This window comes from Lagenorhynchus albirostris, chromosome 15, assembly GCF_949774975.1.
Source record: "Lagenorhynchus albirostris chromosome 15, mLagAlb1.1, whole genome shotgun sequence".
Lineage (NCBI taxonomy): Eukaryota > Metazoa > Chordata > Mammalia > Artiodactyla > Delphinidae > Lagenorhynchus > Lagenorhynchus albirostris.
This window is the reverse complement of record NC_083109.1, coordinates 26779853-26924031: the sequence shown is the minus strand read 5'-3', so window position 1 is coordinate 26924031 and position 144179 is coordinate 26779853. Positions and strand designations below refer to the sequence as shown.

The 144179-nt window shown below is 43.5% G+C and overlaps 2 protein-coding genes across 10 annotated transcripts; one reads left to right on the top strand and one right to left on the bottom strand.

Moving 5' to 3' along the window:
• Positions 1-9440: 9440 nt before the first annotated feature.
• BCL2L1 (BCL2 like 1) lies at positions 9441-61365 on the bottom strand. 6 transcript variants are annotated; one of them, XM_060124564.1, is made up of 3 exons: positions 61267-61365; positions 59047-59722; positions 9441-11088 (listed from the first exon to the last, which is right to left on the bottom strand). In XM_060124564.1, exons 2-3 carry the CDS (start codon positions 59608-59610, stop codon positions 10951-10953), a joined length of 702 nt encoding a protein of 233 aa, XP_059980547.1. In that variant the 5' UTR covers positions 59611-59722; positions 61267-61365; the 3' UTR covers positions 9441-10950. The 6 variants fall into 6 exon arrangements, with proteins under 6 accessions (XP_059980547.1, XP_059980545.1, XP_059980546.1 ...); XM_060124562.1 differs by having other exon boundaries at positions 61153-61292; XM_060124563.1 differs by lacking the exon at positions 61267-61365 and adding an exon at positions 61153-61266 and having other exon boundaries at positions 59047-59740.
• A 12520-nt stretch (positions 61366-73885) lies between these two features.
• TPX2 (TPX2 microtubule nucleation factor) lies at positions 73886-134188 on the top strand. Of its 4 annotated transcripts, none has more exons than XM_060124559.1 (18): positions 73886-73972; positions 77746-77862; positions 88632-88800; positions 91134-91253; positions 98610-98736; positions 104286-104414; positions 105306-105434; positions 107427-107548; positions 108578-108666; positions 110096-110267; positions 112257-112395; positions 113203-113419; positions 122389-122484; positions 123509-123685; positions 124118-124264; positions 128738-128849; positions 129499-129686; positions 131088-134188. In XM_060124559.1, exons 3-18 carry the CDS (start codon positions 88695-88697, stop codon positions 131196-131198), a joined length of 2181 nt encoding a protein of 726 aa, XP_059980542.1. In that variant the 5' UTR covers positions 73886-73972; positions 77746-77862; positions 88632-88694; the 3' UTR covers positions 131199-134188. The 4 variants fall into 4 exon arrangements, with proteins under 4 accessions (XP_059980542.1, XP_059980541.1, XP_059980539.1 ...); XM_060124558.1 differs by having other exon boundaries at positions 108515-108666; positions 129520-129686; XM_060124556.1 differs by having other exon boundaries at positions 108515-108666.
• Positions 134189-144179: the final 9991 nt, after the last annotated feature.

The following is a 144179-nucleotide window of genomic DNA, read 5'->3' as shown; positions in this document are numbered from 1 at the left end:
ATTTGTATATTTTCCAATTTTCCTTCTGTTATGATTTCTAGTTTTATTTCACTGTGGTCAGAGAAGATGCATTTATATTATTTCAATCTTTTAAATTTATAGAGACTTGATTTGCGAACTAACATATAGTCTATCCTGGAGAAAATTTCATATGCACTAAAGAATGTGTATTCTGCTGTTGCTGGTAAAGCGTCCTATAGATGTTTGTTAAGTCTAATTGGTTTGTAGTTTGCTTAAGTCCTCTATTTCTTTTCTTTTTCTTTTTTAATATTTATTTATTTGGCTGCGCCGGGTCTTAGTTGCAGCACGTGGGATCTTTGTTGCGACATGTGGGATCTTTTCAGTTGTGGCATGCAGGCTCTTAGTTGTGGCATGGTTCCCCGACCAGGGATTGAACCCGGGCCCCCTGCATTGGGAGTGCAGAGTGTTAACCACTGGACCACCAGGGAGGTCCCAAAGTCTTCTATTTCTTCTCATTTCCTTTTGTGTATATATTTAAGATATTTTCTTAATGGTTACAGTTAATTACCATTAACATCTTAAATTTATAACTACGTAGTTTGAATTGTTACTAGCTTAGCTTCAATAACATAAAAATTTCTCCTATACCACTCTGTACCTCTCCCTTTATATTTGTCAAAAATTGTATCTTTATACATTGTGTGCCCTGATAACATAGGTTTCTAATTTTTTATGCATTTGTGTTTTAAATCATGTAGGAAATAGAGTTACAAACCAAAAATACATTAATACTCCTTTTTTTTTTTTTTTTTTTTTTTTTTTTTTTTGCGGTACGCAGGCCTCTCTCCGTTGTGGCCTCTCCCGTTGCAGAGCACAGGCTCCGGACGTGCAGGCCCAGCGGCCATGGCTCACGGGCCCAGCCGCTCCACGGCATGCGGGATCCTCCCGGACCGGGGCACGAACCCGTGTCCCCTGCATCGGGAGGCGGACTCTCAACCACTGCACCACCAGGGAAGCCCAATACTCCTTTTATACTACCTATGTAGTTGTCTTTATCAGAGTTCTTTATTTCTTCATATGTCTTCAAATTTCACTGATTTCTGCTTTTATCTTTATTTCCTTCTTTCTGTTTGCTTTGAATTTACTTTGCTCTTCTTTCTCTACATCTTGAGGTGAGAACTTAGATTAATGAGTTGAGAATTTTTCTCTTTTGTGATGTATACACTTATTGCCTAAATTTGCCGCTTGGCACTGTTTTAACTCTGTCCCACAAATTTTAATATCTTGAATTTCATTTCATTTAGTTCAATGTATTTTTTTTTTATTTCCCTTGAGACTTCCTCTTTGACAAATGAGTTATTTAGAATTATGTTGTTTAGTTTCCAAGTGTGGACATTTTCATGTTATCTTTCTGTTTCTGATTTCTAGTTTGATTCCACTGTGGTCAGAGAACACACGTTGTATGATTTCAATTCTTTTAAATGTATTGAGGTTTTTGTATGGCCCACACTATCGTCTATCTTGGTATATATTTAATGGGCACTTGGAAAGAATGTGTTAAGTGGTCTATAAATGTGAATCGAATCCTGATGGTTGATCGTGTTGTTGAACTCTTTATATTTTTGGTCATTTTCTGTCTAGTTATTCTATCACTTGTTGCAAGAAGGGTATTAATTGTGATTTGTCTCTTTCTCTTTTTAGTTCCATCAGTTTTGCTGCTGTCCTTTGATTGTTGATTGCATGATATATTTTTTTATCCTTTTTCTTTCAGCCTGCCTATATCTATCTATCTATCTATATTTTTTTTAAAGATTAATTTTCTTTATTTTTGGCTGTGGTCTTCATCGCTGCGCGCGGGCTTTCTCTAGTTGTGGTGAGTGGCTACTCTTCATTGTGGTGCACGGGCTTCTCATTGTAGTGGCTTCTCTTGTTGCGGAGCGTGGGTTCTGGGCGGGCTTCAGTAGTAGTGGCATGCGGACTCTAGAGCGCAGGCTCAGTAGTTGTGGCACATGGGTTTAGTTGCTCCGTGGCATGTGGGATCTTCCCAGACTTAGGGCTCAAACCCGTGTCCCCTGCATTGGCAGGCGGATTCTTAACCACTGCGCCACCAGGGAAGTCCCTGCCTATATATTTTAAAAGGATTTCTTATAGACAACATATAGTTGGTTTTGTAAATTTACTCTGCCAATATCTGTCTTTTAATTGGTATATTTAGACCGTTACACTTAATATAACTATTGATACGTTAAGACATATCTCCTAATTTTCTTTCTGTGTGTTCTCTTTGTTACTCATTTCCCTGTTTTCTTTTTTCTGCCTTCCTGTGGGTTATTTGAAGATTGTTTTCTAGAATTCCATTTTAATTTATCTATAGTGTTTTCAAGTATGTCTGTACAGCTTTTTTAGTGGTTACTGTGGGTATTACATTACATATACATAATTTGTCACAGTCTACTGATGTTATCATTTTCCCCATTTGAGTGAAGTGTAGAAAGCTTACCTTTCTCTATGTCTCTTTACCCACTTTCATTATTGCCAGGTAGGGGTGGAATTCCAGGCTCCCAATGTGGTCTCCACCGACATTGTGGGGAGAAGGTGTAGCAGGAGAGGGCTCATTAACTGGCCAGCAGAGATGAAAGTCCTGGCTCCCTTGGCCTTATCTCACAACACCCCACATTGGTGGGAGTGGGGTCAGGGCACCTTGAATCAGGGTGGAAGCCTAGGCTCCCCACTCAGCCTTTGCTGATGTGGCTGGCCATAGTCTTCATAGTTTTTTTAGTGGTATTTGGCTGGAGTAGAGCTGTTATTGTCTAAAACTTTTCTGTCCTGCTAGGATGATCCTTTCCTAATCCTTTGAATAGAGAGAGCCGGCTTTGGTTGGGGCTGTTTTTTCTGTTCTGTGCCCATTGGCTTTTTTGGGTAGCCCACTCCAGCTTCTTTGGCCCCAAGTCTGGGGTCTCTGAGGCAGAGAGGAAAAACTAGGGAACTCACGACCATGTTGTTCCTCAGGTCCTGAGGTCCCCGTGCAGCCTGCCTTCTCTTTACCTTTCAGTTTTCTTATGCTTGTTGCATATACAATGTCCAGGGATTTTAGTTTTACTTAGCCATCTTCCCAGACGTGGAAGTACAGAGGGGGGTCATCTGTCCTGAGGAGTCTCCCCCAGTTTGCATTTTACTGATTGCATTCCCATGTATCATTTATTGTGTCCCTCTGTCCCCTGCATTTTTCATCAATGGTGGTCACATTTAGAGGCTTTGGTCAGATGCAGATTCGACTTTTTGGCAAGAGTATTTCTTTTTTTTTTTTTTTTTTAAATTAAACTTTTTATTTTGGGATAATTGTAGGTTCACATGCAGCTGTAAGAAATAATACAGAGGGATCCCATATACCCTTCACCTAGCTCCTCCCAACAGTAATGTCTTATAAAATAAAAAATCACAACCAGGATATGGACATGGACGCAGTCAAGGTACAGAACATTTCCATCGCCACAAAGATTCCTTTCTAGCCACGCCCACTTCTCTCCCTCCCAAGCCCCTGCTAACTCTGGCAACTACTCATTTGGTCTTCTTTTCTAATTTTGTCCTTTCAAGATTGTTCCATAAATGGAATCATACTGTATGTACCCTTTTGGGACCGACTTTCTTTCTTTTTCTTTTTTTAAAAAATTTTTATTGGAGTATAATTGATTTACAGTGTTGTTAATTTCAGGCGGACAGCAAAGTGAATCAGTTAAAGATATACATAGGTCCACCCTTTTTTAGATTCTTTTCCCTTATAGACCATTACAGAGTATTGAGTAGAGTTCCCTGTGCTATACAGTAGGTTATTATTAGTTATTTGTTTTATATTTAGTAGTGTGTATATGTCAATCCCAATCTCCCAGTTTATCCCTCCCTGGCAAGAGTATTTCATGGGTGTTCTTTTGCCAGGAGGCACATGCTGCCTCACTGTCCTTGTGTGCCATTGGCAGCCTTCGTTGGTCATTGTGTAGATTCATTAACTTATTAGGGGTACAGGTGGCTTTCAACTTATTGAAAGATGCCAGTCTCAGTTAGAGGGTTGAAAATGAAATTTTAAAGTATGGGATACTATTTTTTCATCAGCCAGATTGTCAGAGGTCAAAGAGTGTTAACATGGATGTTGGCAAGTGTGCAGGAGACAGGCAGTTTCACAGGATTCCGGTTTTGGGCATCCCCTTCCAAATGACAAATGGCCCAGCAATTCTACTTCTACGAATATCCTGTGGATACACACACGCGTGTGCAAAATGATGGATCAGTGAGGTTCTTTATTGCATATTGTTTGGATTAGCGAAAGTGGCTAACCACCAACTGTTCCTCCCTCAAGCAGAATTTCCCAACTGATATGCTACTAAGTTTCATAAGTTGTGGTAGATGTGATGGTACCCCCGCCATGTGCCTTCAGAACACCCTCGAAGGTCAGGTGCAGCTTTGGTGGACAGTTCTCACTCAAGAAACAGGTGCCTGGGCTTCCCTGGTGGCGCAGTGGTTGAGAGTCCGCCTGCCGATGCAGGGGACACGGGTTCGTGCCCCGGTCAGGGAAGATCCCACATGCCGCAGAGCGGCTGGGCCCGTGAGCCATGGCCGCTGAGCCTGCGCGTCCGGAGCCTGTGCTCCACAACGGGAAAGGCCACAACAGTGAGAGGCCCGCGTACTGCAAAAAAAAAAAAAAAAAAAAAAAAAAGAAACAGGTGCCTGTGCCTCCTTGACCATAGGTTTATGGTTGGCAGGAAGGAAGTGCCAAATACTGAGGAGAAATGACCTAGGAGCAGCCCTCAGCTGATGAGGGATGGGAGTTAGTGTATAAATACCTCGTGTTCTTTCCCCTAGAATGTTCCACGGGTCTTTCAAGGATCCCCTGGGAAGGAGCCCCATTGTCTGAGTTGGCAGGTTACTCATCATTGCATCCTCTGTTGACTTCCTGTCCTTCCCTGACTCACTGTCCCCACTACCCTGGGATCACCTTTTAAACTACTTATACCTGAATCCTTATTTTAGGCTTTGCGTTTGGGGGGTATCCATAATAAGGTTAGAAATAGCCCCCAGACTAGCCACCTCAGGCGTCCCCAGAGTACTGGTGGTGAGGGGTGGGAGGTCTGACAGCATAGACTGATGAAGTTTGTATAATATTTATGGTGCCAGAAACCCTTCTTAAGCACTTTACAAGCATAAAATTAGCATTAAATCTGCATAACCACCCATCAGGTAGGTATAGTTATCATTCCCATTCTACAGGTGAAGAAACTCAGGCACAGAGAGGTTAAGTCACTTGTCCCAGGGCACCCAGCTAGCCCTGGAAGTCTGGTTTCAGAGTCCAGCTACTAACCACTACACAGCCTGTCTCTCCTGCGGCCCCCACTGTTCCACCAGGATGAGCTAAGCATGGCCAAGTTTGGGCTCTTCCTTCCTGGATACCTAACTGCAGTGATCACCTGCACAGCATGTGGCCACCCATCTAGGAGGGCCACCCACTCTCCACAAGGACCCTCCACAAAGTCCATGGAGCCACTGGAGAAGTTTGCTTTCCAGGTGCCCAGGGAGCTTGGCACGAAGCCTAGGAGAGACTGATGTTCCTAAAAAGGATGGCCAACTAGCTGCTGGGGGATGCCCCACCACATAAATAGTTTGCAAATAAGGGCCTTACCATTGTTTTTATTGTTATTGTTTTTACAGTGCAATTGGACAGAACACAGTTGTTTTGCTTGGTGGGGTGTAGGGGGTTGGGGTTTGGGGGCAGTATTTTTCACACCAGTGCAACTTAAGCCAAGCTGATGCGGGCACTCGTCATTTCCCACTCAGTAACAAATTTACAAACCATGTAAAACGTGTAAGACAAATGTAGCAGGCCGCTACATTATGTTATATATTTTAAAATTTTATTCGTAGAAGACCGTTTTCTTTATGTCCCTATTCTCGGTACCTTAGTGTTTGACTTCCTCAAACTTTAAGACTGACTTCTTAAAATTCTGTAGTAAGACCATTTAAAGTCATAAGAATTCGCAAGGTTATCATGAAATTATTCAAGCTAATTATCCACGTGTGAACCTACTGAAATGGGATAATAATTTAGGAGGGAATTATACTCCATATAATTTAGGAGGGAATTAATACTCCATATGCCCTGAATTCTAACATTAGTGCACGGATATTTATTAAACATCAAAGAGGACAAACTTGTAGGGATCATATATGTTTGTTTCTATTATTGTCTATATATTAAGAAAAAGTTCTTGGTTTTTTTTTTTTTTACCTCATGACAAAGGCTGTGATGGTGGAGATAGAAAAATGGAGAGCTGGATATTATGTAATGAATTTGATCATGATATAAGTTGCTGATTTTCGTGAAAAACTTGTTAATTTTTAAAAATTGCACAAGCAATGCACACAATCATTACCTTAAACTTTTATGGAATTCAGAAGGGTGAAAGCTAACTTTAAACCCTTGGCTTGCTAAAAGGTTTTTTAAAAATCATGAATAGGTGTGAATTTTACAAAATACTATTTTAACATCTACTGAAATACCGTAAGGATTTTCTTTGTGAATGTTACGGTACAATGAATTACATCGAAAGATTTCCTATATTGAGTCAATCTTGTTTACCTGGAATAAACCCTACTAGGTCATGAACTATTATTCTTTTTATATGTTGTTAGATTCCATTTGTTAATATTATACTTAGAACTTTGGCTTGCATGTTCATAAGTAAATTGGCCTAGAATGTGCTTTCCTTTCCTTGCCTTCCTGCCTCCCCTCTCTTCCTTTGCGCTATACAGCCTTGTTCCGTTTTAATAACAGTTATATAATTTTCTCAAAAAAAAAAGAAAAAGAGTTTGAAAGCTCTAGGTCATTTCCTGTGCTCTGGAACTCACAATTACTTTAAAATACCCAAAATGAAAAAGTTCATTTGGATTCGAAATCCACTTGATTACAACACTGTACTTGTCAATTAAAGAAAGGGAAAAACTATTAAAACATTAAAATATAATTTCAACTGTAAGTTCTGGAATGGCTTAACATTTTCTTTTGTCACCTACTTGAGGTTACAAAGTCTTGTCAATGCTGACTACCAAGAATTTGAAGAGATCATTGTTAATAAACTTTGATCAGGAACTGTGTAAACCATTTTGATCATAAAACCTCATATAAAAAAGTTGCATTCATAGGAACAAGATCAAGTGTCTCAAGGAAAAAAATTTAAAGTGTATTTAGATATATTAATCAAAGTTAATTCTTCATATCTGATGAAATATGTTGTATTTCATCTCTCATCATAAAAATATATAGAAATGGAATGAATTTTTCCCTAGGACCCATACAGACAGTCCAAAACCACTTCCAGCTTTTCCTCAGTGTGCATTTCCAGTATTTTGTGTGTGTGCCATGGCATGTTTAAGGTTGGAATCTTAAACTGAGTTCAAGGTCTGGTTAAAAAAATGTGGAATATTACATGGCTAGAAAAAAGAATGAATCTGCCATGAGTTAACTGTTGAAGCTGCACAACAGTGGGAGATTCGTGTATGAACATGGAAACTTCTATAAGATACACTATAGGTGGGAAAAGCAAGGCACAGTGTATCTGTTACCATTTTTGAAAAAAAAAAGGATCAGAATATATTTATATTTATGTATTATGTGAAAAGACGTTTCTGGAAGGATCTCAAGAAACTGGGGAGAGGACTTGAGTGGCTAGGGTAAGGGATGGGGGCCAGCGTCATGGGCCTAGAGGTGGCGGGAGCCTGCAGGCTTTGGAGAATGGTGACCTTGAGCCCTGAGAGAGCCGTGGCAAGCTGTGAATCCGGTACCTAAGGGGTGCTAGTGTAGACGTCCTTCTGGTGAGCAGGACAGAGGATGGAGGACGCCACGGAAAGCTGGTCAGGCGGGAGACACAGGTCGTGGGCACGCGCAAGGGCATCTGGGGTTGGAGCGGCTTTCAGCTGGCAGCCCCCGGCCACCAGGGGGCAGTCAAGGTCGCTCCTGGAATCGGGCAGGGAGGAGCACCCGAGGCAGGTCCCCCGCCTCCAGGCCCGCCCCCCGGCCGGAGCTCCTGCCTCTGGAGTCCTGCTCCCTTTCCCAGGCCCTTCCCCGACCTCCGGGTACAGCCACGTGGAGCTCCGTGTGGAGCACCTCCTTCTTCCTCTTGGGGGTCTGCTTGATGGCGAGGTCATTGATGCCTCCCCCCTCAACTTCCAGTCTTCGTTAGGTTATCTTACTCAATTTTAACCACAATCGCTTGAGATGGGTACTGCTATCTTACCCATTTCATAGATGGGAAAGCTAGGGCATAGAGAGGCTAGGTAACTTGCCCAAAGACCAGGAATGGCGACCCAGGATACACCCCTGGCCTGTCCACTCTCAGAACTGGAGTGTTAACCAAACCATGGCTTCTCCACTCTGCTCCCCCTCCAGAACCTTCTCCACATAGCAGCCAGAGGGTGCTTTGGGGGCTCTAAGTGGTGTAGCACTCCCTGACAACCTCTCTCTGGCTCTCACTGCCCTCAGGACCAAGTACAGTCCCCTCATTCCACCTGTCTGGCATCATATTGACCCAGGAGCCTCCAGACACAGCAACTGTTCTTCAACCCGGAGAAAACTCTTGCTCATCCTGTGCATTTGCTTCTTCTTCACCAGGACCACTCTTCTTGCCTCCCTGCTTCTTTTGGATAGCTCTTATAGATTCTTCAGGCCCTGGCTGTGATAGCACTTCCTCCAGGAAGGCCTCCCTGACTCCCAGACAGGCTCAGGTTCCGTATTAAATGCTGTTAGAGCACTCACTATGAGCCTCTTGTGTTGCACTGGCCTCAGATGTGTGCTTCATTTTGTGATTATAATAATATCATTATTTCAAAACCTCAAAATCACCCTTGGTTCCTCTTTCTTCCTAGAGCTCTCTCCAATACATCAGCTGATCTTGTGGGATTATCTTTAAAATGGTATCTCAAGTCTGACCCCTTCTTAACCTCCTTCCCCACTACGTCCTTCATGTCTTGCCATACTTCCTCAGGGTCATCCTGTTTCCACTTTTGCCCTGCAACAGCCAGCCATCCTTGTATTCGTCTGGCTGTCTCCCCGACCAGAATGGAAGCTCCATAAAGGCAAGGGCTTTGTTCCCTGCAGGATCCCCAGTGCCTAGGACTGTGCCTGCACAGAGCAGGGCTCAGTAAACACTTGCCAAGTGGCCATTTGACTGTTTCTCCCACTAGAATGTCAGCTCCTGAGGGCTGGGACTGTGTCTGTCCTGTTAATACACAGCCCCAATGCCCAGCACACAGCAGGTGCTCAATAAAAACCCAGTGTACAGGTGGAGAAATTCAGGCCCAGAGGGAGGAAGAGACTTGTCCAACGTCCTCCCCAGAGAGCAGCAGAGCCAGCACCGGTACCCAGCTCTCCTGCAGCCCCCCTGCCAGCCAAGCATCCCCTCCTTTCCCTGTCCCAGAGCACACAAGAGCCCAGGCCCTTTGCTCACCAAGTCAACACAGTTTATTACTGAATTTCACTTTCACACAATTTCAAAGAGCTGGAACAAGTGTGGGGTGGGGGTTGGGGGAGGGACAGGTGCCCCTCAGGAGCCAGGACCCCCGGCTGGCTTCCCCGGACCACGGCAGGGGAGGGAGCATCAGGCCGTTCAATCTCTGGGCACCAGCTCTCCACGTGCACACGCACAGCAAGCCAGCAGCTCCTCACACATAAATACAGACACGCTTAACAAAAATAGTATATCATCTTCACAAGGAATAAAAATTAGTCTCAAATATGTACAGCAGAGAGCCCGGGGTGGCCAGGGCTAGGCCAGGATCCCCAGGGATGAGACAGGCCATGGGTGGAGCAGAGGAGAGAGGGAGGCCTGAAGAGCTCCTGGCCAGGCCACCCTGACCTTGGCAGCCCGGCTGCCCAGGCTGAACGGGGGTGGGGCACAAATCGATCAGGCCAGACAGGACTGGCCCCTCCAGCCAGCCCTACCTCCACCCCACGCACAAGGCTCTCTTTCCTGCCCTTCCTGCCTGAGGTAGGGAAGACCCCAGGGCTCCCACAGCTATTCCCCGTGGCTCCCCCTCACCTCTGGGCAGAGGCCCCTGAACCCCATGGGCAGCAGCCCAAGGCAAAGGTGCCACAGGACGATCTCCTTGCAGGAAGCGAGGCAGCTGAGGCCATAAACAGCTCTGGGGCACCTATCTTGGGCCCAGTCGGTCCCTCAGTCGTGGTCATGGGAGCCGGGGAAGGGGAAGGGAACTGGGGTGGTGCTCAACTGCAAGGGCCACCCAAGCTTTGGCATGGGGTGCCTCCTGCAGCTACAGCTCCCCCATCCCAGGTGGGGCTGGCCTCTAGCCAGAGGCCTCTAGGACACTGGGATTGAGGGTAGGGACTTTGGCCAGGCCAGAGGTGGGGAGGGGGTCCTGGTCCTTGTTTCTATATCCCAAGCAGCCTGAATCCCTAATTAGTCAGAAGTGGCCCCTAAGCGGCTCTTGGAGGGTGGGGATAAATGGAAGGGGAGCCCAGGTCAGGGAGGAGGGAGAGACAGGAAATGATCAATTCCGAGGCCACAAACATCAAAATGAAGGCAATCTAGTCTCTCTTTCTGGGGAAAAGGGTCAGAAAATTTTCCAGCTCCCTGGCAGGAAAGCATCCTCAGTGAGGCTAAGGGGGCAAGGGGTTCCACCAATCAGGCAGGGCACTGCAGCCCCCAGTCACAATCCCCCCAAACCTGTCAGCTTCCACGGGACAGAATCTGGGGAAATTTTGTGGGTTTTGAGGCCGGGAGAACTGAGGTGTCGGGGAAGGCGGCTTTCACAGAAGCATGGTAAATTCTAGAAAACTAAATGAGGGGACCAGGTCTAGGCCCAACCCTGTGATGTGTGGGTGGCCGTGGGCTGCATGTAGTGGTTCTCCAGGTGGCGACGGTGGCTGGACGGAGGGCTGTGGTGAGGGCAGGATGGCGGTGGGCGGGTGAGTGGGTGGTCAGTGTCTGGTCATTTCCGACTGAAAAGCGAGCCCAGCAGAAGCACGCCAGCCACAGTCATGCCCGTCAGGAACCAGCGGTTGAAGCGCTCCTGGCCCTTCCGGCTCTCGGCTGCTGCATTGTTCCCATAGAGTTCCACGAAAGTGTCCTGCAGGGAGACAGAAGAGAAGGGAACATGCTGTTCGAGTCCTCAACAGTAATGTGGCTGGGACAAAGGGGGACCATCTGCATGCGTTGGCCTTGGTGAAATGAAAAACTGTAGCCGTCCATGCCCACTCTGGGCCAGATAAAGGGTTAAGGGCTGTCCTTCTTCCTGACCCTCAGTTTGGGATAGCCAACCCATTTTATTGCTGAGAAAACAGGTGCAGAGTGGGGAAAGAGTTTTGTCCAAGGTCAGACAGCTAGGAAGTAATACTTCAGAACCTGAGTTGGGAAAGAGATGGGCAGGGAACTGACAGGAGGTCAGGGGTCTGGAGCAGGGTGGAGAGAAGAAGGGAGATGAGCGTGCAGGGGTGAGCGAGAGCTAGACCACGTGTGGTCTGGAAGCCTCGGAGAAGCCTGGAGTTGAGCCCAAGGGTGGTGCAGAACCACCAGGCCTCAGCCTTTCCACTGCTGCAACAGAGGGAGGGAGGGAGAGAAAGGAGCCAGGGCTAAATTCCCAGAGTGATTCAGGAGCAGAGCAGATCTGGAGGGAGCCTCTGACCAGGGCAGGCTGATGGGTGGGCAGAGCAGGGCAGAGTAGAGAGGGTAACAACAATGCAGGACTGGGATGGGGTCTATGAGGCCCTGTCCCCCACCCCAGGGGGTGTGACCCTGGGCCCAGGAGGAGGTGAGCAATAGCTCTCTCCCTGAAGCTAGTCAGGAGGGAAGCACGTGATACAGGGAAGGAGGGGCAGTGGGTTAAATGACCAGGCCTGGGGTGGAGTCAGCCTGTGGCGCAGGGAGAGGGGAGCTTGGAGCACCCTTTAATGAGTGTGCTTCGCACCCTATCTGTCCTTTAATCCTCTCAGCAATGCTGTCTCTCCCCACTGACAGACCAGGAAGCCTGGCCTCTGAGCACTGAGGGACTTGATCAGGTCACCCAACTCTCTGGTGGAGCCAGAATCCGAACCTGGTGCCTGGTGCCTAGAAATCAGTGCGCTTTGTGTGCCTAGAGAGGGAACAGGCCACTGGCTGGTTCTAGAGACTGTGTTCTTGCCTCTCCACCAAGAACTCACATCGTGGGCCCACACCTCTACCTGGGCCCGACTGGCTGAGCCACCAGGCGGCTCCCTCAGACAGCGCCTGCCATTTCTGGTTGGCCCCAGGTCCCACCCGGCCAGTTTGCTCACTGTGATATCTGCTGGGCCCTACTTCCAGTCTTGATGACGTCCCCTTAACTCCATGCCAAGAAGATTTTTTAAAACATAGGTCAGATCGTGGCACACCAACAGCTTTCCCTTGCACTTAGAAAGCCAGCGTCATGTCTGTTCATGTCCCTGGTACCTAGCAGAGGGCCATGCGCACTGAGCTGCCACCTTGACTCAAAGAATCCGTAACATTTATTAAACCATTAGGGAGGCAGCAGTGATGCATGAGCCAGAGCCCTTCCAGAAAGCTCACCATCTACTGGGGAAAAGGCATTGGGAGGGGAAGGCAGGCAGGTGGGGAAAACCCCACCATTCAGACCATGTCACTCCACCATCTCAAGCTCTCCAAGGCTCCCCATCACACACAGAATCAAGTCCTCACCACGGCCAGAGAGGTCTGGTAGGACTCGGCCCCTCCCCACCGCACACTGCATTCTAGTCGCACTGGCCTCCTTGCTGTTCCTCGAACATCCGCTGAGCTCGGGACCTGCTGCCCTTGCTGCCTGGAGCACTTGACCCCAGGCTCCCTCATTTCACTCCTAACTCTGCTCAAATGTGATCTCCTCAGAGATGCCTTCCCTGGCCACCCTGTCTAAAATGGTACCCACCACCCTGATCTCTCTCTACCTACCCCCTTACCTTGCTTTATTTTCCTTCTCAGCACTTTTCAGAAGCAGAGCCTACCCTTGGTCTTTGTTTTGATTTGTCTCCTGCAGTAGTCATGGCTTGATGAGGCAGAGAGCCTGTCTTGTTTCTAAATACCCAGAACAGTGTCTGGCACATAGTTGGTGCTCAATAAATACATGAGTAGAACAAAGGTCTTACATGTCTTCTAAGTGCCAGACATTGTCATCCCACTTCTCCTTCATCAGAATCCCCAGATGTAGCGACCTGAGCCCCATTTCACAGGTGAAACAACTGAGGTATAGAGTCGGAAAGACCTTGCCTGGGGTCACCCAGCTAACAGGTGGCAGAGCTAGGATCAAAACTCAGGACTGCCTGGCCCCAACCCAAGTGCTGCTACAGCAGGACACTTCCCTATGTGGGGGGCTGCAGTGGAGGTGGAGCCCTGGCTCTGGGGAGAGAAGGGCAGGGGCAGTGGCAGTGGCAGCAGCCAGCGTCCTTACTCTTTGGCCTTCATCCTGGTTAGCCTCCATGAGTGTTGGCAGACCAGAAAATTCTTACAGGAATTAAAATTTTTCTGGTCCCAAGTGAAGTAGGGCCAGGTGAAGTCACAAAAAAGATTGATCTGTGATGAGGGAGAGTCCCGGGCTGTGGGGAGCATGGGAGAGGGAGGCCATGGCCAGAAGGCTTTGGGTTATCCCAAGGGACCAAATGTCCCACAAGAAACCAGGGACATTGGGTTGCAGCCAAAGTGGGAGAGGCCTGGCTCCCTCGATGGGAACTTTCCTGAAGTAGAGGGCTGGCAGCCACAGGAAATTTTCAACTCTGAGGCTGAGCTGGAATAAACAGGCCCTGCTGCAAGGCACAAAGCACTCACTGTCCAGGAACAGTTATTCTAGGGTGGCGGGAACATTCTCCTGTCGGTGCCACAGAGACAAGGCTCTGAGCTGCCCAGCCCCACCCCCACCCCATGCATTCGCGGTTGGACAACCTTCATCTCCATTTCAGAAGCTCCTTCTCCTAGGGAGGGGGGAGAGAGGATTCTGGGGATTGCTTTTGCAGAGAGAGCAAGAGCAAAACGGGGCGTGCTGTTCCAGGGCGGGTGCCGGGGAGGCAGTGGTGTGGGTATATTTAGCCCACGGTTCACACGACACACTTGGAAACAAACACAGCCATTTTCTCAGCGGGCGCCTGCTCTGGATAAATAAAACAGGATTGCGGAGCTGCCCTGGTCTGGAAAAGCAGAGATAAGCCCCCACTGCTGCGAGCCAGAGCTGACGTGGTGGACAGGCGGTCAGACGTAAGAGTGGGCTGTAGGGAGGTCTCTGATGTCACAGAGGCTTTCAGGAGACCTATCCTCAGTGTGGGTTAGGGCAAAAGTGGGGCAAGTTTCTCTTTGTAGCTATGACCACTACCATGGGATCCATGTGGGGTTTTCAGGACCACTGGGGACAGGCAGTGGCTAATGACCTCCATGGGAGAACCGTGGACTCCTAGGCTGGCAGACCCCAAAGTCAACAAGGCCAACCCATTTGTGCACTCTACAGTTTCAAATAGCCTGTTTGTGGTAGAGCTTGGACTCAACCCTCTAGCATCGGGGCCCTTCAGAGTGGCGAGACAAGAACCAGGGTCCCCAGGAGAAGCTAAGGCGGGGGCCATTTTCAAGGTCCTCCCTCCAACAGTCCTGGCCACATGCGTGGACTGGCCCAGCCCCACACTCCGGAGCGTTTCATGCCCCTGTGCCTTTGCCAGCATTGTGTCTTTAACTGGTCACCCTCCCCACACCTCCCTTCCTCAGTCAGCCAACCCTACTCAGCTTACACGACTCCACTTTGGAGTCTTGTCTTCTGAGAAGACCTCCCTATTTATCTCTCTTCAACTTCACGAGGAATATCTCCTTTGTGCTCCCGGAGTTTTTGGACCTTCATTCACACCGTTAACTACTGAGTGTCTACCATGCTCCAGGCCCAGTACTGGAGACACAGCAGTGAACAAGACAAATAAGGTCCCCACTTTTCCGGAGCTTACATTCTAGTCCATGCATTCTCCATTGGTTGGGGGGGCGGGGGGCATAGCACAGAAAGAGATCACAGTACAGCTGTGGTATTCAAAGTCACGGCAGGGCAATTAGGACAAACATGTCTAAAAGGACTCCTTCGTGGGAAGTGGTGAAGAGAGAAAAAGGTTGAGAAACACTGTCCTAGTAGGAAGCAGAGAGAATAAAGAAGCAAGACAATTTCAGATATGATGAGGTTTTGAAGACAGTAAGTCCCGGGCAGGTGATAAAGAATACCAGGGGACTGATGTAGGTAGAGTGGCCAGAAAAGGCCTCTCTGGGGAAGCGAGGTTTAAACTGAGACCTGAATGACTAGGTGGCAGTGGCCAAGAGAGGACTAAAAATCTCGGGTGAAAAAGAGCATGTTCCACCAGAAGCAACAAGTGCAAAGGCCCTGAGGCGGGAAGGAGAGGCAGGGGGGTCCCCAGGTTGAGGCCTTCTGTATGTCGGTCTCACCCATCAGTCTGGGGGCTCAGTGCAGGCAGGGACCAAGGACCCATGTCTGAAGCCAGGGGTCCATCCAGACAGGCACAGACTGGCTTCAGCTAGATCTCTGCCCAGAGACAGCCAACTGCACAATGCAGGTTATCCTGCGGCCCCCTGCAACCCTGGAGAAGTCAGGAGAAAGGCTGGCACAGCAGTGCCCCTGGGGCAGTGGCCCAAGTGCCAGCGGACCACCCGCCCTGCCAGGGGCTGGAGCGCAGTTCCTGCTTGAATCCGGTCAGTCCTCCACTCCCCACCCTTCTCCTCTCTCACCTCCCACGTCTCCATGCTTCTTCCTAGCAGTGTGACTCTGAGCAGGTTACTTCGATTCTCCAGCCCACAGTGTCCTCACTTTTTAAATGACAATAAAGTATCTGTTATTATGGCAGCTGACCTTTATCACACAGCTGAATGTTTTACCTGTGCCAGGGACTGAGCTAAAGCACTTTACTCCAAGGAGGCCATACTCCCTGCACAATCACAATCACATTCACTTGAGGGACTGCACAATCACATTCACTTGAGTGATTGTTTTTTGTCCTGTCTCCCCCACTAGACTGCGTGTAGTTTTTGTCACTTATACCTAAAGAACCTGGTGCTGTACCTGGAACAGAGCAGGTGCCGTTCTAAATGAACCTATTTGAGATGAACAAATGAATGACTACTTTCAGTTAATCCTCATAACATTTGTCAGAGCCTCATTCTGCAGACGTGAAGATGGAGGCTTCAGCGTTTCCCCGCAAGCTCTATCTAGGAAGTGGTAGGACTGGGACTTGTCTGAGTTCTGGCCTCCTGCTCATTCTGATGTCCAATCCTGCCATCTTGGGTCCCTGCTGTCTCCACCCACAGAGAACTAGCCTCTTCAGTGGCGGCAGCAGTGGGTGACTTTTCCCAAGCACTTATCTTGCAAGACACTCTTCTTGGCCCTTTCTGTGGATTAGTTTATTTAACTGTCTCTATGCTCTGCCGGCCAGCGGGTACTACTATTAACCCAGCATACAGCTGACGGACCTGAGGCCCACAGACGATCTGTGACTTGCCCAAGGTCACACAGTGACCTGGTGACATGGCTGGGTTGCCTGCACCAACAATCTGGCTCCAGTGCCTTTGCTCCTATCCTCTACACAGCACTCTGCTCACTTTCAAAAGGATAATTCGCCTCAATGCCCCATCATGAGCCAGGTGCGTGCACTTCTGTTACTGAAGGAGGTCCTCACTTTAAGCCCAGGTAAGCCGAGGCTCAGAGATACTGAGAGACCTGTCCCAAGTGGATAAGTAGAGAAGCCAGTTCATATTCTGGGCCAGGCCTATAGCCCTGAGTCCCTCTAGGAGGAAGAAGGTGGCCTGAGGCCACCAGCTGAATGAATGAGTTCTGGCCCCTAGCCAGCTGAGGGGAACTGGGTGCCACAGGAAAAGGATGTGACGAAGGCCAGGAGAGAAAGTGAAACCCTTCCGTCCTGGCTTCAGTGGAGAACAAGCACCTCTGCCAGACGGGCCCTTCCTTCCTTTAGGGTGACTCTGGAGGGCCCAGGCCCACTGCTTCCTTCCTGCTTGGTTATTTCAGGAAAGAGGTAGGTGGAGAAGAGGAAGGGGCTCCTAGCAGCCCAGGGAAAGTGCCAGGGACATCAAGACTGTACCTTACCCAGCCTCACCACAGCCCAGCATGGGCAGGCCGTGAGTCACTTTCTGTTCCTGGCCTCAGTTTCCCTGGAGGAGAGGCTGATAAATGCCGGCTGAATAGACAAATGAGGCCTTGCTAGGAGATCCCAAGGAGATGGCAGGAAGGTGGGTGGTGGGGCAAACGAAGAGGTCTTATCACTCTCTTGGCAGGGAGCAGCAGGCGGAGACTCGGAAGAAGTGAGGTTTGTGGTTGGAATCCACTTCCCCTGGCTTTCTTGGGGGAGCTGTTGGCTTCAGCAATGTGAGAGGAACACAGCCTCTCTCCTCTACCCTGGGGAACACGGGCCTGGATGTGGGCAACTCAGAGGCGGCTCAGTGGGGCAGGGCAAAGAGATGGGTTGTCAGATTGCTGAGCCGACACCTCAGTCTAGCCAGCCCAGCTGTGGGTGGCACAGCAGGCAGCTCTACTTCTGAGCCTTAGTTTCTCCTGCTTTGACCTCAGTGATGAGGTGAGGCAGTGATGGTGAGACCAGGGGATGAAAGCATTTGGTAAAGCAAGGTGACCCTGGTGTTACTGGCTGAGGAGGGTGGCATGGGGGGCCCAAGCCATCCGGGCTGTAGGTAATATCTGGAGCATCCTCACAGCAAACTTCATGTTAATCTTTCTCTAAGTCTGCCCCTGTCAGCTGCCAGCCTCTCCTCCCCCGCCTCCTCCCCCACCATTAGTTCTAAGAAGCTAAGCCTGACAGATGTGCTTACTTCTCAGAAAAGGAAGTGGTTGTGCCAGGAGGAGATAACACCTCCGCTGGGGAATTGAGAAAGCTATCGCGCCCAGCAGTGCGAGCGTGGGCTCTCCACCTCCTCAGCTCAGAAGTGGAGTGCTAGTCTTGGAGGCAGAGAGAGATAATTCAGAAAAGCATTTACTGGGGGCACAGATGCTCATTTTGGGGCTTTCGACCACCTTCCCAGGGAGTGATGGCTGCTCTTTACCGAGCACTTACCATGCACCAGGCAAGGTGCTAAGAGCTTCGTCATGTATGCAAATTCACTTAATCCTCATAATAACCCCATGAAGTAAGTGCTATCATTACTCTCCAAGTTACAGATGAGGAAACAGGCACGGAGAGGTCAAGTGACCTCCCAAGGCCATACAGTTATAAATTGCAGAGTAGGGATTTGAATTCAGGCAGTCTGGCTCCAGAGCCCAAATGTTTAATGGCTCCTGGGCAGCTGCTACCTGCTCATAAGCATTCATTCCCTGGCAGTCTGGGCACTCCCCTCATCTCAATCCTCTCTCATCTCTTCCTTGGTAACTAACTCCCTATTCTTTCATGAGTAGATGGCCACAGCCTTTCATTCCTCTCCCAGTGTCCAGGGTGAGAAGGACCAAGGCTCACCCTTGAAACAGAGTCAGAGACTCAAAAGTGACCTTACAAGATACCCATCCAACCTTCCATGTGATGCTCAAGCTCACCCCTAACTCATCCCCACTTCCCAGATGAGGTTCAGAAGGGTGGAGTGCAAATCTACAGATTCAGTGCAATCTCTATCAAAATACTAATGGCATTTTTTTCACTTGGTTATTTCAGGAAAGAGGTAGGTGGAGAAGAGAACAAATAATTATAAAATTTGTATGGAAACACAAAAGACCCCCAATAGCCAAAACAATCTTGAGAAAGAAGAACAAAGCTGGAGGTATAATGGTCCCTGATTTCAAACTATACTACAAAGCTACAGTAATCAAAACAGTATGGTACCAACACAGAAACAGACACGTAGACCAATGGAACAGAACAGAGAGACCAGAAATGAACCCACACTTATATGGGCAATTAATCTACAACAAAGGAGGCGAGAAGATACAACAGGGAAAGGCAGCCTCTGCAACAAATGCCGCTGGGAAAACTGGACAACTACATACAAAAGAATCAAACTGGATGATTTTCTCACACCATGCACAAAAATAAATTCAAAATGGATTAAAGACTTAAATGTAAGACCTGAAAACATAAAACTCCTAGAAGAAAACATAGGTGGTATGTTCTTTGATTTGTAATGTTTTTTTGATATGTCCCCTGAGGCAAGGGAAACAAAGGCAGAAATAAACAAATGGGAGTACATTAAACTAAAAAGCTTTCTCATGGTGAAGGAAACTATCAACAAAACTAAAAGGCCACCTATTGAATGGGAGATGATATCTGCAAATGATATAGCCGATAATCAGTTAATATCCAAAATATACAAAGAATTCATCCAACTCAAAAAAACATATAACCAGATTACAAAATGGACAGAGGATCTGAACAGACATTTTTCCAAGGAAGACATACAGATGGCCAACAGGCACATGAAGAGATGCTCAACATCACAAAACACTGGGAAATGCAAACCAAAACCACAATGAGATATCACTTCACACCTGTCAGAATGGCTATTATTGAAAAGGCAACAAATAACAAGTGTTGGTGGAGACGTGGAGAAAAGGGAACCCTCACGCACTGCTGGTGGGAATGTAAACTGGTGCAGCCACTATGGAAAACAGTATGGAGATTCCTTAGAAAATTAAAACTAGAACTACCATATGATCCAGCAATACCACTCCCTGCATATTTATCTGAAGAAAACAAAAACACTAATTAGAAAAGATATATGCACCCCTATGTTCACTGAAGCATTATTTGCAATAGCCAAGATATGGAAGCAACCGAAGTGCCCATCAACAGATGAATGGATAAAGAAGATGATACACACACACACACACACACACACACACACACACGCAACGGAATATCAGCCATAAAAATGAATGAAATCTTGCCATTTGTGACAACATGGAGGGACCTAGAGGGCATTATGCTTAGTGAAATAAGTCACACAGAAAGGCAAATTCTATATGATTTCACTTATATGTGGAATCTCAATCAAAACAAAACAAATGAACAAACATAACAAAACATAAATAGAGTTACAGATACACAGAACAAACAGGTGTCTGACAGAGGGGAGGGGGCTGGGGGAGGAAAGAAATAGGTGAGGGAGATTAAGAGATATAAATTTCCAGTTGCAAAATAAATGAGTCTCGGGTATGAAATGTACAGCATGGGGAATATAGTCAATAACTATGTAGTATCTTTGTATGGTGACTTATCTTAACTAGACTTACTGTGGTGATCAGCTTGAATTGTATAGAAACACCAAATCACTTCGTTGTATAGCAGGAACTAATATAGTGTTGTAGGTCAATTGTACTTAAAAAATAAACAAACTCATAGAAAAAGAGATCAGATTTGTGGTTACCAGAGGCAGGGGCCGGGGGAAGGTGAGGGGAGGGGAAAGGAAGAAGGTGGTCAAAAGGTACAAACTTCCAATTATAAGATAAATTAGTACTAGGGATGTAATGTACAACATGATAAATGTAATTAATACTGCTGTATGTTATATATTAAAGTTTTTAAGAGAATAAATCCTAAGAGTACTCATCATAAGAAAAAAAATTTTTTTTCTATTTGATTTTGTACCTATACAAGATGACATGTTCACTAAACTTACTGTGGTAATCACTTTATGATGTATGTAAATCAAATCTTTATGCTATAAACCTTTTAAACTTATACAGTACTGTATGCCAAATATATTTCAATAAAACTGAAAGGAAATAAACAAAAAGAAAGGTGGAACATCCAGATCACATAGTAGGTCTGTTTCATTCCAGATGGTCCATACTCATGGAGTATCTCCAGGGCATTCTCTGCTTACACACTGTGAGCAGGGGTTCCCTCCCTCCTATGTGGAGCATTTCATCTTTGGACAGCTCTTTTGGAAAACTTTTCCCATTGATCAGCTCTCCTGGAAAACTTTTGCCTCTTTCCCTCTACCTCCCGCCATTGCTGGGCCTTAGTTCTGGTTCTCTCTCCTCTGCTGCTCTCCTCCAACTCTGTCCCAAGGGCTACCCAAGAAGGCAACATGAGCTGGCAGAGGAAGCTATGCCAGCCTTGCCGAAGGCCCTGGACCAGGTCCCGCTGCTCTCTGAGTATCAGCTTCCTCATTTGTAAAATGGCAGTGCTATCCAGATGAGGCCAAGGCTGGTGACAAATTAACTTCTTTTTCTCCACCAAACTGGGCTGCCAGAGCAAAGAATAGGCAGGTACCCAAAAAGTCTTGCAATTAGACTAAGATGTTTAGCTTTGGACCTCATCTATAACATGGGAATTAAAAATGTACTTATTTCACAAGAACATTGTGAAAATTCAATAGTAATACATATAAAGGGCTTAGAACTATATGTGACACATAGTAGACTTTAAGTAAATGCCAGCTATTATACTGCTCTTATTATTAGACCAAGGCTCAGCCCGAGTCTTAGACCTTTCTCCATGGTCTGCAGGGTTTCCTTAGCTTTGTCGAGGGCCAAGCTGCTTATTCCTCACATGCCATGTTCTGTTCGGCCTCAGGACCTTTGCTCATGTTGGTCCCTATGCTGAACTCTCTCCTGCTTATCTCTTAGGTCTTAACCTACAGGCCACTTCCTCAAGGAGGCCTCCTGCTCTCCCCTTCCAAGTCTCCTTCGGCTCTCTCACCAGTTTGCTGAGCTGCTCATTTCTGACCATGAGCTCTGTCCCCCAGGCCTAGCCCAGTGCTGGGCCCAGAGAAGGTCCTGATGAGTATGGCTGACTGGTGGGAAGGGAAGAAGGCCAGTTCCCTCTCTCTTCATCCCTACCCTCATTGCCTGGCAAAACTAGGAGGAGGCCCCAAGACACCAGGTGATTGGGCAGGGTACCTGGGGCTCCCCAGACACCAAGTTCTCCCAGGCTCATGAGAAAGTTCTGGAAAAGGCATCTTCTGCATTGTGTTGAGGCAACAGGCAGGAGGGACTAGGGTAGCAATCTACAAAAGGAACAGGGGCTTGGTCTCTGGGGTCAACCCCCTCCCTAAAATTCTGCTTCTTTCTGGGGTCTATGCCTCTAAATACTCCATGGTCCAAAGCAGCCACTCCCTCCTCCTTTCTGCCCAGAGCTGCCCCCATTCCCTCATCTGGTGCTGATCAATGCTGCATGCTGTGGGGAAAAGAGCAATGGGCTGAGCATCAGCAGGTGTGGGTTTTGTGTCCCAGCTCTGTCACTGGCTTGCTTGGGGTGAGTCCATTCCTCTGTCTGGGATGCTGGGAAAGCCTGGGACTTTCCTCATCTGCAAAATGAAGGGGATCATCTCAAATCACTCTTACCAGTGCTGCAGCATGAGGAGGATGAAAATAATTCACACATGGGCAAATAAGTGACTACCTGTGTTCTCTCTCAGGGGTATCCAAAAGATCCAATAACTTAGTGCGGAAGGTGGGAGGCAACATTCTGGAGTAGAAGAACTTGTTGCCTCCACTTTAAAGCCTGCTGAGCCTTGCCCTCAAACCTGCAGGTTCCTGGGGAAAAGGGCAATGGGCATGTCTGTGACCAAGGCCAGCTCCTCAGAGGGCCAGACCTCGCCGGGCTGTACCCCAGTGGCTTCAACCTCCTCACCCCAGCACCGCCTCCAACTAGTCCAGACAAGTCCCGGGTATTTTCAGCCACCTTTATCTGATGGGAAATGTTTGGAATTCCACAGCAGAAGGCAACGGCTCTGGAGGATTTGGCAACAGGAGTAAATCCCTACAGCCCCCACCACATACAAATGGTCACACACACACCCCTGTAACCAAAACCTCAGAGCTGAAGGCGCCCTCAGGGTGCATTTCCTTCATTCTGGTTCCTTCTAGTCTCCCTGTTTCATCTTCAGCCCGGTCCACCAGCCCCCACAAGGTAGAGAACAGCAAGATGCCTGAGATGGTGCCAGGAGAGCTGAAGTACTCTTGTAGCCATGACGCTGAGGAGGGGCCACCTGGAGGTTTGCTGTTCACGGTCAGTGCCCACAGCACCAACAAACTGCAGAAGGCCACCACCACCATCACCAGGCAAGCCCAGAAGCAACTCACTGTCCCACCTGATGTGGCATGACCTGTGGTTCACAGAGATGTCTAGTTCAACCCCTACCCTAAACAGATGGAAAACTGAGACCTGACGAGGTGAAGGGACTCCCCCGCAAGGCTTCTTGAGCCCTGGAGCACAAAAGTACAGGTTCCAACCCTAGCTCTGTGACTGCCTACTTGTGGGACCTGGGGCAAGACTTTACCTTTCCAAGCCCAGGGGCCTGTCTACAAAGTGAGAACACTGTCCTTACATCACAGGCTTAGCAGCAAGAATTAAATGGTCCATGGAAGGTGCTCAATAAATGTTAGCGTTATTTTTTTATAGCTAAAAATGAATGGCCCCATTTGTGCTTCTCATGTGGTATTCTCATTATTTATAGCTACAAACAAACAAACCCCCCAAAAACCCCCAAAACAGCTCATACTGACTCAGCCTCTGCTTGAATTCTCAAAATCTTCCAAGTAGGTCTTGTCCCCATTTTACCAACGAGGAAACTAAGGCTCAGAGAGGTGAGGAGACTTTGCCTGAGATCTCTGGTTACCAAGTGAGGGTGTCTGACTCCACAGCTCGTTAAATCTGCCAGCGCAATAGGACAGATGCAGAAGGATGTGACTAAGCTCTTCCTTCCTTCCCCTTTCACCCACCCACTGCCCACTACTTACTGAGAATCTTGGGCCTTGCATCAGAGATGACTCTGAGGTCAGGGCAGAGGCATATCTCTTGGTTCCCCCCGGGTGCCTTGAGGGTGGGAAGGACAGAGGTATGCGGATGGCTGCTCTGTGCTTCCCCACTGCCCCCCAACTCAGCCCCTGCAAGGCCAGTCCTTGCAGAGTCCCTCCCTCCACCTAGTCATTATCTTGGAAACAAAAGCCATGCCAAAAAGCTTTGGCGAAGTTGTTAGCTGCGTTTTTAAAGACAGACCATGACTCCTTTCTGGGCTGACCTGTGGGTTGTAGGAGGATTCCCTGCTTAGCTCCGGACACTCATTCATTCCATAAATCTTTATTAAGAGCCCACTAAATGCCAGGCACCACGTTAAGTGCTGGGGATAAAGCAGTGACTAAATTAGAAGAAAATTCCTACCTGCATAAGTTTATCATTTAATGGGAAGAGACAGGCAACAAACAAATGTCAGATGGTGATAAGTGCTAGAGAAAACTAAATGAGAGAAAGGGGTTAGCGAGAAACACGGAAGATGGCAGAATTAAAACCCTGGTCAGGGGCTTCCCTGGTGGCGCAGCGGTTGGGAGTCCGCCTGCCGATGCAGGGGACGCGGGTTCATGCCCCGGTCCGGGAAGATCCCACATGCCGCGGAGCGGCTGGGCCCGTGAGCCATGGCCGCTGAGCCTGCGCGTCTGGAGCCTGTGCTCCGCAACAGGAGAGGCCACAACAGTGAGAGGCCCGCGTACCGCAAAAAAAAAAAAAAGAAAAAAAAAGAAAAAACAACCCTGGGCAAGGAAAGCTTCTTTTAAGAGGTGACATCTGATCAGAGCCCTGAATGAAGTGAGGAACCGCACTGCAAGGATCTGAGGAAAGGCAGAGGGAAGAGCAAGTGCCAGGCCCTGAGGCAGGAACACACCTGGGGTGCTCCAGGAACAGGAAAGACGTCAGTGTGGCTGAAGTTGAGTAGTGAATGAGGGGAGAATGATAGCGTAGGGTCTGGCAGTAGCCAAGGGCCAGATTGTGCAGGGCCTGTAAGGCCATTTAAAAACTTGAGCCTGTCCTTCGAGTGACATGGGAACACTGCAGGGTTCTGAGCAGGGGAGGGACATGATCTGACTTTGATTTTAACAGAATCCCTCTGGTTGCTGGGTGGAGATCTCCATGATTTTAACAGACTCCCTCTGGTTGCTGGGTGGAGATCTCCAGGGGTAAGGGTGGAAGCAAGAGGTCTGGTGAGGAGCTGATGCAGTCATCTGGGAAAAATATGAGGGTGGCCTAACCAGGATGGTGCCAGGGAAGCTGGAGAGAAGCAGTCAGATTCAGAATTTATTTTTAAAAGTAGAGCTGAGGACTTCCCTGGTGGCACAGTGGTTAAGAATCCACCTGCCAGTGCAGGGGACACAGGTTGGAGCCCTGGTCCGGCAAGATCCCACATGCTGCGGAGCAACTAAGTCCGTGCGCCACAACTACTGAGCCTGTGCTCTAGAGCCCGTGAGCCACAACTACTGAAGCCCACACGCCTAGAGCCCATGCTCCGCAACAAGAGAAGCCACCTCAATGAGAAGCCTGCGCAACACAACGAAGAGTAGCCCCCGCTCACCACAACTAGAGGATGCCTGCGTGCAGCAACAAAGACCCAACACAGCCAAAATTAAATAAATAAATAAAATTTTTTAAAAAGTAGAGCTGAAAGGATTTGCTAATGGAATGGATGTGGACTATGGGAGTTGCTTTCTTCTCTGGCCTTGTTTCTCATCTACAAAAGGCAGGGGATTTTTTTCCAGCTTGATAACTATGGGAACCCTGTGACATGAAGAAAGAGACAAAACCATTTCTGCTATCAAAGCCATTTGCTCACCTGACCTCCAGCCATGTGCAGGATCATGGAGTAGCCAGGCCCAGGGTAGGGGTGGGGATAGCTTGATTTCTATGGGGAGGGAAGGGGCATTAGAGCTGTCCTATGTGTGTCCAGGGCCTGCTAGGCAGAAAGTGCTCAGTGAGTGAGTGAATAAGGCAATGCTAGGAGGCCAGGATGTGTGCAAGAACTTTCCAAGTCCTTCCAAATTAACAACAGGTAAGCCTAGCCTAAGGGATTCCTCTCCTGGCATTCCTTCTGCATCCATTACATTTTAGGCTGAGTGTCAAGTTCCCATTCTTCATGAATGGGAGACTTAGAGGTCTGAAATCACCAAAGCAGAATTTTAGAACTGGAAGGAAGCACAGACACATCTGGCCCACTCTATCCACAATTTTAGCTGTCACTGTTTTGGCCTTATCCATGTGTCATGATTATTATTAACATTTTTCTATCAACTGACTCACTTTTTAAACACTTAAATGTATTGAAATTTTTTAACCCATCCCCCAACTTGTTCTTTCTGCATCTTTCCCCCTTTTACTGAATGGTAGCAGCTTCATCCGTCCAGGTACTGAAGCCTGGAACACCTTAGAGTCAAGATCCTTAAGTCCTCTCTAGCTCTGATCTGTCAGCAAATTCCGCTGGATACATACTCAGAATTTATCCAAAATCCCACCACTTCTCACCACCTCCACTGTCCAAGCCAACATTATCTTCTGCCTGTATTGTTATAACAACCTCCTTACTGATCTCCCAGCTTCTTACTTCCCTCTCTGGTCCCTCACACAGCAGCCAGAAGGGTCCTTCTAAAAGCAGTCGGGGGACTTCCCCCGGTGGTCCGGTGGTTAAGATTCCATGCTCCCAGTGGAGGGGGCACAGGTTCAATCCCTGGTTGGGGAACTAGGATCCCGCGTGCCACACAGCGTGACCAAAATATAAAAATTAAAAAAAAATTAGGGCTTCCCTGGTGGCACAGTGGTTAAGAATACATAAGCCAATGCAGGGGACACGGGTTCGAGCCCTGGTCCAGGAAGATCCCACAGGCCGCAGAGCAACTAAGCCCGTGCACCACAACTACTGAGCCTGTGCTCTAGAGCCTGCAAGCCACAACTACTGAGCCCACGTACCACAACTACTGAAGCCCACGTGCCTAGAGCCTGCGCTCCACAACAAGAGAAGCCACCACAATGAGAAGCCTATGCACCGCAAGGAAGAGTAGCCCCTGCTCACTGCAACTAGAGAAAATCCGCGCGCAGCAACGAAGACCCAACGCAGCCAAAAATAAATAAATAATTTAAAAATAAATAAATAAATAAATAAAAATAAATAAAAGCAGTTGGACCCGAGCCTGTCTGGTCAAACCACTCCCCCCGCCTTCCCATCTCACCCAGAGGAAGAGCCACAGTGTCTCACCACGGCTCACACAAACCTCTGTCTTCTACCACTCTCTCCTCTGCCACTCTGTTCTAGCCACCCTGGTCTCCTCTCCTCTTCCTCAAACATGCCAAAAACACCCTTCTCACCTTGGGGTCTCTGTACCTGTACCCTCTGTCTACAATGTCCTTACCACAGACTGTTACATGGTTTACTCCTTCAGGTCATGCAGATCTCTCATCCCATGGCTCCTCCTCAGAGAAGCCTTTCCCAATCACTCTTTATTAAAACAAACAAATACCAACAGATACCTAGCCACCCTCCACCCCCACCATCATTCCCAGTCTTTTTTTTGTGTGGTACGTGGGCCTCTCACTGTCGTGGCCTCTCCCATTGTGGAGCACAGGCTCCGGACGCGCAGAACCAGCGGCCACGGCCCATGGGCCCAGCCACTCCGCGGCATGTGGGATCCCCCCCGACTGGGGCACGAACCCGCGTCCCCTGCATCGGCAGGCGGACTCCCAACCACTGTGCCACCAGGGAAGCCCTCCCTGTCTTTTTAGAATGTAAACTCCATGAAGGCAGATATCCCCAGTAGCTAGAACGGTGATTGGCACAGAGCAGACACTCAGTAAGTATGTGCTAAATGAATAAATGAAATGAAAAGGCAACTTATATTATTATGAATACTACTATAAACAGAAAACCAGTATCATTTGCCACAGACGGAAATCAACATAAAATAAAAACACTACTAAAAAATCTTAAATGTTTATCTGCATATCAACTATAAGTTACCTTAAAGATCAATGGTACAAGGTACTGATCTTGGTCCCACATCTTTACAAAGGAGATACATGAAGTCTAGGGCAGGAGAAAGCTCAGGACAAAATAAGCCAGCCCATTAGAGGCCAGTCCAGAGCAGCCACACAGGTGCCCCTTCCCTGCCTTGGAACCACAGCCCCGCCCCCCAGAGTGCAGGCAGAGAGATTGAATCTTGGGACGGGTACAGCTAGGATGGACCAACAGAGCCTATCTGAGGGGACAAGAAAGCTCTCCCCTTGGCCAGGCACAGAACTGGCAGCTCTGCTGAAGAGAACAAAGGCCAAAGTGGAGTATGCCAGGCAGAAGGACCCTTGTGGGGCTGCATCGTGGGGGACGGGCATGCATAAACCTGTAGGTGAGGTCTGCGGACACCAGACAGCTGAGAGCAGAAATGAAAACAGGCTAGGTCCCAAAGGGTGGCAGCTTCAATCCTGTAAACACCAGACAGGCATGGGGGTTCAGGTGCAGGCCTAGGGGCCCAGCTGAGCCCAGCGTGAAGCTGAGACCTTCCCAGTCTCCTCCATCAGTGATGATGATGCTAAGTTGTGCTGAGCAGAGGACCACTAACCCTGCTACTACTAACCACAGCAGGCATTAGACATTAAGGGGGAAAGAGACAGAGACACCCTCCTAGTCCCCACATTCCAGATGGTCTCTTCCAGCACCCTCCTAATTCCAGTCAGCTCCGCCTACATAGGCCCTTGAGGATTTGATCCCTGTTTGGAGGGGAACATTCTTTTCCCATCCCCACAGGGCTTAGCAAACATGGCTGCAGGTGCAGGGGTAGAGATAGAGCTGTTTGTAACTGCCAGGCCAGCAATGCCTGACCTACATCTCCACGGTTGGTCGCATGCAAAGAAAAATACCAGGGATTTCCGTTGGTGTTCACCAGATGCAGCTGCCAAGGGAAGGCTGGGTCTTCTGAAGACCTATTGTGAGTTGGGCGGGACCAGCGGTGAGCTGGCTGGGATAGTCTGGGGGCTGGCCTCTAAATTATTTCCTGGCTTTGAGGACCTCCCTAGACTTCAGAGAATCTATCAAATTTTTACCTTTTTTCTATCAAGGTCTTCCACTGAACTTCCCCCTGCTCCCCCTTTTAGTATATCATCCTTAATAAGAATTGAGAGAGAGAGAGAAAATGAGAATGAGATTCTATTTGGGAAAAAACTCCCCAAACTAAACAGCTGTTCTAATTGTAAACTGCTGGCATTTGGAGTGAGGTTTAGATTTGCATAGAAAAAAGCAATTTGGAATCCAGTTTTGCAAGATAGTATGAAAAGGACCTGGGACCTTAGTCACCACCGCTCTGTGGTGACAGAGACATGTCTGGCTCTGGACATGTCAGTTAATCACCCTGGCCTCACTCTTCTCATCTGTCAAGTGTGGAGGATGGACCAGAGGATCTCTAAGGCTCTCTCTCCAGCTCCAGAGTGCTATGATCCCAACCCTAGGCCTTCCTCCAGCACCCCCGTACCCCTGCGGGGGAGCAGTATTGTATAGGGAAGAAGTAAACTCTCTTAGGTGACAAGAGACCCGAGTTCTAATCCCAGTGTTGCTGTTTATTAACTCACTGTGTGGTCTTGGGTAAATCACTTTACCTCTGGGGGCACATCACTTTCTGCATATGTAAACCAAAGACTTGAAAGTTCATTGAAAAAAGCACTATAGGAACTTTGGCATTATTATGCCTCCCTTATGTCATTCACCCCTTAGAGTATGCCTGCCTCCCAAAGGGCATGTTCTTCACCTGCAATTGCCTCAAACTGCAAATCTTAAGATCCTAGAGACACAAAATGGAGGAAGGGGGTTAGAACCCCCTTCTAACCCCCTTCTGTCTGATCGCAGAGCCTGTGTTCTCCCACTACAGAAATGTGGAGGTGGCACGGATGGTGGACAGGACTTGGGATTTGGAGTCAGAAGACCTCAGTAGCTTCCATGGTAAGAGGAAGACCTCCTCTACACCTCCTGGCATAAACAGAGGCTCAATGAGATAATATATGAACACAAAGCAGCACTGGACAAACCTTAGTCAATGTCTCCAGGCCACCCAGCATAGAGCCCACAGTGCTCTCCCTGAGAGGCCATGGAGGGACTCAGAGTCCTAAATCTGACACTTATTTGCGGTGCACTCTGGGCTGATCACTTAAACTCTGAGTCTCAGGGTCCTTGTTTATAAAATGGGCATAAGACCTACCCCATCGGGCTCAATAAATGTTTGCTATGATTCTAATTATGTTACGCTTCCTCCCTCTTCTGAACTCTTCTAATCCTGTAGTCGTTTCCATTGACTTTGGTACTTGCAGTCTCATGACCTAAGTTGTTGAGAGCTAGGCCCGTACTTTATACATCTCTTCTCTCCCATGGGAGCAGTGAGCACATGACAGGTGTGCAAAGAGCACCTGTTATACCATTGGGAGATGGGTTCTTTCTGAAGTAATATCAGTGGGGGCCATCGCCAATGATCACCAACCAATCCTCGGGCATCACACTGCAGCACACTCTTTGCTACCCTGTGCTGAATAGTGGGCACAGGGGTGGGGAGTATAAGGTAAATGGAAGCTGTAGGCCCTCTCCTCTAAAGCAGTCAGTGTGAGGTGGAGAAGCCAGATTCACCATCTGGAGAGGGCACCAAGCAATACAGAAAAATGGAAGAGGCAGAGAGAGCCAAGGGAAATCAATGGACACCACAGGGAGCGAGTGAGTGTGTCTGAGTCTAACAGATTGTATTTGGATTCTGTCCTTATTAGCATTTGACCTGTCTTACTCTCAGTTCACTAATCTGGACAACGGGGACAATAATATGTTTCCCAAGCAGGATTATTGTGAGGGTTAAAAATACGACATGAGTGCACCTTATAGCACCTTGCACATAACAGGTACTCAATAAATGGGGTTATGTCTATGGGCCCCTCTGACGGTCAATAGATTGCACACCAAGAACCAGTACGACTTATGGCTCTCTATAGCAACTGGAGCTCTGGATGGAGAAAGTCCTCTTGACAGAATCCTGATTAGATTTGGAAACTCTTTCTATAGAAGGAAGGGAGGCAGCTCAGTACAGACCAGAGGCCTCAGATCAGACATATGTGGTTCCCCCCTGGGGACTCCATAGCTTCCTGGCTATGTGTTCTTTTGGCCAGTTACTGTGAGTCTGATTCCTCATCTGTGTTAGACTCTAAGACCATGTGTTACTCCTTTCAAGAGGCAGCCAGGGTGTTCTTTAAAAGCACAGAGCACAGGGGTTAGAGGATTCAAACCTGGGTTTAAATCCCAGCTCCGCAACTTACTAGCTTGGGTGAGTGACCACAGCACACTATTTAAACTTCCTGAGCTTCAATTTTCTCATCTAAAAACCTTCCTCCTTCGGTGGCTTTATTACCAGATAACATGCTTGTGTCTGGCACACAGTAACAACTTCACTTGATACATGAAAGTGTTATCTTTGTATCCAGAGCCTGGCACTGGAAAGCACTCAATAAATGTGCTGAATCAAACCCTGCCCAGTGGAAGGGGTGAGGGGAGGAAAGATGCTCCTGTAAACTGGCACTTGCTGCCACCAGCCCAGGTTGGTGACATCTATCAAAATCACAAGTGTACATGCCCTTTGACCCTGCAATTCCACATCTAGGGATTTATCCTCCACAGATACCCTGTAGTCATACATGGGCCAAATGACAAATATATCGGGCTCTTCATTGAGTATCCTAATGGCAAAAGACTGCAAAAAAGTGTTTACCACTGGAAACTGGTTAAATAGAGGACGGTACCATGTATGGAATACTCCGTAGCTATTAAGAATGAGAAAGCTCTTGATGGACTGATACAGAGTGATCTCTAAGAGACACTGTTAAGTGAGAAAATCAAGGTACCAAATAGTATTTATAGCACACAACCATCTGTATAAAAACCAGGGGAAACATATGTGTTTGCTTATGTCTACAGAGTCCATTCTCCCAGGAAGGGAACTGGGTGGCTAGGAGAAAAAAGTGGGAGGGAGACATTTATTCCTTTCAAAATTTGAACCCCATGAATATACTATCTATTCCAAGAAAACTAATAAAAAGTTAAAGGGGGAGTGGTTTGAGAGAGGGGAGAAGAGAGAGAGAGAATAATTCTCCCACGAGAAGCAGCTGGGACTCCCCAAAGACAGACCCTTTGGCCAGTTATCATACTATCAGAAAAAAAAAAGACGACTCTGGTATTTGCATCCTGTGACAGCAAAATAACATCACTGCTGTGTGACCAACTGCACTAGGGTTGCCAACATCTCTGATCCTTTGGCCCTAGGAGAGGACCAGGATCCATGATGAGGTCCCTCTATCCTCTGGGTTAAGTCTGTCCAGGTAGAGTAACAGGGAAAGAAGGTTCAGGTTAAAGTAAAAATTATCCCTGATAGTCTCAGAAGAAAAAAGGGAAAGGAGGGAACCTAGTCCTGGAGGGAGCCCTCTTCCCACCTTTCTTTCTTTCTTTCTTTTTTTTTTTTTAAAGAAGGCATCGGATCTTTTTTTTTTAAATTTTATTTATTTATTTTTGGCTGCGTTGGGTCTTAGTTGCTGCGCTCGGGCTTTCTCTAATTGTAGTGAGTGAGCAGGGGCTACTATTCGTTGCAGCGCACGGGCTTCTCATTGTGGTGGCTTCTCTTGTTGTGGAGCACGGGCTCTAGGCGCACGGGCTTCAGTAGTTGTGGCAATGCGGGCTCAGTAGTTGTGGCACATGGGCTCAGTAGTTGTGGCACGCGGGTGGCTTAGTTGCCCCGCGGCATGTGGGACCAGGGCTTGAACCCGTGTTCCCTGCATTGGCAGGCGGATTCTAAACCACTGTGCCACCAGGGAAGCCCCACCTTTCTTCCCCTAAGGCCCCTACTACTCCTTCTCCTCCGTTTTCCTTAACAATCTGCCTGCATGCTAAAAACACTCTATCAGGGACTCCTGGAAGTAAATGGAGACCCAGCTGGCTCTGTAAGATATATACCTGGCTAATAAAATATAATAAAAGATGCTTTACCTCATAAGTAACCCTGGAAATAGTCCTTAGATATTTTTAACTTTTTATTATGAGAATATTTCAACATGTACAAAGGTAGACAGAATGATAAAATGAACCACCGTCACTCAGCTTCAACAATTATCAACTCAGTATCAATCTGATTTCATGTGTTTCAACTCTCCCTCACCTCTCTGTATTATTCTGAAGCAAATTCTAGACATAGTTTAGCATGTATTTCTAAAAGAGAAAAAAAAATCCATAATCACAATACCATTATCATATCTAAATTTGAAAAATCCAACAAAAGTCTTGGAAGGGGTTTAAATGTGATCAAAACTCTTTCCCAAAGAGGGCACCTTTGTTCAATATGAAATATTAATGCAGTGTATATAATAAGCTCCAGGTACAACTCAAGTTATAAATAATTCAGATCTGTAGATGTTTAAAACCTATCGAAATAAGGGTATTCCACCAACAAAAATACTAAGATGACACGAGAGTCAATTCCAGATCTATTAAGAACTCAAACGTGAGAGGCAAAACTTTAAAACTTTTAGAAGAAAATATAGACAAATGTCTTTAGGACTACAGATTAAGGAAGTATTTCTTCAACATAACATAAAGGGTGTAAATCATGGAAGAAAAGATTCAACTACATTAAAATTAAGAAATTCTAGTTATCAGAAGACATCATATATAAAGTGAAAAGGCAAACTGCGAGCCTATATTCATAACACGTGCAGACAAAAGATTAGTATTCAGAATACGGACTTCCCTGGTGGCGCAGTGGTTAAGAATCCGCCTGCCAATGCAGGGGATACGGGTTCGATCCCTGGTCCGGGAAGATCCCACATGCCGCTGAGCAACTAAGCCCGTGTGCCACAACCACTGAGCCTGCACTCTAGAGCCCATGAGCCACAACTACTGAGCCCATGCACCACAACTACTGAAGCCTGTGCGCCTAGAGCCCGTGCTCCGAAACGAGAAGCCACAACGAGATGCCCGCAAACCGCAACAAAGTGTAGCCCCTGTTCGCCGCAACTAGAGAAAGCCCACGTGCAGCAACGAAGACCCAACACAGCCCAAAATAAATAAATTTATATATAAAAAAGATTAGTATTCAGAATACATAAAGAATTTCTAAAAATCCATAAGAAAAAGGCATATGAAAAGAAAACAGAGCAAAGACTTTTACAGGTATTTTACAAAAGAAGAAACACGGTCAACAGATGTAAGGAAAGATTCTCAACTCCACTGAGAAATGCAAATTAAAACCCCAAGATACCATCTCACACCCACCAGCTATATAAAAATTTTAAAGTCTGACCATATCAAGTATTAAGATGTAAAGCAATGGAAATTCAAATGCTGCTGTTTCCAGCATAAATTCTTACAAACACATAGGGAAACATTTGGGCATTACCTTCCATCAAGCAATTCCACTCCTGAGTATATACCCTACAGCAATGTTTCCCACAGTGTGGTTCCTGGACCCGCAGTAGCGGTATCACCTGGGAAGTTGTTAGAAATGCAAATTCTCAGGGCCCCAACCCCAGACATACAGAATCAAGCACTGTGGTGGTGGAGCCCAGCAATCTGTGGTTTAACAAGCCCTCCAGGTGATTCTGATAAGCAGCTGAAGTCTCGGAACCACTGCCCAGGAGAGACTCTTGAACGTGTGCATGCGAGGGAGACACACACAGAATGTTCAAAACCACATTGTTTGAAATAGCAAAAACAAGGGAACAAACCCAAATAATCACTGACAGTAGAATGGATGCATAATCTGAGACATAATCATACAAAGGGATATGAAAATGAATGAACTACAACTATACACATAACATCGAGGGATCTCACAATGTTCAATGAAAAAAGAAAACTGCAGATGAATACACACAGTATGATATTTAAATGAAATTTAAAAGCATGCAGAAGCATACACACACACACACACTAAAACATTTTTTTAAAGGCAAGGGAACGACAGACACAAATCTCAGGAGAATGGGTAGGGTGTGGCTGTAATTGGAGAGGACACACAGGGGGCTCTAAGGTATTCATAAACTGAGTTATGAGTTTACAGGTGATTATTTTCCTAGTCTTGAAACTTCACATACACATAAGATATTCTCTGTTGTATTTATGATAAATTTCTTAAAAAAAAAAAAAGTTATACTGGAACAGTGCGTACTGGGAGCCAGAACTGCAACCACTAACTCTGGCTACATGTGTGGTGTCCAAAGAGTTAAGCCTGTTTCTCAGCCTGTGGGTGGGAGGGCAGGCAGCAGCTGGGGCACAGTGGGAGTCTCTGGCTCCAGCTGGCTCCAGCCTAGATCTGCCTGGATCAAGCACCACGCCCAGGAACTGGCACCTGTGGGGGCAGGGCCCTCTGGACAGGTGGCACCTGAAGCCCCTGATGACCTGCACATGTAAGGGACTGGGCCCAGTCAGATGGATGGCAGTCTCCTCCTTTAGGAGCCCCTCCATCTGGTAAGAAAGTGTGCTGGTGGCAGCTTAGAGATGGTGAGAAGTGGGAAGAGGGTCTGGGACTCAGCGTGGAGGCGGGGAAGGAACTGGGTGGGCTGGGCTCAGATACCAAGGGAGGCTGCTGGGATTAGCACCTGCTGAGAATGAGATTAGGTTTCTTGGGAAGGGCTCATCTATCTAATGCCCCCCAAAAGCTGTCTCCCTACAGCTTTTCTCTGCTGGACAGATGGTGTCTGAGCTGCCTCCTTGAGAGGGTGGTGGAGGTGGGGTGGGAGCTGATGCCTGCTTGGTCTTGGGCTTCCCTGTCTTCCACAATAGTAATGATCAGAGACCTACTACATGCCAGGCACTGTCCTAAAAGCCCTTCACACAAATTACCTCCATTTAATTTTCACAGCACCAGACTGCCTATGGCCTAGAGAGCAGGTTTACATTCAAGGAGACCTTGGCTTGGTATACTTAAACACTTGCCCAAAAAAAAAGTCAAAGAGTGAACAAACTAGGACTTGCATGCAGGAGCCCTCGCAGGAAACTACTGGCCGTGACATCTTCCCCTTCTCATTAAACGGCAGCAAGTTCCTTCCTGTTGCGCAGGCCAAAAACCTGGACTCCTTTTTCTCTCACATACCCCTTATCCAATCATTAGCAGATCCAGTGGCCCTGACCTTCAAATTGTATCTATGCTCTGACCACTGCTCACCACTTTGGCCACATCTCTACCCTCGTACAAACCACCATCATCACCTGCCCAGCTTCTTACTGGTCTCTTGCTCCCACCTTTGCTCATATAGTGAATACAGGGACTCTGGTTAGTTTACACTGTACACCCAACCTATAGCTCAGTGTCTAACACATGGCAGGTACTCAATAACTATTTGTTAATGAACAAATAAATGAATGACCAACATCTCTCAGGAAATGACTCAGATTCAGAAGGGAGGAAGACCTGCCTGAGTGCCCTTAGCTTTCTCAGCCCAGATGACCTTTGGTACCCCAAAGCAGTGGTCAACATCCTTCCCTATTATGAAATGTCCTGGATGTATAGCATTACCACTGTGTCATCCACTTGTGCCTGTACACATGCACACACACACAGGGACAAAGGTACTGGAACAGGGCTGCTTCTGATTAGGAATGAGCCTAGGACACTTATTTCTAGGGGACCGTCCCTGCACTGTATACACATTGGTTTTTATTCTCATGAATGAAGAGTCACTGGAGGGTTCTGAACTGAAGAATGACAGGATCTGACCTCTACTTTAGAAGAATCACTGGTTGCTATATGGCTAACAGATTGGGAGGGGGGGCGGTGTGCAAGGGAAGAAGCATGGAGGTGGCTGTAGAGTTGTCCAGGTGAGAGAGGGAATGAGCAATAGTTCTGCCCTCAGCCAAAGCAATCTTGAGAAAGAAAAACAGAGCTGGAGGAATCAGGCACCCTGACTTCAGACTATACTACAAAGCTACCGTAATCAAGACAGGATGGTACTGGCACAAAAACAGAAATATAGATCAATGGAACAGGATAGAAAGCCCAGAGATAAACCCACGCACATATGGTCACCATACCTTTGATAAAGGAGGTAAGAATATACAGTGGAAAAAAGACAGCCTCTTCAATAAGTGGTGCTGGGAAAACTGGACAGCTACATGTAAAAGAATGAAATTAGAACACTCCCTAACACCGTACACAAAAATAAACTCAAAATGGATTAAAGACCTAAATGTAAGGCCAGACACTATCAAACTCTTAGAGGAAAACATAGGCAGAACACTCTATGACATAAATCACAGCAAGATCCTTTTGACCCACCTCCTAGAGAAATGGAAATAAAAACAAAAATAAACAAATGGGACTTAGTGAAACTTAAAAGCTTTTGCACAGCAAAGGAAGCCATACACAAGACTAAAAGACAACCCTTGGAATGGGAGAAAATATTTGCTAACGAAGTAACTGACAAAGGATTAATCTCCAATATTTACAAGCAGCTCATGCAGCTCAATATCAAAAAAACAAACAACCTAATCCAAAATTGGGCAGAAGACCTAAATAGACATTTCTCCAAAGAAGATATACAGATTGCCAACAAACACATGAAAGGATGCTCAACATCACTAATCATCAGAGAAATGCAAATCAAAACTACAATGAGATATCTATCACCTCACACTGGTCAGAATGGCCATCATCAAAAAATCTACAAACAATAAATGCTGGAGAGGGTGTGGAGACAAAGGAAACCCTCTTGCACTGTTGGTGGGAATGTAAATTGATACAGCCACTATGGAGAACAGTATGGAGGTTCCTTAAAAAACTAAAAATAGAACTACCATACGACCCAGCAATCCCACTACTGGGCATATACCCTGAGAAAACCATAATTCAAAAAGAGTCATGTACCACAATGTTCACTGCAGCAGTATTTACAACAGCCAGGACATGGAAGCAACCTAAGTGTCCATCGACAGATGAATGGATAAAGAAGATGTGGCACATATATACGATGGAATATTACTCAGACATAAAAAGAAACGAAATTGAGTTATTTGTAGTGAGGTGGATGGACCTAGAGTCTGTCATACAGAGTGAAGTAAGTCAGAAAGAGAAAAACAAATACCGTATGCTAATACATATATATGGAATCTAAAAAAGAAAAATGGTTCTGAAGAACCTAGGGGCAGGACAGGAATAAGAACGCAGATGCAGAGAATGCACTTGAGGACATAGGGAGGGGAAAGGGTAAGCTGGGACGAAGTGAGAGAGTGGCAATGACATATATACACCACCAAATATAAAACAGATAGCTAGTGGGAAACAGCCGCATAGCACGGGGGCGATCAGCTCGGTGCTTTGGGTGCTAGGTGCTCTAGGACGACCTAGACGGGTGGGATAGGGAGGGTGGGAGGGAGATGCAAGAGGGAGGGGATATGTGGATATATGCATACGTATAGCTGATTTACTTTGTTATACAGCAGAAACTAACACAACATTGTAAAGCAATTACACTCCAATAAAGATGTTTAAAAAAAAAATAGCTCTGCCCTCTCACATCCCACTTCTAGCTTTTTTTTTTTTTTTTTTTTTAAACTTTTAAAATTTTGGCTGCGCTGGGTCTTAGTTGTGGCATGGCATGCGGGATCTTTTGTTGTGGTGTGAGGGCTCAGTAGTTGTGGTGCGCAGGCTTAGCTGTCCTGCAGCATGTGGGATCTTAATTCCCCGACCAGGGATCAAACCCGCATGCCCTTCATTGGAAGGCAGATTCTTAACCACTGGACCACCAGAGAAGTCCCCCCACTTCTAGCCGTTAACCAGGCTAGTTCTCCTGCCAAATGAGAAACAACAACAGCACATGCTGGGGACTCCCTCAGCAGCTTCCATTATCAAGATAGCACCTCACTAACCCCCTCAACAGTCCTGTGAAGCAGGTTCTAGCAGTACCCAAGTTTTACAGAGAAGAAAACAGAGGCTCTAAGAGGTAAAGTCACCTGTCAAGACTCCACAGCAGACTGTCAGCATCCAAAGTCTGTCCTCTTCTCATCTGAATAGTCTGCTTCCAGCCAGCATCCATCCACAGCCTATCCAGACTCCAAAGCCCAGTTCCCCTTACTCAATGGCCTTCTTTTGAGAACCTATCTACAGGGCTACCATTCACTGAGTACTCCCTGGGTGCTGCATGCACTGCTGAATGCTGTACATGTGCTGTGTAATATTCCAATGATCAAAGGAGCCACATACCTTGGTGACTTCCATTTTACACATGAAAACAGTGAAGCTGAGAGAGGCAAAGTCACAGAGCAAGTAAGCTGTCTATTGTCCTAGTCACCTGGCCCTGAGCCATCTTATTACTTTTCTTTTTCTTTCTTTTTTTCCTTTTCAGTCATTGGGTCAAGGGAGGATATCCAATAGATCATAGTGTGGTGGATGCTCTGCTCTAAAATATAAGCTGTCTTTTTGTCCCCTTGACCCGACTCTACATGCCTTAAGGTCAAAGTCCACAAATAACATTTGTTTGCCCATCCTACAGTGCTGGAGCTGAGCCTTGGACTTGGGCAAAGGAGATCAGAAGGGTCAGGAATTCTCGTCAAAGTCACAGGGATAAATGAAGGTGGAGGAGAGGGATGGAGGCCCTCCTGTGAATCCTACCCCTCAAGGGTACTGTTCCTTTTAGCTTGAGAAGCCTTGAGGACACCTTTGTCCAGGAGAATGCACCTTCTAGTTCCTTAAAAGTGGGGAGCACTGTTCCAGCTAAGACCCTGCAGACAGGTGGAATGTCTGTACCCCAGCCTCGTTCTGAAGAGACTTGCAGAGCAGGAAGGAAGGGGCAATGACTTTCAGTTCCCGTTAATGTGTCTAGAAGCAGCAGCTGATTCAGCTAGATGATGTCACCTTCCTAAACCTCCTGACCAGCAGCTGAGATGGTAAAAGCAGGAAACTGGGGGATACTCAGCTGGCTAAGCCCGAACATGCCTCTGGAAAAGGCCAATAGTAACCCCGGGCTCTGGGAGCATCCTCCTGAAGTTTAGCAAAAAGAGTCCTATCAGATGAGAGGACAGTAGGTGTCCTTCAAGACCCTCATTCCAAGATGCTGCCCTAACTCTCCTTTTGCTCAGCAGCTTTCTGCACATCCTGAACTAACAATGTTTCGCTTATTTGAGGGTGGAGCACTGGAAAAAAGCCTGGCTTTTGGAGCCAGACCAATGTGGGTCTGAATTCAGGATCCAGTGTGTCCAAGCTGCAGGACCCTAGGCATGGAACTTCATTTCTCTCAATCTCAATTTCCTCATGGAAAAGAAACTGGAGCCGACAGCCTACTCATCACACAGGCTGGGTGGGAGAATAAACGAGAAAATGGATGTAGAGTGCCTGATTTGGGAAAGGTGCTCAGTAAGTGGTAGTCGCCGTAACTCCCTTTGGATCCCTGGGAGGGAGGAGTGAAAGACCCATAACACAAAGGGGAAGCAAGGTCCACAGTGGGCCCACCAGTGTCAGAGCCGAGTATCTGCGTGGGCCCAAAGTCTGGACGAGCCAAGTTCAATCTGCCTTGCTTTTCTGTTTGCAAAATCTTTGCTTCAAATCTTCCCAGGCCGGCTTGCTCCTTAATCTACTCTCAGGTCAAAAGTCACCTCCTCAGAGAGGCCTTCTTGATCTCCTCGTATAAAGTTGGTTCCCTAGATACTGCATTACTCAGTTTCATTTTCTTTAAATTATTTAACCCTCTATCTGAAATCATCTTGTTTCTCAGGCTAGCTGCCTCCCCAGCTCACATATGTGAAAGCAGTGTCCTTGACTGTCTAGTTCATCACAGCACCCCCAGCACTCAGCACAGGGCCTGGCATGTGGTGGTGCTCAATAAACATCTGCTGAAACAACAAATGAATGAATGCACCTGGGACAGCCACCGGCGAAACTGACAAGGACCCCACACTTACTCCTCTGCTCACTGTCAGTTCTAGGCCCTGGCTCTCATGCCAGGTGCTGGGATTGCTACCTGGGAATCAGTGGACCAGAAGGTGGCCAGGATGGGCATCTGTACCTGGCAATGGGATATATATATTGGGATACCAGGACTGCCAAAGAGGGCCTCGGACTCTCTCCCTGGCACTTGAGGCTCCCACAAATCTGGCTCCAGCTGACCTTTCTGGCTTTATCACCTAATAAGTGACCCTTTCACACACACTCCAAAATGGACTACCACTCCTATCTGTCTCTTCTTGAGAGTCCATGCCAGCCTGCACAACTTAGCTCACATGGAGCACCAGCTCCTCTTTTCCCTGACTCTGCGGTAAGTCCCAGCACAAAAGTCACCTCTCCTGTGAAGTGCTGCTCTTATTTGGCATTTAGCATTTATTGTTGGCTTTCACAAGATCTCTTTTCATGTGCATTACGTCTTTTCTAATTCAACTGGAAGTATTTCAAGGATAGAACTGGGTCTTCAAATGGAGATATCTCAATTAATAAATCTGGAAAAAAGGCTCTCTTTTTTATTTAAATTAGTTTATTTATTTATTTATTTTTGGCTGCATTGGGTCTTTGTTGGTGCACGTGGGCTTTCTCTAGAGCGTGGGCTACTCTTCGTTGCGGTGCGCAGGCTTCTCATTGCGGTGGCTTCTCTTGTTGTGGGACACAGGCTCTAGGCGTGCGGGCTCAGTAGTTGTGGTGCACCAGCTTAGTTGCTCTGCAGCATGTGGGATCTTCCTGGACCAGGGTTCGAACCTGTGTCCCCTGCATTGGCAGGTGGATTCTTAACCACTGTGCCACCAGGGAAGCTCCCAAAAGGCTCTCTTTGAAACAAAGTTGGCTGGGTCCCAAAAGGGTTGGGGGGACTCCTCCCTGCTGCACTGGCCCCTCTGGTGAAGGAGGAGAAAGATCATCATGCTGTCTCAGCCCAGGAGCCCAGGTATGAGGCAGTGAGGGAGCCAACAAATCCTGGACTATCACATGCAGTCTGGGACAATCCCAAGGTCATGTGTGTGACTGGCTTTTTAAAACTCCATCATTTTCATGAATCTGGGCATAATTTACTTATCAATCATAAAGAATGATAGAAAAACTCTGTTCAGTTCAACGGGACTTCCATGCTATCTGCTTCTGTGAATTAAGCTTATCCATCTTATCTTTTTTTTTTTTTTTTTTTTGTGGTACGCGGGCCTCTCACTGCTGTGGCCTCTCCCATTGCAGAGCACAGGCTCTGGACGCACAGACTCAGCAGCCATGGCTCACGGGCCCCATATGGGATCTTCCCGGACCTGGGCACAAACCCGTGTCCCCTAGCATCGGCAGGTGGACTCTCAACCACTGCGCCACCAGGGAAGCCCCATCTTATCATCTTCTTATCCATACTTTCCTTTCCCTTGATTTCCCCTGCTATTTTATCCTTTTGATCATATGAATTTTCCTAAGTTGCCTCCAACTCTTTGTAAAACAAAGTGAGGCTCCAATAAAATGAGTTGGTCCAGTTCTCTTTTAAATGCTACAATGGTGTACAAAAATGATGTCCGAAACAATTCATTATAGCAAAGATAAGTGACAAAAATAATGCATGTGAATCACTAAGTATAGTACATGGCACTTAGCATTCAAAAGGTAAGTTGAAAGAACACTCACAATTCTTACTAGCTTCTCTGGGCTGACTCAGTTTTCTCATGTGTAAAATAAAAACAACGTCTTAGGTTTATTCATTTGTTCAATCATTCATTCCAAAATCATTCACTGAATGTTTACTACCTATAAGGAACAGTTTTAGGTATTAGAGATAAAATGATGAGCCACCTAAAGTCCTTATAATCATGGGGCTTACATTCTAGTAGAAGAGTGACAAAAACCAAATAAACAAACAAAAAGAAAATTTCAGATAGAGGTTGGTGCTGTGACAAAAATACAAGAAAGTAAACGACTAGAGAGTGATTTAGAAGTACCTTGGCTACTTTAGACCAAAGGTCAAAGAGAACCTCTCAGAGGAGGTGACCTGTGAGCTGAGTCAACTGAAAGAACCAGCAAGGCAAACACCAGGGGCAGAGCACTCCAGGCAGAGGGAACAGCAACTACACAGACCCTCAGGCAGGGGCAAGTGAGCCAGGAACCAGGAACAGCAGGAGCCCCTGAGCCATGAGTGCAGAGAGGGAAGGGGGAGTGCTGAAGGATGGAGAGGCAGCCAGTATCAGATCATGCAGGCCATAGAGGCCTAGGTAAGGACTGGGTTTTATTCCAATTGGGTGGAGGGTTGTAAGCAAGAATGTGCCAAGATCTGAACTGGTTTTCAAAAGACCACTCTGTCTGCAATGTTGGGGCAGAAGTGATTTTTTAAGGTCCCTTCTTAGCTCCAAATAGCTGACTTTTCCTCCTGTCATTATTCTAGGCTCCCACAAACTGGCTGCCAGAACAAGAAAGATGCATCCTCCTCAATAAAGAGAGAGCAAAGAGAAGGAGCAGTTTCTACCCCAGGCAGAAGCAAGGAATCTGTGTCACCTTGTTCTGCAGGAGATGGAGGGAGTGGCCCCATCAGGGAGGGGTGGGAATCCCAGCTTGGAAAACATCCCCAAGCCACCTGTATTGTTTCTGCCTCCTGTGTGGAAGTTTCTGCCATGACACAGTGCTCCGGAATGCTCTCCCCACCCACCCCCCCACACCCAATCTTCCGTTTACAGAGGCAGAGTTGTACTTTGCATTCCTCCCAGGATTTAGCTCAAATCTAGCCTACAGGAAATGGTCGATAAAGAGCTACTGACTGATTAATGAAGAGAGGGAATATTCTCAGCCATTAGGCAAATATTAATGAGTACTATGAGTACTATGTTGGTCTCTGGGGATACAAGGTGATTAAGATGGGTTTCTTGCCTTCACTGAGCTCAGAAGTCAGCAGATAGACCAAAAACCACAGACAGCTACAATGCTGGGTATAAGAGTAACAGCAGCAACATTTACTAGGCCCTCTTTATTCACAAGTAGAGCACTGTGGGCTTTAGAGCCAGACTAAGGTTCAAATCACGACTTTACACCACTTACCAACCTAGCATCTTTGTACAAATTCCTTAACTTCCCTATGCTTCACTTTTCTCCTCTGTAAAATGAGAATTATAGTAAGAATGCCTACCTCAATGGTACTGTTTTGAGAATTCAATGAATTAACACATATGAAATACTTAAGGGTAAGTGCTCTATAAATGTTAGCTATTATTAAAATTACTATAACATCTGTGCCAAGCTCGACATGTATGATCTCATTTCATCCTTACAAAAACCCTACCAGGCAGGTATTACCATCTCCATTTTTGAGATAGGGGAACTGAGGCTCAGAAAGGGGGAGGAATGAGCCCAAGATCAAACGGCTGGTATGTGATGGAGCCAGATTCAAACTCAGCTCTGTCCCACTCCAGAGGCCATAATTCCAATAATGAAATGATCCCATTCTCTTCAGAAGCTCACAGCACAGTGCCCCAAACACAGCAGAGGCCCCGTAAAGGGAGCTATGGTTGTTATTCCATTGTTCCTGGAGATCTTCCAGTAGTAGGTGCTGTGGAGCCTAGAGGAAGCATCTGTTTTACCCTGAAGGGGTCTGAGAAGGGCTCAAAGGAAACTGACCTGGGTGCCAACTGCAGGCTTTGCTCTGGAGTCCTATGGGTTCCCCTCACTGAATCGTGGTCTGCTAATTTGGAACCCTACCTTCCACCACTAAATCAGACCCAGAAACTGCTCCCAGGTGCCTGGACACCTGCATGGACAGGCAGGCAGTTTCCTCTGGGCTGACTTCTTGTCTGGCTCTACACACCTCTCAGTTTCATCACTTAGCCACCAGCCTGGGGCCTCTTGCCTGCACCTGCTGCTGGACCCAGTCCCAGGGGACCCTGCCCAAAGGGCCATTTCTGAGTGACTCCCTGGAGACTTCCTTGATATGGTAACCCCTAGGGTTCCATATGAATGTGGGTGCTGTGAGCAAAGGGAAATTTTTCTTACTGAGTAGCAGACGGAGAGTGGGTAGAACAAGGGGTGGTTGTTCTTGTTTTGAATCAGAGGTGAGTGTGGGGTGAGGCCCACTGTGCCTCCCAGTTTTTATATTTAAGCAGCACTGATTCTGGCCAGTCAGAGCTCCCACTCAGCAGTCTGTGGAGCCTAGAGGTGGGTGAGGACATCCGGGGGTGAGGAGTTAATAGTCATCTCTACTTCCCATTTGACCCTTACTCATAGATCTGGCCTTGCCAAGTAATTAGACTGCAGAGGGCAACCAATGGATGAATTAAGGAATGACCAAACCTCACAGTGAGAGGAAAAGGAAAGATCCAGCATTTGGTAAAGGAACCAGCTTTTACTCCATACCAGGCTCTGTGCTGGGGCACTTTACATACACCGCTCATCATTATGAATGTTCACTAACTTGGACACTACACACTCAGCCACCAAGTGCCAGGCACAAGAGTAGCTGATGGCAGTGAATGAGATTCAGTTTCTACCTTCAGTAAGCTCAGAGCACCTTGCTTAATTAGTCTTTCTCCCAACAATCCTATGAAATGATTATTTCCATTTTATAGATGTTCAGGCTTAAAGAAGTAAAGTAACCTGTCCAAATTCATGAAGCTAGGTAAGTGAGAGAGCTACGATATTGCTTCCACTCAAAAAGTGCTTGTTGGTTGAAAGAATTAATGAGTGAAAGAATGAATGAAAGAATGAGAGACACAGGGTTTTGACCTCAGTCAAGGAGCAGCAACAAGACCAAACATTTATAGTTCTCAAAGTGCTTTTTCATCTATCATCTCCTTGGGCCTCTCAAGATAGCCCATGAGGGAGGCAAGGCGGGTGTTATCTTTCTTCAGCAGATGAGGCAACAGACTTACAGCCACACAGCAAACAAGGAGTGGGGCCATCCTGGAAAACTCCAGAGTCCCCACAGCACCTTGTTTAATCATTCAGATGCATGTCAAGCACCTACTATATGCTAGGCATGCTCCTATGCTCTTTAAATATTCAACTCATTAAGTCTTCCACTCAGTCAACAAATAATGATTGAATGTCTTCTGTGTTCCAGGTTCTATGGCAGGATCTAGGGATACAGCAGTGAATAAAGCAGGGGAGATCCCTGCCTTCCTGGAGGCACTTGGCAAAGTGCCAAAGAAAATATGCCCCATCACCAAATGCCCAGCCAGCAACAATGGCCAAACCCCCACTGTGTACAGCATGATTTGGGGCCCTTGTGGAGGAGGTGGGGGACAAGATTATGAGCTACAACCCCCAGCTTTAGGAGTCTTAAAATCTCCAAGTTCTTGGTTCGAAGGATATACATATACTCTGTCAGCCTAAAAGTCTGCTCTTGGAGTGTAGCTCCAATAGTGATCACAGCTTCTTGATCACCTGTGAAGGCAATCTGCTAATAACAGCTGTAATAGTAGCTGTCATACTGAGTAATTACATATGCCAGACTCCATGATAAATGTTCCATGTATCTTACCACTTATTTTTATGATCAAGAGTCTTTCAAGAAAAGTACGGCATTATTTTCATCTTTTAACAGATGAGGAAACTAAGGCTGCGACAGATTAAGCAATTTGTCCAAGGATAACTATAGAGCAAGTAGGATTCAGCACTGGTTTGTCAAATTTTGTATCTGGCTCTGAACAGTGATGGAATTTCTCCCAGGGAGGCACTGGAGATGGAAACATCAAGAATACCAAGAGCAGCTGCTTCCTGGGAGGGCTAGGACCTCCAGAGCCCCCAACAGATTTTTCCTCCCCCACTTTTATCAGGCCTGAACATCAGACAGAGAGGGAAAGGTTAAGTAAGCTCAAGCTACCCCTAGGGCAACAGGAGTCTCTCCCTCTCTGCTGAACCTCCAGGGGAGGAGTCTGTGACCTTCATTTGCCACCACCAACCCCCCACAAGAGAGACAGAAGGAAGGAGGGGATGGGGGCAGGGGAGTCTTTTCCCTGGGTTGGGGAGGGGTGGGGCACACCAGGGAAGAAGGGAAAAAGCATGACTGCTTCTTTCCTCTCTTGGACAAGAAGAAGCCTGTACATGTGATGTGGTGTGTGTCCTGCACATGGAAGCCCCACAGGGGAATGCCAGGGTACCTTTTGGACCCAAGAAGATTCAGAGAGGAGAGACTGGCACAGCCCTGAACTGCAAGCTAAGCTAACAATTTCTAAGCATTGTAACTAGGTCATCAGGTTCCTGGAGAAGCCAGCTGTGTCTGGGGATGGGGGATGGGGAGGGAAATTTTGCAGTTTACCAAGATCCCTACTTCCCTTCAGGCCCCGCCCTCCCTGAAATCTGCACCTGCTCCCAAACTGACCCCTCCCCCTAGCTGGGCCCAGCTGTCAACGGCTCCCAATGCCCCACCCCTGCCTTCCATGGGCCGGAACTATGGGGGCCTCTTGGACTGGAGGTACCTTATTGCCACCTTAGCCCTTCGGAAAGGGAGCTGTGGGGCAGGGAAGGAGTGGCCTCGCCTGGGGGGTATTTCTTACTCCATGAGGGCAGCAAGAAAGCTGGGTTCCTTTGGGCCTGCCCAGGGTACCTTCCTGGCATTGATGCCACAGGTGGCAGGAGACAGATGATGTTTCCCCTGCTGAGACCAGAGTTGCCAAAAGGCTTCAATCAAGCCTTTGAACCTGCACCTGGCCTGGAGCCCCAAAATAACAACTATGGCAGCCTACCTGATCCACAGGTCGCAGGTGCATCTGGCTTTTTTCTCCCTGCTGAGCCCTGGCTGGCAAGGGATTCTCTCTGCCAGCGATAACTAGAGACCTGGCTGCATGGCTCTGGTGTTGGGCCTCTCCCCATTGGGCCCACCTCTACCAGCAACTATCTCCATCCCTCTGCCCAGGGGCCTCCACCATCAGTCACCATTCCCTTCTCCCTGACCAGCTTTACTGACAGCCCAGACCCTCTTCCGCCAGACTGCCTCTTCACTGTCTCCCAAATGCTTCATCATACACATTCCACCCTCCAGCTCTGTGTGGATCTTTCATACCTATCAAGGCTGCCCTTGCCACATTCGTTTCACCTACTGAAAGCCTTCACGGTCCAAATTTTCCTAGTAGGTAGTAATGATGCCTGACACCGACTGAGCATACTGTATTCAGGCACTGTGCTAGGTAGGCTACAGAATCACTCACTCATTCAGCAAGTATTCGCTGAGTGGATCCCATGTGCCAAGCACTCTGCTAGACGCTGGGGATGAAGGAAACTTGAAACAAACCCCCTACACTCCGGGGGCTTAGCTTTTACAAGAGGAGTCAGGCAGTAAAGAGGTAAACAAAGGTGGCCTCTTTACTCTTTAGGAGAGGTGATATTTGAGTTGAGACCTAAATGCTAAGACAGCCCTGATCAGATCTAGGGGAAGAGTGACCCTGGCAAGCCTATGACAAAGAGATTACTACCACTATCTTCATTAAGGGATGATTACTACCTTCATTTTACAGATGAGAAAACTGAGGACTCGGTGTGAACTGCACAAAGGCACACTGCTGAGAAAGCTATTATTCAAGCCTCTAGTGACCTTTCTCCTTCCTGACACTAGGGTTTGGGCTGGTAATGCAGTTGGTGAGGGAGAAGGTGCATGGGGTGATGCAGGTTGAGGGTGGAGGTCCCTGGACCAAGCCACCAATTGAGTAGCTAGCTAATTGTGGAAGTGGGCTGGTTTGGCAGGGGTCCAGGGCACCTGTGGGATGCAGCCAGGGGGTCTGTCCTCTTCCATTTCTGGAGTCTACAATACAGATTTGGCACAGTTTGCCTGGAGCCATTCACCAAGGGTTCTGAGTCTATTCCTACTGCTTTAAATGAGTTTGCTTCCTTAAGGACAGAGAACATTTTTGTAGCCTAACCTGCATCTAATAATAACAACCCTTCATGTTCATTGAGCAGATCCTGGCTGAGCCCTTGCCCAACCCTAGGTCCTGTGCCAGGTACTCAGGGTAAAGTAAGCCAGTCCAGGCCTGCAAAGAAGCAATGATGCCGTGACTTGAGGGTAGGCTTTGGCATGAGATACAGCTGGGTGCAAGACCCAGCTCTGCCTCTTACAAGGTGTGGTACTGTGGACATGTTATAAAGCCTCTTGAAGCTCTGGATTCTCCATCTCCACACCAAAGCAGTTGTGAGGACCAAACACGATGATTATGTCAGGGGCATAAACATAGCACCTGGCACAGAGCAAGCACTCAACACATAGCACCTGTCATTATTACTAAAAAAACACTTTTGCATTTCACTTTCTCATTTGAGCCTCGCTTACTCTGGTAGGCTGGTACTATTCTCTCAGATTTATGGATGAGAATTTAAAGCTGATTTGTCTAGTGCTACGCCACCAGCAAGAAATTAAGCTAAGTTTCACAGTGAGAGGCCCGCATACCGCAAAAAAAAAAAAAAAAAAAAGAAATTAAGCTAAGTTTCAAATCTGAGTGCAGAGTTTTATCTATGGGTATGTAGAAAGTGATCAATACATACTACCATGACCCTTGCCTGGAGTGTCTGGGAGCTGAGGGGACGGATGGGTGATGCACACAGCCTGACTCAGATGGCAGAAAGACACCAGCAAGGCCCAAGGTGTCGGGCATGGAAACAGACCACTGAGGGATGGGACCCGGTTCCCCCCATTGCAGTACCCACAGTATCCCCAACCCTTAGCGCAAATAAAGTATTCACCAGTATTTGCTGATTTAACAAATGAAACAAAACTCTGAAGACAGCTCCAAGCAATGAATCCCGCTTTAGGGAAGGCAGGCAACATTGATAACACTGAGTTAAAAGCTAGAATTCTAAGCCATTTACTGTGGGACTAAGGCCCCTTGCCTTAGTTTCCTCCCTGAAATGGGACTGAACATACCCACCTCACTGTGAAATCATGTATACAAAGAAGTCTGGTGAGTTATAAAGTGTTATCATGCATATAAAAGCAATTATCATCAGGCTACAGACCACTAAGGCAATGAAGTGTTGTGAAGACAAGCACCTCAGGTTTGAAGCCCGGGTCGTCCTGGCACTAGCCTGTGTGGCCCTGAGCATGTCACTTTTCTCTGAGTCTCAGTCTTCTCAACTATAAAATGAAGATGACACCACCTACCTTGTAGGGTTTTTTAAGATGGCTTAGAGATAAAGAACACAGGCTTGGACTAAGACAGACTTGGTTTCAAATCCTGACTCTGCTTCCCACTAACTGGGTCCCCCCAAATCTCATTGTCCTATAATGCTGAGATTGTTGGACAGTAACACAGAGATGAAACTGGTGAAAGCCCTGTCACATAGTGAGCACTGAATAAATGCCAACAATCATTTAGACACTGGTACAGTCAGGGGAGGGGGCAAGGTGTAGTGTTTAAAAGTGGGAGCTTGGAAGCTACCCTCACAGGCTTTGCCACTTACTAAGCATGCTACCCTTCATAAGTTGCTTAACATCTCTGTACCTCAGTTTCCTCATTTGTAAAATAGGGATAATAATGGTAGCAACTTCAGAGTGTTGCTCTGCGAATGGAATAAATTAATACATATAAAGCATTTTGAACAACGCCTGGCATAGAATAAGCACTTGATAAATGTTAGGTGCTATTAATAGTAACGTTAACAATAATATTAATCACCAAGTGGAATAAGAGGGAGGGACTGTGTAATCCTGGGACACGGGTATCCCATGGAAGAATTCTAGGGAAATCCCTGGGCAGCTGTTTGTAGGCAAGTTCTCAGCCACCGGGAGAAAGACTCTTCTATGGAAAGGACATGAGGCTGGGGGCTCCTGAGCAAAAATCTCAGTCCCGATGACCAGGAGGCCAGTCTCTGGGGAGGCAAGTCAGGCTGCTTGGAAGGACACAGTGTTCCTGGCCCCGCCTGACTCAGGGAACAAAGGCACGTGTGTGGCCAGGGAGGAGGGAGGGGAATGTTTCCCTTTCAAGAGCGGAACAAAGGATCTGAGGCATAGTTGAGTGCGTTCCAATCCCCTCCCAGGCTAGCTCCCATTCCTCAGATGATTGTCCAACAAGGTTTTCAACCTTCTAGCTTCCTCCTGAAAGGTGACCTCGGGGAGGGAGTGGCAGGCTCCACTTCACTCTTCCCTCTGTCATCGGTCTCCAAGAGGCAGGATTTCTACGTGCCAACCTCTAAGACCTCTCTTAGGAGTCCCAGGCCTGTGCGGGGTGTGGGTTGGGGACCCGGGGGGAACCCAGGGTTAATGGATGACACAAGGCACTGCAAGTGACAGGTTTAATGTCCCTCTAGGGGGAGTCCAAGACTAAAACTGCTACTTAGTGTGGAGCCAGGAGAGAACCCAGGAGTTCTGACCAACCCCCAGTGTGGGGTGGGTGTAAAACTCTGACAGAACTCAGTGGAAATGCATTTTCTAAACCTTAAAGGGATGATCACAGGCTGGAGAGAGAAGCTAGGTGAAGGGTGAAGGGGGAGGAAGCGAAGAAAATAACTGACAAGAGGAAAGGGAGAGACATGGCCAAAAAAAGGAGTTTGTGTGAGGGGGGAGCCTTTAGGGATATTACTTTCCAATTTCCACACTCTAGCCAGCAAGAATCCGACTGCTGGGGTGGGACAGGAAGCAGTCCATGGAAGTCATTGCAATGGCATTTCCTGAAGAGTGAGAGAAAAACCTCTAGTTCCGAGGGGAGCTCTGGAGTCTGCCCAAAAAGCCCTGTAGCTTGGAGCTAGCCTTAAGGCTCCGGCTTGGCCTGAGAGTCTCATCAGGGATGAAACCAAGTAGCAGAAGGTCCCAAAGGCAGTTTCTTTCTGCAAAAACACTATTTACAAAAATCAATATGTAATAAACAGGAAGCCAGATGATGTGACTGAAGGAGCCCTTGGTTGCGGCTGCTGGTTGCTGCTGATACTGACAGTCACTATTCTGAGAGCCTTTCGACATGAACTAACTCACTGAATCTTCAGTGCAAAGCGCTATTATTATAGCCATTTACAAGTTAAAAGACTTGCCCAAGGTCACACATGACATAAGTGGTCTAGTCCAGATGTGAAAGCCCAAACCCTGCATCTTCCTCCTGATGTAACCTTGGGCAAGTCACTTCATCTTTCTCAGCCTGGTTTCTCTCTGCTCACCTCCCTGGGTGGTTGGTTTATAAGCATCAGAAAGGCAAGGTGGGGGGAATTCCCTGGCAGTCGGTGGTTAGGACTCCCACTTGCAGGGGCACAGGTTCGATCCCTCATCAGGGAACTAAGATCCTGCATGCTGCAGGGCCAAAAAAATACAAAGTATCTGGGAACACTGGAACCACAGTCCCTCAGGGAAATAATGAGCAGAACTCACTCCATTAAAAATAATAATAATAAAAAATTTAAAACAATTTTTAAAGGCAAGGTGGATATGAAAGTGCTTTCTAAGCTGTAAAGTGCTACATAAATGTGGAGTAGAAATATTGTGGGGTCAGTGATAAACTACATTAACACTGGGATTAGTTAATTTTTAGCAATTAAAGTGCTGCAGCTGTTGATAGGAAAGAGCCACCCTAAAGCATAACTATCGTGAAATATGCCATAATGATGGAATCCACAAGGCCTAGGGCCAGTGAGAAGCAGGATTCCTAGACTCAGCTTCAACCCTCCATCTTACAGATGGGGAAACTGGGGCCTAGGGGTAAAATGACTTGGCCAAAGTGAGACAGTGAGTCAAGGCAGATTTGAGACTAGAACTGGGATCCTGACTAAGACCAGTGCTTGACCAACATGCAAAGGAACACTACGGAGCTCCTGGCAGGACAGGAACACTGCTACGGCCTGCCTGCCCTAAGGATATGCCCAAAGGTCACTACGGAGTCCAAACAAGGGAGAATAGACGCTGTAGATTCTGTGAATGGGTCTCCAACACTAGTTCTGTGGCAAAGATGATCAGAATTATGATACCAACCTGTGCCAGGCTCTATGCATCTCAGGCAGATCTCGTTAGGTCTTCGCCATGGCCTTGTGAGGCAGGTAATATTTGCCCCAAGGTTCAGAGAGTTCAAGGAGCTTGCCCAAAGTCACAGAGAGCTAGACATGGGTGATGTGGGACCTCAACCCAGACATGGTGCAGTTATCCACACAGAATTAGTGCTAGAGTGGAGGAGGACCATTCAGCACACCACATTTGAAGAGACTATCCCAGAACATCTAGCTTATTTAGCCCTGATTCTATGATCTCCAAGTGGTTAAAAAATGTGGCTTTCAAGGTGGCCAGACCCATCAATATGCCATGTGCAAGCCTGGTCTTGGTCCCTTTTCACCATTTCCACCTCTACCTCCTGATCCAAGCCACTCTTCTTTCTCACTTGACAGCTTTCACCAGCCTCTTCACTGGGCTCCTGGCTGCCACCCTTGCAGAATTCAGATCATTTCACCCCTGCTCCTAATCTTCTCCTGGCCTCTCTCATTCTACCAAAGCCAAGTCCTCACCATCACCTGTAAAGGGCCATGTGATTGGGCCCCTGGCTACCTCTCCCCCCTCAATCCCAACCACTCTCCCCTCTCACCTCCTACCACTCTCTTACTGTTTCTTCTCCAGCTACACTGGCCTTCTTGCTCATCCTTGAGCATGCCAAGCACACTCCCTCCTGAGTCCATCCCTCTGCTTATAACACTCTTTCTACAGGTACCCACATCGACCACCACCTTACCTTCTGCAGGCCTTGGCTCAAATATTACCTTTTGGTGATGCGTTCTCTATGCACTCTTTTAAAATTGCAGCCTTACCTCCTTTTGCTAGGCATGCCTTATGCCTCAATGTGCTTTATTTTCTTCATAGCACTTAGTATCACCTGATATATGTTATGTATGTATGTAATTACACGTTGTCTGTTTCTCCCCACTAGAATGTAAGCTCCACAATACAAACTTAATTTTATTTAATGCTGTACTGCTAGTGCCTAGGACAGCCTGACACACAGCAGGAGCTCAATTAATATTATCTGAATCAATGAATGAATGTTTAGGGACTTCCCTGGTGGCGGAGTGGTTGAGAATCCGCCTGCCAATACAGGGGACACGGGTTCAAGCCCTGGTCCAGGAAGATCCCACGTGCCACAGAGCAAGTAAGCCCGTGTGCCACAACTATTGAGCCTGTGCTCTAGAGCCCATGAGCCACAACTACTGAAGCCCGCACACCTAAAGCCTGTGCCCCGCAACAAGAGGAGCCACCACAATGAGAAGCCCGCACACCCAATGAAGAGTAGCCCCTGCTCTCCACAGCTAGAGAAAGCCCACGCGCAGCAATGAAGACCCAATGCAGCCAAAAAAAAGAATGAATGATTAGATAAAGGGCAATTCCTATTACTATTATTCTGGTTTGATAAGTGTCTGTTTCTTCAGAAATTTAGGCGGCTTCTCTTCTCTTTCATTAGGTACCTGCTACGCCTAAGACCTCTGCTCAGTGCTGATTAAACAAGTATGGACAAGATGTGGACTCCACCCTCAGGAAGTTCCTAAACCTGGTAGAGGTATGGTAGTGTTAGATGTCTTCTTTATACTAATTTAAACTCTACCACTGTGATTTACCTATCCAAGTTCTGCTGGGTACTATACCAATAAAAAAGTCTTAGCCCCTCTTCCTGCAGATATTTGAAACCAGTGACCGTGGTCTCCTGGGTCTTCTCTTCCCCATGCTAAACAAAAAGACCCAGTGGGATTGTCTGACTTAGATCTGCCAACTGGGAACGGGGAAGACAGACTGTCGGCTGGAGAGACAGAAGAGAAGCGGATCCAGGAGCAGAGTGGCTCCTTCAAAGAAAAGAGAGGGAGTCCTTGGGGAGGAACTCCATGGAATTAGGTTGAAGGCTGGGGGTGGGGACAGAGCCCTGCTCATTAGGTAGTAGGAGATTATGTTTCTGTAGAAGAGCAGCTCACTGGGAATTACCCCTAAACCTATCCATGCTAAACCCAGACAAAACCATCGCTGCTAAAATAAAGCCCTGTAATGGAAGGCTGAGGGCACTGGAAAAACCAGGGAGGACGCCCAAGCCACTGGCCTCAGGACAGATACCTGCTGGGGAAGGGAAAAGTAACAACTGCTGCTTCCTGTAGCCCAAACAAATCTGGTGACTACCCACACAAAAGCCAAGAAAACCCTCTAGGTTCTGTTGGGGACCCCTGAAAAAATACTTGGGTATTTTCTACCAGAAGCTGAAGGGCTCTGTGGGGCTACTGGGGAGATCAGTCTCAGGAAGCCTGGAAAACCCTGTGATGGTGATGGTGTTTTAAGGGCAACTTCAAATGTACATCCAGAAGAACCGGGTGTTTTGAGGGGGAGCCCCTGAGACACTGCTACCTCACTTTGGGACCTGAATGAGAGATTACTAAAAATTTCCACGTTTGGGGTTTCTAATGGGGTTTCCCCAAGAAAACCACAGAATTGCGAACAGCTGCTGAGATCTGCAAAAGTCGCTGAGGTGCTTCAGCGAAGCATACATTAGTGCCAAAGAAGACAGAACAGGCAAGAAGAAACCTACAGAAACTAGAAGACCACAGAGCTATGCAGCCTGGGAAAGGCCAAATTATGGTTTCTCCGCCACCCCCGCCCCAACAACTGTTCATTGCTTTCAACAATGGTGTTTCCATCAAGCTAAGGGGTTTCCCAGGGACAGTGATAACAAAATGGCCTGGCCCACTTGGGTCCCCACCACATAGCTGTCCACATTCCCATTGGAAAGCCCCAGAAACACTCTGTCCCTATCATTCTAGTGAACATCTCAGCGGCTGGCTTTGTTTCTCAAGAAACTCTGGGGGCAAAGTTCAGTTTTCGTAGGCAGGTAGCCCATTCCTTAAAAGAGGCACCTCCATCCTGCAGTTAAGGCCAAGGAGAGCCTTTGTTCTAGATCCTTTACTAGAGTCAAGCTATGGCAGCTGTCTATCTTTATTTCATTTTACAGGTGGGAGAGATGGATGGACAAGAGAGATAAACAGGTTCAGCATCTTGGCAGGTGACTCCAGGTAGGCGGTGGTGTGGTTATATGTGTGGAATTCCAGTCCTTGGAGCATCACCCACAATTAAGTAGACATACCTGGAGCAAGCCATATTCTCCCTTTATGCACACAATTCTTACCTACTGGTAGGGCTTGAGAAAGTTTTAACAATGAAAAATTAACAAGAAGCCCACTCTCAGGACTTCCCTGGTGGCGCCGTGGTTGAAGGTCCGCCTGCCGATGCAGGGGACACGGGTTCGTGCCCCGGTCTGGGAGGATCCTGCATGTCGCGGAGCGGCTGGGCCCGTGAGCCATGGCCGCTGGGCCTGCGCGTCCGCAGCCTGTGCTCCGCAATGGGAGAGGCCACAACAGTGAGAGGCCCGCGTACCGCAAAAAAAAAAAAAAAAAAAAGAAGCCCACTCTCACCGGGCAAAACCCTGATACCCACTTGAGTTTTACCAGTGCCAGAATGTGCAGAGGCTACACACATGCCTTTGGCAGCCCGCTACTGCCAACAAAGGTGCTGTTCTTCCTGCAACTCCTGAACAAGGCCAGCATCAGACTCGAGTGAGCACCTCCACAGGCATGTTTTGCTTGGCCCAACAGCACCTTTGGCTCACATTATTACTCCTAGGACAACGTGAAATGCAGGGAAAGAGTTTAGGCTTTGGAGTCAGGCCCACCTAGGTGTAAATTCTCACTCAGTCACTTAACTGGCTGAGGAATACCTGGGGCCAGTCACTTAGCTACCAGGAGCTTCATATGTAAACTGGGAATAAACCCACCTACCTTAGAAGGTTATTGTGTGGAGTATATGAAATAGCATGTCATTTCCATGAAAGAAAGTACCATGTTTTGCTTACGGCCAGCACCTAGCACATGCCTTCCTCATAGTAGATGCTCAGTGAATTTTGGTTGCATAAGTAAAATACCTAACATAATGCCTCATGCATAAAATGTACTCTCTAAAGGCTCATTTCCTTTTCCTTTCCTGTAGGGATGCTAAATTTAGAGCATATCCCAGGGTGGAATGGCCCGTAACTCTTACACTCATGGATCCCCCAGTCACAGCCTCCAGGAAGGTTATGAGATGCCATTGCAGTAGCCAGTCGGTAAGTCAAACAGAATGGTCCCTGAGAGGGAAGTGGGCGGGTACCCTCTACCCAAAGGATCCCATGTCACATGTTCTTTACCTCCTGGCCTCAGGGAGAATGCGTGCCCAGAAATGGTTCTGACATAACTGGCTCTTCTGCACACATCCCCTCTGTTCACCAAGAGGAAGTAACATACGGTATGCTGTCCAACGGGCTCTGATAATTCTTGAGCAAAGAGACAGAAGATGGAATTTCAATCCAGTGGTGATCTAACAAACTTGCCCAGTGCTGCTGTGTCTAAAACCTCTTTCTTGAGCAAAGAGACAGAAGATGGAATTTCAATCCAGTGGTGATCTAACGAACTTGCCCAGTGCTGCTGTGTCTAAAACCTCTTTCTACGTGCAATACCGGGTGACTAGCAATTCTCTGGTCCAGGCAGCCCTCTCAGAGGCTGTCTGGCAGGCCAGGAACCTTTCCCATATTGCCTTTTGTTAATAGCTGGCAACAACCCACCTGTATTAGGACCACCGGCCAAAGACAACGGTCAGGCAAAGTGGGCAAATGGCCCAAGTCTCTACTTGGAGATGCCTCAGAGGGTGTGTCAGAAATGCTGGAATCCTGTCCCTCCTGTAATAAGTTAAACAAATATTTGCCCCCAAAGAGAATCAAAGCAGGGGGGAATAAGAGAGGTCATCCCACAAACCAATAGGAACTATTTAATCATTTATCTCTCCAGGGAGTTCATTTACAGAAAAGCTTTCAAGTCTGTCAGCCTTAGCTAAAGAAAGCCCTCCACCTTTACCTTCCGCAACCCCACCCCAGTCTTCTGACCTCTACTGACTTGACCCCTTTGCCTTTTACAAGAACTGGCAGTGGGAAGAGTTGATGAAGTTGCAAAGAAATGGGAAATAAGACAGGGGGTGGGGTTCCAGGAGGTCCCTTGCTCTGTGGTAAACTTAAGTGCCTACCACACCCTAGGCCCAGCCTCTGGATAATTGCATTCTTAACATTCCTGAGTCCACGATGCATGGCCCTTTCCACCTCAGCTCCTTCAACCAATGACTTATTTTCCACAGGCTGCTTGATTTTCTGGGTTTTCTGAGGGGACAAAATACCTCTCATAAGCCCTGCCCCTCCCCGAGGCAGGGAGATAAGCAAGGAGATAGAACTGAGTTCACTGCAGAAAAGCAAAAACTGCCTACAATGACCGCCAGTAAAGAATCTCTCACCACTAGCTCACCCTGACTTGGTGATGGGCAAGGGAATTCCCCTCCCTGGCAAAGGAACGAGGCACAACTGCTGGGCCCAGAAAGTATACCTGGGACTGACGACGACTACTACAGCAAACTTGCTGGTGTCCATCACTGTGCTCACATTAGCTCCAAGGACTGCAAGGCAAGGAGGGCTTGCCACATTTTTTTAGTGGAAGAAGCAGAGGCTCAAGGTAAACTGTCCTGTCCAAGGTCACACAGCTAGTTACGTGACAGGGCTTGAACTCACACCTGTGTCAGTTTGTTTCTGAAGTCTGTCACTGAATCTCAATGTTCCAAGGAGCCCCACAGACCAGGTTCTTGCTTTGCCAGCAAACAGTGCTCAGTGAAGAGGCCCCAGGGCCCCGGCTGGAAAGCAACAGGCGTAACAGCTGGAGCTCCCCAACCGACCCCAGGCAGTGAGGTGCAAAGTCCCTGGGCTTAATGAGTGACACAGCAAGAGCTCCACAAACTGGCCAACCACACAGAAAGTTGCACACTTTAGAGCCAATGAACATAGGAGCGCAGCACAAACACAACTGGCCCACTGGCACAGCTAACACCCTAAAATCAGACAATCCTCAGCCATCCAAGCCAGGGGGATGCAAAGTCTGGTCATGCAAACTCTGAAATAAAGGGAACTTGATTTGGGGGAGGGAAGCCCGGGCCAGGATTGACATCCCAGGGGAGTAAGATTGAAGGGGCTTGTGGGTCACTGATACTCACTATCTTCTGCAGGCATTACACTCATCACCCCTTAGCATGGTGAGCCATTATGTCAGGGTGAGGGGAACACTGGACTGACTTCCCACTCTCAAAGGTTTGGGGCCAAATGAACACACAGGCTATGTTTTCCTCTGCAGAGAAACTGGAACACAAGTATGAAAGAGTAGGGTCATGAGGATGACCAGAATGAAGATGTCTGGTCCTTGCACAACTAGGTCACCTGTATTTCAGAACAGTTAACCTCTTGTGGTGCAATGAGGCCAGTCAGGTCTCCTTAACAAACAACGTCTCCAATAATCACCCAGCATAAGAGAAAGAGACATAGGGGAAAGGCTGTTGGGAATCTGACCAGAGGCCAAGGAAAAGGGACACACAAGGGGTGTGGTCCTTACCCAGCCGCCGTTCTCCTGGATCCAAGGCTCTAGGTGGTCATTCAGGTAAGTGGCCATCCAAGCTGCAATCCGACTCACCAATACCTGCATCTCCTTGTCTACGCTTTCCACGCACAGTGCCCCACCGAAGGAGAAAAAGGCCACAATGCGACCCCAGTTCACCCCATCCCGGAAGAGTTCGTTCACTACCTGCTCAAAGCTCTGATATGCCGTCCCTGGGGTGATGTGGAGCTGGGATGTCAGGTCGCTGAATGCCCGCCGGTACCTCAGTTCAAACTCATCGCCTGCCTCCCTCAGCGCTTGCTTCACCGCTGCCATGGGGATCACCTCCCGGGCATCCAAGCTGCTGCTGTGGCCAGTGGCTCCATTCACCGCAGGGCTGTCTGCCAGGTGCCAGGATGGGTTGCCATTGATGGCACTGGGGGTTTCCATGTCTGATTCAGTCCCTTCTGGGGCCTCAGTTCTGTTCTCGTCCACATCGCTAAACTGACTCCAGCTGTATCCTTTCTGGGAAAGCTTGTAGGAGAGAAAGTCAACCACCAGCTCCCGATTGCTCTGAGACATTTTTATAATAGGGATGGGCTCCACCAGTCCATTGTCCAAAACACCTGCTCACTCACTGAGTCTGGTCTCTGCTTAGTGGTTCTCTTCTGAGATCCAAAGCCAAGATAAGGTTCTGAAGGGAGAGAAAGAGCTTCAGGAAAAAAAAATTAATATGCATGCCATTTACCCTACAACATCCCATTCCCTCTCCAGGTACCAGCCCTGGGTTCTTTGCGGCTCTTATGAAGGTCTGGGTCTAGCTTCCAAGGGACTTCAATGAAGTCAAATTGAAAGCACCAGTGGGCTCTGAATCATCACACCGGCTTTTTTTTTTTTTTTTTTTACCTCAACCATCCCATTTTCCCCAAAATGTCTTCCTCAGAAAGTCACCCCAATGGGCAGTCTGCCCCCCAACCCCGCCCCCGCACCACCTACATTCAAATGTCTCGGGCAACGGCAGGCAGGTGCAGCCCCCGGAAAATCTTTTGTATCATAGGTCGGGCTAGGAGGTGGCAGCCGGGATGCCGGTAACTCAACCGGCCTCGCGGCGGCTGGCAAAAAAAGCAGCTCCGGCTGGAGGGATCATGCGACCCGGCGGACTGAGAGCTCAGAAGGCGACACAGGAATTACGAAGCTCAAGAACCGGCCCCCTCGCTTGCTTCCTCCTCCATCGCCCAGATCGAGGGCGGCCGCTCAGCAGCCGCGGCCTCCTGCCACCCGGGAGCCCAGCCCCCTCGCTCTTGCACGCCCCTTGGCTCTCCGCCTCCTACTGGGAGCCAGGAGAACTCTCTCGGAGATGGCTGGTGTGAGGTTTAGTTTTTGTTTTTTTCTATTTAAGTACCAGCCCAAGGTGAGGTTTCCGAAGAAACCCTGAAGGGACTTCTCAATGGGGCTCAAGGTTTCGATGAGGGGCGGAGAGAGGGAAAAACTGCCTCGGATCTGCGCTCTGACTTTGGAAAGGCCATCCCCGGGCCTTTCTGGGAGGCTGAAAGCCGGGGACCCCCCAGAAACGCCGCTGGTTTTCTCTGAATTTCCCAAAGGCCCTGGACTTGGCGGTGGCGGTGCGGGATTGCCGGGTCCTCCATTCCCCGCACGGACACAATGGCCGCCGGCGCCCTACACAAAGACCGGGCGAGGGTGAGGCGCCGGGCCTCTTCTCGTGTCAGAGAGAGGGGTCGAGGCCAGCTCCAGACCCCCCACAGCTGAGACCACGTTTTCCTGGGGACAGGCGGCTTCCTGGCGCCCCCGGGAGGGCTTGGGGGCCGGGGGCTGCACCTCTCCGGGGGCCGGGGGCTGCACCTCTCCGGAGCCCGGGGTCGGTGGGCTGCGGCCTCGCAGCTTCCTCCGCGCTTTAGGCCGGGTACCCGCCCGGCCACCGCCCCGTTGCTAGGCAACTACTCTCCCTCAGGGGCGCCCCCTAGACCTTTCTGGGAGGAGGGGTCTCGCCCCCGGCGGCCCGCCCCGGCGTAGCCAATCAGCGAGCCCAGGTAGCACGCAAGCAGGACGGCGAGGGCTCCCATTGGGCGCAGCGCCTGCCACGCACAGGGGAGGCGGCGCTCTCACCTGCGAGCCCCGCGAACCGTGGGGGGCCACATACCCCCTTCATGGGCCAGGTCGTTTTCGGACGCGAGCGCTCTTCGCGGCCAAGTTCCGCGCCGTGGACCTGGGCCGGCCTACCTGGCTGAAGGCTCGCGCTGTCTCTTCCGAACGAGTCGGCCTCAGTTTCCCCTGAAGAGACCGGGAGAACTTGCAAGCTCAGTCACTTCCGGTGCCGCGGCAGCGCGCGCGAGCCCGAGACGCAAGGGGAGTGCGCGCCTTGAGGACTGGCGTCAAGAACTGGGCGGGAGCGCCCCCTTGCGGTGGAGCTGGGGAACCCGGAGACGCAAGAAAAAAAAAATCAACGTTTACGTTCACATTTCCATTCATTCATTCATTTAGCCAGTTTCATCCACCCGTCAGTTTATATATCGAAAAAGCATCGCGTTGTGTCTAAGAACCTTGTGTCTGGGATTCCAGCTTTGCTGGTTGGGCAAGTTACTCAACTGCTGGGTGCCTCAATTATCCTTAACTGTAAAATGAGTAAAAACCAACCTCCCTCATTGAGTTATTGTGATGATTAAAAAAGTTGTTATTTGTGAAGTCCCTAGTATATGCTGCATAATTTCTCTCAGCAAATGTTTATTGTTTGGATTGCTGAAGTTAGAGTTAGGAACAAGACAAGACATGGCCCGTGCTTTCATAGAGACTTAAACCCTTGAGATGGAGACAGTAAACAACTAAGAAAACGAACACGGTAATTTCAAATAGTGACTAGTGCTCTTAAGAAAGCAAATCAGGGTATTGTCATAAAGAGGGTGAAGGAAGAGGTGCTCCTTTAGAGTGGGTGGTCAGAGACGTAAGCCTTGTCTTCCCTGCCCAGTGAGGAAGAGAGGCATTTTTTCAACTGTTTCAATTGTTTGTGTAGGGTGCCAGAGACGGCCTCTTTGAAGAGACGACACAGGACCCAAGACCTGAAGTGTAGGAAGATGCCAACTCATCGGAAGAGTTTAGAGAACATCAACCTTGGCAGAGGGACTGGCTTGTGCAAAGTGTCCCTAGGCAGTAAGATCTTGGCATTTCCCAGAAACTGAAGGAGAAGCAGTGTGACTGAGGGAGGGCAAATGTGGGTTGAGAGGAGGTTGAAAAGTTGACCATGGAAGTGAGTTAGACTTGATTCTAAATATTCAAAGGTGTTTTATTTTGTGGTAATTTAATTGATTAAAAATAGGATATTAAAAATACACCAAAGAGCATAGAATTAAGTCCTCTTCCCACACCTGCTTTCCAATCCCTAGTTCCCCTCACAGAGGTCATCACTCTTAAGCCCTTTCCTCTGTAGTCTTTCAGAGACGGTCACTGTATTCACAAGCAAATTTATATGTATAAATGTTTTTACACAACCGGTCACTTGCTATAGACACTTCTACATCTTGCTTTTTTTTTGGTGAGCTCTACGTTTATAGTCGGCCTTCATTTTTTTTTTTTTTTTTTTTTTTTTTTTTTTTTTGTGGTACGCGGGCCTCTCACTATTGTGGCCTCTCCCGTTGCGGAGCACAGGCGCCGGACGCGCAGGCTCAGCGGCCATGGCTCACGGGCCCAGCCACTCCGCGGCATGTGGGATCCTCCCAGACCGGGGCACGAACCCGCGTCCCCTGCATCGGCAGGCGGACTCCCAACCACTGCGCCACCAGGGAAGCCCCGGCCTTCATTTTTTAAATTAACACACAACTTTATAAAGATATGCCATAATTTACTTGCCCAATCCCCTATTTGGGAACACTTAGGTAGTTTCCAGTCCTATCTTATTATAAATAAAGCTATAACTTATCCATTTGTTATTTTGCATATGTGGGAGTTTATCTGTTAAGTAAATTCCTGAAAGTGGAATTACCAGTAACTGAGTATATGAATTTGTTTTTTGTTTTGTTTTAATGCATATTGACAATGTGCTCTACATAGCCGCTGTACCAGTTTGTCCTCCCATCAGTAAAGTATGAGACTGCCTATTTCCTCACATACTGAACTACACAGTGTGTTATCAAACCTTTTTATCCTCACCAATCAGATAAAAACTGAGAGACACTCTTATTTTGATTTCTTTTTATTAAGAGTGAAGTTGAGCAATTTTTCATATTTATGAGTCTTTTGGGGGGGGAATGTCTTGTTCTGATGAATTCTCTATGCATTTCATTTGCCCTTTTTTCAGTTGGTCTTTCTGTTGAACTTTTTTCTCATTGATTTGTAGAATGTTTATCCTTTTTTTTTCTACATATAAGTCATAAATAGTTTTCCAGCTTATTATTTAGTATTATGGAAAAACTTTTATTTTCTATGTATTTTAATGTATGTCTTTTTCCTTTGTGGTTTCCAGGTTCTATGTCATTCTTATGAAGACCTTCTCTGTTTGATATCATAAAAATAATTCTGTTTTCTTCTACTTGGTTTCATATTTTACATTTCAATCTATGTTCCATCATAAATTCCCTTCAGTGTAAGATGTGAGGCAGGAATCCATAAATTTTTTCTAAATAACTACCCAATTATCCCAATATCATCTTTTCCAACTCACTTGAAATGTCTCCATTACCATAATCTATATTCCCAAGTGTATTTGTGTCAATTTCTGAATTTTTTATGTTCCATGGAAAGTTTTTTTTTTTTAATTATTTTATTTAATTATTTTTATTTTTGGCTGCATTGGGTCTTCATTGCTGCAGGCAGGCTTTCTCTAGTTGCGGCGAGCAGGAGCTATACTCTTCATTGCCGTGCGCGGGCTTCTCATTGCGGTGGCTTCTCTTGTTGCAGAGCACGGGCTCTAGGTGTGTGGGCTTCAGTAGTTGTGGCGCGCGGGCTCAGTTGTTGTGGCTCGCGGGCTCTAGAGTGCAGGCTCAGTAGTTGTGGCTCATGGGCTTAGTTGCTTCGTGGCATGTGGGATCCTCCCGGGCCAGGGCTCGAACCCGTGTCCCCTGTACTGGCAGGCGGATTCCTAACCACTGTGCCACCAGGGAAGTCCCCATGGGAAGGTTTTAAACTGGTACAGGACATGATCTGATTTCCATTTTTAAAACCTGTGGTGTCACAATCACTTCAATGTGGAAATTTTTTTAAAAAATAAATTTATTTATTTATGGCTGTGTTGGGTCTTCGCTGCTGTGCATGGGCTTTCTCTAGTTGCGGTGAGCCAGGGCTACTCTTCGTTGCGGTGCACGGGCTTCTCATTGTCGTGGCTTCTCTTGTTGCGGAGCACGGGCTCTAGGCGTGCAGCCTTCAGTTGTTGTGGCACGTGGTCTCAATAGTTGTGGCTTGCAGGCTCTAGAGCTCAGTCTCAGTAGTTGTGGCACACGGGCTTAGTTGCTCCGCAGCATGTGGGATCTTCCCGGGCCAGGGCTCGAACCTGTGTCCCTTGCACTGGCAGGCAGATTCTTAACCACTGCGCCACCAGGGAAGCCCTGGAAATTTTTATTATGGAAGTCTCTGATGTGCTTTGGGAGGCCAGGAGAGAGCAGAGGTGTGAGGGGTATTTTAGGTGGAAGGTGCTGCCTCAGCAAAGGCATGGAGAGTTAACAGGAGAGTCCAGATGGGATGGCTAAGAGGGAATGGTAGCAAAGGAGACTGAATGTAAACATGTATCTGCATGTGCAGGACACTAAATAGGCACTGGAGGAGACAACCAGGCTTTCTGAACAGAAAGGACATGAAGAGATTTATATTGGGGGAAGATAGAGCCTTTGGGGAAGGGAACTTTGCAATATTTATCAAGAGCCTTAAAAATGGCTCTGGAAAGATCATTGAAAAATAATCTTTGATTGGAATTGAATTTAAGAAAAGAAGTGAAATGCAACCAAATTTTATCCATAGAGATGTTTATACTAGGTTATTTATAACACAGGAAAGAAAAATTAAAACTGAGAATTCAGTAAATAGGGTGATACTTTAAATGGGTTAAATTCACACATATTTAATGATGGGGAAAAATACTCAAAACATAACACTTTGTAAAAAAAAAAAGGGTTACAAAGCTATACTGAGAATTATTCTAATTTACTAAAAAATGTACATTACATGCAACATATAGTAGAAAGAATTATGCCAGGATGCAAAAAGGTGGTTATTGCTACATAATCAAATTATGGATGATTTTATTTTCCTTTTTATAATTTCTATATTATCTAAACATGACTATTTTTTTAAATTGGAAAGCATTGTTTAAAAAACACATTTGCTGAGATTTAGATGACAAGGAGATGCTTATGGTGTAATATGAAGTGAAAATAAAAGTATACAAAATTAGATGTGTGACATGATCCCAACTCTAAATACCATGTATAGGAAAAAAGGCTGGGAAATCAATATGATAAAGACAAAAGAAAAATGGAGAAAGCCCTTGTGCAGATGCTAAAGAGGAATGGAAATAGAGTAGTCAATAAACCAGAGATTGAGGTAGATGCTCAACCTCACTAGTTATCAGGAAAAATGCAGATTAAAACCTCAGTGAGATATCATTTCACACCCACAAGACTGGCAAAAATGAGAAAATCTGCCTTTTTTTGGTAGATGGTTATTCAGCAGTCAGTTGTGATTTTGGTGTTTTCGTGAGAGGAGGTGAGCTCAAGTCCTTCTACTCTGCTGACGGCACTACTGCCTTGCCAGCAACTCCCTCACCTCGGCCAAGAAAATCTGATAAAATCAAGTGTGATTCAAGAATATGGAATAACTTTGGAAAAAATTGTATTGTTACCAAGTAGAATTGAAGATGCCTACAACCTATGACCCAGCAATTCTATTTTTTGATATATGCTCTAAAATAACTCTTAACACGTGTGAGATGCAGGTATAAGGATGTTTATAGCAATACTACTTCTTTTAGCAAAAATATGGAAACTACGCAACTGTTAATTATAGCAAATGATTAACCAAATAGTAGTATGTTTTTACATAGTAATATGACACAGTGAAAAAATAAGCAGATTTAGCTATACACAGCTTGAAAGAATCTTAGAAACACATTGCATGAAAAACATTGCAAAAGAATAATGCAGTATGATTCCATTTATATATAGCTTGAAAACAGGCAAAATTAATTGACACACTGTGTAGGGTTTGTGGTAGCCTGCCACCTCCAAGAAGGCCCCCAAAGATCCCTGCCTCCTGGCATTCACACTTTTGTGTAGTCCCCTCTCACAATGTTCTGTGTGATTGATAACAAATGGCAGAGATGATGGCATGCCTCTCTTTCTATCTCTCTCTTCTATCTCTCTGTCTCATCACTCACTCTGGAAGTAGCCAGCTGCCATGTTGTGAACAGCCATGGAGAGTAACAGTATGGAGAGGCCCATGTGTAATGAGAAACTAGATCCTCCCGCCCCACCGAGCCTTCAGATGACTCAGCCAACGGTTGACTACAAACCTTATTTGAGACCCTGAGCCAGAACCACTCTCTTAAACTGAATTCCTGACCCTCAGAAACTGTATGAGATAATAACGCTTGTCATGGTAAGCTGCTAAGTTTGGAGGTAATCTGTTCTGCAGCAATAAGTAGATAATTCATACAGGGAAATATACCTATGTGGTAAAATTATAAAGAAGTATAAGGGAATAATCAACACAACATTCAAGACAGCCATTGCACCTTCACAGGGGAGGGTACAGGATGAACCAGGGAACAGGATAAAGTTGGGAGCTTGAAAGAGAATAGAAATGTTCTTCTTATTAAATTAAATCGTACGTATGTGTACAGAATGTGTTGCCTTACTATTCTTTATGCCTTTCATTCATTTTACATATACATACATTTATATTTGTATCTACTCAATATCTAATAAAATCAGTTTATTAGATTTAAAAAACTAGAAGGAAATACACTTAAATGCGAAGAGTGGAGAGGTTGCTTCTCAAGGCTAGGTTATAGTTATTTTTTTGGTTCTTTATTATTTTCTATATTTGCCAAATATTACAAACAAGTAGGCAATACTTTTGAAATGAAAAATTTTTAAATATATAAACACACACATATGTAAAATACAAAAATGCATGCGTTTATAGATATAGATATATGAGGGTTTGTATTTGCATTAAAAGCCTTGAAAGGCTTTTAACTCATCTTTTAACACTAATTTTTAAACTGAGGAGTGGGATTGACAATGGGGTAGGGTGGGAGGCTTAGGGCATTTTCACTTTTTACTTCATAAATATTTATAAACTCATATGGATCTGACTGCAAATCTTAACTCTGCTGTGTGACCTTGAGTAAGTTATGTCACCTCTTTTTTTTTTTCTTGCGGTACGCGGGCCTCTCACTGTTGTGGCCTCTCCCGTTGCGGAGCACAGGCTTCGGATGCGCAGGCTCAGCGGCCATGGCTCACGGGCCCAGCCACTCCGCAGCATGTGGGATCTTCCCGGACCGGGGCACGAACCCATGTGCCCTGCATCGGCAGGCGGACTCTCAACCACTGCGCCACCAGGGAAGCCCTATGTCACCTCTTTTGAGCCTCGGCTTTTTTCATCTGGAAATTGAAAATAATAGCACCTACCTGGTAAGGGTGTTGCAATGATTAAATAAAGTAATAAATATACAGCACCTAACATATATTCTCACTCTGTCATAAGCGTGTATAATATTTGTAATTTAAAAACTTTTTTAACATAGAAAAGTCTCCCATATTAAATCCCATATTAAAGTAGTTTGACCTAGGCCAGGGCCCACTGCAAATGGAGAGGATGGAATTTCAAGTGATTCCCCTCTTCCAACTCCCAGAAGAAGACAAAGGCGCCTCTTGGGTCTGGCTACCACTTACCTTACGTGAGCTTATTGAAAAAAAACTCTGCATCAGTAGTTCCTCTCTATCCCCCCAGCCCCCAGCCCCTGGCAACCACTAATCTCATTTCTGTCTCTATGGATTTGCCTATTCTGGAAATTTCATATGAATGGAATCATACAATATTTGTCCTTTTGAGTCTGGCTTCTTTCACTTAGTATAATGTTTCAGGTTCACCTACGTTGTATGTATCGGTATTTTATTCCTTTTATTAAAGAATACTATTCCATTGTATGGATTTACCACATTTTATCTACTCGTCAGTTGGTGGATACTTGGGTTGTTTTCTATAATTCATCGCTTTTAATCACTGTGTGCTAAGGTGTCTGTAATCCTTCCTCCAAAATGGATTACACATCAGCTAGGAAGGAAGAGACCAGGACACCCACAGAGATCCCTGTGTTTGGTTGGAGGGGACCTGCAGAAGACAGATCTTTTTGATGACTGTCACCAATGGCTCACACTTGCAACCTTCTCCAGGGGGTGTCCTTAGGTGATCACAGCCACCTTGCCTGGAGGTGTCTGAGGGTTACGTTGCTACCCAGAGCCAGTGACCAGCTGTTGTCTGTTCTCCATGAAGCAGGAGGTCTCCAGTGAGCTGGAAGGCAGGTCCAGATTTCTGGCCTGGTGACCACAGGTTGGATGGTGGAGGGAGTGACAGACACAGAGTGAAGAAGATTTGGAAAGGGCAGGAGTAGATGTTGGGTCTTTCCCTCTCACTTTTTAAATATAGAGCTTGTCTCCCCCTCCTTTCTCCTTTGCAGACTCCTCTCCCCTTCTATAATAAGAAATAATAAATTCAAAGCACACAAGTAACACGTGGATATATTCTTTTAAAAAAATTAAAGATAAAGATCCAATCATCTATCCTTTCTGTCCACGAGTCCTGTTTAGCTCCTTCCCTCTGAAATTCCCACTCTTGTCAGGTTGTTGTGAATTCTTCCATACCTTTCTCTCTATATACACATCCATGTTTAGGAGAGGTAATATAGGGCAGTGGTTAAGGGTTTGGCCTCTAGAGCTGGCCTACTTGGGTTCAAATCTTGGCTCTGTTGCATACAAACTATGTGACCTTGGAGAAGTTTTCTAACCACTCTGAGTCTCAACTTCCTCAATCTATAAAATGGATATATAACATTACCTACCTCACAGGGTTATTGTCAGGATGAAATGAGTTAACTATGTGCACAGTACTCCAAACAGAGCCTGGCCTATGGTAAGTGCCCGGTAAGTGCTAGCTGTTAATACTTAATCACACCCATGGGAACCGTGGTACACTGTTTTGCATATTTTTAGAAAACATTATGATCAACTATACTTCAGTAAGAAAATATAGTTCTTAAAGTTCAGAAAAAAAAACCCATAATGGTTTCATAATGAAAAAAAAACACCCATAATCAATCAGCACTTTGTGTTTTAACTCCAGAATGTGTCTCAAAGATTATCTCCATATCAGTCCAGATCTATCAAACTCGTTTTTTTAAAAAAATTTATTTATTTATCTTTGGCTGCATTGGGTCTTCGTTGCTGCGTGCAGGCTTTTCTCTAGTTGCGGTGAATGGGGGCTACTCTTCGTTGCGGTGCACGGGCTTCTCATTGTGGTGGCTTCTCTTGTTGTGGATCATGGGCTCTAGGCGCGCAGGCTTTGGTAGTTGTGGTGCACAGGCTTAGTTGCTCATGGCATGTGGGATCTTCCCGGACCAGGGCTCGAACACGTATCCCCTGTATTGGCAGGCGGATTCTTAACCACCGCGCCACCAGGGAAGCCCCCAAACTCTTTTTGAACTGATGCTTAGTATTCCATCCTATAGACAGTTTATTGAACAACCCCCCTCTACTAATGGACCATTAGGTGATTTCCAATTTTTCACAACTACAATGCAGCAGCCTACTAATTGATTTCCCTATTTCCACTCTTGTTCCCCTTCCCTCTGTTTTCAGCACAGCAGCCAGAGTTATCCCGTTATAAGTAGAGAGTATCAATGCTCAAAACCCTCCCAGGACTCCCACCTTATTCAGAGTAAAAATCAGCTTCCTTACTAAGGCCCAGTTGGTCTGCATCCTGCCCCAGAATATCTCTGGCCTCATCTTCTGATACTCTCCTCCTTGTCCATTTGATCCGGTCACCCTGACTTCCTAGCTATTTCTAAAACATGCCTCTCTGCTCCTGCCTTTGCACTTGCTGTTCCCTCTGCCTGGAACATTCTTCCTTCAGATATCTGCATGGCTTACTCCTTCACTTCCTTCAGGTCTTTGTTCAAACGTCCCTGAGCTACCCTATTTATAATTGCAAACCCCTTTCACATGGATAAGGCCAAAAGAGTAATGACTGAGGGACTTCCTTCGTGGTCCAGTGGTAAAGAATCCACCTTCCAATGCAGGGGACGTGGGTTCGATCCCTGATCCGGAAACTAGGATCCCACATGCCACGGGGCAACTAAGCCCGTCCGCCACAAGTACCGAGCTCGCGCTCCTCAACGAGAGGGCCTGCATGCCACAAACTACAGAGCCCACGCGCTCTGGAGCTGGCTCGCCACAACTAAAGAGAGAAAGACCCGCACGCCACAACTAGAGAGAAGTCCGCACGCAGCAACGAAAGATCCCGCATGCTGCAACTGAGACCCGACACAGCCAAAAAAACAATAAAGAAAATAAATAAATAAATATATAAAATAAATCAACAAAAGAGTAATGACTGAAATTGTGGATAGGGTCTACCAGATATGTCTGCGCTTCCTTCAGGTCTAAAATTCTGCTTTGGTGATTTCAGACCTTGAAGTCTCCCATTCGTAAATAATGGGAACTTGAGACCCAGCCTACACTACAATGGATGCAGAAGGAATGACAAGAGAGGAATCTTTTGGGCCAGGCTTATTACCTCTTGTTAATCTGGAAGGACTTGGGAAGTTCTTGCACACATCCTGGCCTCCTGGCATTGCCTCATACACTCATTCACTCACTGAGCACTTTCTGCCTAGCAGGCCCTGGACACAGCACAGCTTTGATACCCCTTCCCTCCTAATATAAAGCAAGTACCTTTACCTCCACCCCTACCAGTGGCCCTGCACGTACCTTGAGGTGGGCAGCCACAGCCTAGGCAGACCCTGCCCTCCCTTTGTCCCTGTCCAGCCCTCCCTTCCTCCGCTTCTTGTCATGGCTTTGCATTTATCATCTCTTATTATGAGATATTATTTACTTATTTATTTATTCACCTTGTTTAGTGTCTGTCTTCTCCACTAGAATGTCAGCTCCCTGAAGACAGAGATTTTGTCTGTCTTTTCACTGCTATATCCCCACATTTAGCACAGCCACTGGCACATTGTAGGTGCTCAGTAAATGCTGCAGTGACTGTGCCTCTGTTTCTCTGTGTGAAAGTTGATAAGTGTGTCTCTTGGAACTAAACCTAGAAATAGAAGTGCTAGGTTACAGGGCACACATGTTTGACATTTTAAATACGTGTTGCCAAGTTGCCCTTTAAAGCAGCTGAACCCATCCTTTTCCCCAGCCTTCTGAGTTACCTTGTAAATCTTTGATACCATCAAACTTTTAATTTTGGTCAGTTTGATAGGTGAAAAATGGTACTTCTTTGTTTAAATTAAGTTTAAAATTTAATTTCAGTATTACTACTGAGACCAAGCACCTTTTCATGTCTTTAATGGCCAGTTTTGTTTCTTCTTCTAAGAATTGCCTATTTTCCCCATTTTTCCCCCTATTGAGCTTTTGTCCTTTTCTCACTGATTCTTAGGAGTTTTTGTTTTTGTTGTTGTTGTTTACATTTTAGGTTCTAATACTTTGTTACATGTGTTGGAAATATTTTATCCTTCAGTTTTGTTTGTTTTTCTTTTGTCAAACAGAATTTTAAAATTTTGGTTTGGTCAGTCTTTTTCTTTATGTCTTAGTTTTCCCCTTATGTCTTACTTAAAAATTTCCTACACGATGTCATAAACATATATTTTAACTTAAAATTTTTAATTTAAAAAAGTCTATTTATTTTGGCTGCACCGGGTCTTAGTTGCGGCACGTGGGAACTTCATTGTGGCATGCAGAATCCTCAATTGTGGCATGTGGGATCTCCCGGTTGCGGCATGTGGGCTCATAGTTGTGGCATGCAGGTTCCTTAGTCGCGGCATGCATTTGGGATCTAGTTCCCTGACCAGGGATGAAACCCTGGCCCCCTGCATTGGGAGCATGGAGTCCTACCCACTGGACCACCAGGGAAGTCCCTAAAATTTTTAATTTTTAAATATCTTTAGGGTTTTAATTCATCTGAAATTTGTTTTTGTAAAGTGTTGGATAAAAATCTAACATAATATTTTCCCCAAATGAAAAGCAAATGTCCTAACTCCATTATTTGTTTCCATCTGATTTGAAATTCTACTCAGCATTTACTAAATTCTGATATACATGTGCCTGTGTCTGAACCCTTAAATTCTTCTACTGATATTTTGTTGTTAAAAAAATTTTCTATGCCAATACCCTGCTTAAAAAAATTGTGGAAAATTTCAGACACATATATGTATGTGTATGTATATATGTATATTGAACCTGTCACTCAGTTTTAGCAATTATCAATTTGTGGTGAATCTTGTTTCATCTATACTCCCATCTACTTCCCTTCCTGGCATATTCCAGATTATTTTGAAGCAAATTCTAGAGTCATTTCATCCTCATCATTTCCATGTGTATCTCTAAAAATAAGGAATATTGAAAAACAAAGACAAACAAAAAGACCCAACTCTTGCTGGTTTTTTTTGTTTGTTTGTTTTTGTTTTTTCTATTTATTTTTTGAAGATACTAGATCTTTTGTCCTGTAGAGTTTTCTCGTCTTGATTTTGCTGATTGTATCCCCATAGACTCAACTGACGATACTTTTTAAATTACTATAATTTCGTAGTATGTTAATATTTGTGAGATCTGTTATGGCGATTGCCCCCTATTATTTTTCAAAATTCAGATGCCACTTCTTGTGCTTTTTTCCTTCCTTGTGAATTTTAAAATCAACTTGGCAAATTCCATGACAAAACCTATTGCGATTTTCATCGGAATTGCCTTGAACTTTTAATATGGAGAATTTACAATATTAGATCTCCCCATCAATTAATAAGGTCTATAGCTTATTTAATTATTTTTATAGTTATTCAACGAAGTTTTAAAATTTCCCGTAAAGGTCTTAGGCTTATTTTTTTAAAACTTTGTTGCCTTTTTCATTATTATGAACGTTGATCTTTCTGTTCTTGTTGTTGCTATTATCTTCTAACTGACTATTGATGATATATAGGATCAGACGTTCTTAACTCAAATCCCATCTCCTCTACTTAAAAAATGTGATCTTAGATAAGTTTACTCAACTTCTGTGAGCATTTGTTTTCTCTTCTACAATACGAGGGTAATAGAGCCAAGGATGCAGACGGCATTAAAAGTGAAAGACCAAACCTCCAAAAAGCCGCCGGCTTTAGCCAGTAATATTGGGGCGTGGACTGGATAAAGAGTTTGAGAGACTCCTTCACGATTGGCAGAGAATCTGGGGGCGAGACTATGTTGCTTGCAGGGGACTCGATGTTAAAACGAAGTGAATTCCTAAGAAAAATCAAAGGCACGATGCACAACTACAGGGAGAATTATAAACTAATGAAGAATTTCCTTCCGTGAAAGTTTTGGGGAAGTTCAGGACGCGCGCCTGTTACCTAAATAGACTCCCTCTCTCTTCGGTGGGTAGTACCACCTTTCCCAAACAGTGTGTGGCCGACCGTTCTGGGCCTTGTGGTAATTTCCTCTTTCGAGTTGTTGCAGCCGGCTCACGCAGTCGCACTACATTTCCCAGGAGTCCCCGGGGCCGGTTGTTTTCTACTCCCTCATCCTGACTTCCGGCCTCCCTACGATCTCTAGGGCCAATCGGAAGGCTGGGATAGCTGGTTCCCGGCACTCTGATTGGTGCGTTTGACTGGAGAATCTGGGTTCAAATTTTCAACGGTACTGAATGAGTCCCGCGGCGGGTCTTCCTGGCGGTCGGTTGTCAGCGCTGAGGCAAGGTGAGCCGAGGGGAGAAAAGGGGAGCAGCTGGGGCGCCGGGCAGCCTTCTCCCTGATTTCCAAGTGGCTGGAGGTCTCCTCCTCCTCGAGGGCTCAGCTTCTGGGACGGTGTGCTGCTGGGGCGCCGACCTGACCCGCAGAGCAGGAGCCGGGCTTCCGGCCACCCTTCCCTTCATGACAGGATTTCCCCGGCCGGACCGGGACTAGCGGGCTGTGTCTACAGGTAGAGGGGGAGGCCGGCGTGGGAAATAGGTGGAAGGAGGAGTTGGGGGAGGCTGTGGGCTAAGGATAACGGTAACGACAATTATATTATTACCCAGCACACATGAAATAAGCGTTTACCGGACCAAGCACTCTGCGTTTTCTCATTTAATTTTCGCCCCAATCCAGTGAAGTCGGTGCTAGTCTTAGCCCTCCTTTATAGGAGGGAAACTGAAGCCCGTAATCTAGATACATTTCTCGAAATGGGTGATACAGTAGCCCCAGCCGCCCTCAAGACGTGTGGCATTTGGTGGAGGAAAAAGATGTGGCCACAAACAACTACATTTCAAAACTGTTGTGCAAGATAGAAAGGTAAATGAGGTGAGAACATAATTGAGGACAAGTTTAATTCCACTTGGAGTTGTCTTTCTATTTGGGGATTTAAAATTCATTCTGTTTTATCCCTATCTGCCCAGCCCTCTCCCTTTGTGTGTTATCAGTAGGTATTACTGCTTTTCTAATTTCCTGTCCTAAAACACTTATAGATCGGAGAGGGAAGGAAAAGTGAACGAGGCTGTAATATTGTAGGATTGTTTTTCTCCCTGGTTTCTTGATACATGGTTTCTTTTTCTCACCTACAGTTTCCTAGTACTTAGGTACCAAGGACTTCCTCCCTATCAGTCCTGCTTAGGACAAGACAGCATCTGAGTGCTCTGCTGATTTTGCTTTAAGACCATCACTTGGAGTTCTCCCTGGTTCAGCCTTACCTTGTTGACATTCTATGGCCTTTCAATTTGTCTCACTCATCAGATGTCAAAATTCAAACTGTTTGCTGCAATACTAAGGATATTTTTGTGTTGTGGCCTCGGTGTATCACCCCCTGTCAAGCCACCTCTAAATCAAACTTACGTTGTTTTGGAGTTGTACTGTGGGTGTGTCAATTCAGTATTAAGTTGGCACTCTTGGGATCAAAATTATTGTGGCTCCCAGCTCACTTAGCTAATTAATTGACCTTTGAGGTTGTACTGTGTGCTCACTATTAGATACTGTGTGTATACAGATGAATGGTTTCTGGTATGCTTGAGGCCAAAAGTCTGATTCAAATTGACAAGTGACAATTAGAACAAGACAAGAAAGCATCTGAGTGCTCTATTGTTTTGTATTGTAAGCACCCTGGCAGTTTAGAGATGAGGGAGATCAGTGAGGCTTAAAACAGGCAAGGGTGGCTTTGTGAAGCAGGTGGGACAGAAACCGTTCTTGATAAGGAGAGTTTAGTTAGACAGGAACCCGAACAGTCTTGGTGCCTGTTAATCACCCATTCAATATCTGTTGAATTGGAAAGACAAGAAGGCATTATCTAAATTGACTACAAAATTTCAGGTATGAAAAACTGGATATATTGAATTAGATTGGTAAATTTGTTTAAACTTTCAAATCATTTAAAGAAAATAGTTATTTTGGCCCACCTTATGCTTAAGTCTGTGTATTCCAACCTTAATAAAGTTAGTTTATCCTGCAGCTGCAATTAAGCTTCAACAGGAGACAGGATTATGTGGGAAGATCCTTCATTTCTTGTTCAGGTATCAGGAGAGGTTCAGAATCCACCTATATTTCCTATATGTATTTTTTCCTCAACCTTTCCTGGGTCTCTTCCCTAATTCTTTTTTTTTTTTTTTTTTTTTTTAATATTTGGTTGGGTTTATTTTTGGGTGTGTTGGGTCTTCGTTTCTGTGCGAGGGCTTCCTCTACTTGCGGCGAGCGGGGGCCACTCTTCATCGCGGTGCGCGGGCCTCTCACTGTCACAGCATCTCTTGTTGTGGAGCACAGGCTCCAGACGCACAGGCTCAGTAGTTGTGGCTCACGGGCCTAGTTGCTCTGTGGCATGTGGGATCTTCCCAGACCAGGGCTCGAACCCGTGTCCCCTGCATTAGCAGGCAGATTCTCAACCACTGCACCACCAAGGAAGCCCCCTAATTCTTTTTGAATTGCTTGGGAAGAAAGGAGGAGGAGAGATTTAAATGTCCTTTGGCAAACTGAATTTTCTTTGCCATATGGGTAAAGGTAGGAAGCAGAATTTACTACAGGGAGATTGAACAGGCCAATCAATTCTTTTTTTAATAAATTTATTTATTTATTTTTGTCTGCGTTGGGTCTTTGTTGCTGCGCACAGGCTTTTCTCTAGTTGCGGAAAGCGGGGGATGACTCTTTGTTGCGGTGCGCTGGCTTCTCATTGCGGTGGCTTCTCTTGTTGCAGAGCACGGGCTCTAGGCGCACGGGCTTCCATAGTTGTGGCTTCTGGGCTCTAGAGTGCAGGCTCAGTAGTTGTGGCGCTCGGGCTTAGTTGCTCCACGGCATGTGGGATCTTCCTGGAACAGGGCTCGAACCCGTGTCCCCTGCATTGGCAGGCAGATCCTTAACGACTGCGCCACCAGGGAACAGGCCAATCAATTCTGTGAATAGATCTGTGTCTGAGACAGATCAGCAGCTAGGGTACTTTGTGAAAAAAGTACAGATAACTGGGAGGGGTTCTGTTTTTGTTTGTTTGCATAGAGAAACTTGATTATAGGGGGAAATTAAAGATTAGTGAGAAAGGTATAAAATTGTATTATCATTATTGTATTATAAATTGTATTATACATTATTATCATTGTATTAGTGAGAAAGGTATAAAATTGTATGTAGGAGCATAATTTAGAAAATTTATAAAATGCTATTTCTACTTTTTAATTAATTTTTTTTAAAGCTAAGTTACTTTTTTTAATATTTATTATTTATTTATTTTGGCTGTGCTGGGTCTTAGTTGTGGCATGTGGACTTCTTAGGTGTGGCACACACGCGGGATTTAGTTCCAAACCCCAGCCCCCTGCATTGGGAGCGTGGAGTCTTACACACTGGACCACCAGGGAAGTCCCTATTTCTACTTTATTAAATTTAAAAAGGTAGTAGAAGTTTTTTCATATTTTGAGTGTGCCTACTCTTTGTCCTGATGTTTGAATAGGATAGAAGTGTGCACTGCAACCCCTTGATGTCAGTGTTCCTAAGTTGCAGGTTTCAGAAAGGTTGCTTTAAAGTGGGAATATGTAACCACAAAGATACTGGGCAACAGCACATGTACACTAAAAAACTTGAAGAACATTTTTACATTAATGAAACAACAATCTTTTAAGAAGTCTGGCATTTGGGGGGATCCATGCTCTTTAGACCTTAGCTCTCAGAGCACTCTTTGGTTTTAAGAGTGGGTATCCTTGGTATTTTATAGCAGCGGTCCCCAACCTTTTTGGCACCAGGGCCTGGTTTTGTGGAAGACAGTTTTTCCACGGATGGGTTTGGACGGGGGTGGGGGGTGGGGGGCATGGTTCAGTTGGTAATGCAAGCGACAGGGAGCGGCAAATGAAGTTTCAATTGCTCGCCTGCCGCTCACCTCCTGCTGTGCGGACTGGTACTGGTACGTGGCCCGGGGGTTGGGGACCCCAGGTTGGGGGGTTGGGGTTTTATAGCTCCTTCTGTTCTCTGTTAACCTTTTTTACTACAAAGAACTTGAACCTGTTTCATCACCTTTCTGCTTCTTCCAGGTTCTTGATAAGAAGCGCTTTCTAGACTTCAAGATTTCAGAAGAGAGGTGAAAGAGTATATTGCAACTTTGAGTCAATCCTGTAGACAGGTGGACTGACAGACGGATTAAACCACAGGTAAAGCTGTATCCACAGTATTACATTAAAAAGGAATAAGGGGGACATTAATATATTAGCTTCAAAATTCTTTAAATAACTAGCTTATCTTTAGAAAGTAACACTTATTTTGGAAGAAAATTTATTTAATATGTAAAAGCAAAAGAAAATAATGTCACCCAATATCCTACCTCTCAGATAAACTATGGCTAGCATTTTGATAGATTTCTTTCCGAATTTTGGAGGGTATCTGTATTTGGTTTTAAGAAACCATACTCTAATAACCTTCATTTTTTTTCATTTAATGATTAGGTTATGAAAATTTTTTCATTTCATTAAAATTTTGTGTAACATAATTTTAATGGCTATATATTATTCCATTATATCGTTCTACCATAGTATTTTACCCAGTGGAACCATTGGTTAAAAAGAATGCATATATATATATATATATATATTTTTTTTTTTTTAGAATGCATATTTTTATTTTCTTAATTTTTAAAATTTATTTATTTATGGCCGTGTGACATGTGGGATCTTAGTTCCCCAACCAGGGATTGAACCCGTGCCCCCTGCATTGGAAGTGCGGAGTCTTAACCGCTGGACTGCCAGGGAAGTCCCAAAGAATGTGTATTTTTAAGACTTCGGTACGTAGCACCAAATTGCTTTATAGGAAAATTGTGCTGATTTACACATCCACCAGCAGTGTATGTTCACACAGGCACAATTTTTTATTTTTAAAATATAGATTCAAATGGTGCAAAAATCAAAATAATATAAAAAGGTTTATAGTTAAAAACCTTCCAACCCTCTCATTGTCTACCTCACTCCCTGCCACCTCATTGATTATCACTTTTTTAGGGTGTGTGTGTATGTGGGTGTGTCTCTGTCTGTCTGCTTTCCAAATCAGATACCTTTTGAGGGATATAAATCTCTACAAGACTGAATGATTGAGATTTGACTAGGATTGTAACCTCCTGTAGCCCCACTGTCAACCCTTACAAACTCTTTCAGCTTCTTACTTTTGGAACATCAGCAAACTTTGGTATTAAAAAGATCTGTGTTGTTATTTGGCCTAGAGGTAAATGGCATCTTTGATTTCTGTCCAGGTCCTGTTAGTCATGTAAGAGTGGATTATGGTTTATAGAGTTCTGTGGATGAATAAAAAAAGCGGAACTGAATTTGTAATCCTTCAAAAACAGTGATAAGAAACTCACAAGTTTGGGAGGAAAATGGTAGAAAAATGTATTTGCTTGAGATTTCTGGACAGTGATGAATTAGAACAAGTGTCCATGTGTCCTGTGCTGACTTCTAAGTGCTTGGACAGTGAGAGATTGTCACTGGATTTTAAAATGACCCAATTTTGGAAGCTTCATAGATCTGTTTCTGTAAATAGATCCGATTTCATCATAGAAGTTAGCAAACAAATGTGGAAACACAAAGTCCATTAACTTCCTTCAGACTTAGTTTGTGACTTTGATGAACATTTAAAATTGCTGTCTGTATTATGTTGCCATTTACTGTCTCCTGCTAATCCTTATGTGCAAGAAAAAGAAATGTAGGTGTTTTCTCCCTGGTTAAGATGACAATAACTCAACTCTAACTTGTGGTAGGGTAACAGGATCTCTTATCCCTTGTGAAAATAGGAGAGGGTGTCCCTGGGGAAATGGCACTGCCTGGGATGGGACCATTTTAACTAACTACACTTCTAATGAGATCTTGCCTTACTCTGTTTATTCTATTACATTACCATTTATTTAACTCATGATTTTTCCTCCAATAGAATTAGGCAATACACAGTTCACAAGCTTGTATAGTGAGGTACTTGAGATCATTTATCACACCAAAGTCTTCGTTTTGCTCAGGAGCTGCTAGTCTCTTTCAACCTTACTTAGACTGCAGCCTTTTACAGCTTTCCTCCACCCGCTCTGAACCTGCACCTTTTGATTTACAGAGCTTGTCATGGCTGGTTATTTTTGGTTTGATAGTGAAGAGAGACAGGGACCCTTGGAGGTTAATTTCAGATGAATGTGGAAATAGGTTACTTTGCTTCTTTTGCAATCTTCCTCAATTGTGTACTTCCCCCTATTTGTTTTCCCTTTCCATTTATTTCTTCCCCTAGAAAAAGTCAATATTCATCTTTAGCCTGTAGAACTCTGCAGGTCTATCTGTATCTTTTATGTATCACTTCCACCAGGAAGCCTTCTCTGACCCTCCTTCATCTATTCCCCTTCTCTGCACTTCCACAGCAAAGATCACCCTGTGTCAAAATTACTGTGAGTTCCTTAAGGGAAAGGATTATATATATCTTTTCAATCTTTGTTTTTTGGAAACAAAAATTAGCCATGTGATGTGATGGATGGCACTTGATAAGCAGTTTTAAAAGGAACCTAACTAGTTCATAACATATGGGAGAAACCTTTACCTGTCTATCATAGGATTATTGGTCAGGAAGAGCTATTTCTTCACTCAGAATGGTTCTAGTTTTGCAAGAGTCTGAAGTTGTGGTGGATTCAGATAATTTTGAAATGTGAAGCCGATTCTCTTGCTTGGCAGCTTGATTTGTGTGGGGGAATGTGGTTGACGCATGTGCCTTTTTTTTTTTTTTTCAGTGAAACCTGTTGACAGAAATTCAGTCTTGATTAAGCGGTGCAGGAAGGCATCCGGTTCCACCTTGCTTGGGGCTCTCATTTAAACAGTTAGCTTTGGCCTTGGCCTGTTCCATTTCCCACTAGTCCTTTAATTTTTTTTTTTTTTTTTTTTTTTTGGCGGTATGCGGGCCTCTCACGGTTGTGGCCTCTCCCGTTGCGGAGCACAGGCTGTGGACACGCAGGCTCAGCGGCCATGGCTCACGGGCCCAGCCACTCCGCGGCATGTGGGATCTTCCCGGACCGGGGCACAAACCCATGTGCCCTGCATCGGCAGGCGGACTCAACCACTGCGCCACCAGGGAAGCCCAGTCCTTTAATTTTTGAAGGTTTCACATCCTAATATTTATTATTTGTGGGAGAGGCAGCGTAGTGACGCTAGCATAACCCAGTAGTTACTTTTGGTTTTGTTCATGTACTTGTGCCATCACTCTTTATTGAGGAGAATCAGACTTCTCAATGGATATATATTTATCTGTTTGTTCCCCTCTTTTGGTTGGGGGGTGGGGGCAAGGGGCTGTATTAGACCAAAAGATAGCTCAAAAGAAGCTTTTTGAAAAAGAGGTCGTTTATTTTTTAATATCTTTATTGGAGTATAATTGCTTTACAATATTATGTTAGTTTCTTGTACAACAAAGTGAATCAGCTCTAAGTATACATATATCCCCTTATCCCCTCCCTCTTGAGCCTCCCTCTTGAGCCTCCCTCCCACCCTCCCTATCCCACCCCTCTAGGTCGTCACAAAGCACCGAGCTGATCTCCCTGTGCTATGGAGCAGCTTCCCACTAGCCATCCATTTTACATTTTGGTAGTGTGTATATGTCAGTGCTGCTCTCTCACTTTGTCCCAGCTTCCCCTTCCCAGCCTGTGTCCTCAAGTCCGTTCTCTACGTCTGCATCTTTATTCCTGCCCTGCCACTAGGTTCATCCATAGTGTTTTTTTTAGATTCCATATAAGGGCGCTAGCGTACGGTATTTGTTTTTCTCTTTCTGACTTACTTCACTCTGTATGATAGACTCTAGGTACATCCACCTCACTACAAATAACTCAATTTCATTTCTTTTTATGGCTGAGTAATATTCCATTGTATATATGTGCCCCATCTTTTTTATCCATTCATCTGTTGATGGACACTTTCATGTCCTGGCTATTGTAAATAGTGCTGCAATGAACATTGTGGTACATGACTCTTTTTTTTGTTGTTGTTTGTTTTTTTGCGGTACATGGGCCTCTTACTGTTGTGGCCTCTCCCGTTGCGGAGCACAGGCTCCGGACGCACAGGCTCAGCGGCCATGGCTTACAGGCCCAGCCGCTCCGCGGCATGTGGGATCTTCCCAGACCAGGGCACGAACCCGTGTCCCCTGCATCGGCAGGCGGACTCTCAAACACTGCGCCACCAGGGAAGCCCCATGACTCTTTTTGAATTATGGTTTTCTCAGGGTATATGCCCAGCAATGGGATTGCTGGGTCATATGGTAGTTCTATTTTTCGTTTTTTAAGGAACCTCCATACTGTTCTCCATAGTGGCTGTATCAATTTACATTCCCACCAGCAGTGCAGGAGGGTTCCCTTTCCTCACACCCTCTCCAGCAAGAGGTTGTTTTAAAAAATAGTATTTTGGTTTTAAAATTTCATCTAAATAAAGATAAGGTATATTTAGGTTTCAGCCCCCTTCGCCTTTTAACCCCCACCGATCAAATGCAGTCCTAGACCTCAGAGGACGTCCCTCCTTCAGATGCGTGAATAGTCTACTCTGGAATATCCACTGAGAGGTTCAAACTAACCTCCATCTTGTTTACAGCAAAAATTTATATGCAAGAGTACAAACTTAGAAAAAGAGAAATTAAGGGGTGATATTTTAGTTTATGAGAAGATTCAGCTCAGAGTTTTCCTGGTATACTTAGAATAGGGTTTTTAATTTACCAAAGTGTTCTTTTTGCACAACTTGTCAGGAATACTTAATTTTTCTATAGAGCAGAGTTTATTTCTGTATTTGTCTAACAGGTTAGTAAGATTTGGTTACGTACCTCATTTTTTTTTTTGGCTGCACTGTGCAGCATATGGGATCTTAGTTCCCCGACTAGGGATTGAACCCGTGCCACCTGCAGTGGAAGCACAGAGTCTTAACCACTGGACTGCCAGGGAAGTCCCTACTTGCCTCATTTTTGAAGGAATATTTATAGGAAAACCCTGTATATTATAGTGACCCCAGATTTTGGAATCCTATTAACCTGGTCTTAAAACTCAATATTGCTACATACTAGTTGGTGATCCTGGATCACCAGGATCCTGGAGTAGTTGAGCCAGTTCCTTATTTGTAAGATGGTGATGACTATATCTACCTTATACATTGTTAATGCAGTTTAAATGAGATGATTTATGTGAAGTGCCTCGTAAAGTGCTTGGCCTGAGGTAGACAATCAGTATTTGCAAGTTATTATTATCTGTAAATGGTTTTGTCTCTCGCTCCTTGACATTTGATATTGATCTACATAAATATCTGTTTTTAAATAAATATGAGAGGCAGTGGATAAGGACACTCCCTTTAGGGCCTGTCTGGGTTTGAATCCTGGCTCTGCTATTTCTTAGCTTCATGACCATGAACAAATAGTAAATCTTTCTGTGCCTCATTTTCCTCATCTGTAAAATTAAGATAATAACAGTACCTACTTTACAGGATTATTGCGAGGATTTAGTGAGTTAATATATGAAAACACTGTTTGGCTTGTCATAAGGACTCAGTAATTAATAGCTATTATTTTTTTAGGTCAATACACAGGAACATTTTATTTTATTTTTATTTATTTATTTTTATTTATTTATTTATTTATGGCTGTGTTGGGTCTCTGTTTCTGTGCGAGGGCTTTCTCCAGTTGTGGCAAGCGGGGGCCACTCTTCGTCGTGGTGCCTGGGCCTCTCACTATTGCGGCCTCTCTTGTTGCGGAGCACAGGCTCCAGACGCGCAGGCTCAGTAGTTGTGGCACATGGGCTTAGTTGCTCCGCGGCATGTGGGATCTTCTCGGACCAGGGATCGAACCCCTGTCCCCTGCATTGGCAGGTGGATTCTTAACCACTGTGCCACCAGGGAAACCCTGCCCCTTTCCCTCTTTTATAACCTGAATGGGAGCACACACTTGTGCATTTTGCTTTTCTCACTTAGTAGCTCTTGGAGCTCATTTTGTACAAATCACATCTGTAAAGTTATCTAATATTAAAGTTACTTAATATTTCAATATATGGTTGTGCCATAATTTATTCAACTAATCTATTGGTGGAATTGGGGTTTTCAGTTTTTTGGCTTTTATGAACACTGCTATGTGAATTTTCTTATATTTACATATGTATAAATACATATCTGTAAGATAAATTTCTACATTTGGCAAGATGTATCAGAAAGAAAAATGTAAATTGCCCTCCACAGGGGCTAGCAGTGTAGCTCTGTAATTAAAAAAAGGAAAAAAGGATGTGAGGGTTTAAATTTGAATACTTTCCAGGTGGTTTTCAGCAGCATGCTTTGGTGGAATCATAGTTTTTAGGAGGCTAAGTGGGGTTGCTGCATATTACATTCCTGCCTCTTCCCTCCCCCAGCTTTGGTTGTCTTCATTACATTCCTGCCTGGGAAGTCCTCCCAGTGACCTGGGTTAGGCATTAAGATCATGGGAATCCAAGATTTTCCCATGTCTTCCAGCATGTTTGTTCACAAGAACTGGAAAACTTCCTCCTTGCAGCAGGGGAATTTTAACCACTGTCAATTGCTGGAGAATCTTTCAACAATGTCCTTTGAATAGAAATGTGGTCAAGGAGGGGAAAGGTATCAGTAGGTCAAAAGGCAGGGATAATATCATACGGTAGTGTATTTCATAGCACTCAAAATACCTTCTCACTTGTTTACGGGAAGTAGGTAGGCAGAAAGGTGGAGTGACTTGCCCATTATCATATACATCAAGTAATGCCAGGGAGAGGGCTAGAATTCTGGATTTCTATGTTGGGATTGTTTTTGGCTTTAAGTGAAAGAAAATGTGACTTTAACAACCTATATGAAAAGAGTTTTATTGTCTAGAGGTAGGTGGTTGCTGATATTTGATCATCAGTGATCAATAGCTCAGTGATATCAGGGCCATTGTATGTTATTCTCTTGATCATTTACTCCTGTGTATATGATGGCTGCTATAGCTCTAGCCATTACATCTGCCTTCAAGGCAAGAAGAAAGCTGAAGGAAGAGGGCAGGAGCAAGGGCTGTAGCTGTATCAGGTAAGTACGAGTTTTCCTATGAATCCCTCAGCAGATTCTCATCATTCTCATTGGCCAGAACTGTCCCATGGCTACTCCAAGCTTGGAAGCTTGGCAATCAAGGAGGTGACTTCTGTTACAGTGCACTTCTTACTGTTTTGATGCTGTTCAATGAAAAGTATTTAATCATAACTTGACTTAAGCCACGTCATCTCTAATTTTCATCCTTTTTTCTTTTTAACTAATTTATTTATTTTTGGCTGCGTTGGGTCTTCATTGCTGCACATGGGTTTTCTCTAGTTGCAGTGAGAGGGGGCTACTCTTCGTTGCGGTGCACAGGCTTCTCATTGCTGTAGCTTCTCTTGTTGTGGAGCACAGGCTCTAGGCGCGTAGGCTTCAGTAGTTGCGGCACCCAGGCTCAGTAGTTGTGGCGCGTGGGCTTAGTTGCTCCACGGCAGTGGGATCTTCCCGGACCAGGGCTAGAACCCGTGTCCCCTGCATTGGCAGGCAGATTCTTAACCACTGCACCATCAGAGAAGTCCCTCTAATTTTCTTTATACTTATGGTTTATACTGTATAATTTAAATATTTATACTGTCTTATTTATTGAGTCTAATAGGACTCCTGTCTAGGTTTTAATTCCTTTGTGTCTGAGACTAGATCTACCTTTTGTATGAGACATATTGTCTCATCCTTGAATATTAGTGAGAAAGGAGCTCCGATATTATCAAGCCCACATTTATGACCTCTAGCAAGTGTGTAATATGAGTGGACTGCTAATAAATAGCTTATTGAGTTAAACTGAATAATGAAAGTAGAAATAGGGGAGAATGAAAACTTAGAAGGAGGATAATAAAGAATCCTCTATTCAGGGCAAAAGACTATGAAGAATGGATCTACTTGGAAAGAAATACCGTACTATTTTCTATGCAAACAGAGACTATAACTACATTAACATGCTTCTCTAATTCATAGGGTGAGAGGGCAGAACGATATAGGAAAAACACTGTGCTGAAGTTAGGGGCCTCAGTTCTAGATCTAATTCTGCTTTTATATAACTGTATGATATTGGGAAGTCTTTTAATCTCCCTTACCTTCAGCTTCCTCTTCTAGGATGGAAATAATAATTGATGCTTTAGAGGATTGTTGAGGGTTATTAAAATAGTACAATTTAGTACCTCATGGTGTCTGGCATGTATAATCACCTTTGGGAACTGTTTTTACCATAATCATTAGTAGTGTTGTGTGATCTTGGAGGACCCCGTTTCGCTTTAATTAATCTTTATCTATAAACTTAAAAAGTTAGGTGTTATTTAAAATTCCTCCCAATTCCAAAATGTCATATTTCTACATTAAGTTCCTCAGTCGGCACATTGTTATAAAGGTATCTGTGGAGTTGTGGCTTCAGTGAGTTCATAAGAGAGACCATGGGAGAATGAGGTTCTCTGGTGTATAGGTTGATGTCACTATATAAACTAAATATCTGTCAGAAAAAATTCCTTCTGAATTACCCAAGTCCACTGAGAGAAGCTAATGAAATGATGGCTAAACCACTGAGCAGCAATGAGGTTGGGTGGAATTAATCTCATGATTTATCTCACAGCCTAGGTATAGTGGTATAAAATAGAGAAAATGAGCACTGAGGGCTGTTAGTGCCCAGAAGAGAACGGGCACACCTCTCTGGTAATGCTAGTGGGTATTACTCTTCTGAGGAATGTTTTCACAGTATGTGTCAAGAGCCAGCAATTCCATCTTTAAGAATTTGTCTTGGGACTTCCCTTGGTGGTGCAGTGGTTAAGAACCCACCTACCAATGCAAGGGGACATGGGTTTGATCCCTGGTCTGGGAAGATCCCACATGCCAAGGAGCAACTAAGCCCGTGCACCACAACTACTGAGCCTGCGTGCCACAACTACTGAAGCCCGTGTGCCCTAGAGCCTGTGTGCCACAGCTACTGAGCCCATGCGCCGCAACCACTGAAGCCCACGCGCTCTGGGGCCTGCGTGCTGCAACTACTGAAGCCCGTGCACCTAGAGCCCGTGCTCTGCAACTAGAGAAGCCACCGCAAGGAGAAGCCCGCGCACCGCAATGAAGAGTAGCCCCCACTCGCCGCAACTAGAGAAAACCCAGCCACAGCAACAAAGACCAAATGCAGCCAAAAACCCCCACATGGGCTTCCCTGGTGGCGCAGTGGTTGAGAGTCCGCCTGCCGATGCAGGGGACACGGGTTCATGCTCCGGTCCAGGAGGATCCCACATGCCACGGAGTGGCTGGGCCCGTGGGCCGTGGCCGCTGGACCTGTGCGTCCGGAACCTGTGCTCCGCAGCGGGAGAGGCCACAACGGTGAGAGGCCCGCGTACCGCAAAAACAAAACAAAACAAAACAAAAAAACCCACAAAAACACAAAACATAAATAAATAATAAAAAAAAGAATTTGTCTTAAGGGAAGAATTAAGAATATGTACAGAAATTTAGCTACATGGTTATTCTTCTAGTAGTATCTTTAAAGTGAAAATATTGGGAAAATCCTAAAATAAGGGATAAGTAAATTGTGGTTGCTGATATATCTATATTTATTGACAAGGAATATGCTCACGATATGTGAAGCAAATTCAAAATGTCAATGATCCCATTTGAAAAAACAAAATGTGTGCGTGTGTGTGTGTGGAGAGAGAGAGAGAGAGATTGAGAGAGGTATCGTGTGTGTGTCTGGAGCAATGTGGCACTGTAGATTTTTATGAAAACTATTTTTGTGATCTAATTTTTTAAAATGGTCCATCCTATTTCTAAAATAAGGGCTTACAGAAAGGTACTTAGTTTAATAAATGTGTATGCAAGTTGTTACTGATATCTACTTCTCTTCCAAGATACAGAATACTTTTAAGTACATGTCATTTCATGGATGAAGACAAATGGCTCATTGGGTTTCATAGGGAAATTATTTACCAGTGAGTGTGGCCTTTCGGCTATTTTCCAGATTACTTCCAGCTATTTTCTTAACCATACAAGGCTGGAGTGGGGGCTGACTTTAAACCTACACAGGTTTCCACAGACAGAGGACACAGTACAGTACTTCTGTACAAAGTATGCTGAAGTAAGGATGGACCCATATCTTTGACATGTTTCTTTTACCTAATCTGCATGTTGTGCCGTTTATATACTTTTTTTTTCTTTTATGTGTTTTTTGAAGTCTTTCTCTTCATGCCCAGGAATAGTATTTTTATGAAAGTATTTCTAAAGAAAAAACCTGTACTTGGCAAAACTATATTGAGCTTTTACTATGTATGAGATACTGTTCTAAGCACCTTGATGGATGAGGTATACACAAGTGAGTAAAATTCATCCTTATCTACAGGAACTTAGCGTCTACTAGGAGAGACATTTGCATAGTTAACTAATATAAAATTAGATGGTATAAAAGCACTATGGCTTTGGAGAGGCAACAATTAGGTATGATAGGTGGAAACTGGGAAAGATTTTACAGAGAATTGGACTGGATTTGAATGATGAGTAAGATTTTGGTCAGTAGGTATAAAATTTAATGGTGTGTTTCAGAAATTGGGTTATTCAGGGCAGAGAGAAAGCACACTGGATGTGGAGGAGACTGGAAATGAGAAAACGGTAGATGGAGGAAAATAAGATAATGAATGTAAAACACCTAGCACAGTACATGGCATGTTGTAGGTATTCATCAAATTTGACCTCTTTCTAATTCCAATATATTTACCTCAAGGAGTGTCTTCAAGTTACTGAAAAAGCGAAGTTAACTATTAGTGTGATTTGAAAAGTAAGGCATACTGCCCAGGTGATTTTCAGAATTGCAAATGTGATCATAAAAGCAAAGTAATTGTTAGGCAATCAGTACCTTAGATAAATGTGCCACCAAATTTCTGAACTATTTCTTTCCTTAGGAGGTGACCTATTGAGAAACAAACACTGGGCAAACCTGCTGTTCTGCACCAAGGGTGGGAAAAATGTCACAAGTTACAACCTCCTATTCCTATGATGCTCCAACAGACTTCATCAATTTTACATCTTTGAATGATGAGGAAGATACCCAAAACATAGATTCCTGGTTTGGTAAGTATCTGCTTTCTCTGGCTGTTTTAAGGGTTAGTGACTTGCTTTGTGCTGGAGACCTTTCAAAAATAGAAGGGATTGTAGATAACCAAAATATAAATTCCTGCGCTTCCCTGGTGGTGCAGTGGTTAAGAATCCGCCTGCCAATGCAGGGGACATGGGTTTTAGCCCTGGTCCAGGAAGATCCCACATGCTGTGGAGCAACTAAGCCTGTGCACCACAACTACTGAGCCTGCGTGCCACAGTTACTGAAGCCTGTGTGCCTAGAGCCCATGCTCCACAACAAGAGAAGCCACTGCATTGAGAAGCCTGCACACTGCAACGAAGAGTAGCCCCTGCTCGCCGCAACTAGAGAAAGCCTGCGTGGAACAACGAAGAACCAACGCAGCCAAAAATAAATAAATTTATAAAAATAAATAAATTTAAAAAATATAAATTCTTTTCTGCACCAAGATACTTTGTCATCCACGATATGATAGAAATAATCGAGACGCCCAGTATTTTGGGAATAGACTCTCAGTAGAAATCAATGTTTTCCAGTTAAGAATGACAAATATTTAAGCTTTAGGGACATATGGTAAAATCTAGATGAAACAAAGTTGAGTGAAGTTCTAGGACATGTCTGTAGTGATGGCAGTCACATAAAAACTTGCTCTACTGTCACTGGGCATAGAGTATAATATTACAACTGAAATGGGATGTTGACAGTCTTACTCAGATTTCCTCAGTTTGATTTGTATTTGTATTTTTTATTTTTATTTATGTGTATTAAATTCTATGCAATTTTATCACCTGTGTAGGTTTGTTGATCTGCCACAGTCAAGATATCAAACAGTTCTAACATCACAAGGATCCTGTGCTGCCCTTTTATAACTATACTCATCTCCCTCTTGCTGCTTCTCCCCAGTTCTTTTTTTTTTTAGTTTTTGGCCCCACCACACAGCTTGAGGGATCTTAGTTCCCCGACCAGGGATCGAACCTGTGCCCCCTGCAGTGGAAGCAGGGAGTCCTAACCACGGGACTTCTAGGAAATTCCCCCCAGTTCATTTTTAAATGGAGGGATTATGCTACTCAGAACCCAATCTCCAAATAGAGATAGGATTGCCTGATGTTGGGGCAGGTGATATGACACAAACTTTGACACCAGGTCAACAAATAAGGATGTGGTTTTGTTTTTATATTACATTGGAATAATATCTGAGCCCAGTGATATGTGAGGCTAGTATTTGCTGGGGCTCCTTCATTTTCTTCTATCTCATGTCCTTATCCTCCTCATTAAGAGAAATCAGTATGTGATGGGGGATAGAAATTAGTCCATTGCAGCTATACTTAACACTTATAATGCAGTGTCCAAATGTGATGGCATATTCCATTCTCTTGGAAAAGGATTCTAATAAAATCCAGTGGGTATCCTGAGAGGAGGGGTCTTTTGGGCGTGGTGTAGGACGAAGGGTGGATAAGACGGCCAGCTGCCATACAGAAGTCTTCCCCATGCCCTTGGCCCACAGAAACCCTGAGGAAATAGCTGAGTTGTCTATCTCTTTTTCCAAGTTTTTCTTGAAAACAAGAAAGGAAATATTAATATAACAATACTATTAGATACAGTTTAGAAGAAAAAATGGATCCCACTATTTTTTTCAAAATCACCTTAGTTCTAATATATTACTTTCTAATTTTCTTCCAAATAATCAAATCTTTTTACACAGTTTTGCAATCAGAGTGTACATTCACAGAGTTATTGCTGAGGCTCGCTACATTCCTAAAATTTCTATCAGTAGGCTGTTGGTAGAACACACTTTTCACTGTTTTGCATTGGCTTTTGGGCGCAGCAGAACCTAAGATAAAATTCCTTAAGAGAGCCTAACTCTGTTCCATACTCATACACCCAACACTCTCCTAGTTGAGGAAGAACCTCAACACAATTAGACTATCAGATGTCCCTTGTAAGCCTTGCAGGTCTTGCTGGATACAGTTTTCTTTAAGAGGAACATGCTGTATTTAGGTGGTAGATAAGACCAGTTTATGCTTGTGTGGTCCTGAATGTGTATCAAGCAAAGATAAGGAGCTATTCACAATGCAGAGTCTGCACTTCTTTTCTATAATACATTGTTCAGTGTTGCCAGTGTTTTAGTGATAGTTTTTGCAGTCGCTGTCTCTGACATATAATATGTACTTATTCCTTTTTGATCACTAGGACTTTGCTGGTACTTGCAAATGAGTTAGAAGTATACTGGTAGGAGGCTTTATTTAGGCCCCATATTAGGTGTATGGCACTAATTTATTTTGCATTCTTTGCTGATTGTTTACACGATGGTGATTTTACCTTTTCACAGAAGAGAAGGCCAATTTGGAGAATAAGTTTCCTGGGAAGAATGGTACAGGAGGGCTTTTTCAGAGCAAAACTCCTCTGAGAACAGCTAATCTTCAGCAAGATGTCACACCTTTGAGACCAGGTAAGAAAGAACATCTTAGAAAAAAGCTGCTTGGCAGAATGGTCGAACAGTATATTAGGAACCTGAGGGATCTGGGGAAATTACCTAAATGATGTATCCCTTGGATTTTAATTGGTGAAATGTGTTAATTCATTTATTCATTTCATGGTGAACGTGAAACTAATGATGTGCTGCATTCTTCTTTTTTTTTTTCCAGTCTTTTGGAAATTAAGCTAACATAGAATTTTATTGCCAGATATATAACTATTTTGTTTTTATGACTAGATTTAATGTAACCTAACCTCGGTCTGGCTGGGAAACAAAACAGCAGGAGGGAAGAATGTACTGCTTGCTAATTGTACAAGAATTCTTTGAGTCATGTATCTGATTTTAAAAGATGATTGACACTTAAACTAATAGTTACTAAATCTGCAAGATACTGTCTATTTGATTAAAACAAAAAAGTATTCTTTAAATCCTCAAAAATGATTCTTATTTTGAAATAGTAGCTATATTTAGATATAATTCACATCATACAATTCACCTGTTTAAAATGTACATTTCAATGTTTTTTCATATATTCACAGCATAGTTGTGCAGTCATCACCACAATCAGTTTAGAACATTTGAAAATTAATCTTATGGGTAAATCTGAAACTAGCCTCAGTCACACCAATAACTAGAGGGCCATATCAGAAAATAGCTCTTTTCAGTGAACTTGTGTAGTTTGCAGAGTCTGAGTTGCTAGGCTGACTTTTTTATTTTTATTTTTAATAGAACCTCCTCATAAGTAAACTCTGGAATTCACATGTACTCTTTCTGTTGTTGTTGTTGTTGTTGTTGTTGGGGGTAGGAGTTTATTAATTAATTTATTTATTTTTGCTATGTTGGGTCTTCGTTTCTCTGTGAGGGCTTTCGCTAGTTGTGGCAAGCGGGGACCACTCTTCATTGCAGGTGCGCGGGCCTCTCACCGTTGCGGCCTCTCTTGTTGCAGAGCACAGGCTCCAGACGCGCAGGCTCAGTAGTTGTGGCTCACGGACCTAGTTGCTCCATGGCATGTGGGATCCTCCCAGACCAGGGCTCGAACCCGTGTCCCCTGCATTAGCAGGCAGATTCTCAACCACTGCGCCATCAGGGAAGCCCCCTAGGCCGACTTTCAAATAGTTCATTCATGAGTACAAGTGATATCTATTGAATTTGGGATCTGGACAAGGATCCTGAACTTTTACATCCATCTTTCTTGCATAAGAGGTTAGAACTACGTGCACGTTTCACTTGAGGTGCTTAGAAGTGTGGCAGATTTTCTGTTGCTTTGATGGTCTTTGTGCTCTTCTTGAATTGAAAGAGGATGCGATGTACCTAGTTTGTCTGGACCACTTTCAGTTTAAGACTGTTATATCAGCAGTAAGCCCCAGAGCAAGAGACCTCTGCATGGCCCATCATGTGGTAAAGACCATGTACACTGCTTCCATGCATGTATACCCCTTGGGCCCCACAGTCTTTTTGTTCTTTGTTAGCACACATTCTTACCTGTCTCAGTGCTATTCCCTCTGCCTTGAATACCTTTAATCTAACTGAGAAGTCCTTACTTATCATTCAAGTTCCAGCTCAAATATCTTTTTTTCTCTAATTGATTCCCCTTATCTGTGTTCTCAAAGCACTTTTCAGACCTCTATTTTGATTTCAACTTTCTATTGTGTTGCTAGTACAAACAAATACAATTAATTTTTCTATGTCGATCTTATATCCTACAATCTTCTAAACTCAGTAGTGTTTGTATCTTTTTTGTAGATTCCATCAGATTTCTACAAAGGTGATTATGTTATCTGCCTTTTGTTTCTTTTTCTTTCTTGCATACTGCACCTTTAGTAGGATGCTGAATAGGAGTAGAGAAGTAGACATGCTTGTTTTATTCCTGATCTTACGGCAAAAACATTCAGGCTTTCACCATTAAGTATGATGTTAACTGTAGTTTTTTCATAGATGCCCTTTATCAGGCTGAGGAATTTCCCTTCTATTCCTATTTTGCTGATAATTTTTATAGTAATGGAAGCTAGATTTTCTCATATGCTTTTTCTGCATTTATTAAGAAGTTTACATGAATTTTTTTCTTTTATTCTTTAACTATGCTCAGTTATGCTGATTTTCCAATTTTAAGCCAACCTTTCATTTCTGGGATGAACCCCCAGTTGGTCAGGATGGTATTTTTCTTTTTATATATATTTTAGGTTCAGTTTGCTACATTTTTTTGTTAAAAATTTTTTCATCTATGTTCATGAGGAATAATGATCTGTAGTTTTCCTTATGATGCCTTTGTTTGATTTGATAGAGTAATGTTGGCCCTAACTCTATAAATATTGCCTTCTCTTCATTTCTCTGGAAGAATTTGTGTAAAATAGATATTACATCTTTCTTAAATGTTTGGTAGAATTCACCAGTGAAGCCGTCTGGGTCTGGAGTTTTCTTTGCAGGAAGGTTTTTAACTAAAAATTCAATTTCTTTAACAGATACCGATTATCTGTTTCTTCTTGAATAAGCTTTGGTAGTTTGTTTTTCAAGTAATTTGTCTGTGTCATCCAAGTTGTTGAATTTATAGGCAAAAAGTTGTTCATAATGTTTCCTTATTATCCTTTTGATACTTATAAATTCTGTAGTGATATCACCTCTTTCATTTCTGATATTGGTAATTTGTGTCATCTCTCTCTATTTTCCTAATCAGTCTGGCTAAAGATTTATCAGTGTTAATAATCTTCTCAAAGAACCAGCTTTTGGCTTCATTGGTTTTGTTTTTGTTTATTCCTATTGTTTTTCTGGTTTTTATTTCATTGATTTCCATTCTGTTCTTTATTATTTACCTTCTATTTACTTTGGGTTTCAATATATATATAAAGTTTCTTAAGGTGGCAGCTGAAGCCATTGATTTGAAATCTTTCTTCTTTGTTAATGTGTTTACTGCTGTAAATATCCCCTAAGTACCTCTTTAGCCACATCCCATAAATTTGAAATGCTGTTTTTTTTTTTCATTCCATTCAAAATACTTTTAATTTCCCTTTTGAGATCTTTGACCTGTGTGTTTTTTTTGTTTGTTTTTTTAATTTTGGCTGCGCGGGCTTCTCTAGTTGTGGTGCACAGGCTCTCTAGTTGTGCTGCATGGGCACCAGAGCACGTGGGCTCAGTAGTTGTGGCGTGTGGGCTTAGTTGCCCAGCGGCCCATGGGATCTTAGTTCCCAGACCAGGGATCAAACCCACGTCCACTGCATTGGAAGGCGGATTCTTAACCACTGGACCACCAGGGAAGTCCAGACCTATGTGTTTTTTTTAATTGCAATATAATTGACTTATAACATCGTGTAAGTTTAAGATGTATGGAGTGTTGATTTGATGCATTTATATAGTTCAATGTAATTAATACCTCTATCATATCACATAATTATCATTTCTTTTGTGATGAGAACAATTAAGATCTAGTCTCATCAACTTTGAAGTTCATAATACAGTATTGTTGATTATAACATTTATGCTATGCATTTAGATCTCCAGGACTTAATTTATCTACTAGTTGCTAGTTACCTGTGTGTTATTTAATTTCCAAATATTTGGGGTGGGGGTGGTCCAAAAATCTTATCTGTTATTGATTTCTTGGGGGATTTCCACTGTGGTGGAAGGACATACTTGTATGACTTGAACTCTTTTAAACGTATTGAGACTTGTTTCATGGCCCAGAATATGGTCTGTCTTGGTAATTGTACTTGGGTGTACTTAAAAAAAAAATGTGTATTCTGCCGTCATTGGGTGGAGAGTTACATAAATGTCAGTTGGGTCAAGTTGGTTGATAGTGTTGCTCAAGACTTCTGTTTCCTTATTGATCATCTATCTGATGGCTCTGTCCATTATTAAAAGTAGGGATACTGAAGTCTTCAACTATTATTGCCGAATTGGCTATTTCTCCCTTGAGTTTTGTCAGTTTTTGCTTCGGGTATCTGGATCTCTGTTGTTAGGTATGTATATGTTTGTAATTGTTACATCTTCATGATAATTTGACCACAACGTATTTTTGTAAATGAAGTCTTATTGGAATACAGCCATGCTCATTTGCTTATATATTATTTGTGGCTGTTATAATCTTACTGATTTTTCTGTCAACTTGTTCTATCAATTAGAGAGAGAGGTATTGAAATTTTAGACTATAATTGTGGATTTGTTTATTTCTCCTTATAGTGGTATGTGGTATGGATAAAGAAGATATGGTATCCCACTTGATCATGGTGTATGATCCTTTTAATATATTGTTGGATTTGGTTTGCTAACATTTTGTTGAGGATTTTTGCATCTATGTTCATCAGTGATATTGGCCTTTTTTATGATACCTTTGTCTGGTTTTGGTACCAGGGTGATGCTGGCCTCATAGAATGAGTTTGGAAGCATTCCTTCCTCTGCAGTTTTTTGGAATAGCTTGAGAAGGATAGGTGTTACCTCTTCTAAATGTTTGGCAGAATTCACCTGTGAAGCCATCTGGTTCTGGACTTTTGTTTGTTGGGAGTTACTTTTAAATTATGGATTCAATTTCATTGCTAGTAATTGGTTTCTTCGTATTTTCTATTTCTTCCTTGTTCAGTCTTAGGAGATTTTACATTTCTAGGAATTTGTCCATTTCTTCTAGGTTGTCCATTTTATTGGCATATAGATGGTTGTAGTAATCTCCTATGATCCTTTGTATTTCTGTGGTGTGAGTTGTAACTTCTCCTTTTTCATTTCTGATTTTATTGATTTTGGCCCTCTCTCTTTTTTTCTTGAAGAGTCTGGCTAAAGGTTTATCACTTTTATTTATCTTCTCAAAGAACCAACTCTTAGTTTCATTGATCTTTTCTATTTTTTTTAGTCTCTATTTCACTTATTTCCGCTTATTCATTTCTTTCTGCTCTGATCTTTATGATTTCTTTCCTTCTACTAACTTTGTGTTTTGTTTGTTCTTCTTTTTCTAGTTCCTTTAGGTGTAAGCTTAGGTTGTTTGAGATTTTTCTTGTTTCCTGAGGTAAGCTTCTATTGCAATAAACTTCCCTCTTAGAACTGCTTTTCCTGCATCCCATAGATTTTTGTGTTTTTGTTTTCATTTGTTTCCAGGTATATTTTGATTTCTTCTTTGATTTCCTCAGTGATCCATTGGTTGTTTAGTAGCATATTGTTTAGACTCCATGTGTTTTTGTTTCTTGCAGTTTTTTTCTTATAGTTGACTTCTAGTCTCATAGTGTTATGGTCAGAAAAGATGCTTAATATGATTTCAGTTTTCTTAAAGTTACCGAGGCTTGTTTTGTGGCCTAGCATGTGATCTATCCTGGAGAATGTTCCATGTGCACTTGGAAAGAATATGTATTTTGCTGCTTTTGGATAGAATGTTTTCTCTTTATATATATGGTCTAATATGTCATTTAAGGCCAGTGTTTCCTTACTGGTTTTCTGTCTGGATGATCTGTTCATTGATATAAGTGGGGTGTTAAAAATCCCCGACTGTTATTGTGTTACTGTCAATTTCTCCCTTTCTGTCTGTAAATATTTGCTTTCTGTATCTAGGTGGTTCTCTGTTGGGTGCATATATATTTATAATTGCTATATCTTCTTCTTGGATTGATTCCTTGATCATTATGTAGTGTACTTCTTTGTCTCTTGTAACATTCTTTGTTTTAAAGTCTATTTTGTCTGATATCATTATTGACACCCCGTTTTCTTTTGATTTCTATTTGCATGGAATATTCTTTTCCATCTCCTCACCTTCAGTCTGAGTGTGTCTTTAGATCTGAAGTGAGTCTCTTGTAGGCAGCATATATATGGGTCTTGTTTTTGTATCCATTCAGCCACTTTGTGTCTTTTGATTGGAACATTTAGTCCATCTGCATGTAAAGTAATTATTGATATGTATCTACTTATCACCATTTTGTTAATTGTTTTGGGGTTGTTTTTGTATGTCAGGTTTTTGTTCCTTTGTTCTTTTTTTGTTCTCTTCCCTTGTGGTTTGATGACTGTCTTTAGTGTTATATTTGGATTCCTTCTCTTTTTGTGTGTGTATCTATTATAGATTTTTGGTTTGTGATTACTGTGAGGTTTATATTTATCAATCTGTATATCTCTGATTATTTTAAGTTGCTGATCTCATAATTTCAAATGCATTTTAACAACCCTGCATTTGTACTCTCCTCCCCGTATGATTACTGTTTTGACATCATATTTTACATCTAATTGTTTTGTGTATCCCTTAACTGCTTATTGTAGATACAGATGATTTTACTACTTTTGTCTTTTAACCTTCCTATTAGCTTTGTATGTGGTTGATTTACTACTTTTACTGTATATTTGCCTTTACCAATGAGATATTTCCTTTTGTAATGTTCATGTTTCTAGTTGTGGTCTTTTCTTTTTCACTTAGTGAAGTCCCTTTAACATTTCTTATAAAGCTGCTTTTGGCAGTGCTGAATTCTTTTAGCTTTTGCTTGTCTGTAAAACTTTTGATGTGTCCATCAAATCTGAATGAGAGCCTTGCTGGGTAAAGTATTCTTGGTTGTAGGTTTTTCCCTTGCATCACTTTAAATATATTGTGCCACTGCCTTCTGGCCTGCAGTTTCTGCTGAAAAGTCAGCTGATAGCCTTATGGGAATTTCCTTGTATGTAACTTGTTGCTTTTTCCTTGCTACTTTTAATATAGAATTGCAGCTTAAAAGATTTTTTCTTGGGCTTCCCTGGTGGTGCAGTGGTTGAGAGTCCGCCTGCCAATGCAGGGGACGCGGGTTCGTGCCCCGGTCTGGGAGGATCCCACATGCCGCGGAGCGGCTGGGCCCGTGAGCCATGGCCGCTGAGCCTGCGCGTCCGGAGCCTGTGCTCTGCAGCGGGAGAGGCCACAACAATGAGAGGCCCGCATAACGCAAAAAAAAAAAAAAAGATTTTTTCTTGACTTTTCTGAAGGCATCATTCTGTTATCTTTTATCGTCCTGTGTTACTGATGAGGAATTCAGCTTATCCTATTTTCCTTCCTTAGGTGATTTCTTTTTCTCTGTGGAAGCTTTCAGAATTTTATCTTTTTAAAATGTCATAAGAAGATGTTAAAAAAAAATGTCATAAGAATGTGTTTGGGATACTTTTTTCTGAGGTGATGCCTTGGGCTGGCAAATAGGCAGGGCCCTGGATACTTCATTTCTGCTTCAACCAAAGTAGCTTTTATAAATTGCTCTTCTGCATAAGATTTCACTGCTTAGGAGGGATACACACACACATACACACACAATTTGCAATCTAGAATTCTGTATTAAGTCATATATATACACATGTATCTCTCATCTCCAACTCATTTCTTTGGGATTTGAGTACTGACTAGTTTTTGCTCTCTTGCAGTTGACAACACTTATAACAAAGAGGCAGAAAAAGAAAACCTGGTGGAAGAGTCTATTCCAACAAATGCTTGTTCTTCTCTGAAAGTCAAAGGAACCACATCAAGAAATATTCTAGCTCAGCCTCAGAGGTAAGACTGTTTTGGTGTTCGGAAGTGGTGGTTATGTTAATAACGTTCAACGAAGAGTTACTGGAGCACCTACTATGTGTTCCATACTACATTAGACTCTTCGTGTTACCTTATTTAATCTTCATAACATTTATGAGTTGTAGGTAACATGCTTAATTTATAGATAAGGGCTCAGATGTACTAAGTTGCTTGCCCAAGGCAGATTTATTTCAGAGACAGGATTCAGACTGATCACTTTGGTTCCAAAGTCCTTGCTATTTGTGCTGTCAACATGGGTTGCCATTTACATTTATTTGTATGGATATGTGGCAGGTTTTTTTTTTTTTTCCTGTGTATAGGTTGTAAATAAACTTCATAAGGGCAAGTGTCATGTATCGTAGTACCTAACAGTGTCTTGCAGGAGCAAAGCTGAATAAAGTCTTGAGTGAAGGGGTGGATGGATGGGTGGGGTAAGCTGTACTCTTGGCACTAGGAACCTCTGAAAATCCAATGTCTTTGAATGTTGTATCAGTATCCTCTTTTTAACCAAAACAAAGCTGTTAGTCTTAATATTAGTTGCCTTCAGATGGCACTAATCAAAAGATTATTTGAATTAGATTTTTAAAAACTTTCACTTGGGAGTTCCTGGTGGTCCAGTGGTTAGGACTCAGCACTTTCACTGCTATGACCTGGGTTCAATCCCTGGTCGGGGAACTTAGATTCCACAAGCCACACAACATGGCCAAAAAAAAAAAAAAAAACAAAAACTTTCACCATCTAATAATTACCATTCACCCATAGAGTTTAAATTCCAGGACTGGGGACTTCCTTGGTGGTCCAGTGGCTAAGATTCCACGCTCTCTATGCAGGGGTCCCGGGTTGGTTTCCTGGCCAGGGAACTAGATCCCACATGCTGCAACTAAGAGTTCGTATGCCACAACTAAAGATTCCATATACCACAACTAAAAGAACCGTATGCTGCAGTGAAGATCCCAAGTGCCGCAACCAAGACCCGGTGCAGCCAAATAAACAAATAAATATTTAAAAATAAATAAATAAATTCCAGAACTATTTAATGCTTTATACTTTGATGTCAACAATATTGAGGAATGGCAGAGTATTTATAATACAATTGCTCAGAAGTAATGAAATTACCCTTTACAAACCCTCATGCTGGTGTAAGGGGATCACCTTTTGAAGATGGTATCATACATGCTTATTTTAATCTTTTCTGGTGAAGAAACCCCTTTTAATTGAAAAATTCTGTGAGATTCAACCAGCTATCACAGGAAATTTAAGAGATTGCTACAGGTTGATTCTGTGGTTTCTGTTCCATGTTTAGATTGTTAAGTCCCTATGGAAAAGGGACCCAGTATCCTATAGATTCCTTCAGAGTCCAAGATAGTGCTAGTGTCTTGGCTTCTGCATTTTGAATATGTATATTACTAAAATTGCCCCACATTCTGAATGAATTTTTGAATGCTTTTTGGAAATGATGGTATGACAGAAAGCCAGCTGTTCACAGAATTAGAAGATCTGAATTGTTTTTGTTTCATTTGTTTTAAAGGCAGGTATCTACTACTCAAAACCTTAGTTTACTGAGAATAACCGTCTCTCTCAGGCTTATTGCAAGAAATGGCCAAATAGGATAACATGTGGTAGTAGTTTGTAAATGAGACTGCATTATGAAAATGCATAAAGAGGTAAAACATTAGTGCCATTTATCTTAGATCTCAGATTTATCTTAGTCTAGGGATGCCTAATCTAGAAAAGAAGAGCAGATGGAATAGGAAGGTATAGATAATCATACAAATTTCCTACTATTTTCTTCTCACATGATTTTGATGGATAAGCTAAAAGATGGCTAAAACTCCTTTGACTCAGAATAGTTAAAAGTCAATAAGGCCTTAATAAGTCTATAATAATAATTTTTCCATGCAGGTGTTGCTTTACCACATATATTTTAAAAATAAATTTATTTATTTTTGGCTGTGTTGGGTCTTTGTTGCTGTGCGTGGGCTTTCTCTAGTTGTGGCGAGCGGGGCTACTCTTTGTTGCAGTGCATGGGCTTCTCATTGCGGTGGCTTCTCTTGTTGCGGAGCACGGGCTCTAGGCGTGTGGGCTTCAGTAGCTGTGGCTCGAAGGCTCTAGAGTGCAGGCTTAGTAGTTGTGGTACACGGGCTTAGTTGCTCCGCAGCATGTGGGATCTTCCCGGACCAGGGCTTGAACCCGTGTCTCCTGCATTGGCAGGCAGATTCTTAACCACTGCGCCACCAGGGAAGCCCCACATATATGTTTTAATTTTTATAGTCTCATCCCTTAGCAACTTCTCCCTAAAGACATTCAGCAATTCTTCTCTTGACTTTATAATATCATTGTATATTGAATTTAAGTAGTGGTCCAAAATGGCCATGTCTTCATGTATGTTGCCTTCTTTCCTTCTAATTTTTAATGAAACTCTGTCCATTTAAAAAAATTAACTAATTTTAATTTTTTAATTTGTATTTTTCTGATGACTGATGATGTTGATCACATTTTCATTTGATTACTGGCCATTCATATATCTGCATATACAGTTGTTTTTTTAGAGAAAATGTTAGTGGTCAGCCAAGACCGAGTAGAGTTTATACTGAGGCTTAAGTGTTCATCCTCTCTGGTTCTCTTGCTTCTCATTTTGCCTCTAAGTTTCCAATTGTTTTGCCAGCCCTAATGTTTGTCTTCTGATACCTAAAGCTAGTAAGACTTTAGCTGTGTGCCATTCTACTATATACACATTGGGGAATGCACTGAATCAAATAAAAACCAGTGAACTCACCAGTGTCTTACCTAGTGCATTTACGTCTTTTAAGGATGGACACCTCACCAGTTTCTGCTTTTTCACTGGGCCCCCCAGTCTCCTCTAAACATGCATAGTTAGCATATATAGTAATACATAGGAATTTGTGCAGAGTTTTGGCTCAGACTTTGGGTGATACCTTTTCTGTAGCTCTTTCACTACGGGGACTTTCCTCCTATTTCCAGCTGCTGTACTGGCCTGAATTCTATCTTCCGTTATCTACAGCCAATGAGATTAGAGTTTTCTGCTGCTGGAGCTGCCGCATTTGGGGTGTGCCCTCAGGCAAAAAAGCTACTAACTCATAACTCTTAACCTTTGTAGTTGCTTTTCATGGATAAATGTTTCTCTTTTTTCTGCCTGCTTTTGGTCACTTTTCAGTGCCTTCAAGTAGTCATATTTTTATATATTGTGTACATTTTGTAATAATATGCAAGAAGATTTGCATGATAAATGCACTCTGTATTACTCCATGTAATTGTTTTTATGAGTACTTTTAGAGATTGATATGAAAATATTTGCAGGTGAAAGATCTGAAATTTGGGATTTGCTTCAAAAGCTAGGCGGGCGTGGATGGAGGGAAAATTGACAGTGTGATTGGCTATAAGTTGAAATTTTTAAAGCTGAATGATGAGTAGTACCTGGTGGTTCATTATATTATTCTCTTCACTTTTTACTAAGTTTTAAATTCTTTATGATAAAGATTTAAAAATTAGGTACTCTATGCAATCTAATAAAAATTTGAATATATACTAATACATCTTAAGACTTGAGAGAAATTAAACAAGATCTAAATAAATGGCAGGATGTAACCATGTTCATGGTTTGAGAGACTCAGTAATGTAAATATGTCAAATCTCCTTATCTGATGTATAGATTCAACGCAATCTCTACAAAAATCCTAAAGGTTTTCAGTTTGGACATTGATAAATTGATGCTAAAATTTATACAGAAATGCAAAGGTCCAAGAATAGTCAAAATACTTTTGAAGTGTCTAGTAGATAGCAATATTATAAAGACTTTGTGGTATTACCCAAGGATAAATGAGACCAATGGAATCAAATAAAAGCTTACTCTCTCATATATGGACACAATATATGACAAATGTGGTACTGCAGACCTTTGGGGAGAGGGTGTTTTTATTTTTCCCCCTTCAATAAACAATGATTGGACAATGGATAGCCACATAAAACAAAATGAGAATTAGCCCCTACCTCACTCCATAGAAAACAGACAGTACAAGGTGGATTGTAGATCTAAATGTGAAAGCTGAAGCTCATGTAAGGAAATATAGGAGAATATCTTCATGACCTTGGAATAGGGAAAGATTTCTTAAATAGAATCCACACAGGAAAACACTGACATGCTTTTAGGGAAGGAGGTTGTTGTATTTGAGCATATTTGTCTAATCAGATGATACCATAAGGAGAGTGAAAAGCCAAGCCTCAGATTGGGAGGAGATGTTTGTAACACTAAAAACCTACAAAGGGCCTCATATTCACAGAATATAAAGAATTCCTACTAATCAATTAGAAAAGGATTGACAATACAGTAGAAAACAACCAGGAGACTTAACTAGCACTTCATGAAAGAGGATGGCCAAATGGCCAGTTAACGTGTGAAAAGGTGCTCAGTCTCACTGGGAAAAGCAAATTAAAACCACAATGAGTTTTTACTCTATACCAATTTATATGATTAAAATTAAGTCATCCGACAATACTAACTGTTTTGGAGAATGTAGAGCAGTGTAGACTTTGTAAATTAGTCAGTGTAAGCATAAATTGGTACAAGCACCTTGGAAAATAACTTTAGTTGATAAACCAATGTCTATCGGTGACCTAGCAATCTTACAACTTAACATACCCAACAGCAATGTGTACATCAAGAGACATTATGTGAGAATCAACAGTAAGCTCGGTAAATAATGGTATGTTCCTACAATGAATGTTACACAGCACTGAAAGTCAGTGAATTCGAACTACGTGAGTCAGTGTGGTTGAATCTCACAAACATAATGTTGAGTAAAATAAACCAAGACAGAAAAAATGCTTGCAGTAGTCTGATTATTACGTAACGTTTTTTGTTTCCTTTCCAAACTAACAGACCATGTTTATGGAATGCATGTTTGTATGGTAAAATGATAAAGAAAAAGTAATCATTACTGTAAAAGTCAAGATAGCATCTGCTGCCAGTGTTTTGTTTCTTAGTCTATGTGGTGATTTCATGAGTCTTCACTTTGTAATCACTTAACTTAATTTTTGTTTTGTGTACTTTTTGTTATGTGTTATATATTTTAACAAAAATAGGGGACCATGGCTAAAAGAAAGTGGAGAAAATAAACACTTGGTAGTAAATTTCCAGGAGATCTGATTTCTAATTTTAAGTCTGACAGCAATTAGCTGTGTAACAGGGTCAAGTCACCTCATCTTTTTTTACTTTTACTCATACTTCCAAAAGGAGGGAGTTGTACTAGGTGATTGCCAGTGCTTTTTTACAAAATTAAATCAGCTCTATTGAGGTCTAATTTACAAACACCAATGCACTTAAGTACCAACATTTTATGGTGAATTTTCAAAAACGATCAGTAAGACGAGAAGGTATTAGATTTTTAGAGCAGAAATAATACCACTTTTTATAGCCCTTTGTAGTTTGACATATTTTCACATTTCTGAGGAGTATTTGCATATATAGTAGATGTATTCATTACAAATAAGTTTTGTCAATTCTTCTACCATAGAAGATCTCTTAGACTCTCTGCTCAGAAGAATTTGGAACAGAAAGAAAAACACCATGTACAAATGAAAGCCAAGAGATGTGCTACTCCTGTAATCGTCAATGAAATTCCACCCTCCAAAAAAATGAGAGTGTAAGTAGCCACAGCTTCTGTCTGTTGACATAGATTTTTACTCCGTTTGCTCCTATGGTAATGGCAAGCAGAATACGTGGTGCTTGTTCTTATTTTTATCAGTTAGGAATGTATTTTGCTGAAGGTAATAAGACCTCTCTATTTAACTAGAGAGGTTTAAAGAATAGTGATTTATTTGCTTCACAGAAGTCTGAAAGTAGTTTGCTTTGGTTCAATGACATCTCTTTGAGTCTTAGGGGTTTTTTTCATACTTGTTGCTCAAGATGGCTGCTCTGTGTTTCTTAGCTTCTTCTTAGTGCTTGTTGCCTCATTATCTGAAGATAGCTACTATATCTCTAGGTATCATATCCATGTTTGAGAGAAGAAGAAGGGTCTGGCAAAGAAAGAGGGGCAGCACCCATATCAGGAAAGTGAAGTATTTTCCAGAAACGCTTATGTTATGCCTCAGTTGACTGAACTGTAAATTAGATCCCCTCTAGTTGCAGTAGAGACCGTTGAAGCAAGTACAATACTTTTGCCTTCATACATTGCTGCCCCAAGCAAAATTGGGGTTCTGTTAATAAGAAAGAAAGTAGAATAAATATTGAGAAGACAACTAGCTGTCTGGCATTTGTTCATTTGATGATGAGCAGTTGGAATCTCTTCCTACCCTCCTGAACCATCACCAGACAGCTCTTACCTGACTTCTATTGGCATTCTCAAAGTTTACCCATTGTAGCCATTGGTATATATGATCTGATGATACTATTGGAAGAATCTTGCTGTTGAAACATGGTTTTTGTCCTAAAGAATGAGAAAATTTAAGCCATGTGTGGTAGATCTGGGGAGGAGGGTAGAGCAGGATATGCTGTAGGGAATTGAGAGGATATTTTTTGTTCTTTTCAACTCAAGTTCTCACAATAAAAAGAAGCCAGAGGAAGAGGAAGAAGGCAGTGCTCATCAAGATACTTCTGAAAAGAATGAGTCTTCCCCAGAGAAAGCCAAGGGCAGACATACTGTGCCTTGTATCCCACCTGTAAGGTATGATTCTATCCTGAATTTCAGCTTTAGAGTCAGTAGAGTAAAATTACAAATGGGGGGGCTTCCCTGGTGGCGCAGTGGTTGAGAGTCTGCCTGCCGATGCAGGGGACACGGGTTCGTGCCCCGGTCCAGGAAGATCCCACATGCCGCGGAGCGGCTGGGCCCATGAGCCATGGCTGCTGAGCCTGCGCGTCCAGAGCCTGTGCTCCGCAACGGGAGACGCCACAACAGTGAGAGGCCCGCGTACCACAAAAAAAAAAAAATTACAAATGGGTACATCTACAGTCTGTTTGATGCACATGGAGCTTGGGAAACTCTGAAAGCCGTAACCATGGTAAGGTAAATTGTTTTATGTCCTTGTGGGTGCTTGAGTGTTACAGATTGAAAAAAATTAACTATTAAAACAAACGTAAAAGAAATATAGAAGGAAAAAGTTAGTGAAGGTTCTTACTACCTAAATTGAACAGTTTTTATTTTGCCAAGCTCCCTTCTGGACTTTACTCAAGTAAAATACATATTTTTACAATCAGTGTATAAGCAATCTTTGGGCTCTGCTTTATTCACTCGCTACGAGACTATTTTATTTTCTGTACTGCTACCAAATTTCACATTTACCCTTTTTTTTGATAGATTGTTAGCATTCTATCAGATTATATTTAACTATTTCCTGTTGAAAATGCTGTTTCCAATTTTTCACTATTATAAGGAGTCAATGAACATCTTTACAGGCAGATCCTTTTCTTTGACTAGCCTCCTCAGGATAAGGAAAGAGAAATTCCTTGATCTAAGATTATGGTCAGTTTTCTGGCTATTGATATTTATTGCTAATTTTATTTCCAAAATGAATGTGTGAATTTACAGTGCCATCAACTTTGAATGAATATTTTTATTTCCTTGTAGTCTCATCTGCATTGAATTTTTTTTTACTTTAAAAATTGTTTCAGGGGCTTCCCTGGTGGCGCAGTGGTTGAGAATCCGCCTGCCGATGCAGGGGACACGGGTTCGTGCCCTGGACCAGGAAGATCCCACGTGCCACGGAGCAGCTGGGCCCGTGAGCCATGCCCGCTGGGCCTGAGCGTCCGGAGCCTGTGCTCCTTAATGGAAGAGGCCACAGCAGTGAGAGGCCCGTGTACCACAAAAAAAAAAAAAAAAAAAAAAAATTGTTTCAAATTTAACTGATATGTTGATGGCATCAGATTATTTTAATTTTTATGTGTTTGCTGACAAGATTGTATAACTGTTATTGTAAGCATCTTTTCCAAAGTTCCTCTTGGGTGAATCATCTGTTTTCCTTTTCTATTTATGTATAAGTGGTCTTAGTGATGTTCTCATTACTAAGAATGGCTACTTTATTTTATTGTTATTGTTTTTTTAAGAATGGCTACTTTAAATTGAACTTTTGCTATGTGTCCAGTGTTTCAGAAACATTATCTGATTTAATAGTCACAAGTATTCTGTGAGAACAAGTATTCATATTACCCATTTTACATTGGAGAAAACTGAGGCTCACAGAGGTTAAATAGTTTTCTCAAGATCACATAGGCAGAAAATGAAACAACAGGGTTGGGATTTGCATTCTGGATGGCTTTACTCCTAAGTCTGTTCTCTATCACAGTATATATTTTATGTATATTAACCTCTTGCCATGTTTGTTGAAAATATTACTACTGGTATTTTAGTTTTAGTTTTTCTTGTGGCATAAAAGTTAATCATTATATAGTCAAATTTGTGGATATTTTATAATATCTTCTATAGTCTATTTTAGCTGTTTTTTCAGAAACTTTTTCAATATTTTGGAATAAATTTTGTATCTTTTTTTCATAGTGTTATCTAAGTTAATATCAATTTATTAGGTAATACTTTTTGGTTTTGATGGTTATTTTATCACAGGTTAAAAATCTAATCTATATAATGCCTTTAGATTTTTTTAGCCACTGAGTCACTTTCTCCTCTCCTCTCCTCTCTCATCTCCTTTACTGATTTGCCTTTTAGGCAGAAGATTCTAAAAAGTACTGAGGAGCAAGAGTTGGAGAAGAGAATGAAAATGCAGCAAGAGGTGGTAGAGATGCGGAAAAAGAATGAAGAATTCAAAAAATTTGCTCTTGCAGGAGCAGGTCAGCTTGGTTCTGATTGAGTCTGATTTATGAGGGGGTGCTTCTCATAATCTTGGTAGGGTTTTTGAAGTCTCTAAAGCACAAAAGTCTTTCTTGGTCAGTAGTCAGCATTAAAAGATGTGTTTATTTAGCAACCTGGACATGGGTACCATTCATATCCCAGTGATCATTCCCTAGAACATTTTACATATGTTGGTCCTTTCTTAGAGCATGCTGTTCCTCTCCATCTCTAACTGAAGAAGTCACACCCATCTTTTGAGGCCTTTTTCCATGAGTCCTTACCTCATTTCTCTAAGTGGAGTTAATTCCTCCCTCCTTTTTTCTCCTAATTCTTTTTCTTTGTATTAGAATAAGAAGGAACTAGGATTGAGACAGAAGATAGAGCAATTGGGCAGACCAGCTTCTTGTTGTCTTCCCATTTTATCCTAGTCAGAGGAAAAGACAGCTGAGTGAATCCAGTTGTAGTTATGGAGGAAAGTATACCTGAGAGAGCTGAAGGGATCAGAGTTCTGCTTTGCTTTAGCATAATTATCATTGGTGGAGTCAGAGCTGTGAAGCTCTGCTTACTGGGTTGAAAAGCATCTCTGGAGTTTATAGGGTATCCCTCTTAGAGATGCTTAGTTAAGTGTGCTTTTAAAGTCAATTCATAGCTTTTCCTATCAAAAGTATTCCAGTTTCTCTGTCTCCAGAGCTATGACCACAACTGGGAGGTGGGATTCTTCTCCCCTGTGCTACCTTATAACAGTTTGCCTCTGACCGAAAGGCCTCAAACCCAATAGTACTAAATGAATAAGGCACATATATTGGTGTCCCTGAGGACTGTTTCAAGTGTTGGCTTATATGTAGAGAGTAAACAAAGTTAGATCCATGGTAATAGAAATACCAAAAGGACTGGATAAAAGGGGACTTACTTTATGTTCTCTATTCTTAGCGTTATCTGTGTGTTTTACTCTGCTCCTCACTCAGGGCTCCCTGTGAAGAAATCAGTGAGCCAGGTAACCAAATCAGTTGACTTCCACTTCCTCACAGATGAGCGAATCAAACAACATCCTAAGAACCAGGAGGAGTATAAGGAAGTGAACTTTACATCTGAACTGCGAAAGCATCCTCCGTCTCCTGTAAGTTGATAGACTAAATTAATATTCTTGTTAATAATTCAGTGAGGATTCTGGTGTAATATTTGTGGTCACTTAGTTACAATAATATAATTGAGAGGAGCATATGTTTTTGAGTTAAGGTAGGCCTGAATCCTCACTTTGCCCCTGTTAGCTGTGTAATCTTGGATAAATCACTCCATGTCTCTGGGAAGCATCTTATCAAGTTGCTGTGAAAACTGAATTGAGAATGTACACAAAACACATAGAATTACGTGTGGCAAATTGTAGGTACAGGCTTGTTACAGCTTGTGATATAACAAAATTTTTGAAAAAATCTTGTGTCTGCAAAATTGTGTGCAAAATATAACAGGGTTTATGGGGAAAATGAGATTGGGGCAGACCACTCAAATCCAGTTTTGTTACCAGAGCGCTAACAAAAACAGTAACAATCCTAAATAAAAATCCTAGCACTAAGAATTTCTCCTTGCATTTGCAGTCACCATCACGACTTGCTGAAGTCAGTCCTTTGCAGTCTTAAATCCTGGGGTTGTGCTTCTTCCTTTGGGACGTAAGTCCTTGAAGAGTTTTGTTTCCAATCAGAGACCAATTTTATCAAAATTAATGACCCAAAGAGTAGGCTTCTTCATCAGTCAATTTTTGGTAGGATGTGTGGAGAGAATTTGATTCAGGCAGCTGCCTGACCTGATTCAGGTCCAGAAGCCCAATTAAAAATTTTTAAATGGGACTGGGGATGGGATACCTTTGCAGCTTTTTTCGCTTCTAAGAAAACTTGCTCTTGATTGCTTCAAAACATTAACATGCTTGGGAAAAATCACCTTATGTACTCTTACAGAACAGATAATTTGTTAAGTTCTAGATGCTTTCCCCCCTTTTCATTTTATTGTTATTTTTTAATTTTTTTGGCCACGCTGTGTGGCTTGTGGGATCTTAGTTCCCCAACCAGGTATTGAACCTGCGCCTCCTGCAGTGGAAGCAGAGTCCTAACCACTGGGCCGTCAGGGAATTCCCTTCTTCCCCTTTTTAAAAGATGGGAATAGACTGTTTATAACCCTTGCTCAAGGACTGACAACTTAAGAAGAATAATAATCTTGGCTTTACACAGACCCTTTTTCTTTCTTTCTTTTTTTGTTTTTTTTGCGGTACACGGGCCTCTCACTGTTGTGGCCTCTCCCGTTGTGGAGCACAGGCTCTGGACGCGCAGGCTCAGCGGCCATGGCTCACGGACCTAGCCGCTCCGCGGCATGTGGGATCTTCCCAGACCGGGGCATGAACCCGTGTCCCCTGCATCGGCAGGCGGACTCTCAACGACTGCGCCACCAGGGAAGCCCCGACCCTTTTTCTTTTGATCCTCTGTACTGAGTCTGTGGCTTGTGGTAGATCTGAGCTCTTCCATAACACTTCATTTGGGGAACAACTTCTTTCTTTTCAGGCCCGAGTGACTAAGGGATGCACCATTGTTATGCCTTTCAACCTGTCCCAGGGAAAGAAAAGAACATTTGGTGAGACGGCTTCTACGTATGTGCCCCTTGCACAGCAGGTCGAAGCCTTCCATAAACGAACCCCTAACAGATATCACTTGAGGAGCAAGAAGGATGATATTAGTAAGTTTCTTTCCAGTATCATACCTGGCTGGAGCCTCCCCTAGAATTCCCTTTCCTTACATCTTAGGTGCAAATTTGCCTTTAGTTGAAATCCTCACTTTTGAACTAAAGCATGGCATGTGCCTGTATGCAGACAACAAATGTATACATAGTTGAGCATTTCTCAAACCACCCAGCTATCTGTCCACTTATACCCATCAACCACCTCGATAATAATTGGCCAAGGGGAATTAAGTTAACCTGAGATGTCATTACACATCAAGGCTATCTTTACCATGTGTCAGTGTGCATTTACTCACCTACAGAAAATGAAAGCATTCCATTCATTTAAGGTTGTGTGCTTTTTGTTCAGCAATTCAATAAATGTTTTACCACTACAAAGCAGACACTCTGTGTGGTGTAGGGAGTATAGAAGTGAGCAAAACGGACTTGGTGCTACTCAATATCAAGTTTCTAATTCAGTGAGACAGATAAACAAATAGATCATTACAAATTATGGTAAGTGCTGTGCATGTGGAGGGAGATGTAAGAATCAAGGGAGGTGCGAGATAGGGAGAGCAGGTCTGTATGCTGAGAAGTCCTTAGCAGGGAAAGAAGATGAAGATAGAGGAGAGAAAAGAGATAACCGATGATTAAGTCCCTGTGCAAGGCAGGTAGGAGAGGGATACTTAACACAAGTGGCGTGATTGTTCTTTGAAAGGAGGGTGGAAGAGAGCAGTGGGTGCAGGTGCCGCTGAGTTTGATCTATATTTCTGTTTTTGTGCCAGTACCATGAAGAGGCTGTCTTTTCTCCATTGTATATTTTTGTGCTGTTGAGTTTGTAGATTTGGTGGTGAACAGATAAGAGTAATCTAATCTAATAGCATCTATCTTTATGAAAATAATTCCTACGAAAAGAAGGTAAAGAAGTTTCAGGAGTGGAGGTGTGGTATACAATAGTTGCCAAGAGTGTAGGGTAGTATTCTGGATAAAGCAGAATCCGTTTGTTTTGACTTTGAAGGTTTCTAAATTTTTTCTGCCTTTGCATAGGCACTGTTTAGTGCTATGTTAGGTAGCCAGATGAATTCCTTTAAGGACAGCATTTCCTAATATTGTTATTACGTTCTAGTAACCATTTGTCAGATTTTATATTATGAAAATAATGAAATGTCTTTCTTTATTCTAATGGAAATGTAAATATTAACCATGACTTTCCAAATAATACATGACTGTTAGAGTCTTATATACATTGCTCTTAGAATCTTGGTCCTGGCAAATAGAAAAATTATTTTCTGCAATTTTTATTTAAAACTTTGTACCGTTATAGCTCAAAAATAGTTATATGTATACTTGAAGGCTGGCTTATTTCTAAAATAAGTAGATTTGGTTTCCATCTCCCACTGTTAGGTAATAAGGTCTAAATTAGAGGATTCATTCTGTGTAATTATGAAAATTGACAAGGTTGCTCCTGGCCAGATAAATCATTATTTTCTATGAGTGGTGATGATGATCTTAATATTGATGCTTTGACATAGTTTTTTCTTACTTTTTTCATTTGACTTTCTGTGAGAGGTGGTCTTGATGTTTTGATGTAGACACTTTTAGGGAATTCATAATATTGGGAGTTATTACTTGGTCTTTAGAAAGGCCTTATTTTAAAGCTGGAATAAGTGAAAATCTTATTTGTCAATAACAAGCAAAATAGTTAGCACTGTCAATAGAAAGTCAGTACAGGCCTGTGCAGTGAAAAGGAATCCATCAGACATAAATGGATTTCAGATTCAGAAGATGATAGCAGAGTTTACCCAAGGGCTGCCTTCATCATACCCTTCAGTAAAGAGTGACAGGGGAGAAAGGACTGAATGTTTATCAGATTGACTGACATGAGCTGAGCTGAGTGTAGAGGGCCACTCTGTGGTTTGGCATCTCTGGGCTGCCTAGCTGAGTCAGCACCTACAGGTAAACGGGGTCTTGGAGAGCTAAGTGAATGTCTGTGATCTTGGTTTACAGCTCTGTTACCCTCCAAATCTGTGGCCAGGATATGCAGAGACCCACAGACTCCTGTGCTGCAAACCAAACAGCGTGCAAGACCTGTGACCTACAAAAGTGCAGCAGAACAGGAGGCTGAGGAGCTCGAGAAACTGCAGCAGTAAGTTTCACTGCCAGTGTTTGAGGAGGAGTTCCAAGAACGTGCCTACTTTCTTTTCAGTTCTGTAAGGGGGACAGTTAACTATTTTTCTTGCCTTGGGAATTATGGCATTTGAACTACAGGCTCTGCCTTGCCACTGTGATGAAAGGATTGAAAGTGGGAATATGGAGCTGTCCTGAAGTGTAAACTGGTAAAACACTATTGTGGAGGTTGCAGTGGGAGAACTTACTTATGATTCCAATAAGGAGTGTCCTCTGAGGTTAATTTAGGTAGATCTCACCTTTTTATGGCTACCCAAGGGAACTGGAACTTAATGTGATTAGTGCTAGAGTTTGTCTCCTGTATTCTTCTTTCTTCCTTCTTGTACTTTCTTTTTCTAAAAAATTATTTATTTATTTGGCTGCGCCACGTCTTAGTTGCAGCATGAGGGCTCTTTTAGTTGTGGCATGCAGGATCTAGTTCCCTGATCAGGGATCGAACCTGGACCCCCCTACATTGGGACCCCCCCTGCATTAACCACTGGACCACCAGGGAAGTCCCCTTCTTTTACTTCTTTTTAGAAGGGGGAGTTTCCTCTTGCAGAGAAACCGCAATCTTTAAAGTGGTGGGAATATTAGACTGTCTCATTTATTCTTTGCTCTAGAGGTAGAGACAGTGGCTATGAAGAGAGTTGAAATCTTGTTGTGCATGATGGGTAATCTTAATGAGTATTATTTTTCTGGTTTTGGCTTACTTTGTTGTTTATGTAGTTTTCATTTTATTAAAAAAATATTTTTTGTGGTTGTCACTTAAACTCTCACCTTACAGATACAAATTCAAAGCACAGGAACTTGATCACAGAATTCTTGAAGGTGGGCCCATCTTGCCTAAGAAACCGCCTGTGAAGCCATCCACTCAGCCTATTGGCTTTGATTTGGAAACTGAGAAGAGGATCCAGGAGCGAGAGTCAAAGAAGAAATTGGAGGATGAACACTTTGAATTTCATTCTAGGCCCTGCCCTACTAAGATCTTGGAAGATGTTGTGGTAAGAGTGGGGAGGCTCGGCGAGCTGGCAGAAGTGCCCTGCTCATGACCACAGATCCACCCATTCACAAATGTTTGAGTAGATACATGATCAGGGCATCATAATAGGAGCTGTGGGTGATAAAGAGACATGTCAGAGGTGGATTTTGCTCTCAGGAAACTTAAAGTCCAGTAAGGGATACAGTATAGGTATAAATAATATAAAGAGTGACAGAAGTGCTCTAAGAGAGGTGACAGTTAAAAGTGCTATAAGTATTCAAAGGAGATAATGATTTCTTCCAGATAGAAGGTTCAGGGAATGCTTTGTGGAGGAGGAAGCATTTGATCTGAGCCTTGGCAATGTATAGTAGTCGTCCTCATCATCGTCATCTTCCTGTCGTTACTGTCATAATAACTTTCACTATGTGCCAGGCACTGCTCCAAGCCCTTTTTGTATATTAACCCATTCATTTTGATCAGAACCCCTTCAGGTTGTGTACTCTAATTCTCACCAGTTTCAGATGAGGCACTTGAGGGAGAGAGAGTTTAAGTAGCATTCCTAGGGTACTCAGCTGGTAAGTAGTGGAACAAGTATAAGAATTCAGGCACTCTGGGTCCAGAGTTTGTGACCTTACACTTCATTATATTGCCTCTCCACTCTGTGGTGGAATTTGGACTTGTAGAAATGCAAATGAAATGGACTGGCCAAGCATTCCAGGCAGTGGGAGTAACATAAAAAAAGTCCAAAGGTGGAAAGCATGGGGTGGCTACTGGGAACTGTAAATGGGTCATTTAAGCTGGAGAAAAGAAGTATACCAAGAGGAGCACCTGGAACCTAGATTAGAGAAGTGGGTTGTAGTTTGATGATGGGCTCACAGTCATGATTTGAGAGAAAATATACAATCAAGAAGAGATGCCACAGTCAGAGAAGAAGTAATGGAGTTCAGCACCTGCGTAAGTGCAAAGATGGTTTTCAGGTATATTTCCAGGCAGATGGGGAATCATCCTCCTCCCAGTTTGAATCACCTTATGTCCAGGTACTAAGAACTGTTTTCCCGTCCTCTTTCTTTTTGCTTATCCTTTAGGGTCCCCACAGTTTTAAGTGAAAGTGTCCACCAATATACGGTTGGCCCTCCTTATCCATAGGTTATGTATCTGCAGATTTAACTAACCATGGATTGAAAATATTCAGGAAAAAAACTAGAAAGTTCCAAAAAGCAAAACTTGAATATGCTGCTCTCAGGCAGCTATTTACATAACATTTACATTGTATTAGGTATTATAAGTAATCTAGAGATGACTTAAAGTATACAGGAGGATGTGCATAGGTTATATGTAAATACTACACCAATGTAAAGGACTTGAGCATCTTCGAATTTTGGTATCTTTGGGGGTCCTGGAACCAATTCCCTCAGGATACTGAGGGACAACTGTATTACCTTTGACTGGCTATTTAGTTTTGTTTATTTTCTTAGCACTAAGTCAGAAGCAATCCGAAGTTATATTTTCCAGGCTTTAAAAAAAGCATGGTGATGCTTACAAATGATTCTTCCTCTCTTCCCTCGCCAATATCTTCTTTCAGTTTGAGAGCTTTCTGCACATGAGACCTCTTTTCTATTCACAACGCTTTTCTTTTTCTCTTTTTCTTTCTTTTTTCTTTTTTTCTGTGACGCATACGTATGATAGGCCAGACTCTGTTACAGAAACTTTTTTTTTGGCGGTACGCAGGCCTCTCACTGCTGTGGCCTCTCCCGCTGCGGAGCACAGGCTCTGGACGCGCAGGCTCAGAGGCCATGGCTCATGGGCCCAGCCACTCCGCGGCATGTGGGATCCTCCCAGACCGAGGCACGAACCCGCGTCCCCTGCATCGGCAGGCGGACCCCCAACCACTGCGCCACCAGGGAAGCCCTGTTACGCAAACTTTTAAGAAACCTCTGCCCACTCAAGTGATTAGTCTCCAAGAGTTGTGCTTTCTTTGTCATTACCTGGTGAGGAAATTGTTCTGAATACAACAAGGGAACTGTAGTTTGTATGCAGACCTCAGAATCCTAGACCCAGAAGGGCTCAGAGTTTTCACTTTACACATCAGAAACCCAAGGCCCAGAAAAGAGAAATGACTTCCATGAGGCTTCTGTAACGTGCATTTGGCACCTTACTTTTAATAACATCTTCTTCTCCAAGCTCCTGGCTTTTCCCCCTGCTACAAGTTTTTTGTTTTTTATTTAATTTACCTATCACCCTCTTGATTTTTACTGTATTCTTTGTATCTCCTATACCAATATTGACTTTAATTGACTTTATATATTCTTAAAATCATCAACTCATTTTAAAAGTAATTTTAAGGGGAACATTTAAATCATTATGTAAATGGAAAATCAGTACTTTTTGCCATGAATAACAACAATAATAGCTAATACTTCTATAAAGTTTATGTGCCAAGTTTTATTCTAAGCTCTTTATATGATAACTTACTTAATTCTCATAACAACCCTATGAAGTAAACACTGTAGATACTATTATCAGTCTGTTTTGTAGAGGTCAGATAACTTGCCCAAGATCACAAACTAGCCAGTGGCAGAGCTGGGATCTGAATATGGTTCCAGGGTCCATGCTCTTGTGTTAAAATAGAAGGTACCTTTTAAACTAAAAGGTTCTTAGGAAAATATGTGATTATTTTTTTAAAAAACATGGTCTACATCCTTTTCCATACCACCGGTATTACCTGAACTCCATTTTTAGAAACACTGATTTAGGAAATTGGTTTGGCAGTTTGTTGTACTTTGGAAATGTTGGGGTGAAGTGGTAAGTGGGGAAGGGTGACTAGAGTTCATTAGGAGTTAAGTGAGATCTTAGAGTAGCATTGTACCAGGTAAGGCCTTGTTGAGAATTCTGGATAAACAGATGAGCAAAACACTAGGTAAGTATGTTAGATGCTACTGAATGGTAGGGAAGTGATTGCCAAATCCAACTGGTTCTCAGAATCCTCTGGGATTTTATTATATAAACAGATTCCCGGGCTCCAGCCCTGGAGTTTTTCTTTGTTAGGTGCAGCATAGATTAGAGAGAGCCCTGATGAAGACCTTAGTGTCTGACACACAGTAAGCAGTCATGTTGTTAATAGTAATAACTATTGCATGCTTACGTTGTACTGAGTGTTTTGTGCAGATTATCTTATTTATTTCTCATAACAACTCTTAAGAGATAATGTTCTTTTTTTTAACATCTTTATTGGAGTATAATTGCTTTACAATGGTGTGTTAGTTTCTGCTTTATAACAAAGTGAATCAGTTATACAATGTTCTATTTTTAACCCTACTTTTCAGATGAGGAAAGAGATGCTGGGAGGTGTCTAGTATGCAGAACCAGGATTTGAACCTGTCATCTCCTTAAACACTTATTCTACCCCCACAATGCTGTTATCATTGTTTATTTTGGCAAATGCAGTATCTGAGTTTGATGCTGGCTCTTTGCAGCTCTCTCCCTACTGAAATTTCCAGTGACGTCACTTCAACTTTTGGATTCTAGAGAAGCAAACCAGAAAAGGAGGCAAAGATGTATTTATTCCCTTCCACTCTTCTTCATTTTTTAGAAAGGGAGGCTTTGAAAGAAGAATGTGGCTTGCCCATAGAAACGATTTTAAAAGTTGGTGGCAGAACTGAGGTTAGGTGTCTTAACTTCTAGTGTTGGACCCTCAGGCAGCAGAAGAGCCTGCCTCCCAGAGTCGGAATGCAGCTATCTGTCTGACACTGTTGTCCTCATCCGTGTCCCCTGGTGCTGAAGCTCTCTTTCCATGCGTCCTTATGGTGTTTCTTGTGTTCTCCAGTGAGTAATTTTAGCAGCAACATTTTAGGGACTTGGGGAGACCAGCAGCCTTTAAAAAAAAATTTTTTTTTTCATACTCCCTGAGATATAACATTGCTTCATGGTAATCTCCTAATTGCTCTGGGACAGGCCTGAGAACTTGTCCCAGGGCACTTGGGGGCATATCCTGCCTTAGGGAGAAGTGCTCACCCCTAACATCCCATCCCCCATCCTGGGCTGCTTTTCCAAAATGTGTCATCTGTCCACCCACAATGCCCACTTCTAACCATGTATCACCTCTTTAGAGATACTTTCCCTCAGCTTCCTTTCAGAGTTTCCCCCCATTATCCTTCAGCTCCACATTCTGTTGGGTTTCTTCAGAGCACTTGTGAAAATCAGGAAATACTTGATTTGTTACTTTTTCATTGTCTCTTTCCTCCACTAGAATGTGAACTCACTGATAGCAGGGACCATGTATATCTGTACTGTTCACTCCTGTTTCCCCAGCACCTAAGCATCACAGCATGGGCATTGCTATATTGGATAACTGCATGAGCAGCAGTACAAGCTGAAGTGCACCAGCCTGTGTTAGACACTGGGAATTCGAATGGAATTAGGCACAGCCTCTGTCCTCAAAGCTTTCACAGTCTGGGAGAACAGATTGACATGTAAACAAATAAGGACAGTAATGCTAATCAACATATGTTCATTGAACAATTACTACTTCTTGTAGGTGCTGTGGAGAATGCAAAGGAATGCAATTGGCAATATCGCTGCCCTCAAGGAGCTTATAACTAAAAAACCTTAAAATAATAAAACAAGAAGCCTTCTCTGTCTCTAGAAACCCAATGTCTTTTTCTTTATTTCTGATTGAGCCCCCTATTGGCTTTGATTGCAGTGGAGATGGGGTGTGGATAAATAGTTGCTGCAAGGTTGATTTTCATAAATCACCTTTCCTTCTCCCCTAAGTAATTATGAGGATGGATCCTACTCGTAAATATCTCTTTCATGGCTTACTTATTAGAGATTTCTTTTAAAATGCACATCTCTCTGTTGGGAGGATGCAGAGAGAGGGGAAAAATAGGAAAAGTGGCATTATTTTAAAACTGAGTCCTCAGATATTTATTTCAATTACTATATTTTATGAAAGGAAAAACACCAAGGACTAAAAGGCTATCTCATGTTATACAGGTTGTACAGACTGGAATCAGAGCCGGGCTAAAACAGACCTCTTGACTCCTTGCTCAGTGTACTTCCTATTACCGCGTATCCTTGACTGTGTTCGAGCTACAGGCTGGTGTCCACAGGTGTCCAGGATGTTGTAGAACAACAGATTTTTGTTGTCGTTTTCTGGCAAGCATTATTTGGAAACCCATTTCATAGACTTTTGTCATTCTGATTACAAGTTCTGCTGTATTAAATTTTACTATACTAGTGATTCTGGTTTTCTTTAGAAAATGTATGAGAACTTTCACAGCAGAATGAGCATTCCCTTTACAGTGGTCACCTTGAGAGTGTATTAATTCTTTCCAAAGATTGATATTATAGAAAGCATTTTGGAAAAGCCACTGGTCTTGGATCCTGTGGCACAGTCTTTTGGATCTCTTCAACGATGGCAAGTCTTCATATTTTAAAGATTAATTTGCTCTTAGGGGCTGGTCTAAAGTCATTGGGAACTAAAACTTCTGAGTAGTCTAAAATAATAGAGCTGGAAACAATTTTGCTTAATTAAAAGTAAAGATTGAGCAATTGCCTTGCATGGCCCTAAAACTGGCTTTGAAGGCCACTCCAAGAAAGATACTCCAAACATGTTTGGAGCAGTTGCAGCATTGTTGGGATTAAGAAGTCTCCCAGGGTATAAATTAGAGTCCAAGAGTCTTCAAGTCCAAGGTATAAATTCTGTTATTCATGCTTACTGTATTCATTCAACAAACATTTCCTGAATGCCTTATGCTTGCCAAGGTCTGTGTTAGGTATTAGGGGTTGATGGAATAACAGTCCCCACTCTCAAAGCACTCATAGGTTAGCAGGAGGAGATGAATACCTAAATAAACAAGTGCAATGAAATTTCATATGTACCATGATAGACTATATACAGGGGAGAGTGGGGTCAGTAGGTCTGGAGGAGTGGAGTGATCTATTGAAGGGTTTTATCAGAGAGGCGATGCTTTAGTGGAGGCTTGAGAAGAAGGGTTAGATGCTTCCAAGCAGCCAGAGCATTTCTGAGAGAGCATAAGCAAAGGTATTGCATTGTGATGAGAACCTGTGTTAAATTTTGGTAGCTGTTAGTAGTTCATTGTGGATGGAGGGTGATGCCTAAAGAGGGGCAAGAGATATGCCTGGAAAGTCAGGCAGGGTTCCAAATTATGAAACACCTTGTACTTCATGCCAAGGAATATGTTATACTTTTGTAGGTAGGCAGTAGGAGCCATTAAAGAATTTTAAGTTAGGAAGTAACATCAAATCTTCTGACTGTATAAGAAGATGGACTGGTGGAATGAGAGAAGCTGAAGGACTGTTAGAAGGCTAGTGGAATGGTACAGGCAATAGATGATGTGGCCTGTGTCATGACAGTGAAGAGTTAGAGAGGAAGCAGAATAGAGAGCTGATGGGGCCAGCATATGGATGTGGGTATAAGAAATAAGGAGTTACTGAGGATGTCTCAAGGTTGTTTTGATTTTTTTTTTTTTGCGGTACGCGGGCCTCTCACTGTTGTGGCCTCTCCCTGTGCGGAGCACAGGCTCCAGACACGCAGGCTCAGCAGCCATGGCTCACGGGCCCAGCCGCTCCGCAGCATGTGGGATCCTCCCGGACCGGGGCACGAACCCACGTACCCCGCATCGGCAGGCGGACCCCCAACTACTGCGCCACCAGGGAAGCCCGATTTTTTAAAATTGATCTGGTCATACACTTCATGCAGGACGGTAGCCCTAGAGATACCATTTTGCAGTTAGGGTTAATTGCCAGATTCATGATAGTGTAAACTCTATGAGAGTTAGAATTATGTTAGTTTTGAATGATGTGCATAGTATGGTATACATAATTCAGTCTGAAAAGATTTGAGATGTTGGCAGTGTTTTGGAATCACAAAGGGGGAAAAAAATCTTTGGAGAAGTTGAATGTATTAGAATTAAGGAATATAGAAATTAAATCCCTCTTTTAATCTACCCTCAAAGATATGTGAGAGTTAACAGCTTGGTGTTCTTTCCATATTTTATTTTCTATGCTTAGATTAATTATATATACATTTTATTTTATTTTTTTAGTATATGCGCAAGTATCTTTTAAAAATTTAATTCAATTCAGTTAATTTATTTAAATAAATTTTTTTGGAGTATAGTTGATTTACAGTGTTGTGTTAGTTTCAGGTGTACAGCAAAGTGATTCTGTTATACATATACATAGATTCATTCTTTTTCAGATTCTTTTCCTATATAGGTTATTAACAGAATATTTAGAGTTCTCTGTGCTATACAGTAGGTCCTTGTTGATTATTGATGTTATATATAGTAGTGTGTGTGTGTTAATCCCCAGCTCCTAATTTATCCCTGTCCCCACCACCCTTTGATAATCATAAGTTTGTTTTCAAGATCTGTGAGTCTGTTTTGTAAATAAGTTCGTTTATATCATTTAAAAAAAATTAGATCCCACATATAAGTGATATCATATATTTGTTTTTCTTAAAAGACATCTTAAAAACACACAGAAATAATATTTAATAATAGTATTTTTTGTTTCAGCAACTTGTCCCTCCCCCCTACATTATGAATACTGTTCTGTCAGTAATAAAGATTTATTTTCTTCTTCTTTTTTTTTTTTTTTTTTTCTTTTTTTGCGGTATGCGGGCCTCTCGCTGTTGTGGCCTCTCCCGTTGCGGAGCACAGGCTCCAGACGCGCAGGCTCAGCGGCCATGGCTCACAGGCCCAGCCGCTCCGCGGCATGTGGGACCTTCCCGGACCGGGGCACGAACCTGTGTCCCCTGCATCGGCAGGCGGACTCTCAACCACTGCGCTACCAGGGAAGCCCTTATTTTCTTCTTTTTGATGACTATAGTATTCTATTGTGTGGATGTACCACAATTTTTTAAAATTATTTTTTATTGGAGTATAGTTGATTTACAGTGTTGTGTTAGTTTCTGCTATACAGCAAAGAGAATCAGTTATACATATAGCCACTCTTTTTTTAGATTCTTTTCCCATATAGGTCATTACAGAGTATTGAGTAGAGTTCCCTGTGTAGATTCTTATTAGTCATGTACCACAATTAGTTATGTACCACAATTTAAGAAAGGATTTAGCCAGTTCTTTTTTGATAGGTAATAGGGTTATTTGCAATTTTTTTATTCATTTAAATTTAAAAATGCTGTATTGAAATATACCTAAAAACTAAACTAGAGATCAAATACTAGAGATGTAATATTGGGTGAAAGAGTATGACCATTTAAAGATTTAGTAGCTAATTCCTAAAGTTTGTACCAATTTGTGCTCTGTACCTTACCCAACTGTATAGGAGTGCCCATTTCTCTTCACCTGTCAACACTGGTATTAACCAGTCTTTTAATTATTACTCAGTCTTGTAGGTGAAAAATACTTTATTTTACTTTATATTTTTAAAAATTATTGAGATTGAGCCTCTTGTATATCTTTGTAAACTGCTTGTTCTTTGTCCAGTTATTTGGCAAAAGGAAATTAAGCTAACCCTTGCCCCGTACTTTTTTCCATTTGCCTTTTGAGGTTAATATTTTAAAATATAAGTTCTTATTTTAGAGATGTATGTGGAATAGGTTTAAGAGAATGGACAGTATCTATTCTTTTCCTAGATAACATTTGGAAGTCCTTTTTGATTTTGTTTTTAAGGGATTGGGGTATAAAATGGGAGAGAAACAATAAAATATTGACAGTTTATTTTGTAGTGTTTTTCATAAATACCAAAAAAGATTTTGATGAATCCTATTTTTGTTGAATATGCAACTCAAACTATGTTTTTGTTATTTGCTGTTCTTCTGTCATGTTAATCCACCTTTGGAGCATTAATACATACCAGTCTTAGTTGGATAAGTTAACAACATACTGAAATAACTAGCTTTTTTTGATTCCTGATATGTGAACTTCTAAGAAAGGGATTGATCTCATCACACAGCCTAGTAGAGATTGTTCTAGGATATCTAATTGAGTTGCTTACTCCTTCCAGGGTGTTCCTGAAAAGAAAGTACTTCCAATCACTGTCCCCAAGTCACCGGCCTTTGCTCTGAAGAACAGAATCAGAATGCCCACCAGAGAAGATGAGGTGATTCCCTGGGATGGGGGTTTCTACTCCTTCTACATAATCAATCTAAGCATTATTCTTTCTTAAACTTAGTGGAATACAAAGGCCATCACTCTTGTCTGGAGTTGTCTTAACAATGGGTATGAATGATTGATCATCTGTTTTTGCTCTTCCAAGAACAAAGTAGTTAGTAAGGGTATGAATCTTTTGGCTTTCAGTGGTAACTGGTTGTAACTTATTGGAGCTATGTTTGTTTCTGTTGCATTGGAAATCACCCTGTTGTAATGTGGATCAAAAGTTCTCAAGACCTATACTCTATTTTGCCCCAGCTATTGTCACCATTCAGTGAGGGACTTTTAAAATTCATACTAAGCAGTTACATCCACCCTGTCCTTAACTATCTCCATTAATCCAAGGGTTGCAAAGGTGACTGTGTGGTGATGGTTCATGAAGTTGGAATATATAAACTGTCATTGATCAGGCTAGTTTCTTGTTACATCCCCCATTTTATCTATAAATATCCAGAGTTAGGATAATTTTACAGCAGATCTCAGGCATAAGCCTTTTTATAGGTTCATTTGAAACTAAAATACACAGTAATCTTATGTTACCAGCTTGAATCCAATCAACTTACTTGGTCCTATTCTGGGTTTGGCAACTGGGAATACTCCCAGTCACATGTTTTAGTGGAGTCTGAAGTCTGGGTCAAAGAAGAGGCCAAGGTATATGCTTGGTTAGTACTTTTCTTCTGTTCTTCATTTTATTCAAACTGTTTGATCTCATTTAGTTTTTACAACCTTCCTGTGAAAAATTTTAGATCCTTTAAGAGTAATTATGTTAGTTTATCAAATGCTTTCACACTGGTTTCACCCCTGAGAGTTGGTAGATACTCCTCTTTGATAGAAAAGGAAGCTAAGACACCTGAGAGGTTGAGTGACTTGCCTTAATTAATGACTTCTCTCATATAATGTCTTCTGACTCCACATTCAGAGGAGGTGAGAGAGAGCGAGGAATCTTGTTTCTAAACTGCATTTTTTTTCTTTAGGAAGAGGAGGAGCCAGTAGTGATAAGAGCTCAACCTGTGCCATATTTTGGAATGCCTTTTAAGCCCCAAATCCCAGTGGGGAGAACTGTGGAAATATGCCCTTTCTCTTTTGATTCTCGAGACAAAGAACGTCAGTTACAGAAGGAGAAGAAAATAAAAGAACTGCAGAAAGGGGAGGTAGGTGTTTCCATTTCTCCAAGTAGCATAGTACTATTCTTTGATCCCTCAAAGGTAATCTTTTATGTTGCACTTTTAACTATAAATCACTGACTTCCTTTGATCCCTCTAAGAGCCTTATGAAGTATAAATAGGGCAAGTAATTTAAAGTACCATTAAATTACTTGCCCTATTTATACTTCATAAGGCTATTTAAGTGCCATTCTGGCACAGGGAGCTTAAGTGACTTGCCCATGATCATGCTGCTGGTCATTGGCAATATTGGGAGGAAAACCTTGATTTCCTTTTGAACCCAATACTCTTTCTGCTACACCAAGCTGCTTTGAAAACTGGCCTTTCCTATTTTTTAGATTCATCCAAATATTCTGGAGTAGTTGTTGCTTTCTGGCTAGAAAGACCTTATCTTAAATCTTACATTTTCTTTTCTATTAGGTGCCCAAATTCAAGGCACTTCCTTTGCCTCATTTTGACACCATTAACCTGCCGGAGAAGAAGGTGAAGAATACAACCCAGGTTGAGCCTTTCTGCTTTGAGACTGACAGAAGAGGTGCTCTGAAGGCACAGACTTGGAAGCACCAGGTGGGGCTGGGGAGAGCAGCTAAAATGTGAATTGTTTGATTGTTGATTTGTTACAATAGGTAGACCCACTACACTGAACTTCTGGGAACTAACATACTGGATTATTTTAGGGGCTGTCACTGTAATCAGGGGTCAGCAAACTTTTTCTATAAAAAAGTTTGCTATGTGTTATTTTAGGCTGTGCAGGTGGTCTCTGTCACATGTTCTCTGTGTATGTGTGTTTCAACCCTTTAAAAATATAAAAACCATTTTTAGCTCAAGGGCTATACAAAACGAGGTTGCAAACTGGATTTGGCTGCGGCGTAAGTTTGCTGATCTCTGCTGTAAGTGATCACCTGGAGAATGTGAGAACTGTTAGGCTTTTTTTGTGTCAGGAGATTCTTAAAGATCTCATCTATTCCATTTATTAGACTTGTTCATTAAATGTTCACTCCTTTCTGTTGGTGCTTTGATAAGAAACTGAGAGGTGAGAATAGATTCTTAATATGGTATGTTGTTTTTGCAACATAGTGTGCTATTTGCTCTTTATAGATGACAGGTGATTTAAAACAGTCAATTGGTTGTTGGCTGGTTTAATTGGATCTAATTCTGCCCTGTCTGGAAAATAATCTCCTGAATCCCTAAATTTGTCAGTATTGATATTGTCTCTTATTCTGGACTCTGTCCAAAAGGGGCTCTGGCCTAATCTTTGTTTGTAGAAAGTCATCCCTCTTGAAGCCCAAGAGATATGATTGCTTAAGTAACTAAATGTAGGCTCCCTGTTGGTACTGTTCTCTAGGAGAACTTAGGACAGTTGCTTTGGAAGCAGTAGTGAATCTCTCGTTCAAGGACCATGACATAGAATGTCTGTATATTTTCCATCACAAAAAGATTTTTTAAAGTTTTTCAGTCATACATAAAAGTAGAATAGTATAATGAACTTCCATGAACTGTCACCTGGTTTTCTAGGGATCAAAACATGGAAAATCTTATTTCATCTCACTTCTACCTACTCATCTCTATACTGGATACTTCTGCCTATACAAGATTACTTTGAAGCAAATCCTAGGTGTCATCTCATTTCATCCAAAACTACTTCAATGTGTAACTTTAAAATATAAGGATTAAAAGAATTTCATAACCACAATACTATTATCACACTTAAAAAGATTAACAGTAATTAATTCCTTAATAGTGACAAATAGTCAGCATTCATATATCCCCTAATCTCTCATTTTTTAAACAGTTAAATTGTTCAAATCAGGATCCAGAAAAGGTCCACATTTTATATTTGTTTGATAAATCTCTAAATCCCTTTTAATCTAAAGGCTGCTCTACTTGCATTTTATATGTTGAATAAACTGGTTTGATTTTCCTATGGGTTTTTTTATATGAATAATATGACCATTTATTTTAAAAGTATATGTGTTTACATGTATATGATATGAAAGGGGTTATACACTAAAATGTTAATAATAGTTATTTATGGTGGGGTTATAGGTGACCTTATAGAATTTCATTTTTAATTTTCATCCATTTTTTTTTGAATTTTATTTTTTTATACAGCAGGTGCTTATTAGTTATACATTTTATACATATTAGTGTATACATGTCAGTCTCAATCTCCCAGTGCATCACACCACCACCACCACCACCCCCCGCCACCACTTTCCCCCCTTGGTGTCCATACGTTTGTTTTCTATATCTGTGTCTCTCTTTCTGCCCTGCAAACCGGTTCATCTGTACCATTTTTCTAGGTTGCACATATATGTGTTAATATACGATATTTGTTTTTCTCTTTCTGACTTAGTTCACTCTGTATGGCAGTCTCTAGATCCATCCATGTCTCTACAAATGACCCAGTTTTGTTCCTTTTTATGGCTGAGTAATATTCCATCGTAAACATGTACCACATCTTCTTTATCCATTCGTCTGTTGGTGGGCATTTAGGTTGCTTCCTTGACCTGGCTATTGTAAACAGGGCTGCAATGAACATTGGGGTGCATGTGTCTTTTTGAATTGTGGTTTTCTCTGGGTATATGCCCAGGAGTGGGATTGCTGGGTCATATGGTAATTCTATTTTTAGTTTTTTAAGGAACCTCCATACTGTTCTCCATAGTGGCTGTATCAATTTACATCCCCACCAGCAGTGCAAGAGGGTTCCCTCTTCAAAAAAAAAAAAAAAAAGAGGGTTCCCTTTTCTCCACACCCTCTCCAGCATTTGTTGTTTGTAGATTTTCTTTTGATGTCCATTCTAACTGGTGTGAGGTGATAACCTCATTGTAGTTTTGATTTGCATTTCTCTAATAATTAGTAATGTTGGGCAGCTTTTCATGTGCTTCTTGGCCACCTGTATGTCTTCTTTGGAGAAATGTCTATTTAGGTCTTCTGGCCATTTTTGGATTGGGTTGTTTGTTTTTTTAATATTGAGCTGCATGAGCTGTTTATATATTTTGGAGATTAATCCTTTCTCCATTTGCAAATATTTTCTCCCATTCTGAGGGTTGTCTTTTCGTCTTGTTTGTAGTTTCCTTTGCTTTGCAAAAGCTTTTAAGTTTCATCAGATCCCGTTTGTTTATTTTTATTTTTATTTCCATTACTCTAGGAGGTGGATCAAAAAAGATCTTGCTGTGATTTATGTCAAGTCAAAGAGTGTTCTTCCTATGTTTTCCTCTAAGAGTTTTATAAGTGTCCGGTCTTACATTTAGGTCTTTAATCCATTTTGAGTTTATTTTTGTGTATGGTGTTCTAATTTCATTCTTTTACATGTAGCTGTCCAGTTTTCCCAGCACCACTTATTGAAAAGACTGTCTTTTCTCCATTGTATATCCTTGCCTCCTTTGTCATAGATTAGTTGACCATAGGTGCGTGGGTTTATCTCTGGGCTTTCTATCCTGTTCCATTGATCTATATTTCTGTTTTGGTGCCAGTACCATATTGTCTTTTTTTTTTTTTTTTTTGCGGTACGCGGGCCTCTCACTGTTTTGGCCTCTCCCATTGCGGAGCACAGGCTCCGGACACACAGGCTCAGTGGCCATGGCTCATGGGCCCATTCGCTCTGCGGCATGTGGGATCTTCCCGGACCAGGGCACGAACCCGCATCCCCTGCATCGGCAGGCGGACTCTCAACCACTGCGCTACCAGGGAAGCCCCACATTGTCTTGATTACTGTAGCTTTGTAGTATAGTGTGAAGTCAGGGAGTCTGATTCCTCCAGCTCTGTTTTTTTTTTTTTTTTTTTTTTTTTGTGCAGTACACAAGCCTCTCACTGTTGTGGCTTCTCCCGTTGTGGAGCACAGGCTCCGGACACGCAGGCTCAGCGGCCATGGCTCATGGGCCCAGCCGCTCCGCGGCATGTGGGATCTTCCCAGACCGGGGCATGAACCCACGTCCCCTGCATTGGCAGGCGGACTCTCAACCACTGCGCCACCAGGGAAGCCCTCCAGCTCTGTTTTTTTCCCTCAAGAATGCTTTGGCTGTTCGGTGTCTTTTGTGTCTCCATACAAATTTTAAGATTTTTTGTTCTAGTTCTGTACAAAATGCCATTGGTAATTTGATAGAGATTGCATTGAATCTGTAGATTGCTTTGGGTAGTATGGTCATTTTCACAATGTTGATTCTTCCAATCCAAGAACACGGTGTATCTCTCCATCTGTTTGTATCATCTTTACATCAGTGTCTTATAGTTTCTACATACAGGTATGTTGTCTCCCTAGGTAGATTTATTCATAGGTATTTTATTCTTTTTGTTGCAGTGGTAAATGGGAGTGTTTCCTTAATTTCTCTTTCAGATTTTTCATCATTAGTGTATAGGAATGCAAGAGATTTCTGTGCATCAGTTTTGTATCCTGCAACTTTACCAAATTTATTGATTAGCTCTAGTAGTTTTCTGGTGGCATCTTTAGGATTCTCTATGTATAGTATCATGTTACCTGCAAACAGTGACAGTTTTACTTCTTCTTTTCCAGTCTGTATTCCTTTTATTATTTTTTTCTTCTCTGATTGCCTTGGCTAGGACTTCCAAAACTATGTTGAGTAATAGTGGCGAGAGTTTTCCTACAGGTATTACAATCTGGGTTTTGCTCATTGTATTCCCAACGTGTTGATTAATATGTTCCTCTATCTCCTGTATTTCCTATAAATGAATAGTCAGATCCAGAGGCTTGACTAAATTCTGGTTAGATTCTTTTGGGGGTTGGGAGGGAGAATACTTTACAGGTGATCACATCCAGGGGTATATTAATGTCTACTTGTTTACTTTTTGTGATGTTAAGTAGGCCTTAAAAGTATCTTCAGGGTATTTTCTAGTTCTCAGTGGGTTCAGATGTTGTTAGTCTGATCTACTTAATGTAAAAGGAATTTTAATTGAGTTTAGATTAAATCACCTGCTGTCTTTGTAGATGAAACTGTTCAGAAACATTCGAACTTGAGTCATTGAGATGGTAGTTATGGAAAGTAGTGTGGCTGCTTATCTGACAGATTTTCTTTCTCATAGCTGGAGGAAGAACTAAAACAGCAGAAAGAAGCAGCTTGCTTCAAGGCTCGTCCAAACACCGTCATCTCCCAGGAGCCCTTTGTTCCTAAGAGAGAGAAAAAATCCCTTACTGGTAGTATTTTATGTATTCTTGGGGGATTGGGGCAGAATGGTTAGACTTCCTGGGACTCAGTTGTGTCAGTACAATGCTGTGTCAACCAGAAGCATCTGCCTGTAGGCGATCTAATTTTTTCTCCCCTAGCTCTTTATTGAATCCAGCAGCTATGTTGATTTGTAGAGTGTGTTGGGGTCAGATTCATAGAACAAGCACCTGGCATTTCAACAACAATTTTACTTTCCCCACCCAGAGAGTAGCAAGTAAGTGAGGGAGAGCCAGGACTTCTTTCTGGAGTTCACCCTAAAGCAAGCCTTAGATAGAAAACATTTGATTCCTTAAGCACTGGGCAGCGTTTCAGAAAAGTGGGATTCTTTTCCTAAATCTGTCTCACAATCACTATGTAGTTTTGAGCAAGCTACTTCACCTGTGTAGGTCATGCTTTTCTCCTAATTAGATGATTTATAGGGGCCCTTCCAATGATTTATAGGGGTCCTTAAAATTTTAGGACTTTTTGTATGTGGTTTACTCCACCTTTCTCCCAACTAGGCTTCCTTAGAGGTCCACCTGTCTGTTGCCATGCATATCTATCACTTGCTGGATCTGTGGGGCTAGGTTTATGCAAGTCTTGCTTGTGCACCAATATTCTCTCTGTTTCTGTACTCAGAGGGCCTTTCTGGTTCTCTAGTTCAAGAAACTTTTCAGCTGGCCACTGAGAAGAGAGCCAAGGAGCGGCAGGAGCTGGAGAAGAGAATGGCTGAGGTGGAAGCCCAGAAAGCCCAGCAGTTGGAGGAGGCCAGGCAACAGGAGGAAGAGCAACAGAAGGAGGAGCTGGCCAGACTACGGAAAGAACTGGTAACTGGGCAGCATGAGCACTGACTAACCCATGGTTGCGTCTGTTTTGTTTTATCTGTACCTTGCCTTGTTCCAGAAAGGATCTAAGGTGGCCTCCAAGGATACATCAAAGTTGAGTGAAAATGAGAAGTCAGACAAACCAGGGGTGGTGACAAAGTTGAGGAGTGAACGAGGCTAAGGATGTATACATTGTGATCCATGGATCTGCTAAGTGATATAAACAAGCTAGTTATTTAACAAATACATTTATCTTTGATCCTGAATTCAGTCAGAATTTCTTCCGGGGGTCTAAATAAGGAGGACATCAGGTGCTATACCAGTGCACAGTGATATATTTGTAGGACTCTTTATTTAACTTTTTATTATTGCCTTAATGCTTAAGGAAACCAATGTGTTTTACAATTAGAATACATAGGTAGGGAAGGACGTGGGAATTGTGTGACAACTATATTTTCATTTTCCTCTTAATACTTGACTCAAATTCCTTGGAGTTATAGTGCATATCAGTCCAGGTGACCTTGCATGTTAACACTAGATAATGATTTAAATATTAGTTATCCAAAAAGAAAGCTTAATTCACGTTAAGGACCCTTTCACTAGGAGGGCAGCAAGCCACATTAACTGCATTAATAAGGAAGAACACAGTTTTAGATAGAATTTCATATGCTTAGTAAAAGGATGAATATAGCAATATGTAAGTTGTTGAGGTTTTGTCTAAAAGTGCTAAGCCAGCAGCTGATACAGCTGTTGGTAGAGATGACTGGCCACAGGAGGGCTCTAGGGACAAACTATTAAAGGGACTAGTTTCCTGACAAAATCCAAGCTACCGTATGCTGATTGGATGTACTCACAAAACCAGCCTCAAGTGTTTTGACTTTTCTTCAGCACTTGAATCCTGCCTCTTGTGATTGTCTGTATCATAGAACTCTCTACTAATCTGGCTTGATTCAGGGTTGATTTTAGACTGTAAGAAGGATGGATGGGACCATGCCTTCTCCTGGCAACCTTTCTTGGTTATTTTATTTTATTTATTTATTTTTGTCCATGCTTTTGGTGAATATTAAGACTCAATAATCTTAAGATTGTACTCTGGCAAATTCTTAACATGTATCTTCTTTCTGCTGCAATTGAGTACAGCCCCGTTATACCCTAGTACTGAACAGTCAAACTGGAGATAGGTGCAAGCTGAGGGATCCAGCAAGACCTGAATAGAAACCTACTTGAGCTCCAGAGCTCTTGTGCTTTGCTGCTAGACTGTGTTGCCTCCCACCAACCCCCAAATTAGTGACTGGGATTTGCAAAACTATACAAAAATGTTCTCAAGAAGAGGAGCAAAAACACCCATAAGTGTAGTTCTCTAACATCCTTATCAATGGTAACTTTATTTTTCTCACTCTGCAGGTACACAAGGCAAATCCAGTACGCAGGTACCAGGGTGTGGAAGTCAAGTCAAGTGACCAGCCCTTGACCGTGCCTGTATCGCCTAAGTTCTCCACTCGATTCCACTGCTAAACTCGGCTTTGAGCTGTGGACACCGTCTGGGAACCGGAGCTACTCTTCCCATTAAACCAGGAGCCTTCTTTGTCACAGGGGCATGGAGAGAACTCATTTCTCCAGGCTTTTTCCTACCCATGCCTGACAAGTGTGGACTCCAATTTCATTGAGAGCTGTTTTCCTACATTATTGTGGCTAATAATGAGACTCAACTCATGTATGTCTCAACCAGACTCCATGTAGTTATTTCCTTGGAACCATCAGTTGACCTTTAATATGGGTCTTAACTCTGACTAGAATTTAAAGTCTCTGTATCAGTACAGTGTAATTTCTGTTGCCCTTACCCCCCACCCCCCTTTTTTTCCTATTTTAATCAGAAAATAAAGATAGTTGAATACTGAGATAGGATTTAAGTCATGAATTAAATGAGGAACCATCAGTAGTATGTCAGATTCTTTCCTCTTCTCTGTGCAAAATGAATTTAGAGTTAAGGAGCCCTTCGCTACGAGGGGGGAAGCCTCATTAACTGCATGACGAGGAAGAGACTTGACTGACGGGAACCTCACAGCAGTCATCGGCTGGCCTCGGGTAGAGCTTGCTGTTCAGGCACGTTCTTCCCTTGTTGGTGCAGATGATAATAGGGGGCGCTGAGTAGTACACGTTTTAAGTCCTCCAGTGACCTAGACTGGAATAAATATGTTTGTCTTCCCTCCCTGATTTTGTTATTTGATGTTTTTAAATCTTTCCCCCTTTGGAGGTCACATCTTATTGGGGAAGTGGGTACTTTGAGAGGAGGGTCTAGGAACTTTTAAAAGCATAGGCTCTGTCCTTAAAGGAAAGAGCTTTGTGACTTTTCTGTCTTATGACAGAATATCCTTCCATATTTTGTTAACTCCCTCCTAGGAACCACTCTGGAAGCCTGTTATGCCTTCAAAACAGACTGTGCCTTCTTCTCTAAATGTGTTTTTTCTCATCTGGTAAACTCTTCTTTATAAGACTCAGCTCTAGTAAAATCTTTTTCATAAATCTTTCCTTGACCATTTGACCTCCTCAGGTAAGGTAAGATTTCCTTCTTTGTGCCTCCCAAATGTTTCTTATGTATATCTCTAGTAGAACAGTTATACCACTGAGTTACTTGTACTTGTTTACAAGCTAGTAGAGATGAAGATAACTAAAATTATGTTAGTCCTTGAAGATAAAAATTATGTTAATCATATCTGTATTTCTCATAGTTGGCACAGAATTTGCTAGGTCCATGTTATCAATAGTGTATTTTCTTTTAGACTTGATATTGTTTATGAACTCTACTCTGTACCAGTCATCTATTCCTGTGCCACGAGATATAAAAGCATCCATCTTTTGCCCAGGCTAGGCCTAGGCACTATATATGATTGATATTAGACCTATGTTATATTCCTTTTGTTTATTCATTCAGTGACCATTATGTACAAGCCATTGTAGATTTAGTGACAGGCAACAAAGCAAGATGTGATTTGCAGATCCCTGGGCCTCCTGAAGGCCCACAGAGTGATACAAAGTGCAGTTCCTTTATTCATTTCCTAGAGATATGTGGTGTACAGTTCCATAACAACTTGTGTAGTTCATTTAACAAATATTGATTCAGTACTAACTATATATACGTTGGCACTATTCTAGTCTCTGGGCATATAGCAATGAACAGAAATAGAAGACCTTGACTTCATGGAGGTTACCTTTTAGAAGGGGAGACACAATAAACAAGTAACTGTCCTCTTCTGTTAGGTGATAAATGTTTCTCTGACTGACTGTGTGGAAAATAGAGTAGGATGGGGACTTGGGGGCATGTAAGATTGGAAACAGGAAGGTGAGGAGGTTCTTGATGTTGTCCACGTAAGAGCTGATAGTGGCCTGGGCTAGGGTGGTAGAGTGGAGGTGATGAGAAATGGTTGGATTCTGAATGGATTTTGAAGCTGTAACTGACGAGACTTGCTAACAGATTGGACGTGGGGAGAGGGGGGGGGGGTAGATGAGGATGGTATTTAGATATCAGCCTCAAACAGAAATAGAGTTCTCCATCCCTTGTGTTGTGAAAAATCCAGTTCTACCCCAGTCCTCATATCTCTTGTGGATTCTCTGGATGGGGGTGGGACAACTTCCTTTTCTGAACACCTTTTGCTTTGGTTTTTCTCTGTTCATCTCTTGATCCCCTCTCTGTCTTTCCTCTGTAGCTTTTCTCTCTCCCATGTATCAGCAGTTCTCTAATAGTTCACTGTCATTCATATATTGCCATCTAGTATCATTTTTTCATATATTTTGTTCATTTTTTGTTTTGTTTGTTTCAGGTAGAAGAATAAATCTGGCCCTCAAGTTGAGGGTTTTAGAAAGAGTGTTACGTATTGAGAATTATGGACCTGTGGGATCCTTCCACCCCATTTGCTCCATTCTGGATTGCCCCCTCTGGACACACCCACATCAGGGTGATATTGTTTGGCAGTCTGTTACGGCAACAGAGAGGGATTATATTATTTCAGAGCAAATAGCTTTTAAAATTAAGATGCCCTTGCTTCCCAGAATTTCCCAGTTTCCTGGTGGTCTCCTCCTCAGCACAACCTGTCTAGTATTGAGCCCTTTCTTTCTGGACCACCTCACATGACCTTCATTTTTCTAGGACAGCCTCCCGTTTCCCCTGAAACTCAAACTCTGCTTTTATTTTACAGAGAAATTCAGGTTCTTTATCCCTCAGGCCTTGTCCAAGAGAGAGCTTCTCTTTCAACACTCAGAGGTCACCCTGGAATTTTCCTAAACAAAGAACATGTCCTCTAATAGGATTTACTGAATTCTACTGAGAAATCTGGCTGCCACAATCTGCTTGGCAGTTTTGCAAAACTCCTAGCACATGTGCACATTCAGATTGTTAGAATTCCCACACTTGCTGGGAAGGACTGTTTTCAGTGTTGTTTTGACTTGGTCATGATTCCCCATTGCTAACAGTTTGTGCTAATTAATACAAGATAACCTTTCACTCTTAATTTGGTTGATCATTTTGTTCTTGTGTAATTGCTTTGTTCCCGTTTTGACTGCTGTTTTATGCTTTAACAGTTCTTTTCCACAGAATTTTGTCCTTGGAAAGTGGAGCTTGAGTGGTGGACACACTGCAGTGGCAGTTGCTCCAGCATTTAATAGATAAGTCTTATACACAAACAATTGTAACACAGGATAAGATGTGATTGAGTAGCATGAGACAGACAGAAAAAATGCTGCAGGAGGAGTTTAGAGGTTCTTGTTGGAGGTGAGATTGCAGTTCTTAAAGGTGTTTCTTCTTTTATGTAAAAATTATGAAAGTAGTATAGTCATCCCTCAGTATCCACAGGGGATTGGTTCCAGGACCCCCTGTGGATACCAAACTCCACAGATGCTCAAGTCACATTTAAAATGGTGTATTTGCATATAACCTATGCACATCCTCCCATATACCTTAAATCATCTCTAGATTACTTATAATACCTAATACAATGTAAATCGTTGTAAAGACAATGTAAATTATACATAAATAGTTGCACATGTACAGCAAATTCAAGTTTTGTTTTTTGGAACTTTCTGGACTTTTTTTTTTTTTCAAATATTTTTGATCCATGGTTGGTTGAATCTATAGATATGGAACCTGTAGATACAGAGGGCTGACTGTACTGCCTTTTGGAAACAAAACAATACAGACTGTATAAAACAAAACACGAAAGTCTCTTACTTCCCCTACTCCCATTCCCCAGGAGTAACCCAGTATTACCAGTTGTGTATTCTTCCAGAATGTTTTTTATGTACACACACAGATTTATAGAGCATTTTTTATAACAATAAGATTATAGCATTACGCATTTGCCTTTAATTTTAATTTGTTCTTTGAAGGTTATATATCATGGCTTTCAAAATTCGAAAGCTACAAAGGGGTTTAGAGATAGTTGGTGCTGCCAGGTGTGTTCCCTTGCAGAGATGGCGTCAGCCTATATGTATTCATACCTGCTCCCTCTTATTTTTCAACAAACAGTGTCATAATTTACACTCTGTAGCTTGCTCTTTTCATATGTGTTCTCCATTGAATAATGTGGTTCAGGCACTACCTTAGGCATGTACTAGCTTTCTCCCTGGCTGAAGTATGAAGCCTCTTATGAGAATCTAGTGACATGGAGGCAGACCTGGTGTGGGGTCTAGATGTCCTGGCCTAGTGACCTCAGGTCCCAAAGGCTCGAGGTCAGGTCAGCAAAGCCTGCTCTTTTAATTCCTCCTGGCTTAGCTGAGCCTTGGGGGTTCATTGGCTTGAGTATCTGGTTAAACCTGTGTATCCCCTTAGGTCACTGTTGATATGCTTCCTTTTCAGTTCCCTTCTGAATCTTGTCTGCTGGGGAAGTTCCTCATTGCTGAGAGTAGCAGTTAAAAAAGCTGTCAGCCACGAGGCTGAGCTCCTATTTCTGCACAGGCAGGCTGAGTACAGCTTGGTGGTGTGGATCCAGGTAGGAATTGGTCAACATTCTGAATCCTGAGCTGCCATCTGCCTTGCAGCCTGCTGGGGTGCTCAGTTTAGACAACATATAAAGTTTCCTGGATACGGAACAAACCCAGGCCTATGGAAAGAGCAGGAGGGTTAAAGTGTGTGGTACTTTGAGCAGTGACGAAGGCATAACCAGGGAGCTGACATGTTTGCTCCAATGCCAAGAATTAGAGGACAATTTGTTATCCAGCTTAAGCCATTGTAGTTGCTACAGAAAAGCCTGGGGACAAAAACATGCTTTTTCCTTGTTTTTGTCTTCCTGCATACCCACTCTATTTTCTAGTGCTGTAGTGAAGGTTACTGACCTCAAAAACAGAAATGTCTGATGGTGTTTGCTCTTCTCCTCCTTACAAGAGAATATGAGGCTGGGCTGCGGTCAAAGCATGGCTCTTATGTGCTGAAGGTATCAGCTTCCTGAAAGGGCTTCACAAATGCTAACATTGTACTTGGAGAAACCATAGTTGGAGGGGCTTAGGGAAATACTAGGTTTTATCAGGAATTATTTCACCAGACTAAGCCTAACCTGAAGGCATCAACTGCCTTCTCTCTTTTTCTTAAAATTTTATTAAACAGAAGGGAAGTAAAAACCTGGCCTGCGTGATCTGCCAAAACCCATGGGACTGGTATCCCAGAACCTCACAGGCAGGTGTGTGAACGGGTTAAGAATTGTTGCCTAGCTTATTTCGGCACTGATGGTATTCTCAGGGCTTCTTTCAGGAGCAAGGGTGGGAGAGGTATTTTTCAGTGGGTCAAATACTAAATAGTCAGTGGTTGTAAATTGTAATTTGAAAAGCAGTTTAGGGCAGCATTGTCAAGCTTGGTGGTAAGGAACGATGAAAAATCTCTGGCCTGGCACTGACGTCCTCTACTCACGGCGTACAGGCACACTCTCTTACACAGACTAAGGGACTAGAAAGTGACTTTGAATTTGCTCTATACGAAAATCTCAACAGGGTTTTGCAGTGTTTTTGTTTATAAAATTGGGATTTATTGTTAATTATATACAATTCAGAAAATACCTGGTAATAGGAGGAAGGAGAAAAAAATCTGTGGTCCTCACCCACCTTGAACACTGGTGTTTCTCTGTATAATATTTTCTTACATAGAACTTTAGTCTGTTTTTCTACATTGTAGGGGTTTTCTGTTTATGTATATATATTTTTTGTATTCTGCTTTTTTTTTAACTTAGAGTAGTAGCTCAAATATTTTTCCTATATTGCTGCATACTCTGTAAATACCAATTTTAATAGCAGCATACTGTTCCATCGTCCAGAGTTTGTTTCTCCCCATTGAAAATATTTGTTTTGCAAAGGATTTTCCTAGGCTATTTATAAGACAGATTTCTTTGTCCCCCTAATGTATTATGTCTCTCTAAACTTTAAATAGTTGTTTCAAACCACTTAGTCAATATTTGTAATTAAAGTATTAAAAGAAAATATAATTCCCTCCCAAAAGCGTAGTTAATGACATCATCCTGGCATACGCATTTGCAAATTGGAAACCTCCTTTTGGCTGACATAAGGATTGGTGCCCAGCGAAAAGTTTATTGGCATTTAGCAAAGCCTTTCTGGAGAGAATTCTAGTTATGTTAAAGTCTTGGAATTCTACATCTTAAGACAGGCTTACACAGTAGATTGATGTCTCAAATCCTTCAGACCACATTTGAAAGGGAATGCCCTTTGTCTTTCTTAACTCTAGCTGAGCTGTGATGTGTCTTTTGGGCAGAGTAGAGGCAGGAAATATAATCTCCTTCCTGGCACTGGCACACGGGGTGACCTTTAGCAAGGCACTCCCCTTTTCTGGACCTCAGTTTCCACATCGTCAAAGAGGAGATTGAATTAGAAAGATAAATAAGGCTCTTTCCAGCTTGAATATTTTCAGATTCTTTTTCTAGGCAGTTTGTTCTAACCACATTAGCCCTACTTTAACAGTTATATTTTTCAATAGTCAGCTGCTCAGTCACTGCAAGAGGGTACCTCTAGTAAGCTCCCTGCTCCTAGATTTCCATTTGAACGTCAGTGAAGTATGTTGGAGACCAGTGTGCTAGCTCGTTGAGGAGGACTTTCCAAGGGTTGTTCTGGAAGCGGAAATCTAGCCCAGATCACTCCAGGGGACTAATCTCTGAATAATGTCCTCTGACACACGCACATATTTTCTGATGTTTCTCTTGACCTTGGAACTGGTTAAAAGCAGCACAGAATGCTCAATGAATTCTAACAGACTACAGCAAGGAAGTCCCTCCCATCCTTGGCTTTTCCAAGATGTAAGGTTGCTAGTATCCGTTCTTTAATTGTTGGCATTTTAAGGATGTCACCTTACCTTGCAGCTCTTCTGTTTCTCTCTGCTGCAGTTCAGTTTTTATAATGTTTGTGGTCAAAAGGACTTGGGTTGATTTGAGATAATTGTCACAGGGTTCTGAGGGGCACAAAATTATTTAGTGGAATGAACCCTAGATTGGGGATTGGGAGAGTAGCTTGAGCATGTCATTTGCATTTTGTGAGTCTCAATTTCTTTATCTTAGAAGTTTAAAATGATGTTTCTAGAAAGGATCTTTCCTCTGGCTCCATGGATGAGAATTTGCTCCTAGCTTTAAAATGACCCAAAAGCAAGTCTTGGCAGCCATGGTGACTGTCACATTGGGCAGTTATTCATCCTTGTTGGCCAGCGTGACTCAGTGTGATCCTGCTTGAGTCGTATATTCACTATATTAATTGTCAGTGGGTATGTGTCATCAGGGGTTGCCAGAAGCCCCTGCTGTTTATCCAAAGCTAACAAACTGACAAGACAGGGCCAGCAGCTGCTAGTCAGCCATCAGCGAGAGGAGCAGGGACGCTCCTCAGGAAGGAGGCTCGTGGGAGTTGGTGCAAGCAGGAGGCGAGGGATTTGAGTTGAGCTTTTAGAAATCTCATTCTTACTGGGCTGGAGGTTGATGTCTACACTGTAGCCTCCCTGATTCTTATTTGCCCATTAGCCGTTTTCTCTCTCTTGTGGTAATTTGTTACCACTTCGCATAATAGAAAACTAATATGTGAAGCAACACAGCAGACAGGTAGGAGTTGGGAGGGGCTGTCAGTATCTGCCCACCTTCACTAAACAACTTTTTGAGCCTCTCCCTCTCCTTGAAACATTAGCTGTACTGACCACTGCTGGGTCTGAGTGTTTGTGTTTTCCTCACATACATACCAAAACACTCCTCCTACCCAGAGGACCCAGGAAAATGGGTAGGAATTGGCAGGCTAGGAAGCTCAGCAACTTGGGCTGGGGGACTTTTCTCTAGGGCGGTGGTCCTCAGAGTGTCCTGCAGACCAGAAGATCAGCATCACTGGGACTAGAATGCAAATTCTCCAGACCTCTTGAATCAGACACCATGGACCTGGGGCCCAGCAATGTGTTTTAACAAGCCCTGCAGGGGTTTGTGATGCACCCCCAAGTGTGAGGACCACTGTGTCAGGAGATGTCCTGGTGGAGAACAGGTCTCTCAACTCAAAGGTCCCTATCTATGGACCAGGGAGCCTGCAGCTGTTCTCTCCTGTGAGCCTCAGCACGCAGGCCAAACTAGAGCCCTGTGGAGGGCAAGAGCATGCCTCTCCTCTGAGCTCCCTGGGGAGTCACATTTATGCAGCCTGTTCGTGTTACCCAGGAGAGCTGCTGAATTTGTTGAGTAAGTGTTTATCTCCTCAGCCAAGACTCTATTACCAAAATAAAGATGGAAGGAAGAATGCTTTTCCATATGTCCTTCCAACAAGTCATATGACAGATGAGGAAACTGAGGCTCAGAGTTTAAGTTACTTTCCCAAAGTCACACTGCTGGTAAGTGGCAGAGTCAGAATTTGGACCCAAGTCTGTGCCCTCAAGTGCCCTTTCCACCACACCAGTTGCATCCCTTGAGGGGATGGATGGACATTCTTAGGAGCTCCTGGAGGATAGGGCCTAGCTTTTTTGGGAATTGAGTGACACTTGATCAAAGAGCCCCATGGGTGAAGAAGAGATTGTTTCCGTCACCCACCAGGGCCAGCAACTCAGGACTTTGGAGCAAGTTTGGGCTGTAGCCCTCATTGAACTCTTGACGTTTCTGTGGGAACCTCCAGCTACGCTTCCCAGAGGCTGGGAGCAGGTTCTCTCTCCTCAGTTTCACCCAGCAGCCGTCTGGGTCCTTGCCGGATGCTTGCGTTCCTATCAGGGATGTGGCAACTGTCAGTCAATTATTAAGTCACAAGCCTCGGCAGGCCTGAATGATAGCCGAGGTGGTCACAGTGCCAAGTGACTGCAGCCAGAAGTGCTTTGCCCTGGCCCGTTCCTCATCCTTTGTTTGGACCCCCCTCACCATCCCAGACAGGGCCCTCTTCTCCCAGCAGCCTCTCAGAGCTTGCCATACACCCCCTGGCTTATATGGTAACCCAGTTCTGCAGACGAGCCTGAAGTGTTATAAATAGCACAGTGGAGGCCAGGAAGCCTACCAGGATAGAACATGCTTTCCCCCCTTTTTGAGCCGTTTCCTAGGATCGTGTGCTGGGAGTGACTTCTAGTGCAGATAAACTCCAGTTACTCTCCTCTCCAGGGTCTGCACTCTGCACTTGGGTTTTGCTTCTTTCTGTGTTTGCGTTTGTCCCCCGCCCCCACGGGCCCTGCCTTCATGAGGTGGTGCTTCCAAGTCTGCTCCTGGGACGTTTCCTGTTCTTGGAACAGCTGCACCATCCTGGGGTACCCTCCTGCTACTTGATCCTATAGGGAGGTGTCCAGTGGCCATGGGCAATTTTCAGATGACCTTGTTCCTCTGACGTCATTAGATGGCTATTTTTGGCTTCGCTGTTTATGCTGCAGAGAAGTTGGGCTGCGATGGGGGAGAGGGAGAAAGAGTGAAGGAGGGGCCGGTCTTGGTTTCTCATTGTCCCAGGACCCTACCAAAGTAGGAACGTTTATTCTTCAACATTTACAGAGCACCTACTGAATGTCAGGCCCTGGGGCTACCAAGTTGTGACATAATCTAAGTATTCTTCACTCACCCATGAATTCATTTTTCAGCAGGCATTTACTTTGTGGTATGGAATAGTAATCAAGAGTGAGAGCTCTGAGCTTGATGGGTTGGGTGTAAATTCTGGTCCCACTGGAATTCTACCTTTGAAACCTTGGGCAAGTTACTCCTCTGTGCCTCACTTTCCTTTTGGAAATGGGACTGATGATAGTGTCTACCTCATAATGTTGCTATAAAGATTAAAGGAGTTAATATCTTTGCCTGGCACATGGTAAATGCACAATAAATATTAGCAACTGTTATTATTAACATCAGAAGCACCACTTTTTGTACGAGGTCCTTGGGATATGAGGTCTACTGACTTGGTCCCTGTCTGTTCTGAGCCGGCACCTGATCCCCAGGGCCCCAGGTACTGGGACAATACACACAGTCAGTACAAGTCAGAAGGGAACACCTGCCATGTGTACCGCTTTACCTTAACTTGCAGGTGCATTCCAGGGAAACAGGTGAAGTTCCTGCCCTGGGAGAACCTCAGAGCAGTGGCTCTCAACGCTGACTGCTCATCAGAATCTTCTGGGCAGGTTTGAAAAATAACTTTCTGGACCCCATTCCAAATGCGCTGATTTAATGATCTGAGCCCAGGAGCGGCTCAGACTTCAGAAGTTGTGAAAACTCTCTAGACATTTCCCACGTGCATCAGGGTTGAGAACACAGCCCAGGCTAGAAGGATATGTGTCCTGGAAGTACCCTGCCAGCTGCCTCAGGACTGCCTCAAAGCTGGCCCTCTGACTCGTAGGTTCTCAGATTTGGGGTGTGCATGAAAACCGCCTGAAATGCTGGTTATAAGGACAGATTCCTGGGGCCCTACTTGCAGGAGGCTTCATTTTAAACTCTGGGCCCTAGGCACTGAGAAAGCCTGCTGCAGCCATGCCTTCAGCTGAGAAGTCAGCCCTGAACATCAGTCCCAAAGACTCTGCCTATGAGACCCTACAGTGTTTCATATCTCATGTGTAGCTCTTATTTTCTGTCTTGAATTGTAGAAAGCTGTATCCATATTACTATGTCTTGAATTAATATTTATCTCCTAACAGTTACAAATAGTCATTTCAAAAAATTTTGCAAAATCCAGACAAAGCATAAAAATCATCTCTACTCCCACACCTGTATGTGTGTGTGTGTATACATATATATGCCTCCAGATATTTTCTCTACAAATATTTTTAGCAACAAAAAAGGACCCACTGCATGAATGATTTTACAGTCTTTTTTCACCTAAAATGCACTGCATGGTGATTCTATAGCTTTTCCCCAGTTTCATCTCTGTGTCCCCCAAGTGACCAGTTTATTCCTTGCCACAGAGTAGAGCACTGAGTAATAATCTTAGCGATAAAACTCTACAAATTCTGGGCTGGAACAGTGTCATTCGAACTTCCAGAGAAATCTACATCCAATTGGCCACACAGAATGTCCATACATCTGTGCTTACCAGCCTTGGAGGGAAGGACAGGGTATGCAGTAAGGACAGCAGCCTTACCAGGGCTTCCCCGGGGGCTGGTACTGCCAAAGCCCAAGGCTCAGGGGCCCAAGGTAGGAGAGAGCAGGAGAAAGCAGCCCAGAGTGGCTCCCATATCAGGACTGGGGGGAAAGTCGTGAGGGGAGTTGGCTGCTTTCTTTGGAGTCAGAAAGGTCATTGCTCAACTCCTTGGATTTTCCATCACAGCCGAGCAGGGAGAGGGTCAGGCCAGGAAATGTCTCCTCTGAGCCGGTCCTTTTAAAGCCTCTTGGCTGGGTCTGTTTCCTCCAGGAGCCAGGGAAGCAGTGCCCGAGTGGAGTTAACCCCTCCACGCCCCAGGAATTCTCCCAGGGATGGGTGAGCCTGGGAGCCCAGGCTTCTGGAATGCAGAGCCTTCCAGGGCAAGAGGCCTAAGGAGCCGTGAACCCTGGCTGGAGAAGCCTTCCCTCTTGCCTTGTTAAATCCAACAGGCATAATTGCATCCTGCTGACCTTAATTCCCCTGGCGGGTTTAATTGGTCCTGGCACTGTCCCACTTCCTGCCTTGCCCCTGTAGAGGCAAGGAGGGTGGCTGCACAGCTGGTGCAGGGCGGGAAAGCCCCTTCTTAAGGGTGGGCAGGGGCTCTGGCAGCCCCCAGCTGGGTGGGGGAGGTTTCCCTGTGCCACCCTCCCCCCACCCCGCGCCTCCAAGGGAGCTCTGAGAAGAAGCTTGGGGACTCCCAGGGAGCAGCTGGCTGAGCTGAGCTCAGCCCCAGCGGGCGGGCGAGTAAGCTGCAGGTAATCCTGTGGATCCGGAACCAGGCCAGGCTCTCATCTCAGCGTGAGGGACTGTGGAGTAGCCTGCAGGGACAGCTGAGCCCTCTGGGTGTCCACATTATGGAGACCTCACACACAGTGCTGCAGGTACCATGCCAAGCACTCTACATACATGTTCTCACTAAATGCTCCCAGCCATTCCGGGAGAGAGCAGTGGGGCAGAGTAGTTATGAGCTGAGCATTGTGTCAGATGGTTCAAACCCAACTCTGTGACTTTGCCCTGTGACTGAGTTTTCCTTTCATATCTGTGAAATGGGGATGATATAGCTGACATTTATACAGCACTCACTGAGTACCCATGCACTGTTCTAAATGCTTTACATATCTCTCCCTGTGAAGGAGGTGCTCGTCCTACAGATGAGGAGACTAGAGAAAGCATTTGCCCAAGCCTCACGGTCATTAGTCTGAGAGCTTCACTGTCAGAGTTCCTCAACCGCTGCTCAGCAGGACTGTGGTAAGCATGGAGTGTGAGGACGGGGCCTGGTCCATTTAATGAGAGTTCAAGAAATGCTAGTTATTATTTGGGAATCATAACAGTAACAAGTGCAGCAATTAAAACCTCTTATATTGTCCCAGCCTGGATTTTGGTCTCATTGGGAGGTGGCTCTGGATATGAATCTGGGTAGTTTGAAGTTATTCAATAGCTGTGTGACTCTAGGGACAAGCCTCTTAGCCTCTCTCAGCATCGAGCTTTTCCGAATCTTTAACATGGTCTAGAACTTGGCCCCTAGAGTCCTTTGTGAAGATCCAATGAGCTGGGCAAAACCCTTGGCAGAGCCCTTAGTGGCCCTTCATGGGCACTCACTCAATAAGTGATCAGTACTGATAGCCACAGTCATAGTGAGAGGACATCAGCAAGGGCCATCACGGTAGAACCTGGTCCAGAGCCTTGCTAGTCAGTTGGATACTCATCGGACACTGATTGGCCAGGACACTTTGTGCCGGGGACACGTGAGCATCATAACAGCCCCTGCCCTCGAAGGGCTCCTGGACAGTGGCAACGGTGAGATCAGCCTGGAGCTGAAGGAGCTCAGAAGAGGGGGTCCGACATTTCAAGCTAAACCAGAATGTCCTGTGGGGACAACCAAATAGAAGACTGGGGTTCCAGATCATAGGCACAGGCAGGAAGCATTTCAACCTTCAGAATGCTATGAGACCCATAAAGCCAGTACCCAGC

Coding starts and splice junctions, on each gene's coding strand:
- BCL2L1 (XM_060124564.1), bottom strand. CDS start 59,610: ATGTCTCAGAGCAATCGGGAGCTGGTGGTTGACTTTCTCTCCTACAAG. Junction 11,089..59,046: donor TCCAGGAGAACGGCGGCTGG/GTAAGGACCACA, acceptor GTCTCCCTGCAG/GACACTTTCGTGGAACTCTA.
- TPX2 (XM_060124556.1), top strand. CDS start 88,695: ATGTCACAAGTTACAACCTCCTATTCCTATGATGCTCCAACAGACTTC. Junction 122,485..123,508: donor TGCCCACCAGAGAAGATGAG/GTGATTCCCTGG, acceptor TTTTTTCTTTAG/GAAGAGGAGGAGCCAGTAGT. Junction 124,265..128,737: donor CACAGACTTGGAAGCACCAG/GTGGGGCTGGGG, acceptor TCTTTCTCATAG/CTGGAGGAAGAACTAAAACA.